Here is a 144,179-nt window from a genome sequence, read left to right on the forward strand (position 1 = left end):
GAGACACGCGGACAAAAGGCGTCTGGATCCTCCGTGTTTCTCTCCAGGAGATCTAGTCTGGCTTGCTTCCAAATATGTCCGTTTGAAGCTACCATCATACAAGCTGGGTCCTCGCTACATCGGGCCGTTTAAACTCATCGGCAAAATAAATGAGGTCTCCTACAAGCTGCAGCTCCCGGCCACGATGAGAATACCCAACTCCTTCCATGTCTCCCTGCTCAAGCCGGTTGTCCTTGGTCCCTTCTCCGCTGCTGCCAGCTCTGCTCCTACTCCTATTGCTGATGATGACATCTATGCGGTAAGGGATATCGTGGCCATAAAGACCGTACGGGGCCGACAGTTCTTCCTGGTGGACTGGGCTGGGTATGGTCCTGAGGATAGGTCCTGGGAACCCCGGGAGAATGTGGGTACTCCTCTGATACGTGCCTTCCTGTCCCGGTTGCGGGGAGGGGGGCGTGGGGGAGGGGGTACTGTCACGCTCCCCGGTGCCCGTGCCATGCTCCCCGGTGCCCATGCCACGCTCCCCGGCTCCTCTGCCACGCTCCCCCGCTCCCGGACCTCGCTTCCCCGCTCCCGTGCCACGCTCCCCGGTCCCCCGCTCCTCAGCCTCCATGCTCCCTCACCTGCGTCCTCCAGGCAACCCGGTCCCCGGTCCCGGCGCCCGTCTGCTGTCCTGAGCCGACCCGGCACTCCTGCTCTGGCTTCTGGCACCCGGGCCTCGCGCATGTGCATTAGGGCGCGCGGTCATTGACCTTTTCTTAAAGGGCCAGCGTCCTCCAACAGGATATTGAAGATGCAGGTACAGGGTATATAGGGGGTTCCTTTCCAAGTGGGCGGGGCCTGTTCTTCGTGTTTGCTAAGCTAGGAGTCAGGTCTCCCTGTGCCATTGTCTCGTACTCACCTATCTCTCTTGTAGAGCCGCTCCTGTCCCGCCAACCGTTCCTGACGATTCCAGAACCCCGAACGGTGACTGTCCGCCATCTCGTCAGTCCCTACCATCTCCGATCCCTGGATCCGTGTGGTGACCCACCACCTCGCTCCGTTGGTTCCGGATTCTGCCTGACATCATCTCGGCCTCCGAACCTGAGCTCCGTCACCCGGACTACCCTCAGAGACTCCGTGGTCCCAGGGACTTCTTCACTCCACTCCTCTGTATGGACTGTCCTGCTACTCATAGTGCTCCGGCTACCGGGCACCTTGCCCTCGGTGAGGTGTTCAGCCCAGTGGATCCACCTCCTGGGCCAACCCGTCCTCCTGGTCCTAACAGTGTGCAGAGCCATATGTGTGCGTGTGCGGTACAGAGCCATATGTGTGCGGTGCAGAGCCATATGTGTGTGTGTGCGGTGCAGAGCCATATGTGTGCGTGTGCGGTGCAGAGCCATATGTGTGCGTGTGCGGTGCAGAGCCATATGTGTGCGTGTGCAGAGCCATATGTGTGCGTGTGCGGTACAGAGCCATATGTGTGCGGTGCAGAGCCATATGTGTGCGTGTGCAGAGCCATATGTGTGCGTGTGCAGTGCAGAGCCATATGTGTGCGTGTGCGATGCAGAGCCATATGTGTGCGTGTGCGGTACAGAGCCATATGTGTGTGTGTGCGGTGCAGAGCCATATGTGTGCGTGTGCAGAGCCATATGTGTGCGTGTGCGGTGCAGAGCCATATGTGTGCGTGTACAGAGCCATATGTGTGCGTGTGCAGAGCCATATTTGTGCGTGTGAGGAGCCATATGTGTGCGTGTGCGGTGCAGAGCCATATGTGTGTGTGTGCAGAGCCATATGTGTGCGTGTGCGGTGCAGAGCCATATGTGTGTGTGTGCGGTACAGAGCCATATGTGTGCGTGTGCGGTGCAGAGCCATATGTGTGCGTGTGCAGAGCCATATGTGTGCGTGTGCGGTGCAGAGCCATATGTGTGCGTGTGCGGTACAGAGCCATATGTGTGCGGTGCAGAGCCATATGTGTGCGGTGCAGAGCCATATGTGTGCGTGTGCGGTGCAGAGCCATATGTGTGCGTGTGCGGTACAGAGCCATATGTGTGCGTGTGCGGTGCAGAGCCATATGTGTGCGTGTGCGGTGCAGAGCCATATGTGTGCGTGTGCGGTGCAGAGCCATATGTGTGTGTGTGCGGTACAGAGCCATATGTGTGCGTGTGCGGTGCAGAGCCATATGTGTGCGTGTGCAGAGCCATATGTGTGCGTGTGCGGTGCAGAGCCATATGTGTGCGTGTGCGGTACAGAGCCATATGTGTGCGGTGCAGAGCCATATGTGTGCGTGTGCAGAGCCATATGTGTGCGTGTGCGGTGCAGAGCCATATGTGTGCGTGTGCGGTACAGAGCCATATGTGTGCGTGTGCGGTGCAGAGCCATATGTGTGCGTGTGCGGTGCAGAGCCATATGTGTGCGTGTGCGGTGCAGAGCCATATGTGTGCGTGTGCAGAGCCATATGTGTGCGTGTGCGGTGCAGAGCCATATGTGTGCGTGTGCGGTACAGAGCCATATGTGTGCGGTGCAGAGCCATATGTGTGCGTGTGCAGAGCCATATGTGTGCGTGTGCGGTGCAGAGCCATATGTGTGCGTGTGCGGTACAGAGCCATATGTGTGCGTGTGCGGTGCAGAGCCATATGTGTGCGTGTGCGGTGCAGAGCCATATGTGTGCGTGTGCAGAGCCATATGTGTGCGTGTGCGGTACAGAGCCATATGTGTGCGGTACAGAGCCATATGTGTGCGGTGCAGAGCCATATGTGTGCGGTGCAGGGCATACATGTGCGGTGCAGAGCCATATGTGTGCGTGTGCGGTGCAGAGCCCGATGTGGGGCTATTATTTGCAATGCTGTAGTCATACCAGGTCAGGTGCTGGGGAAGAATACTGACAGGGAATGTGTGCAGGGGGCGGGCAGGGGGCGAGGCTGGACACTGGGGAGGGTGGTGACAGCACGGACTGAGGTTTTGCACAGGAAGTGGTCATGTTTGCTGGATCTGAATGTAAACAAGAGCTGCAGAGAATAAAGGGATAATTCAAGAGGAACAAAAGTTAGAAAACAAAAAATAACAATGTAGGTGTGATTTATATGACAATACAGCACAGATAAACTCAAAAAATTTTGTTAAGCTAATGTCGGACAACTCCTTTAAGTATGGAGATGATTATCGTACTTTATGTAGTTAGTTAATCTAGTGGTTATTAAGAAGCTCGTCCCATGAACACAGTTTGAGAGATTTATCAAGCTAAATGCACCAGAACTGTGGCACAGTTTGCTAAATAAAAAAACAACTTTCTGCACCTTGTAAGGCCAAGGGCTATGGCTTAGCAGAAAGGGAACCTAAGATGAGACGCCATGTGCCAAACATTGCACCAAAATTGCAGCACCCTTTTTTGTGCCAAGTAGACCAACTAATAGGGGCACTTACAGTGCAAAATGATCGTAAACGAGCATTCATAGTCTTACAGTGTAAACAGGCTGACGCTCACCCAATGAACTAAAAAAACACTTGTTCATTGGTTAAATGATCTTTTGGATCATTATTCTTGGCAACACCAAGGACTCGCACTGCGAAGAATAATGGCAGCCTAGGTGCACAGAGCAAATTATTTAGTGTGCATATTTAAAGGGAACCTGTCACATGGAAAAATGCTATTAACCTATTATCTACCAATGTCCTTTTTTTGGGATGCCTAATCTTTTGCTTCTAGCAACTAAGATTTTATAATTAGGTCCAATTTTTTGTGTTGTGTTTGTAAAATGAATGATTTCAAAACAGGAAATCATGTTATTGTCATTTTTAATTGAATATTCTTCCACCCAGAGAGCTTTCAAAACACCTATTTTTGAGTGTTTTTCAAAATTAGGATCATAAGCTGAAATTATTATTTAAAATCACAGTTCTGTGATCACAAAGTTATTAAAACTATTGTTTATACCAAGGCCAGGTTTATATTCAAGTGAAATTGCCGTCCCATTTTTGGGACATTGGCAGAATGCACTATCTATTTTCGACAGTGGACAGTGTCCTCTTATGCCAAGCAAGGAGATTGAAAAACAAAAGGAAAGAGGATTTTGTGATTACCGGTTTGATAAAGCAAATAACATTCTTTTGGTGAAATGGAAGGATAATAAGGTTGTCACATTTGGCACGAACTTCAGCACAATAGAGTCTTTGTCAACAGCTCGTAGGTACTCTCAAAAAGAGAAAAAACATGTCCAAATCTCAATGCCGCTGATGGTTCAGGAATATAATTCCCACATGGGGGGAGTTGATTTATTGGACAAACAAATCTCCCTGTACCGTGTCAGAATCCGTTCCAAAAAGTGGTGGTGGCCCCTTTTCACATTGACATTGCCATTGTCAACACCTGGAGGGCATATCAAAAGGCAAATCCAGAAGAAAGTGTGCCACTGCTAAGTGTAAGGAGGAGGATTGCATTGGCCTATCTAAGCAAAAGAACACAATCAACCCCAAAGCGATGTGGACCTCAACGGAGTAAACTATTAGGTGGCCGAGTTAGTGATGACGTCAGATTTGATCCTGGTAATCATTTGATAGAGCCAATTGCTACACAAAGAAGGTGTGCTTTATGTAAGAAAAAAACAACCAGAATTTGCAAACGGTGTGATGCTCCCCTTCATGCTGAGTGTTTTGCTGTATTGAGTTATTTAGAGAATTTTGTAATATAATATTTTGAAACAAAGTGCATAAACATATTGTTTGCATAATAGTTTGTAAGCAAAAAATGCAAAAAAATAAAGTTGAATAAGTTCTATCTTTTCTGAGTTTTTGCTATCACTTTCTGACAATGTCCCAAAATTGGGACGCCCTTTTCTGAAAAATCTGTACTTGTAAACATTTGGCAAATTATGTTTCTGATTCATTAGGACCCAAATCATTAAAAATTTGTCATTAAATAAAAAAAAAAGAAAATTGCTAATTTGGCAAGTAATGGGTTAACCTGCAGATATGGGGTTTATCTGCAGGTTAATAGCGTTCTGAATCTGTCCGGCACCTGCATATTAAACCCCCGCTGCTGCGAGGAAATACACTTTAATCCTCCAGGCAGCGTTCCAGTTTCAGTTACGGGATTGTAAATGTGTGGGTTCAGTTACGGCTTTGTGTATAGAGAGCAGTGGCTGTAACCATGCCTCCTGCACTGGCTGACAGCCGCTCAGCATAAGAACCCAGTCCAGGAGGTGCGGTTACAGCCGCCACTCCTTATGCACAGAGCTATGACTGAACCCGTGCCGATGCCGCACCATGACTGAAACCGAAACGTTGCCTGGAGGATTAAAGTTAATTTTCTCTAGGCAGTAGGGTTTAATGTGCAGATGTCGGGCAGGTTCAGAATGCTATTAACCTGCAGTTTAACATCATATCTGCAAGATAATAGCATTTTAACACGTGACAGGTTTCCTTTAAGTTTGGTGTGATGGTGGAATATGGGGGGTTGTGTATCATATTGTGTAGGTTTCTATTTTAGGTTTGGTTCTTTGCACATTATTTGTATTCCTTGTGTGTACATTGTATTATCTGTAGGTAAACACCCCCTGTAGTGTTTCTGTCCCTAGGTCTGGGGGAGGGGGGCCTGGTATCCACCTTAACTCTCTGCTTACCTGGGGGATTAGTCATTCTGGGTGAGACTTACAAGAGAGAAGAAGCAAGATTGACCCTCTGAGGGGGAAGTTAACACCCCAGAGAGACTGAAAGAAACCCCTAATTCCCTGAGGAAGGACTGCTGGAGGAGTGTGACTGATCCATTTATGCCATTGCTGGACTATTTTACCCTGTGGGATGGTGATGGTGGAATAAAGGACCATTGGATTGTTCACCCATCTCTCGCTCTGTTGATTGTGAGATATCGGAGAAGGACCTCTTCACAACTAGTGGCAGCGGTGGGATCAACAGAGCACAACCCAATGGAAATCCACTCACAGAGTGAGTACAGAAACTGGACCGTATCCAGTCTAAAGGAGAGAGCCAGAGATCTGGGCCTGAACCACCATGGACTGAGTAAAGAGGCCTTAACTGATCTACTGGTGGGTGTGAGCCAGTCCACCTTCTCCCAGATGTCTAGTGGTCAAACACTGGAGACTGGGGCCCTCACCCCAAAAAGCTAGTGGGTGGTGTGGCTCGAAGAAGAGATGGCAGCTCTGGACCCAGGTGTATCTTAGGAGTATAAGGAGGAGGCTGCTCGCCGAACACTACAGAGACAAGAAGCAATGGAGTCCGACAAAGGGAGTAATGAGTTGGAGTGTAAACCCAGTGATCCGGGAGCCTGTACAGATCACCCGGGTGGACTTCAAGCCATTTGATGAGGCTTCCGAAGATGTGGAAGGGTTCTTCAAGGACTTTGAGCAGCAGTGTGCCGTGATGGAGGTGCCCACTCTGGCAGGATTGCTTATCGCACCATTGACTCACAGCAGTACCGGGATTACAACATTATAAAGCAGACTATCCTGGATTACCATGCCATCACCCCAGACTTACATAGGGCACCACGGGGGGATCGTTTAGGATGTATGCCCATAAGATGTCTGGCATGTCGGAGATGGCTGGAAGCGTTAACGACTTCACTGTGGAAGATGTTATACAGGTATTTCTGATAGAACAATTTCTTTACAAGTGTCTCTCAGAAATACGAGAATGGGTCAGAGAGTGCACGCCGCACACCTTGGATAGAGCTGCAGCACTGGCTGATGAGGCCCTTACTATCCGACTGCAATGGAGGAGGCTCCTGCACAATAAGCCACAGCCTGCTCCTGCACCCCGGCCCTCTCCAGTTATACCTGCAGATGACAGGCAGGCAGATGACAACCACAGCTCACAATCCTGGGCCCCAACAGTTCCGACCAGGCCCTGGGGGAATCACAGACAGGAGATGTTATGCGTGCGGGCAACCTGGGCACCTGCAATCCAGTTGACCCGCAAGGACTCGGAGGGAGCCCCATGCACCTCCACCTCATCTGGTGCATTTTGTACACTCCATTCCGCCTGTGGAAGAGCTACCACCACCTCCATCGGAGTGTACCGCTTAACCCTGCACCATAGATGCCCCTGTTGGAGTGTATGGCCTCCGCGTCCTTTGTCCCCAGGTTCTCCCAATGCCTTTTACAGCATGCAAATGGAAAGGAGTACGATGCAAAAGAGATTATATGGGTGTGGGCAGCCTGGGCACCTGCAATCTAGTTGTCCCGCAAGGACTCAGAGGGAGCCCCATGCACCTTCACCTCATCCGGTGCATCTTGTGCACTCCATCCCACCTGAGGAGGAGCTACCACCACCTCCACTGGAATGTACCGCTGACCCCTGCACCATAGATGCCCCTTTTGGGAGTGTGCAGCCTCCGGTCTTTGACCCCAAACAACCCAGGGCAACCGCAACGCCACCTGCAGGATGTCTTAATCGATGGATATAAAGTGTCAGGATTTAGAGACACAGGGGCCTTCCTGACTATCGCTGACCCTCGTGTAGTTCGACCCGAGGCAATTCCCCTGGGCCCTGGAATCCCCACTGTCCTGGTGGGAGGGACTCGCAAATATATACCGTAAGCTTCTGTGCATTTGGATTATGGTTATGGGGAAAAACTGGGCTGGATTGGAGTTATGGGAGGACTGCCTGCCTCTGAGAAACCCTGATTTCACTGGAGAAGGACTGCTGGAGGAGTGTGACTGATCCCCGGGACATTTATGCCATTGCTGGACTATTTTACCCTGTGTGATGGTGGAATAATGGACCATTGGATTGTTCACCCATCTCTCACTCTGTTGATTTTGAGATATCGGAGAAGGACCCCGTCACAGTGGTCCACCTGTGTAAACAGTCTATTAACTGATCAATAAATAGGCTGTCATTGAACACTTAAAGAAAAATATAATTTTCAGCCTACCGTACTCCATATGCTTTCCACAATGTTGAAAAGGCAGAAGAATCCTTGTCAGATGCACGGAGAACATGCCGGCAAGTCCATCCAGCGTGTGGGCAGTCAAGAATTGAAGAGGAAAAGTTTTTCAACTCCAGCACCAACAGAATTTTTTTTTTTTTAAATAGATCCTTTCCTTTATTTTTCACATATTAAAATTGTTGCAAAAATCCAAACAATAAAAAAATCACATAAGTCCAATACAGGTAACCTTACGCGTTTCGGACGTATGATTTGTCCTTACTCATAGGTATAAGTAAGGACAAACCATACGTCCGAAACGCGTAAGGTTACCTGTATTGGACTTAAGTGATTTTTTATTGTTTGGATTTTTTCAACAATATTAATATGTGAGAAATAAAGGATCTACGGTATTTAAAAAAAAAAAAAAAATTAAAAAAAATTCTTGTTGGTGTTGGAGTTGATAAATCTTTCCTCTTCAATTTTTGGTCATTGAACACTGCAAAACTGGATAATGTAAATCCTAATTTAAAATGGACAGTCTAAAGATGAGCTCACTCTATCAAACAGCATGGAACACGATGATAAATTTGGTGCTTGTTAAGACTGTTTAGTTTAAATCTGCACTGCCAACAGCAAGATAATCGTGAGCGAGAATTTTTTAAGAACGCTCATTTCACAATAACCTTTCAGTGTAAACAGTCGGACAATCACCCGATGAACAAACAAACTGCTCGTTCATTGAGTGAAATGCAAAAAAAAAATCATCGCTCTGGGCGAGGCCTTGTCCGGTGTGTAGAGGACTTGCACTGCCGAGGAGAGTGGCAGCCTATGCGCACTGAACCATTTGTTGTAGGGCATCATTACCACGGTCTGCCGTGTAAGCAGGCCTGAACAGTATTAGAATTAGGGTACTTTCACATGCCGAGCGGAAGCAAGCAGCATGTAACGTTAATTGCTTGCGTCAAAATGACGCCGAGCAGCGGATTCCGTTGCTTCCGTTAACATTTATGATGGCTTCTTATGGTAGCGGATTCCGTTGCAAAGTGTTTTACAACGGAATCCGCTGCTGGATTCCGCTAATATCTACTGAGCATGCCCAGAATGAAAAAAAAAAACAAAAAAACCCAGAGCCGACGCATTCCGTTAGACGGACTCCTAACGGACGCCAAACGGTTGACATCCGTTGACACCACAAAAATAACGGATGCGTCAAAACGACGCAACGGACCCAGCGGATTTCGCCCAACGCAAGTGTGAAACTAGCCTTAGACAGTGTTTATAAATGTGCTGTGAGGAGAGATGATAAATGGGGTTGCACTCCCTACACATGCACACAACAGCACCATTCATACGAGGGACACTTGTTCTCTTGATTGGGTGGGATTCTGGCATTAAAGACCCCAATGATCATACATTTATCATCCACCCTGTTTAGAGGCGGTAAATGGTTTTTGGATAATTCCTTTAAATGGACCACCAGGGATTACAGGTGAACCCAAATGACATGTAAAGCATTGTATTTGACTTCCATTAGGCCTGAGTGGTGCATTGTGTCTGAGCACTGACTATTACAATCCAGACCCCGAAAATAAAAGCAGTAGGGGAAGCGATTTATGGAAACAGGTATAAGAATGCCATCCAGGAGCTGCCCCGTGGCATTCTTTGAGTTCTGCATGGTGGGGGCATTTATACAGCATGTGATATAATCATCTGAGGTTTGTAGTAGCCATTTGGTGCTATATTTGGCCTCTGTATGCCCATAGTATTTCTGAGCGCTGTGTGATGTTACTCTAGCACAGTATAGCAGTATTAATTAAACTCTGTGGTCCATATTTGAGATGTGTAAGATTTTCATATTTGGCTATATAGGGAAACACTGTGCAATCTCCAGAGCCACACATTGGTTCCTCAGACATTTTGTGGCAGTGATAGCTCTTATGTGTGGCTGCCCAGCAAGAGGCTGTTCCTTGGGTCTCATGGGTATAAGCACAGATGAAGCAGCTATTATGGGGCCCACTGGCTGTAGGACCTCTGCTCCTGGTAGTGACTATGCTCTCTGGCTCCACCGAATGGCTTCCTCTAGAGCACGGCCAGATAACCTTTGGGCTGGATGAGGGAGTTCTGCTGCTGTTTGCCTGACCTCCCCGCTGTGAATGAGGCGGTGGCCCACTCCAGACTGTGCTAGGGGCCCCACTAATCCCACAATGAGCCCTCACAGAATCCCTCACTAAAGCCCCTACAGCACCACCTTCTTGTGACAGCTCCCGCATCTCAACCCACCTTGAAACGAGCTGAGTTCCCGCCCCCATTCCTGATTGGACAAGCGCAGTTAAGCATTTTACTGCCATTGGGCGGATGCAGCGTCGCTCACTCGTGGAGGTTAGGTTGCACGCTGGTCACCCCAGGCTCTGCAGGGAGAAGTGCGGACGTAGGAGCCGGGGCCCCCGGGACCGGGAGCCAGAAGGGCCTGGGGGGCATGGAGTAGACGCCTCTCCTATGGCCTAGCCCGCAGGGTGCAGTGTGTGCAGCTCTGTGGAGCCTCTGTGTGATGTGTGGCTGCAGCGGAGCACATTGCACGTATCGGACGTGTGCTGGCAGCCGGGAGGCGCAGTGTGGGTCCGGCACATCAGTGTGTGGCTGAGCCGTGTTTGTCAGGTGAACTTGTGTGGCCATTCCTCCCCCAATGCTGGATGTGACCTTCTCCCCTTCCTTTGTTGTAATTCCACCTGTCCATTGCTGGCCTTCCTTCTTTCATGGTGCCCTGCTCCATTGCTGCCCCCACCTGCCCCTCCACCCTGTGCCCCTCCACCCTGTGCCCCTCTACCCTGTGCCCCTGTACCCTGCACCCCTCTGCCCTGCACCCTCTGTGGATACATGAAGCGCTGCCAGTCAGACGAGCTGCACCCTGAGGAGGTGGCTGCACAAGATGCTCTTTTGCCACCTACTGTCATGGAAGTGCGAGGCTCAGACAGCCCAGTACCTGGGGATTCGGGCTCTGCAGGAGCATCTGGCAGCCAGGCAGCCCCAGTCATCTCAAGAAATAAACCTCCAGACCTCAAGGTAATCTGTGGAGACTCTCACTGCATGGGGTCCAGTGTATCTGGGGGAGGCAGTACACTGTGTAGCATCTCTATGGCTGATAATGATGAGCACGCTGTACCATGCTGGGGTGCTCTGTACTCATAACCAGTCGGATGCTCGGACGGGCGCGACTTGGGTACCCAAGTATAATGGAAGTCAATGGGAAACTCTGGAGAAATGCTCGAGTCCCCCATTGCCATCCATTATACTTGGGTACTTGAGTTGCGCCCATCCGAGCGTCCGACTGTATAAGTACCGAGCATGGTAGTGCTCGCTCATCACTACTTATTATACATAAGATCACTGCCAAAGTCTCCAGAATATACTCTGTAAAGTCTTGGGAAATTTGCTTTATCTCAAAATGTACTACCATATGTAGTGAAGAATCCATGAGCCTGGACAGGGGGATAACACCACTCATCACCAGTGTATGGGCGTACGGAATGTATCAGTGTGATGCTATGAGTTACATACATCATATTGCACTAACAATTCCATACTAAGTGACTTTTATCATTCCACAGCCCAAATTCATGGTAAAATATGTATTTCTCCAAAACTAACGACATGGTCAGACAATTTTGTAGACCCTTCAACACGATTAAGCGCTCTCTCTGCATTAAATGTCAATCAATGTTTTGTATATCTATATATAATGACCGAAGACATACAGATTAACCAGAAGGAGAATTTCAGCCATATGGTAGACAGTTGTCAGTATGCATTCCTCTGCAGAGCATCGCAAGGTGGAGAGTGTTGAACTTATTTGGCTCCGTAGCTGTTTCCATAGAGACGCTGGAAAGAGAATAAAGTTTTGCTGGCTGTCTTTGGTGAGAGCTGTGGAGTGGGCTGTTAGCAAGATGCATGATATGGAAATCAAGTTAAGAAATATCATGCTTTTTTCTGCTATGTAAACAAGATATATTACCGAGATATCAAAGCGTCAAGATCTCTGATCATTGGGTTCGTCTGAGCTTTATTTGTGATGTGCTATTGCCACCAGAATCGATTGCGCCTCATCCATTCATTTTGGAAGAGAATTTCCATTTGCAGTTTTGATCACTTGTGGTTGATACATTGTCCACTTGCCCTGAGCATATCAATAGACTGAATCATTCTGCTGTTCTGGATTCTTGCTTGGGGCATTACAAGCTTTAAGGCCTATTCCCATGTCAGGTATTCACAAAGAAGTATAGTCCGTTTTTTTTCGCAGATAGCACTTGTACGTATAATAGTCTATAGAACTTTTCATATTTCAGATTTAATCCTTGGATTCCATGCAAAATCGCGAAGACATCTCCTATACTGATCCGAATCGGGATCAAAATCAGCAATGCAAGTCAATGGGTCTGAAAAAAATCTGTCAGCATTCAGGCATCCATGTGCTGCCATTTGTCACTGGCTGATAGATAGGAGAAGGTGGAGAAACTTTTTTTTTATCGTTAGTGCAAAATACTGATGAATGTTTGACCAAACTGCTTAAAGAGGCTGTCCTCTACTTTTACATTGATGGTCTATCCTTAGGAATGGTCATCAATGTCTGATCGGCTGGAGTCCTTCACCCCGCACCCCCGACGATCAGCTATTCTCAGTTCCGGCGGCGGTAGCAGGCTGCCGGAAATGCTCAGCTGTGGCACTGCTCCGTCTTCTGATGGTGGCCGCAGCCGGGTACTGAACATCCACCTCCTATTCAGATCAGTAGGAAGCAGATGTGCAGTACTCGGCCACTATCAGAAGACAGGACATCTCCTAAACTGAACATTTCAGTCTGCCTGCTGCCGCCGCCGGGACCCACAGCTGATCAGCGGGGGTGCGGGGTGTTGGACCACAACTGATCAGACATTGATGACTTACCCTAAGGATAGGCCATCAATGTAAAAGTAGCAGAGAACCCCTTTAAACCCAGTCTGTTTTTCCTATTATGTCAAAAAGCTTCTGTAAATAAGGCCTTAGAATAAAAATAAGCACACATTTATTTAGCCCTTATGCCAACCACCAGTCCATAATGACCGACACAACGTGTAATATGTAGACAGATATGAGAGTACAAGTCTGCAGTCAGTCTGTGTGACTGCAGACTTGTGAATCCTCACAGCACGCACACTGTACACTGTAAGGATTCTCTGGTACTGGGAGCGGTCAGTCATGTGACTGCAAATATACGGCCACATAGTGACTAGACATATACAGACTTTATCAATTCACATGCATGTCTAGTCGTGACCACATGTATGGAATGTGCCTACTCATGCACCAGCCTCTCTCACCTCTGGCACCAGAGAGTCCTCACATGTAAAAGCAAAATATTTGATTTTTAATCTTATTGCAAATGTACATTTCCAACAAGATTTAATAAACCTGGTTGAAGGTTCGCTGATACATAAGGAGCCGTATGCACTTACATGCAGATAAGGACTGTAGGAAGGAAGCTAACGAGCATGTATCTAACACATCTCTGCGTGAGAAAACGTGACGAGGAAATAACTGCCACAGGCTGCTAAGATGGATAACAATGGTGGAACACTAAATATAGTTAGCATTGCAAAATTGCACATCCAGAACTTGCATAAAGCGCAGGGTGACAGCAGGGGGATGGCAACCTTCCAGTCTGGGAAAATGGTGGAAATAGGCCGTGAAGTTTATTTTACATGAATTTACAGATTGCAGCAAATGCTGCTAATGGGTTAATATAAGTATTCTAGACCGTAAACATGTCACTTACAGTCTTCATCATTCATTGATTTAATATGTCCATACAAATATTGCCCATACTGCAAGTTTCAGACAGATTTGTACTGTACCTATAAATATTCCTGTAGTCATGTAGTTAATGGCCAGGGCGCCTAGCGATTTCCTGCAATTTGTCAGGGAGAAATATGTAACATTTCAGTCCTTGCTTAGCATCCATATTGTGGTCACACTTGACTAGAGAATGTCATTTATTGTAACGCTAGGACTAAGAAGCCAATGACCTGCAGTGAAATTGCCATTCTCACAAACAGCACATGGCCGCAATGCTATAAGCATTTCTAGCATTCACCACTTGGCACTACAAAATTATTCAGTATAGAACACTTAAAACACAAATTTGTCAACTATCCTTCTTTCCCATGTAACATGTTCACTGTAAAAAAAAATTGCACACAAAATAATCCCAAGCTACACTATGTGGTAAGAGTACAATTACAAACATTGGCTTAAAGGGAATCTGTCAGCAGTTTTTTGCTATGTAAGCTGAAGCCAGCATGCTGCAGGGGTTAACACAGAAAGTTCAAGCATGCCTGTTTTGTCACAGTCCAATCTATTTTTTTTTTTTTTATACAGGACCATTATCATTAGAGGAATAGAAACTCACAGTACAGAGATGTCCGGCATGCCCTCTGCTGTGATTGTACATTGACTGTGAGGTATCAATCTCTGTTGAGAGTCTGGTGTGGATGGGACAGCTCCCTAGGCTCAGCTACATGACTAAAGGGTGCTTTACATGTAACGATATCGCTAACGATATGTCGTCGGGGTCACGGAATTTGTGACGCACATCCGGTGCCGTTAGCGATGTTGTTGTGTGTAACAGCTACGAGCGAGTGTCAATAATCAAAAATACTCACCTAATCGTTGATCGTTGACACTTCGTTCATTTTCAAAAAATCGTTGCTCATTGTGGACGCTGGTTGTTTGTCGTTCCTGAGGCAGCACACATCACTACGTGTGACACCCCGGGAATGACGAACAACAGCTTACCTGCGTCCTCCGGCAATGAGGTGGGCGTGTCGTTAATGCGGCTGGTCTCCGCTCCTCCGCTTCTATTGGTTGGCCGCTGTGTGACGTTGCTGTGACGGCGCATGAACCTCCCCCTTAACAAAGAGGTTGTTCGGTGCCCACAGCGACGTCGCTAGGAAGGTAAGTATGTGTGATGGGTGTTAGCGATATTGTGCGCCACGGGCAGCGATTTGCCCATGACGTACAAACGACGGGGGCGGGTACGCTCTCTAGTGATATCGCTAGCGATATTGTAACGTGTAAACCAGCCTTAAAGCTAAAAAATCAGATTGTGTCTGCACCTAGTAATCTAAGTGATACACTTTTGTATTCAGAATCTCCTTGCCTACACCATGCTGCTTTCAGATGAGGTAGCAAAAACCTGCTGACAGATTCCCTTTAAAGGGTTATTACCATATTTTATAACTTGCTACGGCTGTCATTGAGTGTAGCGGAGGCCAGCATACACAGTCACTGCTACGTTCTACCAGGGTACTTCAAAGTTCCGGACTTGGGATCGGTGGGGATATCAGAGATTAAAACCCCAGAGATCAGCAAGTTGTCACCAATCCTGTGGAAACCTGATAACTTAACAAAATGGCAATGACCCTTTAAGAATAATGTTTGTTTTTCTTCAGGTTATATCCTGATCTGTATTTTTAGTTCATATTACCCACATAAAATGGGCATTGCCATATTAAAAACATTAAAGGGGTGGTTCACCCTTTTTCATTACTGGCCACATTGATATTATATTGATAAACAAGTTTCTTCTCAAATACCTTATGTTGCCAATAGTGCTGTGAGTGGCACTGTTGCGGTCCTCTCATGCCCATCACTAGAGTCCTGGGTTCCGTGACCTCTGATGTCCGGTGATGTCACGTCAACTGAGGCGGGCCGCAGTCTTCCTGAGTAACTGGGCTTTGGGTGGCGTTTCACCTCTCGTCACAGCCCAACAACTCCCTGCTCCCTCCTTCACTGCAGAGCGCTGCAAGCGATGAGTGGTGAAATGCTGCTCACAGCCCAGTCACTCAGTAAGACTGGGGCCCGGCCGTGGTGATATCAGGTCAACAGGAAATTGACGTGACATCACCGGATATCAGAGGTCACGGAGCCCGGTGGTCACGTGATAGGGGTAAGCGGACCGCAATATAGTGCCGCTCACAGGCGCTATTGGCAACACAAGGTATTTGAGAGAAACCTTGTTTCTCAACATATTGATGTGGCTAGTAATGAAAAGGAGTGAACCACCTCTTGAAAGGAGTTGTACCAAGTTTGGAAGTTTTCCGTGACCATAGGATGTAAATGGAGTGGTGCTGAATCAGCACACCTTCACACCTTTATGGGACCACTGGAGATGTCTAAGTGCATTGTTTGGCTGGTCTTCGGCACCCCTTGAAGAATGAATGGCATGGAGGTGTGCTGATTGACCACTGCACCATTCATACAGGGCTTTTAAGAACATCGGTTCTGGGATCACTTTCAAGAAGTTAGCTCCTATCCTTCGGATCGGGGATAATTTTTAAACTCAAGTGTCTTTTTTAATGCCTTGTGGGTGTTTTTAGGGGTGCAGTTGCAGACCCCTGAGGCACAAGATAATGTGAAAAAATACAAATCTTCATCTCCTGGTCCTCTTTATGCCTCCGGCACACTGCTTGATTACAGATGATGTGCATCTCCACAATACTGCACCCTCAGATTCCCATGGGCTTCCTTATTTATTCCAAGGCACAGAGAGGCTTTTTCTCACAAATTCCATATGACAGAAATTGTGGCATGTTCCAACTTGTTCCTTATTATTTGGGTTTTGTTTGCCCATACATGCAGCTTCGCCATCTCCACGTACTAGCAGGATAGCTGCTAATGCTACTCCCATTCTTTCCATAGATCACTGCTAGGATGAGACAGATACAAAGAGAAATGATTACATTAATGTATGCACATATATATATTTTATTATTGAATAAATTTGCACGGTGACCTTTAATGGCTGGGTGCTGGGGAGCAGGGATCCTATTGAACTGCTGTTTTCTTGACCAAGCCATCATGAAGTATTAATTATTCATGTGTGCTTGTCTGTGTTTTTTTTTTCTCGCTGTCACACAATCCAATGTTCTTTTGTCATACTCTTAATCTCTCGCTCACTATCACTTTCTCATCTTTTCTCGCACACTTCTTCACACTTACTTTCTCAGCCTCCAGTGCTATATCTTCATGTCTTTCTTCCTTATATTCAGCTTTTTCCACTGACGCTCTGTTTCGCAGACTGTTACGCCTTGCTTTACATCCCTTTGCTGTCCTCTCCTGTTGGCATCGCAGGTTAGCCCAGAGCGTAGACACCAGTCTGGGAACCTGATAGCTGACTGTAAATTTTTCATGGATGTAATGTGACATTCTCTTGCTGACTCCGTCCAGCTGTAAACTCTCAGACTGCGGGATTTCAGGTCTGACAAGCTTCAGTGCGTATGGAACTTAAATGGTTAGCACTCTGGTGGGGCACTATAGTGCAAATAGGCCTAGTATTGGGGGTAGGCTCTATACCAAAGCTTAGCCTAAACTGAAGAGCACAGTTTGTAGACCTGATGGCTTGTACACGGTGACTCGGCTTCATGGCTCGAACCAGTGTGCATGTATAAAGCTGTGCTTCTTTATGCCGGATGTAGCGGGCTTTTTTGTATAGATGGGACAGTGTTACTGCTTAAATAGTCTGTACTTATTCTTGTGTCATGCATGAAGCACATTAGCTTTGGTTAATTATCCTTATAATATATCATTGATAAAACCCTAACTAACATCCATATTTCCCTACAGAAAATCCAACAGCTTTCTGAAGGATCCATGTTTGGACACGGACTGAAGCACCTCTTCCATAGCCGTCGTCGTTCTAGAGAGCGTGACCACCAGGCAGCTTCAGAACCCACAGCCATTTGCTCAACTCCAGGACCCCAAACTCCCCAAGCATCCATAACTGCCCCCTTGTCTTCTTCAGACCACGACTCTGCAGATGAAAAAGAACGATCTCCAGAAATGCATCGAGTGTCTTATGCTGTCTCTTTGCATGATTTACCAGCACGTCCAACTGCCTTTAACCGTGTGCTACAACAAATCCGCTCCCGTCCTTCCGTCAAAAGAGGCTCTGGTCAGCATGGTGGGGGGCGTCGGAGCAAAAGTGGACCTGGGGACACAGCTCACCATCATCATCATCAGCAGTTGCGTGGCGGAAGCCCTCATCTTCCTCGACGTCCACCACCAATGGATGGTGGCTTAGCTGCGGTGTTACACCATCATCAAGGTCGACCTAGATCTTCTTCTACTACTGATGCCGCAATGATAGCGGGAGGCGATGCTGCCGGAGCTGGAGGATTTACATATGAAGATCAGGATAGAGCAGTAGAAAAGGTATGATGGTGTGCTTCTGTATGCAATTGTGTATGGTAGTGTTTACATCACGTTTTGTGAACATGTTCGACATGTGCAGCGGGAAAGCTCCAAGCTTATATGTCGATCATAGCTATTGACCCCATTCACCAGTTGTAGACCAAAAGACTGTGCTTTATTTTTGTTACATTGGACAATCGTAAAAAAAAATGGGTATGGCCGGTATCTTTTTTCACATTGTAACAGGGATTCATGCCCATGACATCCTATCACACTCTACTTTTATTTTTCCAGTGCACTTTAGACAAAACGGCAATATCTGTTTGGTTACTTTTTGATTACAGTGCCACTTTGACTAGACTCAAGCAGACACAAACTGAAGAGGGCCCCTGTGGAAGCACAACATATGAGCCTTTTTCAGTATAACTCATCATAATGCACAATTACACCTATTTTGGAGTGGGCTTCTTACCTTTTCGGCCCACGTGAGGCTGCCCAGGTTGCACTAATGGTATGTCCTGCCCTGCACTTTGTAACCAAAAAGTAAATGAAAAGCAATGAGAAATTGAAGAACATTTCATGGTTTTTACACATATACAGTGTGTCCACCCATATTCTGTCCACCGCCATTAACTTGAGAACGGCGGCAACTATAGGCATAGAAGTGGTGTCTAGGTATAGTAAAGTAGCCATGCAATACACAATGAAACCACCCATAGCGCCACCTGGTGGAAAACAACAGAGTTAGCATTTTTATCTCGAAAACGGAACGAGAGAGAGAAAAAAAGTGAATTAAAAAATTGTAGGGCATCATCAATTCAATACAAATCGACACCTCGCATACAGAAATGCTATGATATGAAACCCATGACCCCCCCCCCCCCCCCAAAACATTGAATGCTGGTCACGCATATGGCGCTCATTTAACTTTGATGCTCAAAGTGGCCACCGTTAGCTGCAATGCACATCTGGACTCTGGACAGCATACTTTATCTTGCTGTGCTGCACATTGTGCAAACGTGTCACCTACCATATTGCACAATCATCTGGGATACGTCGTCGTATGTCCTTCAATGTTGGTGGAGGGGTCGCATACACCTGCTGTTTGATGTGACCTCACAGAAAGAAGTCCAATGGGGTCAGGTTAGGTGAGCGTGGAGGCCACTCCACACAGCCACCATACCCAATGACTTGTAGGAAGGTATCCATGAGGTATCGTCCGCAGCCTTGTGAGTTTTACACGTTCTTATCATAGCATTTCTGTATGCAAGGTGTCGATTCGTATTGAATTGATGATGCCCTACAACTTTATAATTCACTTTTTTTTCTCTTTCTCGTTCCGTTTTCGAGATAAAAATGCTAACTCCATTGTTTTCCACTAGGTGGCGCTATAGGTGGTTTCATTGCGTAGCGCATGGCTACTTTACTATACCTAGACACCACTTCTATTCCTATAGCTGCTGCCGTTCTCAAGTTAATGGCGGTGGACAGGATATGGGTGGACACACTGTTTACAGTCATGGCAAAAAGTGTTGGCACCCTTGAAATTGTTTCAGAAAATTAAGTATTTCTCAAGGTTGATTTTTGTAATTACACATGTTTTGTCATACAAATGTTTGTTTCCTTTATGCGTACTGGAACACACAAAAATTGGACATACTGTCACACAAAACCTCAAAAATGGGCCGGACAACAATGTTGGCACCATCAACTTAATATTTCGTTGCATACCTTTTGGAATAAATAACTGCAATCATCTGCTTCCTTTAACCATCAACAAGCTTGCACCTCTCAACTGGAGTTTTGGACCACTCTTCTTTTGCAAACTGCTCCATGTCTCTCATATTTGAAGGCTCCTTCTCTCAACAACAATTTTAAGATCTCTCATAGGTGTTCAATAGGCTTTAGATCTGGACTCATTGCTGCCACTTCAGAATTTTTCAGCGCTTTGTTTCCATACATTTCTGGGGGGCTTCTGAAATATGTTTGGGTTCATTGTCTTAGGACACAAACCCACCTTCGTGACACTGGGCACAACATTGCGACCCAAAATCCTTTGGTAATCTGCCTTGCACACAGTCAAGACACCCAGTGGCAGAAGTAGCCAAACAACCTCCAAAGATGCTTCACCATATTTGACTGTAGGTACTGTGTGATTTTCTTTTTATTTCTCATTTCGTTCTCGATAAACAGTAGAATGATGTGCTTTACCAGAAAGCTCTATCTTGGTCTCATCTGTCCACAAGATGCTTTCCCAGAAAGATATTGGCTTACTTATGAACATTTTGGTAAGGCTGCTTTCACAATACGTCTTTTTAACATGCGTCCTGAACGGTTTTTTGCTGCAAAAGCGGATCCTGCTTTTACAGCAAAAAATGCATGCAAACGCATGTGTTACTTTGCAGGATCCTGTCACTGGATGTTTAGGGGCGGGCATTGGAATCATGTGATCGGGAGTGATGGGAACTAAACGTGCCAGACTGGGAGCCGGCATCTGACAGCTGCGAGGCTCGTAACCAAGGTAAACATCGGGTATACTTGCTTGGATACCCGATATTTACTTTGGTTACAAGCGTCTGCAGCTGCTAGGAGCCGGGCTCCCTGCACACGTTACCAACGTAAACATCGGGTAACTAAGATAAGTGGTTACCCGATATTTACCTTGGTTACGAGTGTCCGCAGCTCTCAGGTGGGGGAGAGGGAGGGTGAGAGACAGAGAGAGAGGGAGGAGAGAGACAGAGAGGTAGGAGAGAGAGACTGATCACACCAGGCTGGCTTCTGTGCATGCTCATTAGAGCAAGCAGGATCCTGCCTATCAGCACGCCAGCGTTCACCTGCGTTTGCGTGCTGTTTAGTCAGGATCCAGCAATTTGCAGAAGTTGGACGCAGCTCAAAAACGCTACAAGTAGCGTTTTTGAAAGATGTTAAAAAACTGCAAGTAGCTGGATCCTCACTATAACGCACGCAAACTCAGGTGAACGCATGTTAACGCGAGTCCATTGCAAATGCATTGAAATGAAAACGCATTTGCACTGGATCCGTTTCTGCGTTAAAAAAACGTTCAGGACGCATGTTAAAAAGACGTAGTGTGAAAGCAGCCTAAGCTGCAGTCTAGCTTTTTTATGTTTCTACCCTTTTGTGTGTATCTGTGTCAGCACTGAGATTCTTCTGGGTCTCTTGCCATTGCGTTTAATTTCATTCAAATGGTGACTGATAGTTCACACTGACCCTGATGCACCATGAGCCTGCAAGACAACTTTGATTTCTTTGGAACTTGATTGGGGCTGCTCATCCTGACTATCCTGTGTTGCAACCTTTCATCAATTTTTTTCTGCCATCCACATTACGGGAGATTAGCTACACTAGCATGAGTTGCCAAGTTCTTGATTATATTGCGCACCGTGGACAAAGGAACATCAAGCTCTCTTCACAGATAGCCTTGTAACCTTGAGATTGTTGATATTTTTCAAAATTTTGGTTCTCAAATCCTCATATATAGTTAGTGTCTCCTTTTTCTGTTCCCCATGCTTAGTGTGGCACACAAACACAAAACAGATTGAGTCAACTTCTCCCCTCTATCTGGTTTCATGTGTAATTTTCATATTGCCCACACCTATTACTTGCCACAGGTGAGTTTGAACGAGCAACACATGCTTGAAACAAAGTTGTTTACTCACAGTTTTGGCAAGGTGCCAACAATTTTATCCTGCTTTTTTTTGTCTAAAATAATGTCTAATTTGCCTATTTTTCTCAGGTTTTTTTTGTCTTGTTCCAACTCTCACAAAGGAAATATACATGTGTATAACAAAATGTGTAGTTGTAATATTTTTCTGGGAGAAATACTTCATTTTCTGGAACAATTTCAAGGATGCTCAGTCTTTTGGTCCATGACTATATATTCTTCTTTAAGTGTGTGCTGGAAGTTGCTCCAAATTAATTGAAAGGCCTCTTAAAGGGAATGTGTTGTAAAAAAATAAATATATGTTAACTTAAAAAAAATATATATTTCCTTTTTTTAATGGTATGAAATATGATAATTCTTTAAAAAGTTTGGAGATTATCAACTTTAAAACACGAGGGGGAGCAGCTGCTCACATGTGTCATGAATAGTGATGAGCGAGTATTTGCGAGTATATTCGTAATTGCTATACTCGTAACATGTACTTTGTAATACTCTCGTATTTGTTCCAAATAGCGAGTACAATGCAAGTCAATGGGAAATGCGAGTAATTTTCCTCTGGACCCAACAAAGAGGTCTGCGGGCCTGAGGAAAAAACTGAAATGGATGGAAAAGTGATGCAACTACCGTATTTTTCGGACTATAAGACGCACCGGACCATAAGATGCACCCTGATTTTAGAGGAGGAACATAGGAAAATAAAATTTTAAGCAAAAAATGTGGTCATGACACACTGTTATGGGGCGAGGATCTGCTGCTGACACTGTTATGGGGGGTAATGTCCCCAAATTCTCTACTAAGGTACCCCATCCTGGTAATGATCCTCCTGCATTGTATATGATCCCCATCTTTGTATATATGTTCCTCATCTTGGTATAGCCTCCATCCTGATAAATACCCCCATCCTGGTACAGCCCCCATCCTGCTATATACCCCCATTCTGCTCATAATATACCACCACCCTGGTATATACTCCCATCCTGCTATATACTCCCATCCTGCTATATACTCCCATCCTGCTATATGGCCTGTATCCTATGGGACAGAAAAAAATGAACGTTTATACTCACCTTTCCTTACTCCATGCAGCATCGATCATCTTCCTCTCTGTCAGCAGCAGCACCGCTGACCTGTGTGGAGCCACTCCCCTGCAGCATCGCGATGTCCTCCTGTCTGCCGGCTCGCTGATGTGTGTGGAGAGCGCGCACAGGGATGACGTCATTGCTGTGCTCACTGTTCTCTACACAGATTAGCTGGCCGACAGACAGGAGGACATTGCGATGCTTCAGGGGAATGGTGACTGGTGAGTATACCGTAGTTATTCACTGCCCCCCGTGCTGATGATGATGTGCGGGGGGCAGTGAATACAGCCGCACATGATCATGCCAGGGGTGATCACGCGGCCGGCTGTTTACTATGCGTGCACCCCCGACCATCATCCCGCCCACCTATCAGCTACAGCTTCAGCGCTAAGAGATGATGGGCGGGAGGATGGACGTGCATATGAAATGAGCGGGCCCACGACGTGGTCACGGCAGGCGCTGCTACAGCCTGCTTGTGCTGCCGATGACCCGCTTCACCGCAGCACCCTTATTCCCCGCAGCCATGCCCTACATTCAGACTATAAGACGCACACCCCACTTTCCCCCTATATTTTGGGGGGAAAAAGTGCGTCTTATAGTCCGAAAAATACGGTAAATGGGGAGATCCTGGAGAATATGCCTGCATGTCACAAAGAACTGCTGGCAGTGCCGATTCTGGTCCCTTCTTGCAGAACAATATAAAAATAAAATGAATAAATGCAATTCCTACATTCTTGTTTTTTTTTTTTTTTTTTTTTTATTTACGTGTTTTTTTATTAATGGTCTTCAATGTGATAAAAATGACCTTTCATCATAATTCCTTAGGTTAGTATGATTAAGGCATTACCAAACTTGCACTGGTTAAGTTTAATGTTGAGAAAAAGATGTTGCTTTTTCTCATTTGGATTGTAGCACCACTTTTTGAGACCCATAATGTTTTTATTTTTCCATTAATGGAAATATGTAGAATGTTGATCACTTCTTATTGCATTTTATTTAGGGAGGTGTGGTGAATGAATAAACAATTCAAGCTTTTTGGTTATTTTTCTGTTTATGGCATTTACTTTAAGGGTTAAGTAATTTTAAATTTTGATAGCTCAGACCGGCAATACAAACTATTTTTCATTTTGTAATTTATTTTTAAACAAGAACTTCTGATATTTTGTTATTTTTAAACCTGTGGAATATTGTATGCAGTGTAGTGTAAAGCCTACTTTACACCTTACAATTAAGCATACAATATTGTATGCGATCGTAACCGCCCCCATCGTATGTGCGGCACGTTCAATTTGTTGATTAATTGCCGTCACACGAACTTACCCTTCTATACGACCTCGATGTGGGCGGCGAACATCCACTTCCTGGAGTCGGAGGGACGTTCGGCGTCACAGCGACGTCACAATGCGGCCAGCCAATTGAAGCGGAGGGGCGGAGATGAGCGGAACGTAAACATCCCGCCCACCTCCTTCCTTTTGCATAGCCGGTGGGAGCCACGGGACGCAGGTAAGATCTGTTCATTGTTCCTGGGGTGTCACACACAACGATGTGTGCTGCCTCAGGAACATTGAACAACCCGAAGTTCAATTTTTAGCAAATGAACGACGTGTATGCGATGATGATGTGCGTCACTTACAACGTGACCCCGCCGACACATCGTTAGATATGTTGTAGCGTGTAAAGCCCGCTTTAGTGTATACTTATAAAAGGCTGGAAATGAAGGGGATAATTGTGCGCTTCCGTCGTGGAGAAATGAGGCTGATGATCTGATGAATAACGTGTAGTTTTATTGTCAACGCGTTTCAATGTAAATAAACTTCTTCAGGACAAACTATAGTATGTTCTGAAGAAGAAGTTTATTTACTTTGAAACACGTTGACAATAACACTACACATTGTTCATCGAATCATCAGCCTCATTTTCTACAACAGCAGCGCAGGATTAACCCCTTCATTTCCCGCCTTTTATGTTCGTTATTGTGGGTCTGCATCAGCCGTCTCATTGCTTTCTGTGGTTGTGGGTTCACAACGTCCACCAGGTGAGCAGTTGTCCACTACCTCCATCCATCTATAGTCAGATAAGACCCCATTGCGCTCTCTCATTCCAGATTACTTTTGGGTATTAATATACTCACTAATTACCATCTTCACCCGCCTCCCAGCACCGCTCTGGTTCTGGTCATGTGACAGCGAACCTTACCAGCCATATCACACTATTTGTGACCTGCAAGTCGCACTCACAATCTAAGCCTATGGGGTGTCGGCTTCCGGCTCACACATAGTTACATTGTGATTGAAATAGAAGTCACATGACTGAGAAGACATGACTGAGAAAAGGACTGGGTGCAGATGGCTATTGGTGAGTACATCAATCCCTTTATACTACAGTACATACAATTTTACACATATTAAGGGAATAAACAAACTATCATGAGTGCTTCTTTAATGGAGGAGAAGGGGTGAGTTGAATTTTATTTATTTACTATCTGTAGTACCCAGCGTTGTCCGGGATAGTAACTAAGTCACCCACTCTGCCACCCTCACCATCGAAATCATATTAACTAACACAAAAGCTTCTTATATTAAGAATGTCCTTTGTTGCCTATAGCAACCAATCAGAGCTGCTATTAATGACCTGTAGCAAAATAGAAGCAGAGCTGTGATTGGTTGCTATAGGCCACCTGATAAATATCCAGGCTAACTGTCAAAACAGCCAATATATTGCCTCATGAAACCCCACACAATTAGTATACAGGTAAGGCCATGTGACTTACATCCGCCTCTACAACAGCGTTGGCTGAGCGTCACCATCGAAATCATATTAACTCACACATACGCTGTCCTATAATGTTTTTCGTTGCCTATAGCAACCAATCAGCGCTCCTTGACCTCTAACAAAATAGAAGCTGAGCTGTGATTGGTTGCTATAGGCCACCTGATAAATATCCAGGGTAACTGTCGAAACAGCCAATATATTACCTCACACATACAGTTTGTGTGAATGTGTGTCTCTTTCTGTGTGTGTCTCTTTCTGTGTGTCTCTTTTTGTGTGTGTCTCTTTTTGTGTGCGTCTCTTTTTGTGTGCGTCTCTTCTGTGAATGCGTATTTCTCTTTGTCTTTCTGTGTGTCTTTCTGTGTCTCTCTCTTTTTGTGTGTCTGTGTCTTTTTGTGTGTCTGTGTCTGTGTGTCTTTGTGTGTGTGTCTGTGTGTCTCTTTGTGTGTGTGTCTGTGTGTCTTTGTGTGTGTGTCTCTTTGTGTGTGTGTCTGTGTCTTTCTGTGTCTCTCTCTCTTTTTGTGTGTGTGTCTGTGTCTCTTTGTGTGTCTGTGTCTCTTTGTGTGTCTGTGTGTCTTTGTGTGTGTGTGTCTTTGTGTGTGTGTCTCTTTGTGTCTGTGTGTCTCTTTGTGTGTGTCTGTGTGTCTCTTTGTGTGTGTCTGTGTGTCTCTTCGTGTGTCGCTTTCTGTGTGTGTGTCTCTTTATGTGTGTGTCTTTCTCTCTATGATATGAGTCTATTATAACAGATGTTCCCAGTTCCTTTGACTTTAATGTAAGCAGGTTTTTTGGCGAATAACTAAAGCACGGGTTAAATTTTCCCCTCAAAACATAGTCTATGACGTTCCCTGAGTCAAATGAGGTGTCCGTGCAAAATTTTGTGATTGTAAATGCAATGGTGCTGCTTCCTTTAGTGGACACACACACACACACACACACACACACACACACACACACACAAAAAGAGACACACACACACACCTTGAATTAGATGATTTTTATAGAACAATTTTTAACCTTTTATATGCAAAAAAGACCATGTAAGGCTTCTTTTGCATGTCTGTGAAAAACTCACGGACGTGTTGAAGGTGTGTATGGCCCTCCGTGTGCTGTGATTTTGCCACACGTGTGTTCTCCATGTGCTATCTGTGATAACACACGGAGATCAGGAACGTTTTGCTCCATACAGACACATGATCCTTGTGAAAACACTGATGTATGCGCAGACCCATTGATTTTAATTCCGATACTTATGAAAATGGCGTCATACGTATCGGAATCACTGACATGTGAATGGGGCCTTAAACAACACAAAAACAACTGTAAGATGCAGGAATATAAGAAATTTGGCACACACTCCAGATAACATCGCACATTAGGGCTCAGTTCCACTTGCATATAGCTTCTGATACGAGAGCATCAGAAGCGATATGCTAATGACCCTCTGCTGCGTGGATCAGCCGAGCGTCATGTGACTATGATCTGATCTTGGAATCGTATCACAGCTGTGGAGAAGAGGGAGGGATTAATTTCCCCCCCATCTCCTCCCCGGCATGTCTATGCGTACATCACCCTGCACTTAGATAACATGCGAGAGCGGTGCGATGTTTCACATGCACCCATAGACTTGAAGAGTCCGATGTTTATCGGATTGCACTCGTCCGTGTAAAATGCAAGTGGAACCGTACCCTTATATGTATGAACGGAAGAGAAAAGGAACAATAGTATTTCACAGCAATGATATTAACACAATATTCACAGACATGAATGGAGGCAAATAAGTATGACTAAACCCTACACAACAATCGTCTTTGGAATCAATCACCAGAAGAAAGGGTTGCTAAGTCAGGCCCAGTCTGAGTCTACCAAGCTCTCTGGACGCCAGCCCTGAATGATCTGTTCAATATGCCCATATCTTATCAAATTTACTGATACAATTTCTTTTAACATAAATTTGTTTTTCCATATTGATTACCCAATTTATCTTGTCTACCTATTCCAACATCCCGAGGGGATGCTCGGATATCATGTGCTGCGCCAGTAATTTTCTGACCGTGTACAACATCCGTGCGACAGCAGTCTTGCCGTATTTATCAATGAGCAAATCCTCGACATGGCCCGGAACACATACCAATGGAGTCATCTCCATCTCAACCGAGTATACCTTACTAATACTTTCTAATAATACTCATAACAGCCTTCCAGAATAGTTTCAAGTTTGGGCAGGACCACAACATGTATAATAGGTTTGCGACATTGATTTTACATCTATTGCACAGAGCAGTACATCGTAATCCTATTTCGAACAAGAATTGAGGGGTACGATATATATGATGGAGCAAGAGTTGCAAGAGTCTATGTAGCTCACTCAGGGACAGATCAGGCACCCTTTCCAGAATTTCAGCCCGCTAATTATCCTCAATAGGAACCACTTCCCTTTCCCATTTTGTCTTGGAATTAACCGTCCTGCACACTAGTACAAGATGCAGAACCTCAATGTACAAAGTAGAGAATCATCCTCTCGAACCACTGGTTTGCACTATCCTGCAAATAATAAGATTTTGGGGAACACCATCATCAAGGGAAAGCCGTTCAGCTTGAAATGCATGTCAAATTCTATCTGCAATGGAGAAAATTCTTTTACCTGACTACTTACCAGAATATGAGAGAACCTGTCTATCCCTTTCTGTTTCCAAGCATGGAAGCCCAACAGACAGGCCATACAGGTGAGGAAGCCACAAAGTCTCCCACAACAAAGTATATTGTGACACCCCATAAATTCCCTGCAAAACTCTCACTTTCCACCGTACTTTATTTATCAGGACTACTGTAGAAAGGTTATCAGGCAAAGACAAGGTCCTGTGTTCCTCGAATGCCGCTTATAAGTCCAGGACTCAAAAGTATTGTTGAAGCAGCAAACACTGGATACCACCCCCCCGGATCACAACATCCATGAATATGCTGAAGCCGGCCTACTACAAAGTATGCCCAAGGGTTTGGAACAGTCAACCCCCCCCCCTCCGACCTCTTGCCCTCTGCAGCGTTGTCAGCCGAATTGTAGGCGCCTTTTCTTCGTCGCTCTATTGGGAGACCCAGACGATTGGGGTGTATAGCACTGCCTCCGGAGGCCACACAAAGCAATTACACTAAAAAGTGTAAGGCCCCTCCCCTTCTGGCTATACACCCCCAGTGGGATCACTGGCTCACCAGTTTTCTGCTTTGTGCGAAGGAGGTCAGACATCCACGCATAGCTCCACTGTTTGTAGTCAGCAGTAGCTGCTGGCTATATCGGATGGAAGAAAAGAGGGCCCATGTGGGGCCCCCAGCATGCTCCCTTCTCACCCGCGGTTGGTGCTTGTAAGGTTGAGGTACCTATTGCTGGTACAGAGGCTGGAGCCCACATGCTGTTTTCCTTCCACATCCCCTGGAGGGCTCTGTGGAAGTGGGATCTTGCCGGCCCCCAAGCCCTGGGGCCGGGCTCCATCCACAGACCCATAGAACCTGCTGGATTTGGAGCGGGAGTGCCGTTCAGGGACAAGGCCCTGCAACTTTCAGGTACTCTGTGTCCCCGGCAGGCACGGACACTCTCAGGCTTGCTGAGCGTTATAGTGCGCCGGGGACAGTAGCGCTGTGCGCTGGGGTTAGGTCACTGCAGCTTTGCTGAGTGACGTTTCATGTTGGGAACTACTGCGCCGACCGCTCCTGGAGCGGCGACGCAGCTGCGACTTGTAGTGCGCCGGGGACTTGGCGCCGACCGCGCTTTTACGGCGGCGGCGCTTCTAACTTTAGCCCCCGGCTTCTGCGGCCTAGTGCCGCTTCGTTCCCGCCCCCACCCTGTCAATCAGGGTAGGGGAGAGACGCTGCTCAATTAACAGCGCCGAGGGCTGGAGCTTTATTTACATGCTCCAGCCCTCTCACTAGGCACAGGGGGAAGCAGACTTCCCGCTCTTCGTCGGTGTACGCCCAGGGCCCGCCCCCCCTCTCCACAAGGACGCCGGCAGCCATTACACATGCGGCTGGCTGGGGAAAGGCAGCAGGCTCTGGGAGACCCAGACTAGAGGGATTTCTGGCGTCCACACACCGCTCCTAAGCGGGTGGTAAGCAGCACAGTAGTGCTGGCCCCTCTAGTGCCTCAGTGTTATATTAGTGTACTTTTTTCTTGGTACCATATATATATATATATATTTATATAGTGCACTGTAAGGTCGCTTCTTGGCTGAACACCCTGTACTGCTCTGAGGAGGCAGCAACATGTCATCCGCAAAACGCAAGGGTGCCAAGGCACAGGCTGTGTACACTGTTTGTACAGCATGTGGGGCTGATCTACCGGCAGGCTCCAAAGACTCACATTGTATGCAATGTTCAGTCCCAGTGGCACTCCGTCAGCCAGAGCCTAATGTGGTGGTAGCCCAGGCAGAGACGCCTGTGAACCCTGCCCCGGTGACGGGGACAGACTTTGCAGTTTTTGCTGACAAAATGTCTGTGACTATGTTAAAAATACTGGAGACCTTGCAGTCCAGGCCAGTTACTCAGACCATGGACACTGCTGTGTCTATGCTCGCCGGTCCCCCTCAGTTGGAACTAATCCGTACTTCAAGGGGATCTCAAGCATCACAGGCTGAAGTCTCTGACTCAGATGACAGTCCCAGGCAGCCTAAGCGAGCTCGCTGGGAAAGACCCTCCACGTCTTCACACTGTTCAGGGTCTCAGCGACAAGAGTCTCTCTGTGATGAGACTGAGGACGGTGACCAGGATTCTAATCCTGAGGCCCCTCTCAATCTGGATGCCCCTGATGGTGACGCCATGGTTAATGACCTTATATCGGCAATTAATAGGCTGTTGGATATTTCTCCCCCAGCCCCTTCTGCAGAGGAGGCAGCTGCACAGCAGGAGAAGTTCCATTTCCTATATCCCAAGCGTAAATTAAGTGCTTTTTTGGACCACTCTGACTTCAGAGAATCGATCCAGAAACACGACGCTCATCCAGACAAGCGTTTCTCTGAACGTTCTAAGGATACCCGTTATCCTTTTCCCTCTGAGGTGGCCAAACGCTGGACCCAGTGTCCAAAGGTGGATCCCCCAATTTCCAAGCTTGCGGCTAGATCCATAGTCGCAGTAGAGGATGGCGCTTCACTTAAAGATGCCAACGACAGACAGATGGACCTTTGGTTGAAATCTGTCTATGAATCTATCGGCGCGTCGTTTGCTCCAGCATTCGCGGCCGTGTGGGCACTCCAAGCTATTTCAGCTGGTTTAGCACAGGTGGACGCTTTCATACATCCAGCAGTGCCGCAAGTGGCGTCCCTAACTTCGCAAATGTCTGCGTTTGCGACCTATGCTATCAATGCTGTCCTAGAATCTACGAGCCGTACCGCTATGGCGTCCGCCAATTCTGTGGTTTTGCGCAGAGCCTTGTGGTTAAAGGACTGGAAAGCAGATGCTGGTTCCAAAAAATGCTTAACCAGCTTGCCATTATCTAGAGACAGACTGTTTGGTGAGCCATTGGCTGAAATCATAAAACAGTCCAAGGGTAAGGACTCTTCCTTACCACAGCCCAGAGCAAGTAAACCTCAACAGAAAAAGTGGCAGTCGAGGTTTCGGTCCTTTCGAGGCTCGGGCAAGGCCCAATTCTCCTCGTCCAAAAGGACTCAGAAAGAACAAGGGAGCTCAGATTCCTGGCGGGCTCACTCACGCCCCAGGAAAGCAAATGGAGGAACCGCTTCCAAAGCGGCTACCTCATGACTTTCGGCCTCCTCCCTCCGCATCCTCAGTCGGTGGCAGGCTCTCCCGCTTTTGCGACATTTGGCTGTCACAGGTCAAAGACCGGTGGGTAACAGACATTCTGTCTCGCGGGTACAGAATCGAGTTCAGTTCTCGGCCTCCACTTCGGTTCTTCAGAACCTCCCCACACCCCAACCGAGCAGATGCCCTGCTGCAGGCGGTGGACTCTCTAAGAGAAGAAGGAGTCGTGATCCCTGTCCCCCCTCACGAACGGGGGCGAGGATTTTACTCCAATCTCTTTATGGTTCCAAAAAAGGACGGCTCCTTCCGTCCTGTTCTGGACCTAAAACTGCTCAACAAGCATGTGAACGCCAGGCGGTTCCGGATGGAATCCCTCCGCTCAGTCATTGCCTCAATGTCTCAAGGAGATTTCCTAGCATCAATAGACATCAAAGATGCTTATCTCCACGTGCCGATTGCTACAGAGCACCAATGCTTTCTACGCTTCGTGATAGGAGACGACCATCTTCAGTTCGTAGCTCTGCCATTTGGTCTGGCGACAGCCCCTCGGGTGTTCACCAAGATCATGGCGGCAGTGGTAGCAGTCTTGCACTCTCAGGGACACTCTGTGATCCCTTACTTGGACGATCTACTGGTCAAGGCACCCTCTCAAGAGGCATGCCAACTCAGCCTGAATGTTGCACTGGAGACTCTCCAGGCGTTCGGGTGGATCATCAACTTCCCAAAGTCAAATCTGTCACCGACCCAATCACTAACGTATCTTGGCATGGAGTTTCATACTCTATCAGCGATAGTGAAGCTTCCGCTGGACAAGCAGCGGTCTCTACAGACTGGGGTGCAGGCTCTCCTTCAAAGTCAGCCGCACTCCTTAAGACGCCTCATGCACTTCCTCGGGAAGATGGTGGCGGCAATAGAGGCGGTTCCGTTTGCGCAGTTTCATCTGCGTCCACTTCAATGGGACATTCTCCGCCAATGGGACGGGAAGTCAACATCCCTGGACAGGAAAGTCTCCCTTTCCCAGACGGCCAAAGACTCTCTGCAGTGGTGGCTTCTTCCCACCTCATTATCACAGGGAAGATCCTTCCTACCACCGTCTTGGGCGGTGGTCACGACAGATGCGAGTCTCTCAGGGTGGGGAGCAGTCTTTCTCCACCACAGGGCTCAGGGTACGTGGTCTCAGCAGGAGTCCACCCTTCAGATCAATGTTCTGGAAATCAGAGCAGTGTATCTTGCCCTACTAGCCTTCCAGCAGTGGCTGGAAGGAAGGCAGATCCGAATTCAGTCGGACAACTCCACAGCGGTGGCATACATCAACCACCAAGGGGGGACACGCAGTCGGCAAGCCTTCCAGGAAGTCCGGCGGATTCTGATGTGGGTGGAAGCCACAGTCTCCACCATATCCGCGGTTCACATCCCCGGCGTAGAAAACTGGGAAGCAGACTTCCTCAGTCGCCAGGGCATGGACGCAGGGGAATGGTCCCTTCACCCAGACGTGTTTCAGGAAATCTGTCGCCGCTGGGGGGTGCCGGACGTCGACCTAATGGCGTCACGGCACAACAACAAGGTCCCAACCTTCATGGCACGGTCTCGCGATCAAAGAGCGCTGGCGGCAGACGCCCTAGTGCAAGATTGGTCGCAGTTCCGGCTCCCTTATGTGTTTCCACCTCTGGCACTCTTGCCCAGAGTGCTACGCAAGATCAGATCCGATTGCAGCCGCGTCATACTTGTCGCCCCAGACTGGCCGAGGAGGGCGTGGTATCCGGATCTGTGGCAGCTCACGGTCGGCCAACCGTGGGCACTCCCACACCGACCAGACTTACTGTCCCAAGGGCCGTTTTTCCATCGGAATTCTGCGGCCCTGAACCTGACTGTGTGGCCATTGAGTCCTGGATCCTAACGTCTTCAGGATTGTCCCAAGGTGTCGTTGCCACCATGAGACAGGCTAGGAAGCCCACGTCCGCTAAGATCTACCACAGAACGTGGAGGATATTTTTATCCTGGTGCTCTGCTCAGGGAGTGTCTCCCTGGCCATTTGCATTGCCTACCTTTCTTTCTTTCCTGCAATCTGGGTTAGAAAAAGGTTTGTCGCTCGGCTCCCTTAAAGGTCAGGTCTCGGCGCTATCCGTCTTTTTTCAGAGGCGTTTGGCACGCCTTCCTAAGGTGCGCACGTTCCTACAGGGGGTTTGCCATATCGTACCCCCGTACAAGCGGCCGTTAGATCCATGGGATCTGAACAGGGTACTAGTTGCCCTCCAGAAGCCGCCCTTCGAGCCTCTGAAGGAGGTTTCACTTTCTAGACTATCACAGAAAGTGGCTTTTCTGGTAGCGATCACATCTCTTCGGAGAGTGTCTGAGCTGGCAGCACTATCATCCAAGGCTCCCTTCCTGGTCTTCCACCAGGACAAGGTTGTGCTGCGTCCTATTCAGGAGTTTCTCCCGAAGGTGGTATCCTCTTTTCATCTTAATCAGGATATCTCTTTGCCTTCGTTTTGTCCTCATGCAGTTCATCGGTATGAGAAGGATTTACATTTGTTAGATCTGGTGAGAGCACTCAGAATCTACATTTCCCGCACGGCGCCCTTGCGCCGTTCGGATGCACTCTTTGTCCTTGTCGCTGGTAAGCGCAAAGGGTCGCAGGCTTCTAAAGCCACCCTGGCTCGATGGATCAAAGAACCAATTCTTGAAGCCTACCGTTCTGCTGGGCTTCCGGTTCCATCAGGGCTGAAGGCCCATTCTACCAGAGCCGTGGGTGCATCCTGGGCATTACGACACCAGGCTACGGCTCAACAGGTGTGCCAGGCAGCTACCTGGTCGAGTCTGCACACTTTCACCAAACATTATCAGGTGCATACCTATGCTTCGGCGGACGCCAGCCTAGGTAGAAGAGTCCTGCAGGCGGCAGTTGCCTCCCCGTAGGGGAGGGCTGTCTTGCAGCTCTAACATGAGGTATTTCTTTACCCACCCAGGGACAGCTTTTGGACGTCCCAATCGTCTGGGTCTCCCAATAGAGCGACGAAGAAGAAGGGAATTTTGTTACTTACCGTAAATTCCTTTTCTTCTAGCTCTTATTGGGAGACCCAGCACCCGCCCTGTTGTCCTTCGGGATTGTTGGTTTGTTTGCGGGTACACATGTTGTTCATGTTGAACGGTTTGCAGTTCTCCGATGTTACTCGGAGAGAATTTGTTTAAACCAGTTATTGGCTTTCCTCCTTCTTGCTTTTGCACTAAAACTGGTGAGCCAGTGATCCCACTGGGGGTGTATAGCCAGAAGGGGAGGGGCCTTACACTTTTTAGTGTAATTGCTTTGTGTGGCCTCCGGAGGCAGTGCTATACACCCCAATCGTCTGGGTCTCCCAATAAGAGCTAGAAGAAAAGGAATTTACGGTAAGTAACAAAATTCCCTTCTTTACCCCATATTAACTCTCTAAAAAGGCTGTCTATTTTGTAAAAATATCTTTTCGGTATCCAAACCGGGGCATTATGCAAGACATATAGCAGCTGTGGCATTCGGCTCATTTTTATGAGATTGGCATGACCCACTACCGATAATGGCAATTTAACCCATGCATTCAGCTTGTCCAGAAATTTTTTAAGTATCGGTACAAGGTTCAGGTTTTCATATTCCGTTATTTTCGTTGTAATGTTGACACCCAGGTATTATCTTGCAATACCACTTCCAGGCCCACACTCGCATAGGTTGAAAGGTTTATTATTAGTTATCTATCGGGAGCAGGGTCAACGTTTGCCAGTTAATAACTAAGCCAGAATATGTCCCAAACATTCCAATAACATCCATCACTACCTTTAGACTTGATGAGGCATCCGCCAGGGATAGAAGTGTATCATTAGGATAGAAGGCCACCTTCTCCTCCCCTTTGGAAGCCCGTTATGCCAGGGTGTTTCCTGATGATTGCAGCGAAGGGTTCAATTGCTAAATTGCACAAAGAGTAGGGGTGATAGGGGGCAGCCCTGCCTTGAGCCCCTTTTTAAGTCAAGGCCCGGAGAGAGTCCCACATTCATTATCCTAACCGAAGGACTAACATATAGTAAATAGTAATTTGACCCAAGAAATAAAAGTGGACTCTAGACCCGCTCTTTCCAATACTGCCCATAATTATTCCCATTCAACTGTCAAAGGCAAAAGGCTAAAAGTCAAAGGCCTTAGATCAGGGGTGGGCAATTCATTTTCCCATGGGGCCGCATGAGAAATTGGGATTGGTTTAGAGGGCCGGACTAAAATAATTAACTCAGTTCTACCCAATATACTACATCACTACAGCCCCTCCATATATTACACCTGTAATAAACTACACCACTACACCCCCATATTCACCTGTATTATACTTCACCCCTATATACTACACCACTATATACTACACCACTATATACTACACCTGTAATATACTACATCATTACACCCCATATACACCTGTAATATACTACACCTGTAATAAACTACACCACTACAACCCCATATACACCTGTATTATACTACACCACTATATACTACACCTGTAATATACTACATCATTACACCCCATATACACCTGTAATATACTACATCACTACACCCCCATATACTACATCACTACACCCCCATATACTACACCTGTAATATACTACATCACTACACTCCCATATACTACACCTGTAATATACTACACCACTACACCCCTATATACACCTGTAATATACTACATCACTACACCCCCATATACTACACCTGTAATATACTACACCACTACACCCCCATATACTACACCTGTAATATACTACACCACTACACCCCTATATACACCTGTAATATACTACATCACTACACCCCCATATACTACACCTGTAATATACTACACCACTACACCCCTATATACACCTGTAATATACTACATCACTACACCCCCATATACTACACCTGTAATATACTACACCACTACACCCCTATATACACCTGTAATATACTACATCACTACACCCCCATATACTACACCTGTAATATACTACACCACTACACCCCTATATACACCTGTAATATACTACATCACTACACCCCCATATACTACACCTGTAATATACTACACCACTACACCCCTATATACACCTGTAATATACTACATCACTACACCCCCATATACTACACCTGTAATATACTACATCACTACACCCCCATATACTACACCTGTAATATACTACATCACTACACCACTATATGCATCTGTATTATACTACACCCCCATATAATACACCTGTAATATACTACACCCCCATATAATACACCTGTAATATACTACACCCCCATATAATACACCTGTAATATACTACACCCCATATAATACACCTGTAATATACTACACCCCTCATATAGTACACCTGTAATATACTACATCACCAGTGGCGTAACTAGAGTATGATGGGGCCTGGTGCAAAATTTGGACCGGGGCCCCCCTCCACGTACACCGACACTTAGGGTACGGGATAATGACACTGACACTCGGGGTACAGGATAATGATGCTGACACTTGGCTTTTACCCTCCGCACCCAGGTTTCCCATGATATGAAATCCCTCTATCAGCACCCTGCTTTCCCATGTTCTGATATCCATCTTGTCCTCGGCACCCAGCTTTCCCATGCTCTGCTATACATCTTTCCCTCAGCACCCAGCTTTCCCATATAAAAGCATTGGAAAGCTGGGTGCTGAGAGATGTACAGCAGAGCATGGGAAAGCTGGGTGCTGAGAGATGTACAGCAGAGCATGGGAAAGTTGGGTGCTGAGAGATGTACAATAGAGCATGGGAAAGCTGGGTGCTGAGGGAAAGAGCCTTTTTCCCTCAGCACAAAACATTCCCATCCCCTGATTGTATCTTTGTCCCCCCTTGTATATAGATCTCCAAATACTATAATGGCCCCCACAAAGCCTTCCGTATAATATAAAGCGTCCCACATTACCCGTCATATATTATAATGCACCCCCATAGTTCTCCATGTATTACAATGCATTTCCCCAAAGTTCTCCATGTATTATAATTCACCCCATAGTTCTCCATATATTATACTGCACCACATAGTCCTCCATGTTTTATAATGCACCCCCATAGTCCATGTATAAACTATCCTCCATAGTCCTCCATATATTATAATGTAGCCCCCATTGTCCTATATGTATTATAATGCAGCCCCATAAACCTTCACATTGTATTATGCAGCCCCATACTCCTCCATGTATAATGCACCCCTATATTCCATGTATAAGGTGTCCTTCATTTTGTATTATGCAGCCCCATACTCCTCCATGTATAATGCACCCCTAGTCCATGTATAAGGTGTCCTTCATGTTTATTATGCAGTCCCATAGACCTCCATGTATCATGGAGTCAGCACCCCCAGGCCTCCTTGTGTCATGCAGCCAGCAAAATAAAAAAACAAGTACCTCTCTTCTCCTTCCGACCCCTGCGACCGCGGTAGGTACATCCCTGCCCCCATATGTCACACACCCTGCTCCCCATACAGCCTGCACCCCCATATCATACACACTACACCCCCACATCTCATACACCCTGCTCCCCATACACCCTGCATCCCCCAGATCACACACACTACACCCCCATATGTCACACACCCTGCTCCCCATACAACCTGCACCCCCATATAACACACACTACACCCCCATATGTCACACACCCTGCTCCCCATACACCCTGCATCCCCCAGATCACACACACTACACCCCCATATGTCACACACCCTGATCCCCATACAACCTGCACCCCCATATCTCACAGACCCTGCTCCCCATACAGCCTGCACCCCCCAGATCACAGACACTACACCCCCATATGTCACACTCCCTGCTCCCCATACAACCTGCACCCCCCAGATCACACACACTACACCTCCATATGTCACACACCCTGCTCCCCATACAGCCTGCACCCCCCAGATCACACACACTACACCCCCATATGTCACACACCCTGCTCCCCATACAACCTGCACCCCCATATCTCACACACCCTGCTTCCCATACAGCCTGCACCCCCCCAGATCACACACAGTACACCCCCATATTTCACACACCCTGCCCACATATCTCACCCTGCCTGTACCCCATCTTATCCCTCTCAAACACTCTGCACCCCTTCACATGCTTCTGTCACAGTCCGCAGCCCCCCTCCCCCTCATGTCCCCTCTTTTCTTATTACCAGTCATCATGTGTCCAAATCTCCTTCAGGATTCAGTATCTCTTGCTTTCTGCCGGCATCCTGTGTCTCCTCCCACACAGTCACATGGGCGTGACATCATCGCAGGTCCTGCAGGATGGATTATTCCGTCTGCTGTGCAGGTCAGGAGCACTCCTGCTCTGCTGCAGCTTAGAAACGGCTGGTGGCCTCTCCAGGTCAGGGGCCCCTCTCCTGACACTGGGCTCCCTTGACTCAAAGGCCGGATCCCTGACGGTCACATTGTCGGCCACTACACAGCGGCACTACACATAGGGGCCTGGCAGCCGGCTCTGCAGATTGGCTGCCGGGCCCCTATAACCCTGCGACCGCGGTCGTTACGCCTCTGTACATCAGTATACCCCCATATACTACACCACTATATACAACACCCCTATATACTACACCCCTATATATTACACCTATAATGAAACTACATTACTACACCACTATATACACAGCACCATATACTACACCTGTAAAACTACACCACTACACCCCCAGTATTAGTCACCAGTCCCCCCTCCCCCATTGTCCCCTCCTCAGCTTATTAGTCACTACTTACCTCTCCCTTGTTATCGTCCCCGTCCTCAGGCACCTCCGTACAGGCCCCCCGCTGAGCTGCTCCTTCTCTTCTACGGGCCCTGGCTGTGCCGATGCTCTTCTCCGAGGGGCCCCCGCCGCTGCTTCTCTTCAGGCCCCCGCTGTGCCGCTTCTTCTCCTGCCCGGCGGGAACTTTTGAAATGACACACGCAGCGCAGTACTGACAACATCAGAGCGCGCGCGTGTGTCACAGAGGAAGTGCCGGCAGGGAACAGAGGAGAGACTCCTGAGTTCCACTGACTGTGCGGAGCTGCAGGATCTCTCCCTGCCCGGCACGCTGCAGCCCGGCTCCACTGCACCGGCTGAAGATGGGTGGGCCGGTCACAGAGAGTAGGCGGGCCGGATGTGGCCCGCGGGCCGCCCCTTGCCCAGGTCTGCCTTAGATGCATCAAGCGAGCATATCACTCTGTCCTCGGCATTATCTACTGGCAATTGGAGATTAAGAAATAGCCTTCAGATATTTACCGTCGTGGATCTAGCAGGCATGAATTCCGATTGATCTTCATGTATAATATTTGTTATTACGTTACTCACTCTTGTAGCAAGAACCCTGGCCAAAATCTTGATGTCAGTAGAAAGCAAAGAGATTGGCCTATATGAGTCAGGGAGAAGAGGGTCCTTATCTGGTTTGAGTATTACTGCCTCCTACATAGACTGGGGCAAAGATCCCTCCTCCCCCGCTTTTTGAAATGTAGTCAATAACTGTGACAGCCGCACATCCCCAAACTTTTTATAGATTTCCGTCGACAAACTGTCTCTAACCCTGGTGGCTTATTATTAGCCATATATTCTACCGCAAGTTCTGTCTCCTCTAATTGTATCGCCTTATTAAGGTAGTCACAATCTGCCTCTGATATTTTGGTGAGGGACTTGAATTTTATTTTTACTGTATTTTTGAGTCCCTTTGACACCTTGATTTCAACATTGACCAAGTTCTGCTATATCAGTGTAAAGCCTCATTAAGATGTCTGTGTTGCAGGATATCTGAATGAGGCTTTAGGCTGTGTGCACATGTTGCGTTTTTTACCGCGGAAACGCTGCGTTTAGAACCGCAGCGTTTCAGTGGCAAATTGCATGCGTTCAGCTTTCCCAGCAAAGTGTATGAGAAAGCCGAAAAATCAGTGCACACGCTGCATTTCTAAACGCAGCGTTTTGGATGCCAAAAATCGGTGCGGAAAGAAAAGCAGCATGTCACTTCTTTTGTGCGGTGTGGCTGCGTTCTCTCCCCCATTGAATCAATGATGTGGGTCAGAACGCAGCTACACCGCAGTGAGCTGCTTTTTTGTTGCGGTCCGCGGGCTTTGTCGGCATGCCAGAACGCAGGCATTTACCTGGAAGTGAGGTCAAGAGGTTTCCTGTTGACCTCACTTCCTGGCAAAGTCCAGGAAAGCCCCCTGTGTCGCCAAAGTGCCCGCCCCGACCCCCCTCCCGAAAATCCAACATGGCCGCGCGCACAGTAGCGCACCGGCCGCCCTGCTCCTATGATTTCTGTCGCATGTGCCTTGAGACATGCGACAGAAAAATGCCCCCCAGGCCCTGCCCGGTCACCCCCTATTCCCCCCGGTATTCCCCCTTACCTGTCCGGTCGCAGCGCTGATCTCCCGCGGCCCCCTCCTCCTTCACAGTGCACGCTGGCCGGTCACATGTGCCGAGCAGCTGACAGCCAGCACTGTGTTCAGAGAGCTGTGCTGGCTGCTCGCACTCTGCAGCTGTGACCCGGGGAGAGTGGGTGCAGATTCTTTGCACCCACTCTCCTCAAATGGAGGGTCTGCCCTCCTAGAAAATGGGGGATACGTTCCCTGAACGTGCCCCCATATTCTAGAAGGTCCAGAGGCGACGTGGGACGTCCAAATGGATTTCTGCGGACCCATTTTTTTTCAAATTTTTTGATTAAATTGGAGAACAAGGGAATGATTTGCGGAGTGTTTTTTCTAATAAAAAATTTTTTGTCATTTTTTTTTGCTTTTGTTTACTGTCAATTAGTTATGTCGGGTGTCTGATAGACGCCGTGACATCACTAATTGCTGGGCTTGATGCCAGGTGACATTACACATCTGGTATCAACCCCATTTATTACCCCGTTTGCCAACGCACCAGGGCGCGGGATGAGTTGGGGCGAAGCGCCAGGATTGGCGCATCTAATGGATGCGCCACTTCTGGGGCGGCTGCGGCCTGCTATTTTTAGGCTGGGAAGAGTCCAATAACCATGGCTCTTCCCACCCTGAGAATACCAGACCCCAGCTGTCAGCTTCACCTTGGCTGGTGATCTAATTTGGGGGGACCCCACGTTATTTTTTTTTAAATTCTTTATTTATAAATAAAAAAAAAAAAGCCTGGGGAGCCCTCCAAATTGATCACCAGCCAAGATGAAGCTGCCAGCTGTGGTTTGCAGGCTACAGCTGTCTGCTTTACCCTGACTGGCTATCAAAAATAGGGGGGACCCCATGCCATTTTTTCATTTTTTTTTTTTTGATAAATACTAAGCTAGGCACCCTTTAGTGCCACATGAAAGGTACTAAAGGTGCCAGCTTAGAATATGCAGGCGGGGGTGGGACGTTATATATATTTGACATCCATTCATCCATTGACGCTTTTTAGGCTGTGTGTCCACAATCAGGGTTTGCAGCGTTATGGGCGCTGAGTGTTTTCCCTGCGTCCATAACGCTGCGTTGTGCAGTAGAAGCACAGTGGAAGGATTTTTGGAGATCCCGTGCCCACTGTGCTTCTTTTCTCCGCAGCATAAACTGACCGGTGGCGTGGCTTCCCGAGCCTCAGCATGTCAATTTATGCTGCGGAGACGAGAGTGTTCTCTGCAGGTAGCATAGAGCTCCACAGCAGCCTGAACCCAAATCGTGGGCATGGGCAGCTGCAGGAAGGCTGACACTGTGTACTAGACGCCGTGTCGCTGGATCATGGCCACATAGCCTTAGGCCTCTTTCACACGTCAGTGATTCTGGTACGTTTGTGCTTTTTGTTAAACGTACCAGAATCACTGAGATACGCAGACCCATTATAATCAATGGGTCTGCTCACACATCAGTGATTTTTCACTGCACGTGTCTCCGTGCGGCGTACCCGTGTGTCCGTGATTGCCGCACGGAGACATGTCCATTTTTTTCTGGCATCACTGATGTTCCACGGACCACGCAGTGGTGTGGTCCGTGAAACACGTGCCAGAAAAAAACGTGCTTTTAAAATAAAAATCATTTTTACTCACCCGGCTTCAGCGAAGCTCTCTGCAGCCCGTGCAGCTTGCTGCTTCTGAGCCGGCTCATTATTGTCGCGCATATTCATGATGCGCGACACAGCCGACCCGGAAGCAGCTGCTGCGGGGGTCAGCACCAGCTGGATGCTGCACCGCGGGAGCGATCAGCACCATGGAGAGCGGGAGCGGGTGAGATGATTACTGAGTGCAATCACGGGCCACGGAGAACGGAGCCCGGATTGCACTTAGACAACCCACGTGTGCCGTGATTCACGGCACACGGAGGGACATGTGCATGTTTTACACGCCAGTGAAAAACGTCAGTGTTTTTCACTGACGTGTGAAACGGGCCTAAAAGTGAGAATATTGTTGCTACAGCAACATTTTGGGGGAAGTAACTGTGGATTCAAAATGCTTAATATACTCCTGAATAAAATCCTTGAGGGGTGCAGATTCCAAAATGGGGTCACTTGTGGGGGTTTTCTGACGTATAGGTACCCAAGGGGCCCTGCTAATGTGACATGGTGCGCGAAGTTTATTTCAAGTTTTCCAAAATTCAAATGGTGCTCCTTCCATTCCAAGCCCTCCCATTTATCCAAACAGAATGTGGAGAAGGAAATGACATCACAGGTTTTTTTTTCCAAAGGTCTGTGTTCAACCAATTTTATTAACACTGACAAGTCTTAAAAAACGCACCTAAAAAAACGCATGAAAAACGCATGTGTTTTCGATGCGTTTTTCTCAAAAAGCATTGTTTACAATTCTCCTCTCTGCCAGAGGGTGCGTTTTTTTCCGCGCTGAAAAAAAAGCAACGTGTGCACATAGCCTAAGGCTATGTGCGCACGTTGCGTACAGTTCACTGCAGAAATTTCTGCAGCGATCTGAAGAGCACATGTGCGCTTTAAATCGCTGCAGAAATGTCCGTAGTGAAAGCCGATTCCATGCGCTCTGCCTGCAGCTCCTGCCATAGACAGAGCAGGAGCTGCCAGCAAAGCGCACGGAAGAAGTGACATGTCACTTCTTTTTACGCAGCGCTTCGGCAGTAGCCGAAGCGCTGCGCTCTAAAACGCCACGTGCGCACGTCCCCTGCACAATCTCCATAGACTGTGCAGGGGACGCAGGACGCATGCAGTTACGCTGCGCTACAAAGCGCAGCGTAACTGCATGTATATACGCAACGTGCGCACATAGCCTATGACTTTAAACTGATATAGTACAGCTGAGCTCAGTCAGTGACCAGAGTACAGCATTGTGACGACTACATTACTAGTCTCTGAACACTACAGCGGTGTCAACGATGGTGAGCACCTTATCATTGTACTACTAGTGAAAGGCAACCTCCGCAGCCCTGCTCTGTGCAGTGACAGCAAGGCTGTGGCAGTGACTTCTTTTAGTAGTCAGAACAGTTCAGTAGCCTGGCATTAGTAGTACAGTGTCAGGCTGGCCAACATATGCTCACCGCTGCTGCATGGACCTCTTGTCGCCGCTCACCGCTGATCACTCCAAGTATCGGTGAGTAGTGACAAGGGAAAATAGTAGCTCCCCCCACAGCCCTCAGGGGACGTGCACAGTTCACAGCTGATAAGGCCACCAACCACAGTCTCCTGTGGCCTCGTGCTGGCATATTTGCATTGTGTTGTACACACACTAGCAAATACAAATGGCAGCCCTTAGTAACTGAATAAAGAAATACCAGCCCAACTGTCTGCTTTACCTTGGATGGTTATAAAAAAATATGGGGGCTCCCATGCTCTTGGTTAATATTATTTAAATAAGTATTTTTTCTTGTTAACCAGCCAAGGTAAAGCAGACAGCTGCAGGCTGCAGCTGTCTGTGTGCTGGTTATCAAAAATAAGGGTGACCCCCCAAGTCATTTTCATATGGGTTTCGGAATTCGGGTCAAGTCTGGGTCCTGCACCCAACTTTTAACGAACGTCTAGCCCAATCCAGCAAACCTGAACATCCATGGGTCCAATCATCCCTAGCCACAACTCAATGCAAATCTATTAGAGCCTTGTTCTAGCCTAGTTCTGGCTCTCATAGACTTGTATTGAGAGCCTTTGCTATAACTTCTGGACATTCAGAAGTTACTGTCACAAGATGGTGACGCCGGACCGAAGCGACGCTGAAAAAATGTGATAACATGTGAGTATAAAGCCTGCTTTACACCATACGATCCAGCATACGATATCGTATGCGATCGTACCCGTCCCCATCGTATGTGCGGCACGTTCAATTTGTTGAAGGTGTCGCACACACGAGTAACCCCTGTCACACGTACTTACCCGTCCATACGACCTCGTTGTGGGCGGCAAATGTCCACTTCCTGGAGTGGGAGAGACGTTCGGCGTCACATCGACGTCACGCGGCAGCCTGCCAATAGAAGCGGAGGGGCGGAGATGAGTGGGACGTAAACATCCCGCCCACCTCCTTCCTTCCGCATTGCCGGCGGGAGCCGCAGGACGTAGGTAAGATCTGTTCATCGTTCCCAGGGTGTCACACACTGCGATGTGTGCTACTCCGGGTACGATGAACAACCTGACGTTCAATTTTTAGGAAATGAACGACGTGAATGCGATGAATGTTTTACCGTTCAATCGCAATCGCATGTAGCTGTTACATGCTACAATGTAACTTACGATGCCGGATGTGCGTCACTTACGATGTGACCCCGCCGACACATCGTAAGATATATTGTAGAGTGTAAAGCGCCCTTAAGACTGAGGGCAGGGGACTTATGCTTAAAGCACCACTTCAGCGTGAAAAAATGCTGGTGTAGTGCTTCAACCTGAAAGTCTACACTTCAGTTTCATCTCAATTGTTTCATTTTAAAGCACCACTCCAGAGTATTGTTTTTTTTTTTTGTTTTTTTTTAAGTGCACTGCTGAATGGTGTTTTAAAAGGAATCTGTCAGCAGGTTTTTGCTACCTCATCTCAGAGCTGCATGATGTAGGTAAAGAAATCCTGAATATAACGATGTATCACTTAGATTACTGAGTGCAGCCGTTCTGACACAATTGTAAAAATATATCCCCACTTTTTGAGGCTTCTGCCATTGACTTAAATAAAAAACTGTATAGTTTCATGGTTACATGTTTTTGTGTTTCAGGTAATATAGCCTATACTTTCTAGGTTGTAAAAATGAAAGATATTAAAAGTAAACCTGTCACACTTTTTGGCATATGACTGCACCGTATACATTTGTGTATATGTGATTGCTGTATACACGAATATGTGTTACATACGCTAAACATGTGAATTGAATGTCTGAAAGACAAACGTTAGCAATGTAATTAACTGCATAGTTCTAGTGTCAACCTTGTGATTAGGGGGGAGGCTGTTGGCTTGTTTATGTATGGCGTCTGCCTGTGTTCTTCACGTCTGTATGTAATCTCATATCCTATGTAGAAGTGTATTTTTTTACTGCTACCAGACTAATTAATGATGAATAATTCAGTTGTGTATGCTTGTCAAGTTGCTGCTGAAGCATTACATGTCTACAAGAATGGTGGTGTTTCACCTTTTCCCACGTAGACATGTTGAGTATGGTGTCAGCGATGGTATCAAAGCAACTCATGCAGTCCTTGCCGAAAGTGTTGCCACTCTTGAAATAGTTCCAGAAAATGAAGTTATTTCCCAGGAAATTATTGCAATTACACATATTTTGTTATACACATGTTTATTTCCTTTTTGTGTATTGGAACACAAAAAATGCAGAAATAAGGCGAAGTGGACATAATTTAACACAAAGCCCCAAAAAAGGGCCTAACAAAATTGTTGGTACCTTTCCGAAATTATGGGTAAACAATTTTGTTTCAAGCATGTGATACTCGTTCAAACTCACATGTGGCAAGTAATAGGTTTGGGCAATATGAAAATTACACCTCAAACTAGGTAAAAAAGGAGAGAAGTTGACTCAATCTTTGCATTGTGTGTCTTTGTGTGCCACACTAAGCATGGTGAACAGCAATAAAAGAGAACTACTTGAGGACTTGAGAACAAAAATTGTTGAAAAATATCAACAATCTCAAGATTACAAGTCCATCTCTGAGATCTTCATGTTCCTATGTCCAAATTGAGCAACATAATCAAGAAGTTTACAATCCATGGCACTGTAGCTAATCTCCCTAGACGTGGACGGCTGAGAAAAATCTATGAACGGTTGCAACGTAGGATAGTTCGAATGGTGGATAATGAGCCCTATTCAAGTTCCAAAGGAAGTCAAGCTGTCCTGCAGGCTTAGGGTGCATCCGTGTCAGTTGAAACTATCCGTCGACATTTGAATGAAATGAAACGCTATGGCAGGGGACAAAGGAGGACACTGTTGACACAGAACCATAAAAAAGCTTGCAAAAATGTATGAGTAAGGCAAAATTCTTCTAGGAGAGCCTCTTGTGGACAGATGAGACCAAGATAGAACATTTTGATAAAGCACATCATTATACTGCTTGCTGAAAACAGAATGAGGCCTACAGAGAAAAGAACACAATACCTACAGTCAAATATGTTGAAGGTTCAAAAATGTCATGTGGTTGTTTTGCTACCTCTGTTACTCAGTGCATTGACTGTGTGCGAGGCATCATGAAATCTGAAGATTACCAAAGGATTTTGGGTTGCAATGTAGTGCCCAGTGTCAGACAGTTGGGTTTGCCTCCTAGGTCACGGGTCTTCCAACAGGATAATGACCCCAAACATACTTTAGGAAGCCCCCAGAAATGGATGGAAACAAAGTGCTGGAGAGTTCTGAAGTGGCAGCAATGAGTCCAGATCTAAATCTCATTGAAAACCAGTGGAGAGATCTTAAAATTACTGTTGAAGGCACCTTTCAAATATGAGAAACCTGGAGCATTGTGAATTACTTCATTTATCTTTTTCCAGACCAAAAATCCTTTAATTTAATGCATAGACGATCGGCACACCACTTTTTTTTCTGCATCACCAACTTATTCAGCATTTGTTATAATCATACAGTATCCATAGACCAAAAAAATATATCTAATGTGATGGTTTGCCGATTATATGAAGATCTTAGCACTTACAGAGATCAAATTCTGATTTAGGGATCCTTATACCAGTGTACTCCATGATAATGATGTGTGCCTTGGAGGCATCATATGACATCGGCCACTGCAACGCCATCATTTAGATTCTGTTTCGGTGATCATGCAGTGCCTTTGGGCGAATCATACACTATTAGCATCCTGCACCTGCTGTACCCTACAAATGCAATAGTAGCGACTAATATATTTGTATTAGACCATCTTTCAAATGTCCATCATCAGGCCTGGATTGACAATCTGCCTCACTGGGCAGATTCTTGGTGGGACGATCCAGGTTGGGCCACTCTTCATGCCACAGTTAAATTGTATATATACGGAGCTAAACATTAGCCCTAATATTCTTTCCTACCTTTGTTGGCATTAGAAGGTCATGTGTGAAATGTCCCAAAGGAAAAGTCACTTCTGTGGTGAGCACTTGGGGGAGTTGGTGAGCAGAAAGGACCATTCCCGCTGGTCCCACCACTTACCCCTGTTTAAGTCTGGAGTTTGCCTGCAGTGTAAGCAGCTGAATAAATTGTATACTTGGCCTTGAAAGACCAAGAAGAAGAAGAAAGAGGAGATCTAAAGAAAGGAACAGCTTAAGAGGGAAGCACCATATGGAAGCAAAAAATGGAATAGAAAGGAGACACTTATAGATGCAGAGGAGAGGTGAATAATAGTGGGTCCCATCTCAGCCAGGGAGCAGTTACTGCTCACATGTAACTAGAAACCCATGGGTAAAAATTGTATTATGGCTTTACCTATTGTGATAAATTGAGAAGGCTTAGTATGATATATGGTCTGAGCCTAGCTGATTAATGGGCTCATAGTTACCACATTGGAGTTGCTGGTGTGTTAGGGACTGTCCACGTTGTCTTCAGCTTTTATGTGACTGAGTCTGTCAGGGAAGTCTGTCAGGGGGTTTTGTACTATGCTCTTGTGTCCATCTGAGAATACCGACACCCTTAAGGTCCAGTTACACTAAGCAACTTACCAGCGATCCCAACAACGATAGGGATCGCTGGTAAGTTGCTAGGAGGTTGCTGGTGAGATGTCACACTGCGACGCTCCAGCGATCCCACCAGCAACCTGACCTGGCAGGGATCGCTGGAGCGTCGCTACACGAGTTGCTGGTGAGCTCACCAGCAACCAGTGACCAGCCCCCAGCCAGCAGCGCCGCGTGGAAGATGCTGCGCTTGGTAACTAAGGTAAATATCGGGTAACCAACCCGATATTTACCTTGGTTACCAGCGCACGGAGCTACACGTGCAGAGAACAGGGAGCAGCGCACACTGAGCGCTGGCTCCCTGCTCTCCTAGTTACAGCACACATCGGGTTAATTACCCGATGTGTACTGCAGCTAAATGTGCAGAGAGCAGGGAGCAGCGCACACTGCTTAGCGCTGGATCCCTGCTCTCCTAGCTACAGCACACATCGGGTTAATTACCCGATGTGTACTGCAGCTAAATGTGCACAGAGCAGGGAGCAGCGCACACTGCTTAGCGCTGGCTCCCTGCTCTCCTAGCTACAGCACACATCGGGTTAATTACCCGATGTGTACTGCAGCTAAATGTGCACAGAGCAGGGAGCAGCGCACACTGCTTAGCGCTGGCTCCCTGCTCTCCTAGCTACAGCACACATCGGGTTAATTAACCCAATGTGTCCTGCAGCTACATGTGCACAGAGCAGGAGCCGGCACTGACAGTGAGAGCGGCGGAGGCTGGTAACGAAGGTAAATATCGGGTAACCAAGGACAGGGCTTCTTGGTTACCCGATGTTTACTGTGGTTACCAGCCTCCGCAGAAGCCGGCTCCTGCTGCCTGCACATTTAGTTGCTGTCTCGCTGTCACACACAGCGATCTGTGCTTCACAGCAGGAGAGCAACAACTAAAAAATGGCCCAGGACATTCAGCAACAACCAACGACCTCACAGCAGGGGCCAGGTTGTTGCTGGATGTCACACACAGCAACATCACTAGCAACATCGCTGCTACGTCACAAAAGTTGTTCGTTAGCAGCGATGTTGCTAGCGATGTTGCTTAGTGTGACGGGGCCACACGGGGATCTACTGTGATCCTCGAATGACCCTTGGCTCACGCTGGCAGCACAGCAGGAGCCGAGTCTCACTGTGACTGAGGTTTGATCATGCGATTGGACCTCAGCTGCGGGGGGTGAGCCGGCTCTCAGGAGGTGCGGGCCGGCTCTGAGGAGGGGAGGGACGGCACTGCGGAGGGGAGGGAGGGATTTATCTCCCTCTTTCCTCTGTTGCCGGCTATTGCCATTCTTGTCCTGCACTCGCGGTACACCAGTGTACTGCGAGTGGAGAGTGATTTTTCTCTCGCCCCATAGACTTGAATGGGTGCGAGAGAAAGTCTCTCATTACAGTTGCAGCATGTTGCGATTGTTTTCTCGGTCCGATTAGGGCTGAGAAAATAATCGCTCATGTGCACTGACACATAGGCTAATATTGGTCTGAGTGGAATGCGATAAAACTTTGCATTCCACTCGCTCCAATTTTCATGCCGTGTGTCTTAAGCCTTAGGCTAAGTTCACATTTCCGTTTTGCATCAGTCACATGCGTCGCTTGACGCATGTGACTGATGCGCTGTACAACGGATGACAAAGAACAGAAATCTTTGTCGGACTCCGTTGTGTGCGGGGGGCGGGAGCGCGAGGAGGCGGAGTTCGGGGTGGGTGGAGCCGAGCAGGGCCGTGGCACTGAGGACAGTGCCGTGGGGACTGCAGGGCTTGGGACAGGTGAGTGTGTGTACATGCTGAGTGCGGGAGGGGGCGGAGCCGAGCGGGGAAGTGTCGGGCTCCCTGCACAGCCAGGGTAAATATCGGGTATAAGCAAAGCACTTTTTGCTTGGTTACCCGATATTTATCTTGGATACCAGCAGACACCGCTTAGCGCTGGCTCCCTGCACACGTAACCACTGTAAATATCGGGTAACTAACCAAAGCGCATTGCTTGGTTACCCGATGTGTATCCTGGTTACGGGTGCAGGGAGCCAGAGAGAGCATGCGCAGCAAAATCCTACGGATTGCGCTGCTCAAAAAACGTTTCAGGCTGCATTGCTCCCGCCCGGCGGTCAGTTAAAAAACGACTGACCGCGACGCAGCAGATGCAACGCAGGGTCATTAGTCGCAATCCGTCACTAATAGAAGTCTATGGGGAAAAACTGGATTCCTGCAAATTATTTTGCAGGATACCGTAGTTCCTCAAGGCGACGGATTGTGACTGATGCAAAACAATGGAAGTGTGAACCTAGCCTTAGAGAGGAGCACAGAGTCCAGAGGTGCATATTTCTGTATCATTATACTCAATTGCTCTGTTGGGGATTCTGCCTGAATACTGTTTTTTTAACCCCTTCACCCCCGGCCACTAAAACACCCTAATGACCGGGCCATTTTTTGCAATTCTGACCAGTGTCACTTTGACAGGTTATAACTCTGGGACGCTTCAACGGATCCTGGCGATTCTGAGATTGTTTTTTCGTGACATATTGTACTTCATGTCAGTGGTAAATTTAGGCCGATATTTTTTGCGTTTATTTGTGAAAATTTAGGAAATTTGGCGAAAATTTTGAAAATTTCGCAATTTTCAAACTTTGAAAATTTATGCCCATAAATCTGAGAAATATGTCACACAAAATAGTTACTAAATAACATTTCCCACTTGTCTACTTTACATCAGCGCAATTTTCGAAACAAATTTTTTTTTCGTTAGGAAGTTAGAAGGGGTCAAAGTTCATCAGCAATTTCTCATTTTTCCAACAAAATTTAGAAAATAATTTTTTTTAGGGACCACATCACATTTGAGGTGACTTTGAGAGACCGAGGTGACAGAAAATACCCAAAAGTGACCCCATTCTAAAAACTGCACCCCTCACTCTGCTCAAAACCACATCCAAAAAGTTTATTAACCCTTTAGGTGCTTCACAGGAACCAAAGCAATGTGGAAGGAAAAAATGAAAATTTTACTTTTTAACACAAAAATGTTACTTTAGCCATAAAATTTTCATTTTCACAAGGGAGAAAAGAGAAAGTGCACCCTACAATTTATTGTGCATTTTCTCCTGAGTACGCCGATACCCCATATGTGGTAAAAATCAATTGTTTGGGTGCACAGCGGAGCTCGGAAGGGAAGGAGCGCCATTTGAATTTTTGAACGCAAAATTAGCTGCACTCATTAGCGGACGCCATGTCGGGTTTGAAGACCCCCTGAGGTGCCTAAACAATGGAGCTCCCCCACAAGTGACCCCATTTTGGAAACTAGAGCCCACAAATATTTTTTCTAGATGTTTGATGAGCACTTTGAACACCTGGGGGCTTCACAGAAGTTTATAACGTTGAGCCGTGAAAAGAAAAAAATTTTTTTTTACCACAAAACTGTTGCTTCAACTAGGTAGCTTTTTTTTTCACAAGGGTATTGGGAAAAAATGCAACATAAAATATATTGTCCATTTTCTCCTGAGTACGCAGATACCTCATATGTGGTGGAAATCAAATGTTTGGACACACGGCAGTGCTCGGAATGCAAGGAGCGCCATTTGAATTTTTGAACGCAAAATTAGCTGCACTAATTAGCGGACGCCATGTCGGGTTTGAAGACCCCCTGAGGTGCCTAAACAATGGAGCTCCCCCACAAGTGACCCCATTTTGGAAACTAGAGCCCTCAAATATTTTTTCTAGATGTTTGATGAGCACTTTGAACACCTGGGGGCTTCACAGAAGTTTATAACGTTGAGCCGTGAAAAGAAAAATTTTTTTTTTTACCACAAAACTGTTGCTTCAACTAGGTAGCTTTTTTTTTCACAAGGGTATCGGGAAAAAATGCAACATAAAATGTATTGTCCATTTTCTCCTGAGTACGCAGATACCTCATATGTGGTGGAAATCAAATGTTTGGACACACGGCAGTGCTCGGAAGGCAAGGAGCGCCATTTAAATGCAAAATTAGCTGCACTCATTAGCGGACGCCATGTCAGGTTTGAAGACCCCCTGAGGTGCCTAAACAATGGAGCTCCCCCACAAGTGACCCCATTTTGGAAACTAGAGCCCTCAAATAATTTTTCTAGATGTTTGGTGAGCACTTTGAACACCTGGGGGCTTCACAGAAGTTTATAGCGTTGAGCCGTGAAAAGAAAAAAATTTTTTTTTACCACAAAACGGTTGCTTCAATTAGGTAGCTTTTTTTTTCACAAGGGTAACAGGAAAAAATGCACCATAAAATGTATTGTGCATTTTCTCCTGAGTACGCAGATACATCATATGTGGTGGAAAGTAATTGTTTGGGCGCATGGCGGGGCTCAGAAGAGAAGGAGCGCCATTTGACAGCAAAATTGGTTGGAATCATTAGCGGACGCCATGTCACGTTTGGAGACCCCCTATGGTGCCTAAACAGTGGAGCTCCCCCACAAGTGACACCATTTTGGAAACTAGAGCCCTCAAATAATTTTTCTAGATGTTTGGTGAGCACTTGGAACACCTGGGGGCTTCACAGAAGTTTATAGCGTTGAGCCGTGAAAAGAAAAATTTTTTTTTTACCACAAAACGGTTGCTTCAACTAGGTAGCTTTTTTTTTCACAAAGGTAACAGGAAAAAATGCACCATAAAATGTATTGTGCATTTTCTCCTGAGTACGCAGATACCTCATATGTGGTGGAAAGTAATTGTTTGGGCGCATGGCGGGGCTCAGAAGAGAAGGAGCGCCATTTGACTTTTCAAACGCACAGACGCAGTGCACTGATCGGCCGCTGCAGGACGCACGGTCGGATGCGATAAAAAAAGCGTCGGGGATACGTAAAAAAAAAAGTCACGCCAAAAATTGACCATGGATGCAGATATGTTATGTGCATCCCTGATCAGCGCTCGGCGGGACGCACAGACGGATGCCATACAAAAATTGTCGCGAATACGGAAAAAAGTCACGCCAAAAATTGAGCAGGGATGCCGATCCGTTATCTGCATCCCTGATCAGCGCTCGGCGGGACGCACGGACGGATGCGATACAAAAAGCGTCGCGAATACGGAAAAAAGTCACGCCAAAAATTGAGCAGGGATGCCGATCCGTTATCTGCATCCCTGATCAGCGCTCGGCGGGACGCACGGTCGGACGCGATACAAAAAGCGTCGCGAATACGGAAAAAAGTCACGCCAAAAATTGAGCAGGGATGCCGATCCGTTATCTGCATCCCTGATCAGCGCTCGGCGGGACGCACGGACGGACGCGATACAAAAAGCGTCGCGAATACGGAAAAAAGTCATGCCAAAAACTGACCACGGATGCAGATCCGTTATCTGCATCCCTGATCAGCGCTTGGCGGGACGCACGGACAGATGAAGTGTAAAAATGGACAGGATACAAGAAAAAAAAAAAAAAAAAAAGTTATACTCACAGTACCAAGAGGATCACTGACCAGAAGAGTTGCAGAGGAACAAGAAGGCAGTGAGATAGACAGCTTTACACCAGCAGCAGGCAGGACGTTGGACAGATCAGCAGAAGGACCCAGCGATGGAGGCAGATGTGATCGGGCCAGTGAAGACCTCGGACGACCCGTGAAGGCAGGTAAGAGGACGTCGGGGGGGGGGCAGGGGAGAGGGGGGGGCAGAGGGGGGGCAGATGGGGGGGGTTAGAGGGAGAGCAGAGGGGGCGGAGAAGCAAAGGCAGAAGGAAGGAACCTTGGAAGCAGAATAGAGATGACAGAGGAGGCAGGCAGATCGCGTGGGGAGCAGATCGGGATGCCGGGGGGCAGATCGGGGCGTAGGGGGGCAGATCGGGGCGTAGGGGGGCAGATCTGGGGGGGCACGGGCAGGGGCCTTCACGGGAGCGCGCAGGGGCCTTCACGGGAGCGCGCAGGGGCCATCGCCGGAGCGCAATACTTACCTTTGGAGCTGGCGCGGTGACAGCAGAGGCGGCGTCTGCGGCGGCAGCAGCGGTGGCGTGGTACCAAAAGTACCAGCCACTCCACGCTGCAGCCATGTTGGGGGAGGGTCCCCAGAGCAGTACAGGCCTGGGGAGGGCGGCCACCGGCAGATCAGACCGCCCCACTGCACACTGATTGGAGCGATTGCGCGTCATAGCACGATCGCTCCAATCAGTGCTGCAGGGGCTGGGGGCGGCATGTTTGAGGTCCACCTATGATATGCTGCAGCAGCTGCGGCATCTCATAGCTGGATCTCACAGGATCGCACTAATTCGGGCATTATTTTTGCCGAAATTAGTGCGATCGATGTGGTTGGCGGTTCAGATTTGAACAGCCAATCACATCGATCGTCGATAGGGGGTGGCGATGCCACCCCCCCTGGGGTCAAGCAAAGGTCCCCTGCTGTAAGAAACAGCAGGGGACATCATTTGAAAGCCGTTGCTATGGCCACGGCAATCAAATGAAGTTTAGGCAGTAAAATTACGTCCTTGGTCGTTAAGTCACGTTAAAATAGGACGTAATTTTACTGCCCGCGGTCGTGAAGGGGTTAAATAACCTAGGGGCTGAATGAAATGTGCACCGTCCCTTGGCTTCAAAAATGATCCATAGGTATTATTAGAATATGAGTGAGATGTGTATGGTTTGTGTGCAGAATGTATGACATGTCAGTATACTAAATCTGCGCAGCGTGTACAGTATATCACAAAAGTGAGTACATCCCTCACATTTTTCTAATTTTTTTTATTCTATCTTTTTATGGGATGATACTGAAGATATGACACTGATACAATGTAGTCAGTTACAGCTTATATGAGAGTTTAATTTGGTGTGCCTGCTACATAACTCAGCACAAAGCAATTAATATCTAAACCACTGGCAATAGAAGTTAGTACACCTTTAAGTGGAAATGGTCAAATTGTACCCAAAGTGTCAATATTTTATGTGGCCACCATTATTTTCAAGCATTGTTTTAACTCTCTTGGACATGGAGTTCACTAGATCTTTACAGGAGCCCCTGGAGTCCTCTTCCATCCTCCATGACAACATCTTGGAGCTGGTGGATGTTAGAGACCTTGTTTTTCTTCACCTTCTGTTTGAGGCGGCCCCACAGTTGCTCATTAGGGTTTACGTCTAGAAACATGCTTGTCCAGTCCAGCACCTTTATCCTCGGTTTCTTTAGTAAGGCAGTGGTCATCTTGGAGGTGTTTGAGGTTGTTATCATGTTGGAATACTGCCATGTGGCCCAGTTTCCTAAGGGAGGGGATAATGCTCTGCCTCTGTATGTCACAGTACATGTTGGTATTCATGTTGGTTTTGTAAGCTTTCTTGTGCATCATCTTTAGAACAGACTTCCTTCTGGGAGGACAACCATGCAGACCAGTTTGATTCAGTGTGCGGCATATGGTCTGAGCACTGACAGGCAGACCCCCCACCCCCAGACCTTTTATCCTCTGCAGTATTGCAGTGGCAGCACTCATAGGTCTATTTGGATATTACGCTGAGCATGTGCTCTCAACTTCTTTGGTCCACCATTGCGAGGCCTGTACTGAATGGAATCTGTCTTATTAAACTGCTGTATGGTCATGGCCTCTGTGCTGCAGCTCAGTCTCAGGGTGTTGGCAATCCTATAGCCTAGGTCATCTTTATGTAGAGCAACAATTCTTTTTTTCACATACTCAGAGAATTCTTTACCATGAGGTGCCATATTGCACTTCCAGTGACCAGTATGAGAGAAGTGTGAGCGATAACGCCAAATTTACCACATCTACTCCATATTCACACTTGAGAGCTTGTAACACTGAGTCACATGACACCGGGGAGGGAAAATGTCTGCGTGGGCACAGTTTGTCCAGTTTCACTTTGGGGTGTACTCACTTTTTGTTGCCAGCGGTTTAGACATTAATGGCTGTGTGTTGAGTTATTTAGAGGACACCAAATTTACAGTTATACAAGATGAACACTGACACTGTACATTGTATCAAAGTGTCACATCTGCAGTGTTGTCCCATGAAAAGATATGATAAAAATTTACAAAAATGTGAGGGGTGCCCTCACTTTGGAGATATACTGTATATAATTATTCTGTGACGCAAGTGCTACCTCTATCTGCCACTTCTTTGTGTAAATTTGTTCAACATGTGGCTAAAGGGTGAGTGACGTGTTTAACACGTATCTAATGTGTGAGTGACATGTGTCTAATGTGTATACAGATGGGTGAGGGGTAAGGCAGGTAAAGAAATCCTTTGGGTATAGTCATTTTAGTGACCGAAATGAAAAGTGAAAGTTTTGATCTGTTACATGCTGCAGTGGGAAATGTCAGGGAGTGTTCCTTCCATGTGAAGGGTCCTGGGCTCTTTACACTGGATCCTCCCCTTCCCTCTGTTCCTGAGTGACGGCTCTAGCTGTTGTCTGAACTGACATTACAGCCATCATACAGAGGGAATGCTAAAGATTTCTAAATGGGAATCTGAGGACAGACCCAACTAATTTAAGTGATCAATCCATTGGCATCCGATTACTTGGATCTCCCTGATTACTACAATTGATAGGCATGTGGATGCTGGACATATCCTTGTAACAGTATTTGTTTTTAAACTATAAGAATTTGTTCCATCAGTCTTGACATTTATTTTACATCTCTTTAATCATTCATTTTATTTAAAGGGTTTTTCCACAGCTACATATTTTACTGATGGATCAATGGTGGTCCTAAAATAGAAGAAAAAACACTCACCAACTAGATGACTGCTTCTCTTTCCTTTCACGGTTTGTGTTCAAACCTTATAGTCTCCTTGCTTACTCTTCCAGTTGGGGATGTCACATCTGAGCCAGAAGATCTCATTTTCAGCTTATTTTGAACATCACTGCTGCAGCCAATCAGTTTCTATTGATTGGCTGCAGTATTCAAGAGGCATCCCTTGCCTTAAGAGGGATGTCATGTGATTGCTTAGTCTAGTGTTTAGTGGTCACATGCCTTCTGCCAACTGAAAGAGGAAGCAAAGTAAGAAAAAATGTCCACAAGGATGGACAACTTAAATGAGTCCTTTAATTGTTAAAAAACAGTATTTAATTTGGAGAATGAGCACCGGTCCTTGAGTTTTTTTTGTATGAGAAATATGGAGTACAGCATTCTCTGGGCACTGCTGCTTTTTTATTCATTCCATAGACAATATCTCCACCTGGTGGTTAAAAGTAGATACTACATTTATAATGTTACATACTTCAGCAGAGAGGATACTGTTGTCTCTGTGCTAATCCAGCGTTGGTGACCTGCCAGTCAATTCCCATGAGCCTACAGTGGGGATTAAAGGTTCCCGAGCTGGGTGACTATCTACGAGGAGGAGACAGAATTGTTGTGTGACTCTATATAGGAAGGTGACGGAGACAGAGCACAGTCCCCTCATTGTGGAGAAGCAGAGGCTGTCACTAATGATTACTTGTGGACCCAGCATTGGTTCAGGAGCTACCTAAGCATGGTGCACATACTGGTACGTTTTACCATTATAACTGCAGCCTAACTATGGAGATAAGCAATGCTTTTAGTCTCCTGTAGTAGAGATGTGGCATGGATCTTGTCTGAGATGTCATAGATTGCTGTTGTGTGCCTGAGACAACCTGAGTGAGGTCAGTGGCAGCTCTGCACCGTTGTTACATGGTGGTTGTTGACATTCAGTCCTGTGGGCCACAAGAGTACGATGTTATAGCTGCATATCAAAATGTGTGACGTTCTGTGTCATCACCCCATGCTGTCCTCTGTTATTGGTCATATACAAAGATATTCCCCTAATACAGAGGAGTAGGAAACAGTCATACTAGTTGTGGGTGCATGTATTTAAAAATTATCATTTTATTTATCCACATAAAGATTAAAGGAAGCCCGTCGCATTATACTTGCAGTCCGAGCTGTGTCAGCATGGTATAGAGAAGGAGAAGCTGAGCAGAATAGGTTTGCTGGAAAAGATTCAGTAGAACTTGTTTGTAGGCATATGACTCAAGTGAGCTGTCTTACTAGTGATTGACATACATCTATGCATGCATAGTAATACAGGGAAGACTATCGATCACTGAATAAGACCTCCCACTGGAGTCATATACAAAAAGCCAGGTATTTCCCTCAAAGATGTATCCTGTTCAAAATCTGATCATCTGCTCCTGTTCTATAATATCCTTCCTGCAGATGAGTAACATTTTCAACAAGACAGGTTCATTTTAACTGTCATTAAAGAACTTTCCCACTAACTTAAATGTGTGTGTGTGTGTGTGTGTGTATACAGTGTATATATAATATATATAATATATATATAAACTGTGTATATATAATAATATATATATATATTATGTATATATATTATATATATATATATATATATTATATATACTGTATACACATACATATACACATATATATTATATGGTGGTGGAGTGTTTTAGAATACTCACCTACTGCTGGTCTCTCCAGTGTGCAGCGCCGTTCTTTTGTGCTTTTTTGAGATGTCTCCTCCATTCCAACTAACCGGATCACGATGCGTGAGCCCGGAAGTCTTTTTTACAATAAAAACCCTATGGTGCCTTGTTCTAACGATCCATAGGCTTACATTGTAAAAGCCACTTCGGGTCACGGAGAGTGCAGCGTGACATGGACAGTCTGCAGAGGTGTGATGTCACAGAGAACCAGAGAGAGCAGCGGTAGGTGAGTATATTAGTGACTAAAAAACTTAGTGGAAATAGTTCTTTAAGTACCTTAGGTGACGCCTGGATTGCATGCTCATGTGTTACCATAGAGCATCACAACATATCTATGATTGCCAGTAGAAACATTTTAGACATTGAGATGTGGGACTAAAAATAAAACTGCATTTAAACATATTGGATTTATGACCATGCCACTGAAGAAATACAAATAATGGCATTTGTGACTTTATGATTCAAATAAATCTTTCATAATTTAAAAGTTATTTAAAGATTAGTAATAATATTTGTCTACTTGTACAGTCAAGGCCAAAAGTTTTGAGACTGGCTCAAGGTTTAGTTTTCACAGAGTTTGCTGCTTCAGTTTTTAGAGTGGCAATTTACAATAACTGTAGATTGTTATAAAAAATGATTAGATGCATTGCAAAAAAGTACAAAGTCACTGCTTCTCATGAAAATTAACTTAATCACAAAACCCCAGATTTCTATTAATTTTCAGTCCACAAAATGAACTAATTACATCATGACTGTGATTTCATTAGCTCAGGAGAAAGTGTTAAACAGGACAAGGCAACTGATATCCTTTTGTCATGCTGGTGAGTTAGAAAAAACAGAATAGTTGTTTTAAAACCATGTTACCTCCATGGAAACATGCATTAAGAGTTTTACAGGCAAGGATATGGCTTCTTGTGAGATTGCCCCTAATTCATTCTTTAAGGCTGCTTTACACGCAAATCGCTGCCCGTGGTGTACAAAATCGCTAGTACCCATCACACATACTTACCTTTCTAGCGATGTCGCTGTGGCCGGCAAACAGCCTCTTTTCTAAGGGGGGCGGTTCGTGCGGCGTCACAGCGACGTCACACGGCAGGTGTCCAATAGAAGCGGAGGGGCGAAGAGCAGCCGCATGAAAGTCACGCCCAGCTCGTTGCCGGAGGACGCAGGTGCGGTGTTGTTCGTCGTTCTTGGGGTGTCACACGTAGCGATGTGTGCTGCCTCAGGAACGACGAACAACCTGCATCCAAAATCAGCAACGACATTTGGGAAATAGAAAACGTGTCAACAATCAACGATTTGATGAGTATTTTGCATCGTTAGCGGTCGCTCGTACGTGTCACACGCAACGACATCGCTAACGAGCCCGGGCGTGCGTCACGAATTCCATGACCCCAACGACATCTCGTTAGCGATGTCTTTGCGTGTAAAGCCCCCTTTAAAGGGAACCTGTCACCAGATTTTTCCCTATTAAACTAAAAGAATCACCTTCTGCAGCCCCTGGGCTGCATTCTATGAAGGTGCACCTTGGCGCTGACTCCCCTTCCAGACCCCAAAAATAACTTTATAAAAGCTCCCCGTTAGGTATGTTAATTACCTGTGTTGGCCAGATAGGCGGGCTCATTTTCTGCTCCTGTCCCCCCTCCTGCCGCTGATCGCCATCCTCCTTTCTTGATTTACGTGATGACGCCCTCCATCATCATCCTCGTTGCATTTTCAAATCTCGCGCCTGTGCAGACGCAGTTCGCTCTGCCTGCATATCGCGGGCAGAGCAGAAAACATAGCTGCCCTCACTGGCGCCGGTGAGCTAAATGCGCGGGCGCGAGATTATGGTCGGCGCTGTGCATGACCTCACCAGCGTCATCCTCGTACCCGATCATAATCTCACGCCTGCGCATTAAGCTCACCGACGCGAGGGCAGCTATGTTTTCTGCTCTGCCCGTGATACGCAGGCAGAGCGAACTGCGTCTGCGTAAGCCGACAGAACTGCACAGGCGCGAGATTTGAAAATGCAACGAGGATGATGACGGCAGCGTCATCATGTCAATCAAGAAAGGAGTACGGCGATCAGCGGCAGGAGGGGGGACAGGAGCAGAAAATGAGCCCGCCCATCTGGCCAACACAGGTAATTAGCATACCTAACGGCCAGGTTTTATAAAGTTATTTTTGGGGTCTGGAAGGGGGAGTCAGGGCCAAGGTGCACCTTCATAGAATGCAGCCCAGGAGCTGCGGAAGTTGTTTTAGTTTAATAGGGAAAATCTGGTGAGAGGTTCCCTTTTAAGAACATTAAAATAAAGAGAGACATTCACTTGCTATGAAGAAGACATTGGGGCACCCAAGAAAGACTTGCAAGTGCCATGATAGTCTCCTAAAGAGGGTTCATCTACGGGATCTGTTTAACACCAGTGCAGAGCTTGCTCAGTAATGGCAGCAGACTGGATTCTGCACACAGGGAGCCAGCAAACTTTTGAAGGCTTCCCTGGTGTCCAGAAGGGCTGCAAAGAAGCCATTTCTCTCCAAATAAACCATGAAGGACATACTACCATTCTGCAGGAAATGCAAGGTTTGGACTTCAGAGGATTGGGGTAAAAGTTATTTTTTTTTCTGATGAAGCACCCTTCAGACTGTGAGACATCTGGAAGATTGATTGTTCAGAGTAGTAAAAGTGAGCACCATCATGAGTCATGTGTCATGCCAACAATGAAGCATTCGGGATGCTTTAGGGTTGGCATGGCACATGACTCATAATAGCATCCAGAAACCATTCATGTTTGGGTTGCTTTTCATTCAAGGAGGTGGGCTTACTCACAATTTTACCTAAGAACAATGCTGATGAGCAAAACATTGACATTTTAAGACCAAAGCCAGGAAACTCCCCAGATGCCAATACCCTTCTGAACCTGTGGTCAATCCTCTAAAAGCGGGTGAAGCTGTTTTTTTTTTTGTGTAAATTCTTTGTTCAGTACAAACACCGAACACAGGACCTCGGGTTCGCTGATCTCTACTTATGAAATGCTTATAATTGGATTTCAGTAACCATAGAAACATCAGACTAAAAGATCTAAAAACACTGAAGCAGAAACCTTTATGAAAACCAAAATTTGAGTCCGTCTCAAAGCTTTTGGCCATGACTGTACTTTTCTTAACTTTTTCCAATTTTGCCTTTGTTTAGTTAGGCTTTTGATTAAGAGAAAATATATCGTGTATTGTAGAGCAATGCTACAATTTGGCATCTGCTCCCAAGAGGCATGTGCCTCATCCTTGTTATAAGAATTGTATTTTCCATATTCCTAATACAATATTGTCACCCCGAAATATTAAACTTCAACTAAACACACACAAATATTTTAATTTAATATACTTAAAGAGGATCTGTTATTTGCTCCAAAAAATTGAGCTATACTCATATACCTTGTAAAAATCCCTAATCTCTTGGATTCTGCTTCTTATTTCCATTTTGCATTGTGTCACTCTATTGCAGAGATATTTACATTTATGTTTTCTGCAACGCAGTATGTGAAATCTCTGCTTGCAGGCAGCTGGATGTTTCTTCAGTCGTTTTTGAGGAGTGCGCTTCCTGCCCTCCCTTTCAGATGCTGCCAATCACAGCTCAGCAGTGTCTGAGTCTGAAAAACTGTTAGATTATGACCTCTTGCCCATACCATCCAGTGTTCCTTCTGAATCACCGAAAAACTGTCACGATGTGACATAGGAAAGCGAGGGACAGGGGCTCCTATGCTATCCCTCATGCTAGGGGTCCCTAGTCTCTTCCTAACCTCAGGGTTACCTCTAATAGTAGAGATTCCCGAGTCCCATGCCTGGCTAAGCTCCTGACCAGAACTGATCTGATTCCCCCCTGCCACCAGGGAAGGCAGGAGAGATGGAAACACAGATTAGGACAGACAGGAGAAAACCAAAACTCTGTCACAGTGCAAACACACAGGAACTAACAATGACAAAATCAGGAGAAAAGCAAGAGCAGGAAGATAGTGGCAAAAAGACAACAATGGTGAACTCCACAACCACACACATCAACAAGTACTACAACCAACAGTAAAGCCTAGGTCACACGTAGCGACGCAGCAGCGATCATGACGTCGATCTGACCTTATCAAGATCGCTGCTGCGTCGTTACATGGTCGCTGGTGAGCTGTCAAACAGGCAGATCTCACCAGCAACCAGTGACCAGCCCCCAGCCAGCAGCGACGCATGGAAGCGATGTTGCGCTTGGTAACTAAGGTAAATATCGGGTAACCAAGCAAAGTGCTTCGCCTGGTTACCCGATATTTACCTTGGTTATCAGCGCACACCGCTTAGCGCTGGCTCCCTGCACTCATAGCCAGAGTACACATCGGGTTAATAAGCAAACCGCTTTGCTTATAGTTACCCGATGTGTACCTTGTCTACGTGTGCAGGCAGCAGGCTTCAAGAAGCTGCGGACGCTGGTAACGAAGGTAAATATCGGGTAACCAAGCCTTTGCTTGGTTACCCGATATTTACCTTGGTTACCAGCGTCCGCAGAAGCCGGCTCCCTGCACATTTGGTTGTTGCTCTGTCACTGTCACACACAGCGATGTGCGCTTCACAGCGGGAGAGCAACGACCAAAAAATGGTCCAGGACATTCAGCAACAACCGGCGACCTCACAGCAGGGGCCAGGTCGTTGCTGGATGTCACACACAGCGACATCGCTAGCAAGGTCGCTGCTACGTAACAGAAAATGGTGACCTAGCAGCGTCGTCGTCGTCGCTGTCGTTGTGTGTGACATGACCATTAGTCTGGATCCCAACACTTAAACAAACCAGCTAAGATAAACTATAGCTGGCAGTAATGGAAGTGTGCAGCCAGCAGATATAGATGGGGAGCAGATGTGATTGGCTCTCCCACAACATGTGATGAAAGATAACTCCCAAGCAGACCAGCAGAGATTAACTCTTTCTGGCATGCCTATGAACTACTAATCTGTTGGCAATGCCCAAGTCTGCCTGTGCTGATTACAGACCTCACAGAAGTTATCAGGTAGAGTGTCAGAATCAGTAGTCTGAACAGAACTCAACTACGCCATGACATCTACACTGAGAGAAATGAAGTTCAAATGGACTCGGCACATTTTTCCACACAGTCTACTATATACTTGTGTCTTTCTGTAAAGTCAGACACTCTTGGGAAAAAAGCACAAATGGCTACTGATGCAGGGGTGTTCTGGAGTCAGATGCTCCTGATTTATGAAGAGGCATATGCTTCTTCATGAATCAGTAGGGCCGGACAAATGGTGTGCACCTCTGTGTGTGTCTCGTCACTAATCCTACTCTAGCCTCTGATGTAGTAAGAGTTCTGGCTTGGTGAACGCTGCCCCTCGTCATGCATTTGACGGAGGGCGGATGTCACAAGCCTGTCCCGTCCCAGCTCTGCCCATTTCGTCAGTGTTGGGCGATAATGGTGTGAGAACTCCATAAATCGCATCATTTGAGTGCAGCCGTGAGTTGTACCGAATTTCTGTAACTTGTCAATGCTTTTACACCAGAATACTAGTGTAAAAGCTTTGATGAATCGGGCCCAGAGTTTATATGAAATTAATTTATGTAATTGTACTTTATCGCTCCATTGGGGGTTCTCTCTGAATTCCGTTTTTTGTGATTTCCTGCACTATGTATTATCTCTGGCATAGCCGTCAGCTGAGCTAAATTCACTCTTTATGCCAGGAATTTTATTCACTTTCACTTTTACTAAATCCAGAAAACAGTTGTTCCTTTTATTTACATCCCTCTTACCAATATTCACATGACAAGTAGATGCAGATAAATGATAACTGTGGGTGATTACAGGGTCCGCATGGAGTGATGGCATCTTTTACCGAGAACAAATAATTTACGTTATCTCATTGTGTTCCTAACTTTTCTTTGATTATGCTGAATTATTCTTCCATTGAATATTGGCTATAACCCACCCCATTTGGTAATGTGTGTGTGATGGGTCTGATAGGATCTATTAGGTGAATGGAGCACATGTTTTGAAGCTGGCCTGACATATTAGATCAACTGACTAATGAGGATGAGGTCTCAAAACTGTTCCTCAAATATACTGTACATGTGTTATGTTGGGTATGTTGGATTTACGTAAGCTCATTCCTTTAGTCCCATGGGAGAAAATCCTCTGTCAGAGATGTCTAACAAAAGATTCCTACCCCCTTACACAATGCTAGACATCAACACTCAACAACTAAGTGAAAAGCTCTTATTGATGCTAGGTACCGTATTTTTCGGACTATAAGACGCACCGGACCATAAAACGCACCCTTGTTTTACAGGAGGAAAATAGGAAAATAAAATTTTAAGCAAAAAATGTGGTCATGACACACTGTTATGTGGCGAGGATCTGCTGCTGACACTGTTATGGGGGTAATGTCCCCAAATTCTCTACTAAGGTACCCCAGCCTGGTAATAATCATCCTGCCTTTGTCAGGGCCGGGCGGTCGGGCAGACCCAGGAGGTGGATCCACTGGGCCGAACTCTAAGATGGTGGTAGGGAGTCCGGTAGCTGAAGCACTGATGGGCAGCAGAACAGTCCGTGCAAGTGAAGGTAGCGGAGGAGTCCCTGGGACCACGGAGTCACAGATGGCAGTCCGGGTGACGTAGCTCAGGTTCGGAAGCCAAGATGATGTCAGGCGGGGTCCGGAACCTTTGGAGCAAGATGACGGGTCACCGCAGGGATCCGAGATGGTACGGACTGTCAGATGGCAGACGGACAGCGTGCGGGGCTCGGGATTCAGCAGGACTGGATGGCGAGGCGGGATCAGCTCTAGAAGATAGATACGTAAGTATGGCAGGAAAACACAAGGAGACCTGACTCCTAGCTCAGAAAACACGAAGATCAGGCCCCGCCCCCTTGGACAAGAACCCCCTTTATACCCCGTACCTGTCTAACCTCATTTCCTGTTAATGGGCGCTGGCCCTTTAAGAAAGGGTCAGTGACCGCGCGCGCGCCCTAATGCGCATGCGCGCGGCCCGGGTGCCAGAAGCCAGGGAAGGAGGCTGAGAGGAGGACGCAGGGGAGCCGGCCAGGGCCTGGGAGGCCGTCGGGCGCCGGGATCGGCGGCCAGGGAGCCTAGGAAGGACGGGCACAAGAGACTGGGACGCGGGGAGCGTGGCAGGTGAGCCGGGGAGCGGGACAGGAGACCCGGGAAGGGGAGCCGAGGACCCGGGGAGCGTGACAGTACCCCCCTCCCCACGCCCCCCTCCCCGCAACCGGGACATGAAGGCACGGATCAGAGGAGAGCCCACGTTCTCCCTGGGTTCCCAGGATCTATCCTCAGGACCATACCCCTCCCAGTCCACCAGGAAGAACTGCCGGCCACGAACAGTCTTCATGGCCACGATATCCCTTACCGCATAGATGTCGTCCTCAGCAATAGGAGGAGGAGCCGGACTGGCAGCAGCGGAGAAGGGACCAAGGAACACCGGCTTGAGTAGAGAGACGTGGAAGGAGTTGGGTATTTTCATCGTGGTCGGAAGCCTCAGTTTGTAGGAGACCTCATTGATCTTGCTGAGGACCTTAAACGGCCCGATGTAGCGAGGACCCAGCTTGTAGGAAGGTATCTTCAGTCGGATGTACTGGGAAGCAAGCCAGACCAGGTCACCAGGAGAGAAACACGGAGGGTCTAGACGCCTTTTGTCAGCGTGTTTCTTCATCCGCTGGGAAGCGCGCCCAAGGGACGCCTTGACAGAGTCCCAAATGGTAGCGAAGTCACGGGCTACAGTATCAGCAGCAGGGACATCCGAAGAAGGGGATATAGGCAACGGGACGGAAGGCTGCAGTCCGTAAACGACATGGAAGGGAGATTTGGAGGACGACTCACTGACGTGGTGGTTATGGGAGAATTCAGCCCAAGGCAGAAGCGTGGACCAGTCGTCGTGATGGGCGTTGACATAGTGACGTAAGAAGGAGGTCAAGATTTGATTGACCCTTTCCACTTGGCCATTAGACTGAGGATGGTAAGCGGAAGAAAAGTCCAGAGTCACTCCCAGATGTTTGCAGAGAGCCCTCCAGAAGCGGGAGGTGAACTGAGTTCCTCTGTCGGACACGATGTGGGAAGGAAAGCCATGCAAGCGGAAGATATGTTGTATATAGGCTTCCGCAAGTTCCTGAGCAGAGGGCAGTCCGGGCATAGGGACGAAGTGAGCCATTTTGGAGAACCGATCCACCACGACCCATATGACTGTGTGTCCGGATGATACTGGCAAGTCCGTAATAAAGTCCATCGCTATGTGTTGCCATGGAACTGAGGGTATCGGCAGAGGCAGAAGACGGCCATAGGGCAGGTGTTTGGGCGTCTTGTTCCTGGCACAAGAGGGGCAGGCAGAGACAAAGGCGGCAACGTCCGTGCGAAGGGATGGCCACCAGTAATGGCGTACAATCGCACCCCATGTTCTCTTCTGGCCTGCATGGCCGGCTGTTTTCGAGGCATGACCCCAGTGTAACACTTTTTGCCTGTCGGTCTCAGAGACATAGGTCTTCCCGGGTGGTATCTGGGCCAGAGTGACAGGAGCCACCGGAACAATCTTGCTAGGAGAGATGATAGGTTGGGTAGTCTCTTCCTCCTGCTCCAGAGGCATGAGAGACCTAGACAAGGCATCAGCGCGTATATTCTTGTCTGCGGGTCGGAAGTGAAGCTGGAAGTCAAACCTGGCAAAGAATAAGGACCACCTGGCTTGTCGTGGGTTCAGTCGCTGAGCGGACCGCAGGTATTCCAGGTTCTTGTGGTCCGTGTAGATAATCACAGGGTACACTGCTCCTTCCAGGAGGTAGCGCCACTCCTCCAGAGCCAGTTTGACCGCCAATAGTTCTCGGTCACCGATGGTGTAATTACGTTCAGGTGCTGAGAAGCTTTTAGAGAAGAAACCGCAAGTCACCATCTTCCCGGAGGAGGATTTTTGCATGAGCACTGCTCCGGCTCCTGAGGAGGAGGCATCTACCTCTAAGGTGAACTGGCGGTTTAACTCCGGTCGGTGGAGTACAGGAGAGGAGGCGAATGCTCGCTTCAGGGAGCAAAACGCGGCGTCGGCCGCAGGTGACCAGTCCTTTGGATTAGCCTCCTTTTTGGTCAGAGCGGAGAGAGGAGCAGTCAGGGCGGAGAAGTGAGGGATAAACTGGCGGTAGTAGTTGGCAAATCCCAGGAACCGTTGGATTGCCTTCAGTCCAGACGGGGGAGGCCAGTGGAGGATGGAGGAGACCTTCTTTGGATCCATCTGCAGCCCAGTACCCGAGATGATGTATCCCAGGAAAGGAAGAGAAGACTGCTCAAAGACGCACTTTTCATATTTGGCATAGAGACGATTCTCTCTCAGTCTTTGTAGAACCAGCTTTACGTTCTCTCTGTGGGTCTGGAGGTCCGGAGAGAAGACAAGGATGTCATCCAGATACACTACTACACATACGTAGAGGAGGTCCCGGAAAATGTCGTTCACCAGTTCTTGGAATACGGCAGGAGCGTTACACAGACCGAAGGGCATCACGCAGTATTCATAGTGCCCATCGCGAGTATTAAACGCGGTCTTCCATTCGTCTCCAGAGCGGATACGAACTAGGTTGTAGGCACCCCGAAGATCCAGTTTGGTGAACACACGGGCTCCTCTGAGCCGATCGAATAATTCGGGGATGAGCGGTAGGGGGTACTTGTTTTTTATGGTAATCTGATTCAAGCCCCGGTAGTCAATGCATGGGCGTAGGTCACCCTCTTTCTTCTTAACGAAGAAGAAGCCTGCTCCCGCAGGAGAGGAGGATCTCCGGATGAATCCCTTTGCCAGGCTTTCCGTGATGTAGGTGGACATGGCCCTGGTTTCGGCTGGAGACAACGGATATATCCGTCCTCGAGGTGGTGTTGTTCCTGGGAGCAGGTCGATGGCGCAATCGTAGGGACGGTGTGGCGGAAGTACCTCGGACTCCTTCTTGTCAAAAACGTCCGCGAAGGACCAATAGGCCGAGGGCAGACCCGGTAGGTACTCAGGAACCGGAGGTCGTCGGACTGGTTGTATAGACTTTATACATCTTTCATGACAGGCAGAGCCCCAACGGGTGATTTCGCCAGTACCCCAGCTGACTGATGGTTCGTGTGTTCGCAACCAAGGAAGTCCCAGCAGGATTTGATGGGACATGTGTGGAAGGACGTAGAGAGAGATGTTCTCGGTGTGCAGAGCACCGATACGCAGTTCCACCGGCTTGGTGATCCAGGAGATGGTATCAGAGAGGGGTCTCCCATCCACCGAGGCAATCAGTAGGGGCTTCTCGAGTAGAGTAACAGGCAGCTGGTATTTGTCCACCGTGGCCTGCTGGATAAAATTGCCTGCTGCTCCGGAGTCGAGGTATGCCTCAGCCGTGAAGCGCGTCTCTCCTGTTGATACTTGTACCGTCCACATAACTGGGTCTGAGAGAGTCCCAGCACCTAGGGTGGCCTCTCCTACCAACCCTAGGCTTTGGAGTTTCCCGGCCTTTCCGGACAGGAGCGTAGGAGATGTGTGCCCTCTCCGCAGTAAAAGCAGAGGCCCTTGGCGAGCCGCTCTGCTCGACGTTGGTCAGACTGTCGTACTCGGTCAACCTGCATGGGTTCGTGGACAGGAATCCCAGCTGTTGATGACTGTGGCACAGAGGATTTCTGTGGCGGGGAGGAGTGCCGTACCGCACGTCGCTCACGAACCAGCTCTTTGGAGCGCTCCTGAAAACGAATGTCCACTCGAGTGGCTAGGGCAATCAGGGCATCTAGGGTGGAGGGCACGTCACGACCCGCTAACTCATCTTTGATGCGACTCGAAAGTCCTTCCCAGAAGGCGGCTGTCAGGGCCTCATTATTCCACCCGAGTTCAGAAGCCAAAGTGCGGAAACGGATGGCGTATTGGCCCACCGTCAGTGTTCCTTGACGTAGGCGGAGAAGTGATGAAGCAGACGCAGAGGCGCGTCCCGGCTCGTCAAAGGTACTGCGAAAGGCCTGCAGGAACTCTTGAAGATCCTTGGTCATGGGGTCCTCCTTCTCCCACAAGGGGTTCATCCACGCCAGTGCCTCGCCCTCCAGGTGAGACATGATGAAGGCGACCTTGGCTTGGTCGGAGGCAAACAGATGTGGCAGCTGCGTGAAATGAAGGGAACATTGGTTTATGAAGCCCCTGCAGGTCTTGGGATCTCCAGCATAACGAGGTGGTGACGCCAAACGGAGTCGGGAGGCATCCGACGCGGCTGCCACTGGTGCGGGAGCCGTGGATTGCCTAGTGGGGGACCTGGTTGCCGCAGGCGTCATTGATGCTTGTAACGTGTACAGGCGGGTGTCCACGGAGGTCATAAATTGCAGCATGCGGGTCTGGACTTCACGCTGGCGTTGGAGTTCCTCTTGCAGGGCCAATAGTGCTGCAGCGGGATCCATGGCCTGATCTTACTGTCAGGGCCGGGCGGTCGGGCAGACCCAGGAGGTGGATCCACTGGGCCGAACTCTAAGATGGTGGTAGGGAGTCCGGTAGCTGAAGCACTGATGGGCAGCAGAACAGTCCGTGCAAGTGAAGGTAGCGGAGGAGTCCCTGGGACCACGGAGTCACAGATGGCAGTCCGGGTGACGTAGCTCAGGTTCGGAAGCCAAGATGATGTCAGGCGGGGTCCGGAACCTTTGGAGCAAGATGACGGGTCACCGCAGGGATCCGAGATGGTACGGACTGTCAGATGGCAGACGGACAGCGTGCGGGGCTCGGGATTCAGCAGGACTGGATGGCGAGGCGGGATCAGCTCTAGAAGAGAGATACGTAAGTATGGCAGGAAAACACAAGGAGACCTGACTCCTAGCTCAGAAAACACGAAGATCAGGCCCCGCCCCCTTGGACAAGAACCCCCTTTATACCCCGTACCTGTCTAACCTCATTTCCTGTTAATGGGCGCTGGCCCTTTAAGAAAGGGTCAGTGACCGCGCGCGCGCCCTAATGCGCATGCGCGCGGCCCGGGTGCCAGAAGCCAGGGAAGGAGGCTGAGAGGAGGACGCAGGGGAGCCGGCCAGGGCCTGGGAGGCCGTCGGGCGCCGGGATCGGCGGCCAGGGAGCCTAGGAAGGACGGGCACAAGAGACTGGGACGCGGGGAGCGTGGCAGGTGAGCCGGGGAGCGGGACAGGAGACCCGGGAAGGGGAGCCGAGGACCCGGGGAGCGTGACAGCCTTGTATATACAGTCTCTCATCCTGGTATCGCCCCCATCCTGCTATTTACCGTCATCCTGGCATATGGCCGCATCCTGCTATATACCCCATCCTGGCATATGGCCCCATCCTGCTATATACCCCATCTTGGCATATGGCCGCATCCTGCTATATACCCCATCCTAACAAATAAGGAATAACGTTTGGAACACCATTCTAAGTCTGAACTGGGTGCAAAAACCTAAAAAAACATCACTATGGGGAGATAAGGTATGCACACCAGTGACTATGTAAGGGGAATACATGAAATAGCAGAAACTGCTGTGTGAATACTGACTTGAAAAATCCAATAGCTATATGTAAGAGTGAAAAATGGAATCTGCATTACTGCCATGAACATATGAATCAAGAGAAATTTAGCTACTGAATTGATCAATGCAATAGAGCCCCAACACTACGCCAAAGTATTTCTCTACGTTGGGGTCCCTAGCTTGTGTGTGTCCTCTCATGCAGTTAAAAAACTTACCGTGTATGGGAAGCTGAGACCCAGGCTATTTATGCGTATGATATGGATTGGCAATAGGTGTGGTTGGGGAGGGTTCACAAACGAAAAACTACTAACAAATAAGGAATAACGTTTGGAACACCATCCTGGCATATGGCCCCATCCTGCTATATACCCCATCCTGGCATATGGCCCCATCCTGGCATATAACCCATCCTGGCATATGGCCCCATCCTGCTATATACCCCCATCTTGCTGATATACCCCCATCCTGCTGATATACCCCCATCCTGCTGATATACCCCCATCTTGCTGATATACCCCCATCCTGCTGATATACCCCCATCCTGCTGATATACCCCCATCCTGCTGATATACCCCCATCTTGCTCATATATCCCCATCTTGCTCATATACCCCATCTTGCTCATATACCCCATCTTGCTCATATACCCCCATCCTGCTGTATACCCCCATCCTGCTCATACACCCCCATCCTGGTATATGGCTCGCATCCTGTGGCACATAAAAAAAAATAAACGTTCATACTCACCTTACCTCACTCCCTGCAGCATCGTTCCTCCTCCTGTCTGTGCTAGCAGCAGCGCTGGAGTGTGGAGCCGGCCATGATCTCTGCAGCACCGAGATATCCTCCTGTCTGCTGGCGGCGGCTGCCTGTGGACACGTGCGCACAGCGATGACGTCATCGCTGTGAACACCGCTAGTCTTCACACAGCCGCCGCCGGCAGACAGATGGACATCGCGGTGCTACAGGGATCGTGGCCGGTGAGTTATACTGATTCACTGCACTCCGCGCTGATGATGATACGTGGGGGGGAGTGAATACAGCCGCACATGATCACTCCAGGCTGTAGTTGCCAGGGGTGATCATGCGGGCAGGCTGTTTAATATGCGCTAACCTCCCGCCCACATGTCAGCGTGCATATTAAATGAAGCGGGTCCACGGGGTCACGGCAGGCTGCTACAGCCTGCTTGTGCCGATGACCCGCACCACCACAGCACCCTCATTCCCGCTGCCCTATATTCAGACTATAAGACACCCCCCCCACTTTCCCCCAACATTTGGGGGGGGGGGGGAAAGTGCGTCTTATAGTCCGAAAAATACGGTATATTGCAAATAGCACATGACGTTGGCATAGTGGAGTCCTGGTGACCCCTTATACTGCTACCATACCCCCACCCCCAAAAGCTTAACCCCTTATTGAAATGACCACAGACACATAGTTGGATGAAATGGCCACAGCAGCCTTTTATTTAAACATAACTTATAATAACATTTATAAAACAAGGGGTTGTGGTCCTCGAAGCTCAAACAATCTGGTGATCACCCAATACTCCGATCCTACCTTCCCCCTCAACCCCATTACTCCCAGCCGCAACCACAAACTCGGGAGCACCAAACAAATATGAGGGAGAAGGGTTAAACCACCAAGCACGGGAACCGACCCCACCAAGCCGATGTTCCCCCATGATCACCAGACCACTCCCCAAGCCAGTAATTAACGGGGGGAATTCCACCTCCATTGGGACCCCCCAATCCAATTTTCTCCAACTTCGAGGACCCCACCCCCACCACCATAACGAGAGCGCTTTGACCCCCTCAAACGCTCGAGACCCCCCCTCTACCGGACAATGCCATGGCCCGCTCAATACCCTCCTGGATCCCCAACGACCACAAATCTGTTCCCACTGCATTCAGGTAAACCCCATCTGCCAACCAGTAATCCTGATCCACCGCCTCCAGGTCAAAATGACGGACCGCCACCCCCCCATTCCTCACTACAAAACCCGAAATGGCCCGATTTATTTTTATACGGGTCTTATTCAGCCTTTCAACTGACCGAGCCCTACGCCATGTCCGTCTCGGGACAATCTCTGACCAGACCGTCCAAAGTCCTGGTACAGCCACCCACAGCCGAAGTAAATCATGTTTGATATCTCTGATCAACTCCCGGCCCGCCACCATTCCCACATCATTTCCCCCAACGTGCAAGACCAGAATATCCGGCGCCCGGTCCAAACGCATTGCCCTGTGCACCTCGGGCAACACCCGCATCCACCGCATGCCCCGGATACCCAACCACCGGATTACCGCCACACTTCATGCAAAGCCCAGCTGACGACCCTCCGATCGAATGTCTGCCCGGATCGTGAGTGGCCCAATATCCAGACCAAACGGGAAAAATCCCCTGTAAAGGAAGACAACAAAAATACATTACAGTACCATACCATAACCCAACAAATCCAAAACTCCCCACCTCACAAGCCAAGCTAAGGGCGCACATAACTCAAATATCTCCTGGATTCCCACCGACCTATCCTCCGTACTACCTCCGGACTCAACCCGCACACCGCCGCCTCAGTCGCCGCTCCAATCCTAAAAGAATGAGGCGCATAACAACTAGGATCCAGGCCAAGACCTTCCACACACCTCCGGAAAATTGCCCGAAACTGATAATTCGACAAGAACGAACCATCCTCATGACAAAGCAACGGCCCATCTACCCGCGGTCCCAACCCCTTAAACTCCCGTAAACACCGCACCGGACACATTGCCGATTCCGCCACCATCCCCAGTACCACCCGCCGTCCTCTGCCGGATTGATCCGTCTTGGACCTCCGGAGCCAAAATTCCACGCTGGTGTCAAATAAAAGAACATCTCGCGCCTGAATCCCCCCGAAACCTTGCCGACTAACCGCCACCAGTTCCCCAATCCGGAGCGCTCCGAAAAACGCAAACGAAAACGCCAGACGAAACAAAATAACCTCAAAAACAGACGAACACACCACACTCAGGTGGGCCCCCATTCGCTCCAATAGAGCAAAAGACACTGGCCTCCTTCCATCCACACAACTCTGCCCCCGCCGAAACCCCCTCAACGCCTGCCGCACCAAAAAGCTCTTCGTCAAATCCGGCCTATTCCGCAACTTAAAACCAAAAGCCAGGCCCGCCACCACCTGACCCACCTTCGCCTGGGACCAACCCCATACCGACCACCGCCCGATCCACAAGAGTAACACGCCTACCTGATCCTCCACCGACCGAATCAAACCAAAAGACTGCACCCAATCCTCCCATTGATGCCATGCCTGCTGATAAGCTGTCCAAGTCGCCTCTGCCAACGATCCTTTGATCAAATGTCCAACTGCCCTCATACCACACTCCATAGTTCGGGAGGGCACTGCAATCCCACGGCCATCGCCCCCGGCGCCAATTCCCTGAAGCAATCCCACTGGAAACGAGAGAGAGCATCAGCAATAGAATGCAACACCCCCGGCACATGCGACGCAGACACACAAGCATTGATGGACAAACAGGCCAGCACTAATCTCCGCAAAACTTTAATCACCGGAGGGGAATTAGCCGAGATATTGTTAATCGCTAACACTACCCCCATGTTATCACAGTAAAACCGCACCCGCCTGTTCCGAAAATGCTCCCACCACAGAGTCACTGCCACTAAAATCGGAAAAATTTCCAACAGCACCAAATTCTTCACCAGCCCCGCCGACCGCCAAACCTCCGGCCATCGCTCTGCACACCACTCTCCTCCAAAATAAGCCCCAAAACCCTGCCCCCCAGATGCATCGGTAAATAAGTCCAACTCCGAATTACCCACCAGAGGCTCCATAAAGAGGGACCGCCCGTTATAATCCGCCAAAAATTGTCCCCACACCTCCAAATCCGCCTTGACGTCGGCTGGCAGACGCACAAAATGGTGAGGCGCTAGCACCCCCGCAGTGGCCATCGCAAGCCACCGTGAAAAAATCCGCCCCATCGGCATCACTCGACACGCAAAATTGAGTCTGCCCAGCAACGATTGCACCTCCCTCAGGGAAAGCTTTTTGACCCTCAGCGCCCTCGCCACCTGCTCCCTGAGAGCGACCACCTTATCCGCTGGTAACCGAAACTCCCACTTGTCCGAGTCAATAACAATCCCAAGAAAAGAAATGCATGTCCCCGGACCCTCTGTCTTCCCCGGCGCCAACGGGACACCAAAACGCTGAGCTACCCACTCGATCGTTGCAAGCAAACTCTGACAAACAACCGCATTCCCTGGACCAACACAGAAAAAATCGTCTAAATAGTGAATAACAGACTGCAAACCCGAAACATCCCTAACCACCCACTCCAAAAAGGAACTAAATGCCTCAAACAATGAACAAGACAACGAGCATCCCATGGGCAGGCATCTGTCAACAAAATAATTCCCTTCCCAAAAACAGCCGAGCAAGCGTACACTGTCCGGATGAACCGGCAACAACCGAAATGCGGATTCAATATCCGTCTTAGCCATCAGAGCCCCCCGTCCACACCGCCGCACCCAGGCCGCCGCTTCGTCAAACGACGTATACACCACCGAGCATAGCTCAGGATCTATACCATCATTCACCGATCCCCCCGCGGGTAAGATAACTGGTGAATCAGCCGAAACTTATTCGCCTCCTTCTTCGGCACCACCCCCAACGGTGAAACCACCAGATCCGGAAAAGGCGGGGACCGAAACGGCCCCACCATACGCCCCAAAGACACCTCCTTTTCCAACTTCTCCCGAACCACCTCCGGATGCTGGCTTGCCGACTGTAAATTCTTAAAATGCCCCTGCCCCGGACCTGCTCCTGAAGGAATGCAAAAACCAAATTGAAAACCCCTCACTAGCAACTCTGCCTCCTCCCTCCTAGGAAACCTATTTAGGTAAGGGAGCATCTCTGGCAGCTTCACTGGAGTCTCCCCCTTTTGAATTACCAGGCCCCCCTCTGACCTTGCTACGTCGGAAACATCTCGACGCCCCGTGATTGGTGCCGCTACAGTGTGAGCAGTGGTGTTTAAACTTACACTGCTCCCCAAACTTGCACTGGCCCTCATTGAAGAGCCAGCAAAGCCCTGATTTCTGCGATCCCGGCTGCCCTCCAGCTCCCCCGCCGGCCTGCTGGCCGTACCGCCCCCCAGCCTGGCCGGAAACCCCGGCCGCCCCTGGAAAGGATTGCCCATACCGAGTCGGTGCCATGACCCGCAACCAGAGCCCAATATCCTTCTGGTCCCATCTTATGGATGGCCGAATGGCTTTCCGCTGACGAAACTGTTCGTCATACCGCAACCAGGCCTGCCCCCCATACACCCTATAAGCTTCCCCTATAGAATCCAAATAGCAGAAAAGGTGCGAACAGTTGTCCGGCGCCTTTTCCCCTATTACACTGGCTAAAATTGCAAACGCTTGCAGCCAGTTTGTAAATGTCTGAGGGATCAACCACCACCGCCGCTTCTCATCATCCTCTTTTTTGTTGTCATCTTTCTTGGGCTTGTCCAAATTAAATTTCTCTAAGGGCAACAAAGAGAAGATCTCAACATAATCATCCCTCCAAATTTTTTCCCTAACTTCCTTCTTCAAATGCGAGCCCAGCGGCCCCTCAAAACACACGTAAACCTCCCCCCTCGCCGTATCATCCAAATGAATCCGATCCTTGTCCTTTTCCGTCTGCACAGAAACCGACACTGGCTCGGACCCCCGCCGTACCTCCGCCGCACTCGCCGCCGCCGCCGCCACCCCCACGCTTGGGACTGCCGATCCCACCCACGCCGAAGCACAACTTCCGACACTCCCCTCCAGCCGCGCCAGCCACTGCCTGACTTCCGACAAAACCTCCCCAACCCCTAGTGACCCCGGCGGAGCCGCCTGCCCCTGAGACATCCCAGCCCCAGCCGGACCCACTGCGCTACTTGACACAACATTAGCCAAAGGAGACAAACAAGACACAGAGCTGTACTCACCAAGCTGCGCAGGAGCTGTGATCCCGCCAGCCGTCAATCCCGAATCCTGCCGTCCAGCCGTCCCTGGCGCCGCGTCCCTCTCCTGTCTGAAGTCCTCCACTGGTCCGATCGGCGAAGGTAACCTCGGATCGGTCGGTCCCGAGCCCAATCCAGGTGGTCCACGCACCGCCGCTCCTGGATCCCGACCACCAGGCTGCTGCTGAGACCCAGAGCAGTCCTGCCCTGGCCCGCCGACCTCCTGCCAGGGATCCCGCCGTCCGTCCTGCGTGTCCCGTGCTGTCCAGCCAGGCCGCCCGACCGGAACATCGCCAGTGCGGCCCGCCGCAGCCTCCAGCTCCATTTGACGCCAGGTAGCAGCAGGCCCCTCCCCCCTATCGGGCCGAGGCCTGCTAACCACCGCTGACCTCAGCCGCGGACGTGAATTCCTCCCGGCCCGGAGGGGGCTCCCAAGGCTGAACACCCCCCCCACCGCCGGAGGGTCCCTAATGGGGCTTCCCCGCTGCCGCTGAGGCCCCGCAGGCGCTGCACTGGACCGCCCCGGCTCTAACCGCGGCCTGCGAGCAGGCCGCGCCTGCCCTGTGGCCCGCCCGGAACCGCCGGGAGAGAGACGCTCCGGAGGCCTGGACCTGCGGCATGGCCGTTCCCTAATTACCGGAGAGACCTCCGCGGCCGGCCCCGGAGCCCCCCCCGACCGCCGACCACAACGAGCGGGCCGCGCCTGCGGCCTAGCCGGGGCAGACGCACCCGGCACCACGCCACCAGCCAGCACTGCCCGCAGCTGCTCCTCCAGCCAGCCGGATGGATGGCTCCGGGCCGCCCCCCGCAGCTCCTCCAACAGACCGTCCATAGCAGGTGGGATAACGGTCTCTTTTCTTTTTTTTTTTTTTTTTTCACTCGGCAGCAGTGTCTGTGAGTGGCAGACAACTACTTCAGCTGCAGCCGCAGCAATGCCACTTTTTCCCCGCTCCCAGCCTAACTGTCCCTAAACCCCCACCCCTCTCCCTCTTCACCCTATCCCCCCTAGCCACGTCATGCCGGCCTCCACCTACCCCCTGGGGAGGGGGTGGAGGTTCCAGCCGGGCACTGGACTGTGTCTGAGTTTGTGAACCATCTTCGAAGTTGGTCACCACCAAGATAGACCTCGTTAAGCTTCATCTTCAGATGTTTTATAGAAAATATATCACTGGCTAATATTGCTCTTGCTGAATGTCACCAGGTATCCCAGTTTGTAGCTGTTAATATGTTTTGATTGCTTTCATTCCTGGTGTATTTTCTTCTACTATCTTAACCTTTTCCGGCAAAGTCCTCCGGTCTTCTAAAGGTTACATAGATACATATTTGTTGGTATGCGCTGCAGTTTGTGGAGGGAGGGGAAGCAATATGATGCCACTCTGTGCCACTGAATCAGCAATGCCACATCACTCGGGGCATCAGCTGCCAAGATTGAAGTAAGCTTCATCTATTTAGGGGATTTATCATCATGTAGGCATGATAGGAGTTCCGTTAGTTTCTGTTAAAATAATATCCCCAAAACTAATGCAGTCATCTCTCATTTTCCAATATTTGGCTTGATGTTTTATTAGAAATCAACAATAGGACAATCTTTTTAAATAAATGATATTAAAGGAGAGCTGACTGTAAAATAGGCTGAAAACTTGTAGAAAAGTTTGGTGCAGATGTGGCAGTAGAGCCTTAAAATGTTTGTTTTTTTCTTAAATGCATGAATTGGGACTACAAATCATTTTTACCATTGAGTCTCATTATAAAAATGGCAGCATTTGTCTTTTACAGGTTCGTTATTTCTCTGCATGTTCAAGTTTGATCTGGTTTGTGGTCATAAATCAGCTGAGAGGAGCTCAGGAGAAGACAGATAAGAGTTACAAACTCTCCCATTAGGCCTGTTTCACACGTCAGTGATTCTGGTACGTTTGTGCTTTTTTTTCTACGTACCAGAATCACTGACATACGCAGACCCATTATAATGAATGGGTCTGCTCACACATCAGTGATTTTTCACTGCACGTGTCTCCGTGCGGCGTACCCGTGTGTCCGTGATTGCCGCACGGAGACATGTCCATTTTTTTTTTTCTGGCATCACTGATGTCCCACGAACCACGCAGTGGTGTGATCCATGAAACACGTGCCAGAAAAAAACGTGTATATAAAATAAAAATCATTTTTACTCACCCGGGTTCAGCGGCGCTCTGTGATGCCTGTGCTGTCTGCTGCTTCTGAGCCGGCTCATTACTGTCGTGCATATTCATGAATGTACGACACAGCCGACCAGGAAGCAGCTGCTGTGGGGGTCAGCACTGGCCGGTTGCTGCACCGCGGGAGCGTTCAGCACCATGGAGAGCGGGAGCGCGCACAGGTGAGTTAATCTCTATGTGCAATCACGAACCACGGAGAACGGAGCCCGGATTGCACTTAGACAACCCATGTGTGCCGTGAATCACGGCACACGGAGGGACATGTGCGTGTTTTACACGTCAGTGAAGAACGTCTGTGTTTTTCACTGACATGTGAAACGGGCCTTAGGCTACTTTCACACATCCGGTTTTTGCTCTGCGGCACAATACGGCGCTCTGCAGAAAAAACGCAACCGTTTTTTTTGCCGCCGGTTGCGTTTTTTTTTGCATAGACTTACATTAGTGCCGTATTGTGCCGCATGGGCTTGCGTTCGGTCCGGTTTTTGCCGCATGCGGCAGATTTAGCCGATGCCGCGGCCGGATGGAACGTTGCCTGGAACGTTTTTTGCATCGGCAAAAAAACCGCATCGCGCCGCATCCGACCGCTGCGGCGCATTTCTCAATGCATGCCTATGGACGCCGGATGCGGCGCGATGCGGAAAAAACGCATCCGGACGCCGCATGCGGTTTCTTCCACTGCGCATGCTCAGTAGCATGCCGCAACCGGAAAAAAATGGACGGGCCGCATGTAAAAACGTATGCAAAGGATGCGGTGTTTTCGGCGCATGCGTTGCATAGGGTTCACAGCCGGATTGAGCCGCACGGCTCAAAACGGATGTGTGAAAGCAGCCTTAGGCCCCTTTCACATGTCAGTGATTCTGGGACGTTTGTGCTTTTTTTAAAACGTACCAGAATCACTGACATACGCAGACCCATTATAATGAATGGGTCTGCTCACACGTCAGTGATTTTTCACTGCGCGTGTCTCCGTGCAGCGTACCCGCGTGTGCGTGATTGCCTCATGGAGACATGTCCATTTTTTTCTGGCATCACTGATGTTCCACGGACCACGCAGTGGTGTGGTCCATGAAACACGTGCCAGAAAAAAAGTGCATTTAAAATAATAAACATTTTAACTCACCCGGCTTCAGCCGCGCTCTCTGCAGCCCGTCCTGCCTGCTGCTTCTAAGCCGGCTGATTACTGTTGCGCATCTTAATGATGCACGACACAACCGACCCGGAAGCAGCTGCTGCGGGGGTCAACGCCGGCCGGATGCTGCACCGCGGGAGGATTCAGCACCACGGAGAGCGGGAGCGGGCACAGGTGAGTTGATTTCTAAGTGCAATCACGGGCCACGGAGAACGGAGCCAGGATTGCACTTAGACAACCCACGTGTGCCGTGATTCACGGCACACGCAGGGACATGTGCGTGTTTTACACATCAGTGAAGAACGTCTGTGTTTTTCACTGACGTGTGAAACGGGCCTTAGACGAACAAATTCACTGACCAAACCTTTTTGTTCAGTGCTGCTTCTTATGTGCTTCACCAAGGAGGGCGTCACTCATATGATTCTTTAGGGGCGTGCCTATAGTCTGCGGTGTTATTATTCCATCTGCAGCCTTTAGTAAAATTGATAAATATTACTATTAAATATAAATCCCCATATCTCTAGAATCGTGTAGCAAATTAAAAAAACCTTACAAAACAAAATAAAACAACAACACAGGGGGAATAAAATAAGAGCAAAAAACTGGGTACTTTTGACCTGGTGATAGATTCTATTTAAAGTGATTGGCCATTAACATTGATGGCCTATCCTTAGAATAGGTCATTAACGTCTAAGGCTATGTGTCCACGGGAGAAAGTACCTGCGGATTTTTCTGCATCAAAATCCGCAGCTTTCCCCCGGAATCCGCACCTTAGCATAGGTGCGGATTTAACGCGGATTTTGATGCGGATTTTGATGCGGATTTTGATGCGGATTTTGTCCATTGTACTCTATTGTGTTTCTGAGAATAAAGCTTAGTCTGTTTTGAAGGAAAAAAAAGGCTCTTTTTTATGTCATTTCCTGTCCCAACCCTCCTTTCTTCTCCCATTTTGTAATAAAGGGGCAGAAATGTTTAAAGGGAACCTGTCGCCACTTTTTTTGTAAAAAGCTGCGGCCAGCACCACTGTGCTCTTATATACAGCATTTTAACAGGCTGTATATAATAACCCAGTGGTGGTGGCCGCAGCTTACAGCCAAAAAATGTGGTGCCATGTTCCCTTTCACTGTTATTTTTAAAAAAAAAAAAAAAAAATGTGCTCCGCTGTATTTTCACTGTCCAGCCCGATGCAAGCAAGCAACTGAGGGCTGTGCTTCTCAGCGGGATAAGGCTGAAGCATTCTCTGCCCCTCCCGCTGAGAAAAACAGTCCTCAGCTGTCCCTGAAAATGGCGGCTCAGTTGTGAAGCGCCATTCACAGGTGCTGTACCGAGGCTCATGCAGCTGCCCTGATGCATTGGCTGGCTGGGTAATATAACGGAGTTAATGCCAGTTTTCTGCAAACTGGTATGAAGCCCGAGGTTCATAATGTCATGCCTGTGTAGACACGGCCATTATGAACCTCCGTTTGGTACTAAATAAAAGAAAACACTTTTTGAAAAATTTTATTTGAAAGAAAAACACACACACACATCCCTGATTGCCATCTTTATTACTCCCAAGCCTCAGAGGTTAATCCAGGACAATTGTAATCACTGGTTTGCTCTCTGCCGGCTGCTGTGAGCGGCAGAACTCACTGGCCGGGTCAGCTCAGTTCACAGCTGAGCCCGGGTCACAGCGTCAGCCGGTCACAGCAGCCGTCAGTGTATTAAATGCTGCACAGCTCTCTTCCGGCAGCTGGGAACGTCTGACGTCAGAGCCCTGGTCAGCTGACTTAATTCGCGAGCGCGGGCGGGTCAGCTGACTGCACACTGATCAGCTGATGTGCCGGCTCCGATGTGCACTCATGTGACCCGGGCACGGACGTCAGCCGGTACCAGCAGCCGGAAGAGAGCTTTGCAGCATCTCGAACACTGACGGCTGCTGGGACCGGCTTACGTCCGTGCCCGGGTCACATGAGTGCACATCGTCAGCTGACCCGCCTGCGCTCGCGAATTAAGTCAGCTGACCAGGGCTCTGATATCAGACGTTCCCAGCTGCCGGAAAAGAGCTGTGAAGCATTTAATAATACACTGACGGCTGCTGTCACCGGCTGACGTCAGTGCCCGGGTCAGCCGGGTGCACATCAGAGCCCGGCTCGGAGTTGTCATGGATTATCGTCGGGGATTCAGGGAGTAATAAAGATGGCAATCAGGGATGTGTGTGTGTTTTTCTTTCAAATAAAATTTTTCAAAAAGTGTTTTCTTTTATTTAGTACCAAACGGAGGTTCATAATGGCCGTGTCTACACAGGCATGACATTATGAACCTCGGGCTTAGTGCCAGTTTGCCGAAAACTGACATTAACTCCGTTATATTACCCAGCCAGCCAATGCATCAGGGCAGCTGGATGAGCCTCGGTACAGCACCTGTGAATGCTTCACAACGGAGCCGCCATTTTCAGGGGCAGCTGAGGACTGTTTTTCTCAGCGGGAGGGGCAGAGAATGCTTCAGCCTTATCCCGCTGAGAAGCACAGCCCTCAGTTGCTTGCTTGCATCGGGCTGGACAGTGAAAATACAGCGGAGCACATTTTTTTTTTTTAAAAAGAATTGTGAAAAAAGACCTGGGATCCTGTTTTGCCAGCTAAAAGCAAGCAGCCTGTAACTAGCTGCTTTTAGCTAGCAATCCAGAGTCCGGACACAACACGACTACACTGCCACTACTCTACACTACAAAATGGTGAAACTTCCTCTTCCTGAACTATCCTACATCACTTCCTGCGGATTTGTTTGCGAAATCCGCACCAAATCCGCAGGAAAAAGAGCCTGTGGGAACAGACCTGCGGATTTCTTGCGGATTTTACACCTTGCATTGACTTGCATGGGAGAAATCCGCAACAATAATTGACATGCTGCAGATTTTTCCGGATCAAAATCCGCGGCAAATCCGCCGCGGAAAAATCCGCAGCATGGGCACAGCATTTCCAAAATGCCATTGAAATGGCTTGGAAGTGCCGCTGCTGCAGATTTTCTGCAAATCCGCGGCAAATCCGCGGCAAAATCCACGGTAAATCCGCAGCGTGGGCACATAGCCTAATAAGTCAGGGTACAACACCCAGTATCCCTGTCGGTCAGCTTTTTTGGTTCCAGTGGCGGAAGCATTCGGCCGGAAATGCTCAGATCTGGAGCTGCTGTGTCAACTGATAGAGGCCACGGTCAGGTACTGCACATCTGCCTTCCATTCAAATCCATAGGAGGCGGATGTGCAGTGCCTGACCGCGGCCACTCTCAGAAGACAGGGCAGCTCTGAAACTGAGCATTAACAGCTGCCTGCAGCCGCCTCCGGTACCGAGAGCAGCTGATCGGTGGGGTGTCGGACCCTGGCCTATCAGACATTAATGACCTATCCTAACTATAGGCCATCAATGTTAAAGTAGCAGCCAACCTATTAAGTTAATTGATTCATACAGAATATATATTGCAAGTTTTGGGAAAATGCCTTCTATTTTCTTCTTTCCCCCTTTGTTTTCTTTTATTTTATTTGAGGATGCAGTGTTGGTTATCATTGGTTACAGATAAGGTGATGTGCACAGTGTAATAATGAAATAGCATATTTACTTGTTTGTTAAAATAAATCACTAATTAACAAGATAATTGTCTTTAGACCATTAGGCCAAACAGATACAGTTTTAATAAAAAAATAAATGAGTCCTACAAATCATAAGAAGAATCTGAAGTATTGAGGTGACAGGTGGCTTGTAACCTGTGGCCTGGATTCTGCCTTTTCATGGGAGACGGGTGTTGAATGGGTTATATGAGGCTTTCAGTCATTGGCATGTGAGACATGGGATTGTGTTACCAGCACTTGTCACCCTTCCACCAGCTGTTGCCCTCCCTCCTCTGGGCGAGGCTGAATGTAAGAGGACCTCTGATATTTTCATGACTGATCTGAAAGCCCCTAGCAGCCAGCGCTACCTGTGGATGATATGAGCAGTGATATTCTTCCAGTATCCTTCCATTCTTAGAATATTTGGCGCATGTGTGTTTATGGACGTTGTCATTGTCCACATTTATTCTTCTATGTGATCCTTTTAATGTGGAGTGGAAGCTGTGTAGATCCTTTGGGGTAACTCACTAAGTTATTGGACTGATCAGACTGATAGTGCCGTTTTCTTTCACTTCTTCGATCCACATTTATTAATGCTGTAGAAGAGCACAGGATATTCTGGATTTGTGGGCTGACGTGGGTTCATGTCATGGTGCTAGCTGCTGTTCATATTGCCACATGCTGAGTGAAATGTAATATCCTGTTTTGTTTTTTTGTTTTCATTACTCTGCAAAATTCTTTCTGTATATTACCTCTGGAGTAGCCTTTACATATTGTTTATATGTCTTTTCTTTTATTAAACAATATCATAGAGTTAATAGTTCAGATAAGTATAATTATTCACTCTTTAGGTGAAATCTGAAAAGTAAAAATAGCCTTTCGGTTTATAGTAGATGCAAAACCTGCAGAGTTTTTAAAAAAAAATCTTGTGCTTTCCTCACCCTCCCCTATTCCAGCACCGAGACTCCACCATTGCTACCAGTGTCTGTTATTGACTGCAACCCTAATGTCACATTGACAGCGCTGCTGCCAGTCAGTGAGCTCAGCGGCCCAGCCTTGTAACAGCAGTTTGTCGAAATTAGAAAATTCATTTTAAAGGGAATCCGTCAGCAGGTTTGTGCTACCTCATCTTACAGCAACCTAATGTAGGCAAGGAGATTCTGAATCCAACAGTGTATCACATAGATTACTGGGTGCAGCCGTTCTGAAATAATCAAAGAATTTAGATGCAGGAACGCAGCAGAGCTGAGAGACCTGTCCCGCCCACACTGCATTGACAGTGAGTTATCAATCACAGCAGGGGTCGTCAGACTGCTGTGCACCTGAATTTCTAGTCCTGTAATGGTAATCACAGGGTAATAAACCCTTTTTAGTTTATGCAAACAATTGCACACACACCGATGAGAGAAGCACAGTTGCTTTTTGTGGTAACTCTTAGGGGTACTTTGCACGCTACGACATTGCTACTGCGATGTCGTCGAGGTCAAATCGAAAGTGACGAACATCCGGCGCCGGTAACGACATTGCAACGTGTAAAGCCTAGATGCACCGATAAACGATCGCAAAAGCGTCGTAAATCGGTGATCTGTGTAGTGTCGGTCATTCTCATAATTTCGCTGCAGCGACAGGTACGATGTTGTTCCTCGTTCCTGCGGCAGCACACAACGCTGTGTATGAAGCCGCAGGAGCGAAGAACATCTCCTTACCTGCGTCCCGCCTGCAGTGAGGAGGGAAGGAGGTGGGCGGGATGTTTACATCCCGCCCATCTCCGCCCCTCTGCTTCTATTGGCCGCCTGTGTGACGTCGCTGTGACGCCGCACGACCCTCCCCCTTAGGAAGGAGGCGGGTTGCCAGCCAGAGCGACGTCGCAGGGCAGGTAAGTGCGTATGAAGCTGCCGTAGCGATAATGTTCACTACAGCAGCTATCACAAGATATCGCATCTGCGACGGGGGCGGGTACTATCGCGCTCGGCATCGCTACAATCGGCTAGCGATGTTGCAGCGTGCAAAGTACCTTTTACAGAATGCTGTCCTCAGCTTACATAGCAAAAACCTGCTGACAGATTCCCTTTTAATGGGCAATCCACTACAGAGTCACTTTTTTGTTACAAAGGTGCCACAATGATAATTGAAGCAAATGCTGTCTCACGTCTGAGATCCCCGGGATCAACTGTAATCTATGGGGAATCCAGCAGCAAATATTTAGTTCTCTTGCACATTTGCATTACACAGTTGTATTAATATTAAAGGACAAACTAATAATGTATAGTCAGGGTTTTTTTTTTTTTCTGATTTAGCTAAGAAATTTAGATCAGGGACAGGGAACACTCCTGTTAGCCCAGAAGTTCCTAATAGGTTATTTTAACAGGGATTTTATGACCACACAAATTCATCCCGAAAAATTGTCCATTTCAGAAAAACATTCTGTTTTCAGAAAACCCATGTAACCAGAATTTATTTTTTTTTTTTTTAAAGAAAACAAACTTCTTTACTCACCTTTCCCAGTCCAGCGCTTTGTCTCCACCGCTGCCCCATGTGATGTCCATCGACAGCACTGCAGCCAGTGAGATGAAGCTTGCTGATTGGCTGTTGCTATGTTGATGCTGCAGGCAGTAACCAAGATTGGGTGCAACACTTGGGGATGGATTTTGTAAATCTGGAAACCCCTTTTAAAACTCCTATTAAACAGTTTTTTAAGTTTCTATTTGCATGTTCACTTAAGTTGTGCTTCGTTTACCCATTAGTTTGCTTGAAAATATTGTAAGACTATTGTGTCTCGACTGCAGTGATCCATTTCCAAAGCCTAAGAAAAGTCAAGGAGATCTTGCGACGTCTTCAGTTTGTGCACATGATCACGTGTCACGGTGGATTGTAATCTTACAATGTATATACTTCAAAGAAATCTTTACAGTAACCTCTTCTTCTATTCTGTTTCCAGACAGCAGTAATTTGCTCTTATCTGTAAAACCAAGATGTGGATTTTCTTTGTCATGGTATTCTTTTTGATTCCTAACAATGAATCAATTTAAAAGAATATATATCTGAGAACTGCACAAAGAACAACCTCCGGGGCTGCCGGGAATGCAATAGTTCTCCAAGCCGGGCTGCGTTACCCTACACACAGCATTCATAAATGTAGTTTCCCAGCAGCTATATGGCCGCTCATTGTACGGATCATGTTTAAGTGCTGGCACCACTTGGGTTTTGCCCTGATCATTCTGGCAGCTGATGTCCTTATTCAGATCAATATAGGGGACGGCTGTGTCAGCGTGTCCCCGGAAGGCTGACAATTCACTCATGCGATGACCATTGATTGCCCGTGACTGTTGGGAAACAGCCATTCTGTGTTTACCGAGCTATCATGTCAGAGCTGCGGACACAATGCTCCAGCGTTGACCCACTATGCTTCCACTTTTGCTTCCTTTTATCGTTTTCTACCTGATTGATATCTAATATTTTATTTTAAGTTTATCCTTCCAATAAGGCCTTTTTATTTATTTGTTTTTTTTCATCCATTTTTTACTTTTGATTGTTCCTTAACTTGGGGTTCATTATGAGGGAGGGAGAAGAAGAATTGCCATTTGTGGGAGCACTTGGACAGACTCTGTACACAAATCCTTTGGGTCTTGTATTGCCTGAAGTATTGCCAGCTGAGCCTGGACCCATGAAGATGCAGCTTGTAAATCCACCCATTGCAGCTGGTGTAAGTACAGTCGTATGGTGGCGCATACAGGTTACCAGATATGTAAAGAAGGGTACTGCTACCTGTGACTGAAGTTTAATAACTATAACATGTAGGGGTCAGTGAACCAAATGTTCTGGAGGATCTTCTAGGTAGACCATTGCTTGTTGACCCAGGGATGCAGACTGATGAGCATGGTGGGATCTGGCAGGTCAGCACTGTAGTTCTCTTCTGTATAGTGTAAAGCAGTAAAGATGTGTGACCTGATTACTAGAGTAGGCGCTAGTGACAATTGCTGCTTGTAAATGACCCTGAGAGATTCTATAATTGCTACTGTCATAATTGAAGTTATTGTAAATGTCTAAAATTGCTAATGGAAGTGCTTTGTTAACTCTGCTTACATCTGCCCTGTGATGGGATACTCACTCTGCTTGCTTTTGCTTTTTGAGGTAGCACACAGGAACGCTTTCCCTTTGAAAGTCCAGTTGGTTTAATATATGTCGCATAAACTGCACTCCTGGTAACCTATCCCTCTTTCAGATTAAGGCTACATTCACGTGACCGTTCCGTTTTTGCGGTCCGCAAAAAATGGTCCATTTTTTTTCACGGCTGCATCCGTGTGACATCCATTCCGTTCCGTTTACAGTCCGTGTGTCATCTGTGTGTCATCTGTGTGCCTTCCGTTTTTTTTTTTTGCAGACCGCAAAAAACGGAAGCAGCAAGAAAGATAAATAGATGAGTAGATATAGAGATGGATAGATAGATATAGAGACAGAGATAGAGGGATGAATGAATGAATGAACAGAGGGATAGATAGATAGATGAGAAAGACATATATAATGTCCCACCCCCCCTGCATATTCTAAGCTGGCACCCTTTAGTGACTTTCATGTGGCACTAAAGGGTGTTTAGCCTTGTATTTAGCCAAAAAATAATAAATAATTAAAAAAAACACCACGTAGAGTCCCCATATCTTGTGTAGCGAGTTAGGGTAAAGCAGACGGCTGCAGCCTGTAGACCACAGCTGGCAGCTTCACCTTGGCTGGTAATCCATAACAGAGGGCACCCCACGCTGTTATTTTAAATTAAATAAATAATTTAAAACAAAAAACACGGGGCCCCCCCCCCCAAATTGGATCACCAGCTAAGGTAAAGCGGACAGGTGTGGTCTTGTATTCTCAGACTGAGGAGGTCCCCTGTTATTGGACACTTACCAGCCTAAAAATAGCAGGCCGCAGCCGCCCCAGAAGTGGCGCATCCATTTAGATGTGCCAATCCTGGAGCTTTCCCCCAACTCATCCCGTTGCCCTGGAGCGGTGGCAAACGGGGTAATATATGGGGTTGATGCCAGATGTGTAATGTCACCTGGCGTTAAGCCCTGGGGTTTGTGATGTCACGCGTCTATCAGATACCTGACATCAGAAACCCAGTCAGTAATAAAAAAAAATAGACGACAAACACATTTTTATTTGAAAAAACACTGCCCAAAACATTCCCTCTTTCACCAATTTATTAGAAAGAAAAACAAATCCAGTCTGGTGTAATCCAAGGGGGTCCCACGACGATCCATACCATAGTCACTGTCCCAGTCACTGAAGAACAGAATGTTCCACCCATTGGCTGGGAGAGTAGTGCAGTAACCTGAGCGAACATCAATAGGTCAGCCCAGGTCACGACGAGTGCTGCTGTCAGGAGGTTAGCGAGGTACATTACCTGCGGTGATTGCTGCACTCCTGACAGCAGCGCTGTCACTGAGTTCAATGACCGCCGCCTGCACAAACCAAGTATCGCGAGCGGCCTGTGAAGTCACCGCTAGTGACAGGCTTTGGTCCGCAGCGAGAGGAGATGTGACAAGCGGCAGGCATGGAAGACAGTGACAGCGCTGACGTCAGGAGAGCAGGACTTCATCACCGCAGGTAAGGAACTTTACTAATCTCCTGACGGCAGCGCTCATTATCCCCGCGGCTGCTGACACTGCTGTGCGGGCAGCTGCGGACACACTACAGTGCGGGCAGCTGCTGACACTGCTGTGCGGGCAGCCACGGGGCTGGAGCGGGACACAGACTGCACGGCACCCGACGGAAGTCACACGGAACTGCTTCAGTGAGGCTTCCGGGGATTTTGCGGGCCCATTGACTTGTATTGAGTCACAGTCTGTTATTACGGAACAGAATAGGACATGTTCCATAATAACGGAATGGACATACGGCATCCAATGTGTTTTTTTTTGTAGGATCGGATGCACACGGAAGTGCTACCGTGTACCATCCGATCCTACACAAAAGACATTGAAAAGATGGTCCTGTCCGTGGGTCAGCAAAAAAACAGGAACTGACCAGGACAAACGGAACGGCCGTTTGAATGAGCCCTTAAGCAATTTAACACAGTTTTCAAGTCCGTTTCACCTGTGATACGCCCACACAGGTTCAGATATACAACTTCTCCTTATAAGTATTCCAGTGGCGCTATCTCAGCCTCTAATCACTGACCTAGTCAGTATACAGACCTCTTTACAGAGGTACCTTGCGGAGGTATCACAAACCTCCCTACACGGTATCGGTCAGGACAAGTTAGGCTTCCTGGAGACAACACAGTCTTCTCTCACTGACCATGTGGAAAACATTCAGTCTCCATGTTGACACATGAGATACACCCATGGGCGAAGGTAGGTGGATAACTAGACCCGCTCCAGCTATACGTAAAACCGCTGGAATCGCCTAGTGAGCCTGTGCCAGATCCGACATCCAGAATTACACCACTTCCTTGACACATACCCACATGTTGCAGCTTTTACGCCTAAAATTAACACTAGTACTGGATCCCTCACATGATGGATATGGCTAGAGTACCCCATTAACTGTAATAGGATTCTTTAGGGTACTGTTATGGTGTGCTGCATTCTAGAAAAGTAAATGCTGTAATATTTTGGCCAGATCTATATAGATGATGATGACGGACGGCAGTTATCTCCCTGTTTCTACATACTGATATGAACATGCTTGCTCTGCTGGGTTTGCAGGTTTGTAGGTGAGTCTGGGAAGATCACAACCACCTGTAGCTTATGTCGTACCGGATAAAGTAAAGATGTTGACAGACTTTAAGATAATTCAACCGAAAAATGTGCTGTAAAGGGCAGTAATCTCTGCTCTTATTGTAACATTTTCTTAGGCATGCTGTTTTATTAGATACAGCGCTAGTGTTAAAGGACCATCTGTCACTGGCAAATGACAGGCCAGTCTGCTGTCAGCATGTAGAGCAAGCTGCTACATTATGTGGGCTGGAGAGGCAGAGCCTCTAATGAATATTAATGAGAAAACAGCGCAGAATATATCCTTTTTTTTTTTTTTTTTTTTTGAGTATTTCACAATTTTACAAAAACAACATTTTCGAGAAATCGATCAAAAATTTTCCTGTCGAGTTTCAATAAAAGAATCATCAGTTTGGGAGCCAGGAGCTGATTGATCCACGCTGCTACGGTACTAACTATAAAATGGGTTGTGTCTGATGCCACTTTTGGATGCTGTACCATATAGCATATTGCCTGTAGGCAGTCATGCCCCTTCCTCTGCTTTATTTCTTATTCTAAAATAAAAAAGGAGAAGTATGCAGCTACGGTATGTACCGTTCATTTCCTGCAATCCAGATTAGTGCAATAGTTCCCCTCTCAGCTGAGCCTCTCGGCAGTTTTACTTTACATCCTCTGACACCATCACAGCTTCACTCTTTGCTATACTGATTCCTTATAATCTTGGACGTGGATAGGACATGGGAAAGAAGCTCGGCCAGGTACCATGGTTGTCATGTATACTTATTGATAAGAATATGAAATGTCATTGGATGTTTACCTTTTGAGATGCATTTTTTTTTTAAAATTATCATTATTATGACTACTATAACCTCCACATTCATTGTTCCCATTCACTAGAACCGCAGCCAGAGATGGAGACACAGACTTACAATCCTCTGAATGAAATGATTATATGCTCATTTCTGACTTTATTGTAGTGTTACTGTCAAGTTTGGTTTGTGCTCATTCCATTCACATTATGATTTCTGTCTTCTTGTGAATCTTCAGCAGCCAGATAAGGGGGATTTGAGCAGCCTGAGTCTCCCCCCAAGTGCACTTCATGGAGGTTCAGAAGGAAACATCAGCCTGGAAGTCCCTGAAGGGGCTCCAGATCCACAGCGCACCAAAGCCGCAATGGACCATTTACATCAAAAGATCCTCAAGATAACCGAACAGATTAAGATCGAGCAGGAGGCACGAGATGACAACGTTGCTGAGTATCTAAAGTTGGCTAATAACGCAGACCGACAACAAGCTGCCCGCATCAAACAGGTATGCCTTCTTCAAAATTATTTGTCTGAGGCTGCGGTCACACGATTATATAAAATGGATGAGTGGTATGCGGTGGTTTAGCGGGCAGTGACGATTAGCATTTCCTTTTCTCATGCGGATTCGGCAAGAGAAACAAAATTGCAGCATGCTGCGCATGGCAGCTCAACTCGGGCTGAACTCTGATGACAGCCATGGATTTCCGCAGACTCATAGAATGGAGAGATTTTGGTCTCCATCATCTCCTCACCTGTGATACAATTCTGTCCTCAGAGAGAATCAAATCACATGAGGCTGACACACGAATCAAACTGATTAACAAAGCCGATCCGATTCTCTCGCATGAGAGAACATACACGTGTGGGAGCACAGCCTAAACTAGATATACTAAGAGAATTGCTTTGGTTATTCTTACAAAAATATACTTGGTGTGGCAATAGGAGATAAATATAGACGTGAGAAAACCTACTGTACACCCTCTGTGAATTGTGTGGGTTTATATATTAGTATGTAATAAAAATATCTGGTCCTTATATCGTATTAAAGTCAGTAAATACATCCTCAGGTGAACAACAACACATGTCAAATTACATTGTGTCTTTATGAACAAAAAATAGTCCAAAATGCTGAAGTAATCATTTTCGATTACTTTATCAGCCTATTACATCATTCTGGAAGAGTTTTTTTTCCGCTCTTCTTTATAACTTTGCTTAAAGGGAAGCTATCACCAGGTTTTTGCTATTTAAGCATCATGATGTGGAGGCAGAGACCCTGATTCTAATGATGTGTCACCTCTAGACAATCTTGTGCTAATTAAACTGATTGTATTAAATTTGCAGCAAGTATCATATCACTGGAATCAGGGTCTCGGTCTTTACATGATGCTGCTCACAGATTAAATAGCAAAAACCTGCTGACTGATTCCCTTTAATTAATTGAAATGGGTGGCCATTTGTTTATGCATAGGTCTCTTAAAGGGGTCATCTGGTTCAATTTTATGTTTTAATTATGGGCTTAAGAACTAACAGACAGCGAGTTACTAACCACCTCCCTGTTCTACCTGTCGCCAGCTCACAGCAGTCACCTGCCGGCGATTCTGCTGCTTCATGTCAACTGTGCAGCTCTTGCTTTTCTCAGCTCCTATTTTGACAAATGGAACTGCCGACGTTATGCTGCATCCGTCTATCTAGAGGTGTCGGCAATATCGCCCCATCAACAGCAGAGTGAAAGAGAAGCTGCTGCTCTGTCAACGTGACGTCAAGACAAGCCACAGGATCGCCAGCAGGAGCAGTTTGTGATCGCTCTGTGCTGGAAGAAATGTCATAGTTAGCAACTACCTGACTATTAGTTCTTAGGGCCAAAGTAAAAAACTGAAATAGTCTCTGACAAACCCTTTAAGATCCCACCACAGAATTTCATTTGGGTTGACTTGTGGACTTTGACTGGGCCATTAAAGCATCTTGATTACTTTTTTTCAGTTGTTCCTATGTAGCTTTGCTGGTGTGGGACCTTTGTCTTGTTACATGACCTAGTTGTGGCCAAACTTAGATTTTGGATAGAAGGTCACATATTTAACTCTAGAATACGTTAGTGTACAGAGGCATTAATGGATTAATGGTCGACTCAATATCTTCAGTGTGTCCTGGTCCAGTAGGAGTGAAGTGACTGGTTTCCCCACAGCATGTGATCAAAGGAGATTAACAAGCAGCTCAGCAAAGATTAACTCTTGCTAGCCTGGCTATGAACTACAAGTCTGTGGGTTGACGCCCGATTCAGCCTGTGTTGATCTCAGACATCACAGAAGTTAGCAGGCAGAGTTTCAGAATCTATAGTCTCCACAGATTCTGATGCCGCCATGACTGCGATATTTGTAAAAACGTCCTTGTGACAGGAGAGATCTTAAAATTGCTGTTGGAAGAAGGCACCCTTAAAATATGAGAGACCTGGAGCAGTTTACAAATAAAGAGTGGTCCAAAATTATAGCAAGCACTTGATTGTAGTTATTTATTCCAAAGGGTGTGCAACCAAATATTAAGTTGAGGGTGCCAACAGTTTTGTCCTGCTCATTTTTGGAGTTTTATGTGAAATTATGGCCAATTTGCCTTTTTTCTCTTTTTTTTTATTTTGTGTTGCTCCAAGACACACAAAGGAAATAAACGTGTGTATAACAAAATGAGTAATTTTAACAATTTTCTGGGAGAAATATTTCACTTTCTAGAACAATATCAAGGGTGCCAACATATTTCAGCCATGACTGTAAGCTCAATTATTCCGATGTGGTCTATGGTCATTAATCAGCACAGAGGAGTTTAGAAAAACACTGATAAAACCGTTACAATCTCCCTTTCAGATCAAGGTCATTGTCAGTTAAATGGTCAGTGTTCTTTCACAAACAAATGAACATAAGAAACTTTGTAATTTATCTTATTAGAGAAATCTGTATCTTTATCCGCTTTAAGCCATAAGGCCTAAAGCTGGGTTCACACTAAGCGACAGCGACAACGACGTCGCTGTTACGTCACCATTTTCGGTGACGTAACAGCGACCTTGTAAGTCGCTGTTATGATCGCTGCTTAGCTGTCAAACACAGCAGAAGCAGCGATCATAACGTCGCTGTGCTACATGTGCAGAGAGCAGGGAGCCGCGCTTAGCGCTGGCTCCTTGCTCTCCTAGGTACAGTACACATCGGGTTAATTAACCCGATGTGTGCTGCAGCTACATGTCACAGTGCAGAGAGCAGGGAGCCGCGCACACTGCTTAGCGCTGGCTCCTTGCTCTCCTTGCTACAGTATACATCGGGTTAATTACCCGATGCGTACTGCAGCCACATGTGCCCAGAGCAGGAGCCGGCGCTGGCAGCAAGAGCGGAGGCTGGTAATGAAGGTAAATATCGGGTAACCAGGGAAAGGTCTTCCCTTGGTTACCCGATGTTTACGCTGGTTACAGCTTACCGCAGCTGCCAGTGCCGGCTCCTGCTCGCTTCATTTCGTCGCTCTCTCGCTGTCACACACAGCGATTTGTGTGTCACAGCGGGAGAGTGACGACCAAAAAATGAAGCTGGACATTCAGCAACGACCGGCGACCTCACAGCAGGGGCCTGGTCGTTGCTGGATGTCACACACAGCGACAGCGACGGGACGTCGCTGCAACGTCACAGAAAATGGTGACGTAGCAGCGACGTCCTTGTCGCTGTGTGTGACACCAGCTTAAGCCACACGGCGAGAAAATCTGTGCGAGTGGAGTGTGATAAAACATCTCATTCCACTCGGACCAATTCTAGCCTGTGTGTCAACTCATATGAGCGATTATTTTCTCAGCCCTTATCGGACCGAGAAAACAATCGCAGCATGCTGCAACTGTAATGCGAGACTCTTGTCTCTCGCACCCATTCAAGTGAATGGGGCGAGAGAAAAATCGCACTGCACTTGTGGTACACCGGTGTACCGCGCGTGCAGAGCGAGAATGGCAATAGCCGGCTACGGAGGAGAGAGGGAGATAAATCCCTCCCTCCCCTAATCCGTGTCGGCCCGCCCCTCCGCAGTGCCGGGCCGCCCCCCGCAGCTTAGGTGCGATCGCACAGTCGGACTGCAGACACAGGGATACTAGCATCACACTCAACTCCTGCTGTGCTGCCAGCACGAGTCGAGTGTCATGCGAGCTTCGCAGTAGTGCCCCGTGTGGCCCAGAACTTACTGCTTTCCCCGTGCCACCCGAACTCACAATCCACTCTGAAAAACAGCTAAAATTTGTTTTGGTCAAAATTTGATGGCTTGGCAATACAGTGAGGTGTCAGGTTACAGCTGCTATTATACCCTGTGGAGTGGTGAGAAGTGGTGTGATACACAGGCAGGGAGGTATGATCACAGATTGAGCAGCAGCTTTTTAGCTAAAGATTTACCGTATATTTTCCCAGAACCTTTTTCCCAGGTACACTGCCTAGCCTTGTTGTATAATTATTTTCCATTCTGCTAGTGCTTTTGTCTGTCTGCTACATAGGGAAATTAGAACAGGAGTCCTTCTCTGTGTGCTGTACTGCGTGTAGGAGATTTCATAGCAGCTAGCCTCCACTCACCAGCACAGAGTCGATTGAAAGTTAGAGAGAGAGCCTGCAAATGGGAAGGTTGGTGAAAATTGGAGGCTGTAAGTCATATAACGCCCAGAAATAGTGTTATTCAGAAAAGGTATCTGAAATGACAAATTCATTTTAAAGGGAACCTGTCACCAGTTTTTGGGCCTATTAGCTGCGGCCACAACCACTGGACCTACGTCATACACACGCACCGGCATTGAGATCCTGCACAGGCGCACTTTGATCTACTCTCAGCAGGGCAGATCAAAGTATTGTAGTGCGCCTGCGCAGAGCATTGTCGGCGTGTGTGTATGACGTAGACCGCGGCTTCAAAATAAGGAAGACCAAGACGGCCGAAGGGGAGGCGCTGAGTCCCGGAGAAGGGTGCCACCCATCCGACTGTTGTGGACTGTAGCAACCTTCCAGGTGAGTATTATATAGTGATTTTTACGTTCTACACAGTTGCCTGGGCTCTTATATACAGCATGTTAGAATGCGTTATATAAGAGCCCACTTGTGGTGGCCGCAGCTTATAGTCCCAAAAACTGGTGACAGGTTCCTTTTAATCCATTCTGCAGCCAGCAATTTGAGGGTCAACCAAGCGACTATAAAAGCCAAATGGTGGAAATTTCTTTTTAGCCCAAAATGCATGCATTTCTGACGAAAGTATTGTGGATACCTTTGGGGACACTTTATAAAGGGAACTTGTCAGGCGATTTATGCTGCCTAAATACTTTGAAGAGCCAGCTGTGGTTCCTAGATGGAGACAAGACTAGTCCAGCCTTGCCCACAGCCGGCTCTGTCCAGAGCTATTGCAGTTGATCGGAAGGTCTCTCCATACATACACGATATTTTATTAACAATATATTAAGTAATTGGACAATTTGATGTGCAAAGTTAGACCTGCCTTTTGTGGCATGTTCATTGAACTCCATTGGATCATTGATATATCCCATAAACTTGATTCACTTCAGAGTTGTCCTAGATTTGAAAATGATGGCGACTATCTTCTAGAAATAGTGCCAGATCTGTTCCCTGTATGCGAGTGATACTGCAGTGCAGTTCCATACACTTTACCGGAGCTGAGCGACAATACCATTCACAACCAGTATGTAACTGTGACACTGATGATGGAAGAATGTAAAGTTTGGGGTTTTTTGAACAGTTCAACCACTTTGTAAACTCTGGTGTTTATTGTGTTAATAAGGGTTCACATTTTCTTTACTTTGTCTTATTTCACCTTAGGTTTTTGAGAAGAAGAATCAGAAATCTGCACAGACGATTGCTCAGTTGCACAAGAAGTTAGAACATTATCACAAGAAACTGAAGGAGATTGAACAAAATGGCATATCACGACAGCCAAAAGATGTCTTGAGGGACATGCAGCAAGGGCTAAAAGATGTGGGTGCAAATGTGCGAGCGGGCATCAGCGGCTTCGGTGGAGGTGTAGTGGAAGGCGTCAAGGGAGGCCTTTCTGGACTATCTCAGGCCACCCATACTGCTGTAGTGTCAAAACCTAGAGAGTTTGCAAGTCTTATACGAAATAAATTTGGTAGTGCTGACAATATCTCACATTTAAAAGATGGTATGGAAGAAGAGGGGGAGGGACAGGGGGGCTCAAGGGCACTAAGTGGCAGTGCAACCTTGGCACCAAGCCCCAAATATGGGAGTGATGATGAATGCTCTAGTGCTACTTCTGGGTCAGCTGGTGCAGGAAGTAACTCTGGGGCTGGACCTGCAGGACCCGGTAGCCCAAGGTCTAACACTCTGGATGGTCATCATCACAGTCACCATGGAGGTTTTGATGCTATTCTCGAGGAATTATGTGAAATCAAGGAAGGACAGAGCCACCTTGAAGATTCAATGGAAGACTTGAAATCACAGCTACAGAGAGATTACAGCTACATGACGCAATGTCTTCAAGAAGAACGCTACAGGTTAGTGCTACCTTGGATGAAGGCACAAAATGATGTCATTGCTATTATTGATAAGAAAAGTTCATATTATCTAGAAAACAATGTTTTAGAATATTCTATAATTAATGTACAGAAATGAGCATATACTAATGTATCTGTCACGTTATAAACATCTTCAGTTCTTAGTTTTTAATCCTCAAGCAGATCTTTTTCTAAGCCTAGTGTCTATAATCTCTGATTAGTTCTCCATCTCTAATAGTTGGAAAGGGTTGCTTCTCTCTCCCCGTGTTCATTTTCAAGACCACAATCTTTGCACTAGTGTATACATTGAAACTGCGCTGGAGAGAGAAATTTGAGCTTAGATTGCTTTACATAGTTATAAGGAAAGTTGATTTTTCCATTGTAAACAGGTTAAAGGGATTCAACACTATTGCACAACTTGTCATTTTTTGATCCTTTTACCACTGCTGATTTCTTAAAATATCTTAAAGGTTGGATCTCTCTGTATCTGATTCTAAGCTCTTGATCCCCTGCATGCACATACAGTGAAATGATAGAATTCAGCACTAAAGCCTGCTTTACATGTTGCAATTTTGCATACAATATCGTATGCGATTTGCAACGCCCCCAACGTATGTGTGGCACGTTCAATTTTGTTGAACGTGCCGCACAAACGATTAACCCCCGTCACACATACTTACCTTCCATATGACCTCGATGTGGGCTGCGAACGTCCACTTCCTGGAGTGGGAGGGACGTTCGGTGTCACATCGATGTCACGCGGCAGCGGCCAATAGAAGCGGAGGGGCGGAGCTGTGCGGGACGTAAACATCCCGCCCACCTCCTTCCTTCTGCATTGGGGGCCAGAAGCCGCAGGACGCAGGTAAGATCTGTTCATCGTTCCCGGGGTGTCACACACTGCGATGTGCGCTACTCGGGTACGATGAACAATCTGACGTGCAATTCTAGAGACAGGTACGATGTGTATGCGATGAACGTTCAATCGCAATCGCACGTACCTGTCACACACTGCAATGTAACTTACAATGCCGGATGTGCGTCACTTACGACATGACCCTGCCGACACATTGTAAGATACATTGCAGCGTGTAAAGCAGGCTTTAGTTCTTTGTCTATGCAAGAGATATGGGGCTCTAACAGGTATAAGATGCTGTATATGAAAGGCAACCTGTCATGTTGAAAATGGTACATGATCAGCAGGCAGGATGTTATAGCGCTGGTAAGACTTTGTGGGAAACTTTTCAGTAGAATATGCATAACTTGTTCATTAAAATCCTTGTATTTGTATGGATATTAGTCCAGAGGGTGGTCTTATTCAGTAATTGACTTTCCTGTATGAGTGTGCATGTAGAGAGTTGTCAATCACTGAGTAGAACTACCCACTGAAGTCATATGCAGTATTCATACCTCCATGAACTTATTGTCACGTGAGTGACTGGGGAAAATAGCTCACAATGCAATACATGACATAACAAAGTGTACACTTTAACAATGGGGGACCCTAGCGCTAGTGAGGGTAAAGTTGGGACACCTCCTTCACTCACCTGCAGCTGTTCCCTACACTCCTAGCCACTCCCTATACAGGTTCTGCACCTGTCACTGAACAGAATACCTGAGACCCTGAAAGACCCTGTAATAGCCCCGGCTAGTGAGCGGGCAGAGAGGGACGCTAGCCCCACCGCTGCACTAATTAAACACCAAGGGAAGGAAGGAGAGGCAGGGGAAAAACAGACAGCTGCAGCCAGCAACAGGACTGCAGCCTACCCAGCAACTTGCAGAGTGGGCTCCACCAGCTCCTTCCACCTCCTGGCCAAGTATCCAAATGAGTAAGAATAACTGGCACCCTCTACTGGGAGCAAAAGGTATATATAGGGACTGGGAGTGGTCCAAACGGGAAAAAACTTGGGAAGGTAATGAGAGTGCTTGCTGGCAAGGAATACTGACATTAACCCTCTTGTACCCAAAAGAAAGAATACATTTAATGTGCAGAGTCTCAAGGCAAAGAGACTCTGACCCCGAACCTCTCATTAGTGTCTACAACAGAGAGACGACTATGACACTTTTCCACGTTTTTTCACGTGACACCCACAAACTTAAATGTATTTTATTGGGATTTTATGTAATATACTAACACAAAGTAGCAAGTATGTAGGCAGTGTAAAGGAAATTATACATAATTTTTCTAAATGTTTTAAAAAATATAAATCTGAAAATTATGACATGCATTTATATTCAGCCCCCTGAATCAATACTTTTTAGGATCACCATTCGCTGCAATTACTGCTGTAAGTCTTTTGGTGTATGGCTCTACCAGCTTTGCATACCTAGAGGCTGACATTTTTGACAATTGTTCTTTGCACAATAGCTTAGTGAGAGTGGATGGAGCGTCTGGGAACAATAATTTTCAAATCTTGCCACAGATTAAATCTGGCCTGTGACTGGGCTATTCAAACACATGAATATGCTTGAACTAAACCATCCATTGTAGTTCTGGCAGTATGTTTAGGGTTGTTATCCTGCTGGAAGCTTAACATACGCCACAGTCTCAAGAACTTTGCAGCCTCTAACAGATTTTCTCGCAGGATTTTTATGTATTTAGCGCCATCCATCTTCCCATCAACTCTGACCAGCTTCCCTGTCCCTGCTGAAGAAAAGCCTCTCCACAGCATGATACTGTCACCACTCTCTTTGACAGTGGTGATGGTGTTTTCAGGGTATGTGCAGTGTTAGATTAGCATTTTGCATTTAGTCCAAAAAATCCTTCTCATCTGACTAGAGCACCGTCTTCAACATGCCATGTAGGGGACACAGCTAGCATGTGGAAGAAGGATGTGTAGTCCATGTCTTATTTTCTAGTTATTGTATAATTAATAGTACCAGTCATACTTTTGGACATACCAGAGCAGCTTTATCCACATGCTAGCTGTATCCCCTACATGCATGTGGAAGAAGGTGCTCTGCTCAGATGAGACCAAAGTATAACTTTTTGGGTTAATGCAAAACATGTGTAGTGGAAAACTAACATTGCACATCACCCTGAAAACCTCATCCCTACCGTCAAGTATAGTGGTGGCAGCAACAAGTTATTGGATGCTTTTTTTCTGCAGGAACAGGGAAGCTAGTCGGAGCTGAAGGGAACATAGATGGAGCTAAATACAGGACAATCGAGGAGGTGTAGGTTCACTTTCCAGCAGAACAATCACCTTAAACATTCTACCAGAGCTACAATGGATATTTTAGATCAAAGCTTATTCATGTGTTTGTTTGACCCAGTCAAAGTAAAGATCTAATTCCCATTGAGAATCTGTGCAAGACTTGAAAATTGCTGTTCCCAGATGTTCTCTGTCCAATCTAACTGAGTTAGTGCTATTTTTCAGAGAAGAATGGACAAAAATTTCAGCCCCTAGATGTGCAAAGCTGGTAGAGACATACCCCAAAAGACATGCAGCAGTAATACCGTAGCAGCAAAAGGTGGACCTATAAAGTATTGAATCAGGAAGGCTGAGAACAAATAGAATTTCTCTTTATATATATATATATATAGTCGTGGAACGACTGACCGCCGGGCGGGGGGAACGCAGCATGTAACGTTTTTTGAGCAGCGAGATCCGTCGGATTTCGCTGCGCATGCTCTCTGGCTCCCTGCACACGTCACCAGCTTTGATTGGTTACCCGATATTTACCCTGGTTACGGTGCAAGGAGCCAGCGCTAAGCGGTGTAGGCCCGTAACCAAGGTAAATATCGGGTAACCAAGGTAAACATCGGGTGCTTTGCTGTTACCCAATATTTAGGCTGGTTACGTGTGCAGGGAGGCCGACACTTCCCCGCTCGGCCCCGCCCCCTCCCGCACTCCGCACATGTATGTACACACACACACACACACACCTGTCCCCAGCCATGCAGATAAGCACTGCCACTGATACCCTCGTCTGGCCCCGCCCCCCGCTCGGCTCCGCTCCCTCCCGCACTTTGCATGTGCACACACACACATACATACATACATACATGCACATACACACACTCACTCACACATACACTCACCTGTCCCCAGCCATGTAGACCGCAGCACTTCTACTGACATCCTCAGCGCCTGGCCCCGCCCCCCGCTCGGCTCCGCCCCCTCCCGCACTTTGCATGTGCACACACATACATACATACATACATACATACATGCACATACACACACTCACTCACTCACACATACACTCACCTGTCCCCAGCCATGCAGACCGCAGCACTTTCACTGACAAACTCAGCGCCTGGCCCCGCCCCCCGCTCGGCTCCGCCCCCTCCCGCATTCAGCATGTGTGTATACACACACACACACACACACACACACACACACTCACCTGTCCTGCAGTCCCTGCGGCACTGACGTCCTCAGTGCCACGGCCCCGCTCGGCTCCCCTCCCCCCCGAACTCCGCCCCCCGCACACAACGGAATCCGACAAAGAATTCTGTTCTTTGTCATCCGTTGTACAGCGTTGAACAGCGCATCAGTCACATGCGTCAAGCGACGCATGTGACTAATACAAAACAACGGAAATGTGAACTTAGCCTTAGATTACAGCTCCTGCATTACAAACATTTATATTTTACTCTTAAATACTACACTGTTTTAAGGAAAAACTTATTTGAAAGTGCAGCCACACAGGGGGTGACTAGTCCAGGAGGCAGGTTCCCACTGGCTTCTTTCAGTCAGCTAAACTATGACAGATCTTTTCGTGTGTGTGTGTGTGTGTGTGTGTGGAGAGCAATGTAAACCTGGCTGAACAGATAGCATGGGCATACAGTATTGTAGATTTGAAAAACAATCATTAAATTAAACAAACAGCTTTGTTGGAGGCATAAAACTGTGCGAGGAACAGCCAAACTCATTTACAAAGGTGAGGTTGTGAAGCATGGCAAGACTGAGCTCAGCAACAGGACACAGTTTAGTTATACTGCATCAGTAAGGGCGGCGTTACACGCACCGATTTATCGTGCGATCGCACCCGCTCCCGTCGTTTGTGCGTCACAGGCAATTTGTTGCCCTTAGCGCACAAAGTCGTTTACCCCCGTCACACGGACTTACCTCCCAAACGACCCGCTGTGGGCGGCGAACATCCTCTTCCTGAAGGGGGAGGGACGTTCGGCGTCACAGCGACGTCACACAGCGGCCGCCCAATAGAAGCGGAGGGGCGGGGATGAGCGGGAAGTAACATCCTGCCCACCTCCCACCTCCCTCCTTCCTCATTGCCGGCGGAACGCAGGTAAGCTGTGTTCGTTGTTCCCGGGGTGTCACACGGAGCGATGTGTGCTGCCTCGGGAATGACGAACAACCGTCGCGCAGGAGGTATGACTTTATGAAAATGAACGACGTGTCAACGAGCAACGATAAGGTGAGTATTTTTGCCCGTTCACAGTCGTTCGTAGCTGTCACACGCTACGATATCTCTAATGATGCCGGATGTGCGTCACGGAATCCGTGACCCTGACGACATATCGCCCGATTATATCGTAGCGTGTGACGCCGCCCTTAGGCGTCTCCCAGAGAGAGATTTTAACTCAAAATGTGCTGTCTAAATACTCAGCTACACCCATCTACTATTTGGGAAGGTCTTGCCAGAAGTGGTCTTCCCAGAAGAATTCTTGGAAACAAGACTAAATGAGTAGACTGTGCTTAAAAACATAAAAAAACTTTGGGAAGAAAAATCACAGCAGGTGCTCTGGACTGATAAGTCAAAATTTGACATATTTGGTTGTAGCAGAAGCCATTTTGTTCACCAAAAGGCTGGAGAGCGGTAATGTCTGCAGACAGCAGTAACGCATGGTGGAGGTTTGCAAGTTTGAGGCTGCTTTTGAACAAATGAGGTTGTGGATTTGGTCAGGATTAATGGTCTCCTCAGTGCTTAGAAGAGCAGTCTGGTATTTTTCTATCATGCAATATCATCAGGGGCATGTATCATTGGCTCAAAATGTATTCTAGGGCAATGACCCCAAATAGAGTCAATGTCATTAAGAACGATTTTCAGTGTAAAGAAGAACAAGGAGTCCTGGAAGTAATAACATGACCACCACAGAGCCCTGATCTAATGATGATGGAGCCTGCCTGGGATTACATGAAGAGACGGGTGAAAAGGTTCACCAAAAATGGGAATACATCACCATATTTTACTATAACCTTAATTTCCGTTTTTAAGACGTCTCCTATTTGCATATCTATTGTGAAAGGGGAGGCTGTAAATGGTACCATGAAATGATCCTTTTTCATCAGCAGTTTTTCATTCCATATAGGTATGAACGTTTGGAAGAGCAGCTGAATGACCTGACAGAGCTTCATCAAAATGAAATGACATTGCTTAAGCAGGAGCTGGCCAGCATGGAGGAGAAAGTTGCCTATCAGTCATATGAACGGGCCAGGGACATTCAGGTACAGACATGGGACCCTGTGTTACTAAAGGAAAAATTACCTGCTTGGGAAACATTTCCAAACGATCCCCCCATATTTAGACCAGATTGTCTCTGAGATTTTTACTTCTTGTATATAATGTGCTTACTGGCAATCTAGACAACCAACTGGGTAGCCCATGTTATATGTTCAGCAGAATCTATACAATACTGCTCATATATGCTGCCTGGCACATGGCTATGGAATATGCTAGCGCTATATGCGAAAGTAAAAAAATAAGACCATAAAAATTTTTGCCAGGCATATACAGTTATACCATTAGGGCTGGTTTCCGTGTATCAGGCCACTAAGGCTGCTTTCACATATCCGGCTGTAGCAGTGCGGCACAATCCGGTGCTCTGCTGAAAAAACAAAACCGTTTTTTTTTGCCGCCGGTTTTGTTTTTTCCAGCATTGACTTGCATTGGCGCTGCATTGTGCCGCATGGGCTTGCGATCTGTCCGGTTTTTGCCGCATGCGGCAGATTTAGCCGATGCGGCGGTCGGATGGAACGTTCCCTGGAACGTTTTTTGCTCCGGCAAAATAAACCGCATCGCGCCGCATCCATTCGATGCGGCGCATTTTTCAATGCATCCCTATGGACGCCGGATGAGGCGCGATGCGGCAAAAACCGCATCCGGCCGCCGCATGTGGTTTTGTCCACTGCGCATGCTCAGTAGCATGCCGCAAGCGGCAAAAACCGGACGGGCCGCATGTAAAAAACGTATGCAAAGGATGCGGTGTTTTCACCGCATCCGTTGCATAGGTTTCACAGCCAGATTGAGCCGCACGGCTCAAACCGGATGTGTGAAAGCAGCCTTAGTTTGTTACATCCAGTGTGGTTCAGTAGTAAACTGATCCTGGAACCGATCTCATAGATTTCTATGGCATCATTCACATGCATCTGGTACATCAGTTTTTCAATCCACAATAATCATGGATCTACATCAAAAGACACTGTAGTGCATAAATTTGGCATCATTATGTCTGGTTTAGGCATAAAAAAATGATTGGACATATATGATGTACGGAAACCAAGCCGTGCATATTTCTGGGGCATAAGTTCACAGTAGCTATAGAGCAGCATACTACCCCAATTCCAAGAGAGAACAATAAATCACAATTGAAAAATATATAAAATTAAGAAGATGGAATCTTGATTGCTGAGATCCCCTTTGGTTAGAGGCCCCTCATGTGCAAGCTCAGATAAGCCTCAATCAGCAGTGTGACCATAACCGTATAAGGAACCTGCCACCGGCTAGTCCTGCAGATACTTTAGCAATATCATGTGATGACAGAAAATGTTTTCAGGTTTGGTTATGCAATATGTTCTCCAGAAGTCTATGTAAGACATTTGAAGGGGAACAATCAGGGCTGTCATATCACAGACTGTATGTGGTTAGTGTAAGAGCTATCTTAGGAAATTTCTACCTTGGTGGAAATAATGATTTATTTATTACTTGTAAATTCTTAAAAACATAAAGGGCGAGGTATTAGGAAATGTTTCTATAAAGTGGATCTGTCAGCCGTTTCCCAATACAAACAGCACATACAAGTACATCTCAATAAATTAGAATATCCTCAAAAAATTAATTTCAGTTATTCAATACAAAAAGGGAAACGCATATATTATATAGAGTCATTACACACAGTGATCTATTTCAAGTGTTTATTTCAGTTAATGTTGATGATTATGGCTTACAGCCAATGAAAACCCAAAAGTCATTATCTCACAAAATTAGAATATAAGATCAACTGAAAAAATGATTTTAAACTCAGAAATGTTGGCGCCTACTGAAAAGTCTGTACAGTAAATGCCTCAATACTTAGTTGGGGCTCTTTTTGCAGGAATTACTGCATCAATGCGGCGTGGCATGGAGACGATCAGCCTGTTGCACTGATAAGGTGTCCTGATAGAAGCCCAGGTTGCTTTGACAACAGCCTTCAGCTTGTCTGCATTGCTGGGTCTGGTGTCTCTCATCTTTCTCCTGGCAATACCCCATAGATTCTCTAAGGGGTTTAGGTCAGGCGAGTTGCTGGCCAATCAAGCATAGTAATACTGTAGTTATTAAACCAGGTATTGGTACATTTGGCAATGTGACAGGTGCCAAGTCCTGCTAGAAAGTGAAATTTCCATCTCCAAAAAGCTTGTTGGCATAGGAAAGCATGAAGTGCTCTAAAACGTCCTGGTAGACGGCTGCGCTGACTTTGGTCTTCATAAAACACAGTGGACCTACACCAGCAGATGACATGACTCTCCAAACCATCACCGATTGTGGAGACGTCACACTAGACCGCAAGCAGCTTGGATTGTGGCCACTCCATTCTTCCTCCAGACTCTGAGACCTAGATTTCCAAATGAAATGCGAAATTTACTTTCAGCTGAAAACAACACCTTGGACCACTGAGCAACAGTCCAGTTCTTTTTCTCCTTGGCCCAGGTAAGATGCTTCTGGCGTTGTCTATTGGTCATGAGTGGCTTGACACTCATATCCTGGATACATCTGTGTGTGGTGGCTCTGAAGCACTGACTCCAGCAGCAGTCCACTCCTTATGAATCTACCCCAAATTTTTGAATGGCCTTTTCTTAACAATCCTATTAAGGCTGCAGTTATCCCAGTTGCTTGTGCACTTTTTTCTACCACACTTTCTCCTTCCACTCCACTTTCCATTAATATGCTTGGATACAGCACTCTGTGAACAGCCAGCTTCTTTAGAAATTTTCTTTTGTGGCTAATCATCAACATTAACAGAAATAAACACTTGAAATAGATCACTCTGTGTGTAATGACTCCATATAATATATACATTTCCCTTTTTGTATTGAATTACTGAAATAAATTAACTTTTTGATGATCTAATTTATTGACATTTCACCTGTATTTTATATAGGTCTCTTAAACCTAGTGAGGCTGTTGTTGCATTGATAATCCATGTCAGAATGGTTGATTGTGTTTAGAATTTAAAAAAAAGATCAGTCTTCACTTACTGAGCCTGATTGACAGGTCCTCAGTATCTCTCCTCTCTGCTGCTACTTAGATTTCACACTGCTCAGTACAAGCTGCAGCTGTCAGTCAAGCTGGGGTGATGGGCAGAGATTGGTTACACTTTTTGGGTAGGTTCACAGCTTGTGAAAAAAATCACAGCATGTACTAGTTTCTTCCTTATGTTGGGCCAGATTCACCCATTCAATTCTATGGGGCGGCTGGAGGAATAGATCCCATACAGAAAATCTGTATAGCACTGCTTTTTTTATGGATACATTGCAATTCTTTAACATAGAAAACTGTAATCTTGTAAATTGTAGCTGCTGAGTTAAAGACCCATAAGGATTGCATAGGGATGACAAGTGAGAGAAAGATCGTACCAAGTATTCTGGATGAAAGTGACGACTTGTTATATGGTTGAGTGAATTCGGCCTTTAGGCGGACTATAAACTGCTGAATTTAATCATCAGGAATATAGAGCCATTGTGATATCGATTCTCCAAGCAGCTGCAACCAAATTCTAATAATGTTTGCTGTTTGTGTTATGAAATCTGGTGACTAATCGATCCGGAGGTGTGGTGACTTCTGATCATGCACACTGACCTTAATCCTGGTGTTCTTAGATGGTGTAACGGACACAGGTACGTGCGTCACTGCTGATGGTGATGCTGGGCAGTGGGCATTGAATAGCATGTTAGAATGCCTCTGTGGATGCTCATTAGCATATCATAAAGGATCTTTAGAAATACTTTTTCTAAAGATCTCTTTATGTGTGCTACTAGGTACAGGGGTGGTAAGGCAGGGATTAGCAATATACACCCAGAACTGCTCATGGTTCTGTGTGCATATTACACCTGACAGGTTCCCTTCAACAAGAACAGATGAGTGTGAAGGCTTAGATGGGAGAGTTTAACGTCTGAGCTATTGAATTCATGTCTCCCTGTATTCAGTCAGTAATTCAGTATATGTGAATTGTAGGAGACCTCTTTAAAATAGGTTTTGGAATAGTTAAGGGTCTGTTTTGTCTTTTTTTGATCTCTTCCCTTAAATTGCCTTTTCTTTTTGTAATTTCAGGAAGCCGTGGAGTCTTGTCTCACCCGCATCACTAAACTGGAGCTACAGCAACAGCAGCAACAGGTTGTCCAGCTGGAGGGTGTGGAAAATGCCAATGCTCGGGCTTTGCTAGGAAAATTCATCAACGTTCTGCTAGCTCTCATGGCCGTTCTCTTAGTCTTTGTTTCTACAGCTGCCAGTTTTATAACTCCACTGGTTAAAACCCGTGTTCGCCTTTTGTCATCCCTCCTCTTCGTACTCTCCCTGTTCACGTTGTGGAGACACTGGGACTGTGTTACTTACTGTCTGGAACATGTTCTCCTGCCCAGTTGATTCCTCACCCTTTATACCTATTAATCCTGCATCAATGTCTCCTCTCTATACATCTGAGATGTAGACTGACCTTGGCAGAAGATGATGCCCAGCTCCTTCTATACACATATTTATCCGGATGGATCTGTTTATGCATATAGTGATATACCTATATAGAGCTTTTTTATTATTTTTTTTTACATTGGGCAGATATGCGCCACTTACACCTCCCAACATGAAAATGGAAGGGTCACTGGAAAAAGAGCTTAGGTATATGATGTAGCTCGGGAGAACATGGAATAACAGTTGCAAAAATATGCCACGGCATGGACACGGCGTACTAGTGGTGAATGTACGCGACAAGACATGCATCTGTACAAGATGTGAAGAACAAGTGTGGCATTACTACGACGTAGAAGATGTGATGGCTAATGAATTAGCACAAACGGTGCAAGGCTCTATTATTTTACATAAAAATCTATGGAGCTTGAGACAACGCAATGGATGGCGACACAAGTTAGGACAATTGTGTCATGGGAAGGCAAGGATGGATATGCTTGGTAGGAAAGCCATGTGTTGTAAGCTTTCCTTAGCTTGGACACAGAAGGTTTATATAGGTTTATTGGTGTAACTATATACCATAACCAATACTGGATGTAGACTTTAGGTAGTGCGAGGAAGGGTGGTGATGGTTACCCATCCTTTCTTTTTTGTCCCCTCTATGGTTCCCTCATTTTAAAGGAACCGTCATGAGGGTGGGTGCTGTATAACCAGCATTACAAACATCATCAGTAAACTGTTTACATATAGACAGGAAGGAGGAGACTTATTTCATTTCCAGATGTATTCTAACTGTAAGGCAATAACTAGGGTAGTGTTATTCTGCATCCTTCTCGGCCTCCCTGCAAACACAAAGCAGCTGACCTAGCCGGTTATGTCCTCTTAATGATTTAGTAGCCTGGCTATAACTCTTAGAATACAGTATTTATGGGGAGGCCCATAGATTAAATTGCATTTCATGTATTTATTTATCCCTGAGTCAAAGAATATTGTATATTTATTTATTTATTGCAGGTCAAAGTGTACTTACATCCTATACACAGTGGAAAGGGTCAAGTTATAGACTGCGTTGCTATACGTTTTCTGGGACTCTACAGGGAGAACATCGGCTCAGCATACAGCGGCTGATTCCACTGTGACTAGATACGTGGTCATTTTTGAGCAGCCTTTTTTGACTATATTAGAGATTTATTTTGTGAAGTTTTGTTGTTTATTGATTTTTTTTTTTTTCTAGCGGTTGCTGTAATGCATTAACAAATGCACAAATGGAAAAGGGAGTAAAACTTTGAGATAGCCAAATAATTGCAAAACAACATAGACACTCCACATCAAATGTATAAAATTGTTTTATTTCACGTGTTCTAGATTCTATTTTTTACCAAAAGTATTACATGTACATATTTAGAGGTCTTCCCCTTTAAGTTATGTGTACATATCATGAATTTCACTGTCTCTAGCAAGATGGAGACATTTTATTTGTGCATTTTGGTAACATTTGGGACAAAAAAAATGTTCATCTTTTCCTTGTCCCTTCTACTGATTCATGTAACAGTGCTATCACAAGGCAAGGTTTGTGTTACATTCTCTTGCTTCTGTGTGAAATAAAATTTACACATTTAAAAATGGTGTCTGAGTTTTAATCAAACATGTGCCAATGAGTTATTCTATGGTAAGTTTGCAGAAATGTCAAATAACGAGACAATGGGATTTATGCATCTGTCCCACATTGTGAAATCATGACCTACTGTATCAGTCACAGAGGTTATATAAGATATTCTTGATTTAAAATGATGTACTATGGATAAATCCATAGTATCTGAAGATATTACTACATGTTCAGACAATTACAGTGATTATCTTTTGCTATTTATATGCATGTATGTGCAGCAAATCCAACCTCTCTCGATCTGTGTCACACTAGGTATCGGGAAATACTGAGCAAAGGGCAAAAAAAGAGGGAAGTAAAACAGGAAATCCTGTCTCTTGGGAAGGGAAACGTGGTGATCCCTGATAAAACCTTCCTCTGGCTCCTCAGACATCCCTAGATAGGTTCCGCATCTATGCGCCAAGCAAGACACCTAGGCCCTGGCTGACTATGAAATGGGCCCTAGGAAGTGACCAGACAGGATGAGCACTAGTCAACCCCACGAAGTCCTAAAGAACAAACAGGGGAATGCAAAAGGAAAACTTATCTCCAGGATGACTTTGGGAGAAGGACAGCAACATATAGTAACATGTCTCCATAGGTGACTCCAAGACGACTGGTTGAAATCTGTATAGTATAGGAGTAGAATTCCATCACCAGCAACAAACCAAGGGGAAATGCAGGTATATATGGACACAGGGAGTGGCGATGAGGATTTGCGGCTGAACAGCCAAGATATCCACAGGGTCCTAAAAGGAAAAGAGTTAACCTTAAATATACATGGAACTCAATATAGACCAGAGAATAAAGAATGAAATATCAAGGAGCAATTTGTATAGCCAAACGCAGGGACTTTCTGCAGCCAGACACCACAGGGTTATCTCTCAACTGTGACACACCTGTGACAATCTACCTTTCCCTTAAAGAGAATCTGTCATGTCCCAAAACACTATTAAGGTGGCTTTACACACTGCAACATCGCAAACGACATCGCTGTAACGTCACCGGTTTTGTGACGCAATAGCGACCTCCCCAGCGACATTGCAGTGTGTGAAACACATCAGCGACCTGGCCCCTGCTGTGAAGTTGCTGATCGCTACAAATCGTTCAGGACCATTCTTTGGTCCTTTGTTTCCCGCTGTGCAGCATGATCACTAGAAAGTCTCAGTGTGTAAAGGGGACTTTACAGCGACTTCCCTTTCAAAAAGCTGCTTTACAACGTCCCCAATGACTAGCTAGGTCGTTCTGCACGTCCGGATCGCTGTTCCGTCGTTGGCCAGGTCTGCCTGTTTGACAGCTCACCAGAGACTTTGTAACGATCCCGGCCAGGTTGGGATCGCTGGTGGGATCGCTAGAAAGTCTCAGTGTGTAAAGGGGCCTTTAGCCTGCAAATATAGGGCTAATCTGCAGATTATTAGTGTTCCAATCATGTCTAGCCACTTTATATTATGACCAACAACTGAAAAGGAACTTTATTCTTCCAGGAAGCCGCCAGCCTTCAGTCATAAATAGAGGGAGCCTGTCACCACATCTCGTGTATAGCATTCTAGAATACATAGGAAGAAAGCAAAAAAACAGCTCACCCACTTGGAGAACCACAACGTCCAGGAAGGTGCAAGGATCCAAGGAAGCCAGACCCAGCTGCAGATAACAACGTAGCAGAAGAAGAAAAAAATCCACATTCAGTTCCAGACTATATTAAAATGCATCTTCTTTATTTTATCAAAAGGATAAAAACATCTTACAAAGGTTCCTCCATATTCATAAAAACCTTAACATGGCAGAGTGAACAAGGAACGCGGTTCGGATTAAAAACTCCTTACTCTGAACAAACCCATATAGATTGGAATGCCATTAACACTAGAAATCACAGAAATTTCGAGCTCCCCCTGAAGTCCCGAAAGAGGGTCAAATTACCCTTACTCCAAATTGTAATTAAGGCCATTACTATCGCACCACAGGAGGTTGGAAAACAACAACCTCCTGTGGTGCGACAGCAATGGCCTTAATTACAGAACAAAAGACGGTGATTATAGGATGTTAGCTAAAATCCTTCAGGTCATTCGACCAGACTCTGGGTTCCAAAGGTAGAAAATTTAAATGACCCCTCTCTGGGACTTCTAGTGTTAAATAGAAGAAAATGTAGAGGGGAGGAGTATAGAAACAAATTAACAACATTTGTGACAAACCCTGACCACATGTTAAAGTGCAATCACATTTACTAAACCACATTTCGTAAAGCAGTTACAATATATTTCTTTATATCACATTTCTGAAAAACAGATCAAATAATTACAGTCTTAAGCTATGTGCGCACTGGAAAATGGAATTTTCTCAAGAAAATTCCGCAGGTATTCAAAGATTACTGCACCCGCGATAAAAAAACGCGGCAAACCACACCCGAAAACCGCATGCGGTTTGCTGCGGTTTTACCGCGGTATTGTTCGCGGTATTGCCGCGTGTGGGTTGGGATGTGCTTTATTGCATTCAATGCAATAAAGCACATTGAAAAAAAAAAAGGAAAAAAAAAAGTCATTTCATTCTGAGATAGTAGATAGATAAAGAGACAGAAGAATAGATAGATGGATAGATAGACAGAGAGATAGAGGACAGATCGCTGCATGTCCCACGGTCGGCAGTGAGTTCACATTACCGGCTGTGGGAAATGACCGGTAATTACCTCTGCTGTCTCTCTGTGAGACAGCAGAGGTAATTCAGCGCTGTGTGTCAGTCGCGGCTGGATGTAAGCAGCGCAGGACGCCGGAGCTGTGGATTACGCCGGAGCTTTGTTTCGGGAGGGGTTAATAAAATGGTGAACGAGGCTTGTTTGTTTTATTTAAAATAAAGGATTTTTCGGTGTGTGTTTTCACTTTACTTACGGGTTGATCATGTCAGCTGTCTCAGACGCTGCCATGATCAAGCCTGGAGTTAATGGCGGCGATCCGCCACCATTAACTCCTTGTATTACCCTGACTGCCACTGCTACACGGCGGCAGGAAGAGCCGGGGACACGCCGGTACTGCCGCATAATGCATGCGACAGTCCCGGGGCAGCTGCGGCTGATATTCTCGGCTGCGGGAGGTGGGAGTGAGGCGGGGGACATTAACCCTGCCCCTCTCCCTCCCCAGCCTGAGAATACCGGGCCGCCGCTGTGTGCTTACCTCGGCTGGACGGTAAATATGCAGCGGAGCCCACGTGCTTTGTTTTCTATATGTCCGTTTGCTTTCTATGTGTGTTCTATGTGTCTGTGTCTGTGTTCTATGTCTGTGATATCTGTGTGTGAGTGTGATCTGTGTGTTTGTTTACTCTCTGCTCCGCTTCCTCTTCCTGTAATGACATCACTTCCCTGCAAAACCGCAGGCAAGCGATGTACATTACTGGAGGTAAACCGCGAAATACCGCAGGGAATAACGCAGGAAAACGCAGTGAACCGCACAGAATTTGCTGCCTGCGTTATTCCCTGCGGGATTTCACGATTAACATTGGAGTCAATGGAGTGAAATCCCGCAGCGACGTGCGGAAAAGAATTGACATGCAATTGTTTTTGCTGCGGGAATCCCGCAGCAAAACATGCAGCTGTCAAATTCCGCCTAGTGCGCACAGGATTTTTTTTGCCCATAGGTTTTGCTGGTGATTCACTGCAGAGATGTTATGAACATTTTCTGCAGCGAAACATGCAGCAAAACCGCAAAAACTCCGCGGCAAAATCCGGTAAGTGCGCACATAGCCTTAATAAATTCATCCACTTAATTTATCTGCACAAAAAAAGTATTTTGCAAAAACAACAAAAAAATAATTTTTTTGTTAAATAAAAAACCTGCGTTTAATTCCAATCATATCATTTTACAGAATACTGCATAATCGCAAACAGTATATCACATGTTGTAAACCAAGTCGCATATACGTTAAAAATGCGACGCTACAGATGGCGAAAAAACTATTCGCAAAAATGAAACAACGCACTATGCACTAGTTCCCTAATGCAGCTAATTAGCTAATCATAAGATTTTTAGACTTCTTGGTGGCATTGCGGGATGAAAATAACAGGGTGTAACTACAAATAGACTTCTACATCCAATATACTTATTTGGATCACAAGTATTTTTAGGGACCCTAATAAGACCCTGTAAAAAAAACCCCCAAAAAAACGCCATTTAACCAAGACTATAATATGAATCGCAAGTTTTTTACAAACACATGTTAAACCCATTCAAAGACCAACTATGTAAAGCATTATTGGTGTACTTGTGCTTATTTTTATTTTTTATTTTCTATCCAAAAAAAACCCCAAAACACCAATATAATCGCAAATTCAACCACAAATGTTTTAGCCACGGTATGTACCGCAAATTTAACCGCAAGATTCAAAGCACAAAATTTTTAGACCATAGTATAACCGCAAATTTATAAACACACATATAGAGACCCCATTGTGAGAACTCAAATATGTAAGATGTTATTGATGTGTTTATATTTTTATTGTTAGACCGCTCAGTAAATTCATTTACAGAAGCTATATCAGCCAGAATGAAATTTATCCATTAGACAAACTTAGAAAAATCACCCAATAAAAAACAAAAGGTAGCACATTTTTAAATGGGCAATTACAATACATTCGATATTTCATTTCTAACATTAAGACCATTGGGGACCCTACTATTTAACAATATCATCCACTTGGCTTCTCTGCGCAATAAGATTTTATTTAAATCTCATCCCCGTTTAGGTACTATTATTTTCTCAGCCGCAGTTACGCTCAATGTAGTCAAATTCCCAGCATGTTCATTCAAAAAGTGCTTTGAAACCGCTGATAATGCACGGGTTGTAGTGTGATTCACGTCGTATATATGTTCCGATATGCGACATCGCAAAGGGCGAGAAGTATTACCCCCCTTCTGTAAACTGCATGCCTCGCAAGTAATGACATATACTAATTCATTAGTGCCACAATTCATAAAAGAGTTTAATTTAATTTCTTGACCTGAACTGCATGATTTAACTGTAGTTATATTCTTCATATACTTGCATAAACCGCAATTTTTTTGGGAACACGTATAGTATCCTATTGTGGGAAGCCAATTATATAAGATGTGATTGGTATATTTACTCTTAAAACGCACAGTCTGATCGCTTGGGGAAAGAGTATTAGCCAAAGTAACATTTCTCGTAGAGACAAATCTGTGATACCTTTGTTCAAGATTTTTATCAAAGTATCATCCACCTCTAGTATGGGTAGATATCTTTTAATTATTTTCACTACATGACGTATAAAGGCTTTGTATATCACATGTAAGCCAACAAAAACAAACATGACAAGTCATTTTAGCAAAAACATTAATGGCATGTTTAGAATCATGCAAGTAACTGGGAGTCAATTTTGCCATTGGATTCAACTTAGTATCAAGACATTCAGAAATATTCTCAACCAAAGATCCCACACCTAAAATGATTGGCCTGAAGGTGGGGGGAAAACATGCTTGTGGACCTTAGGTAGTGCATGCAGCAGGGGAATGTTAGGATAAGGGGGATTAAAATGATCGCATTGTTTCTCACTAATAACCCCTAAATCCCGACCCTATTTAATAGATCTTCCAAACCTGATTTGATATATTGCATAGGATTTTTATCAATTTTTTGTATACACAGAACTGTCATCCAACATGTTTTTCACCTCTCGTTCATATAATCCCACATCCAACACAGTAACTGATCCCCCCCCTTATCTGAATTTTTAATGATAATATGCTGGTTTTCAGCCAAAGTTTTTAAAGCAATACGTTCTGAGGGGGAAAGGTTACTGCACAGATTTTTTTGACTTAAGCGGGCTTTACACGCTACGATTTCGCTACAGCGTTCTCGTTAGGGTCACGGATTTTGTGACGCACATCCGGCCGCTGTAGCGATGTCGTAGCGTGTGACTCCTAGGAGCGATTTTGGATCGTTGCAAAAACGTCCAAAATCACTCCTCGTTGACATGGGGGTCCGCTGCCAGTTATCGCTGCTGTCGCTGGGGCGAAGTTGATCCTCGTCCCTGCGGCAGCACACATCGCTACGTGTGACGCCGCAGGAACGAGGATCATCTCCTTACCTGCCTCCGGCCACAATGCGGAAGGAAGGAGATGGGCGGGATGTTACGTCCCGCTCATCTCCGACCCTCCGCTTACATTGGGCGGCCGCTTAGTGACGTCACTGTGACGCTGAACGGACCGCCCCCTTAGAAAGGAGGTGGTTCGCCGGTCACAGCGACATCGAAGGACAGGTAAATATGTGTGCCGGGGGTGCGCGATTTTGTGCGCGACAGGCAGCGATATGCCTGTCATGCACAAACGATGGGGGCGGGTGTCATGCTAGCGATATCGGCCGGATATCGCAGCATGTAAAGCCACCCTTAGTCCAGATATTTTTCGGAGGTCCTCTTCCACTAAATACTGAAAATCATCCATAGCTGATATTTTTGCGTGTTCTGGATAATAATCCGGATTTGGAACTCCAGTTGAAAAATTATTATCAGTCAGGAAGGGGACCCTCGAACCATCCTCTGAGAGATCTCTCAAAATTTTTAATGAATGTTGTTCTGCAAAAGTAGTAGGTACAAATTCCTGAGCTACGCTATCAGGAGAGCTGGAATCCTCCCTATAAGGCTGGACTCACACGAGCGTATGGCATCCGATGCGAGAGCATCGGATGCGATATGCCAATGTCCCCCGGCTCAGGCTCTGCTGCGAGCGTGAGCCGGGTGTCATGCGACTGTAACCCGATCTTGCGATCGGGTCACAGCTGTGAAGCTGAGTGCAGGCGCTGCGGAGGAGAGGGAGGGGTTAATCCTCCCATCTCCTCCACTGTCAGCCTGTGCGTAGATCGCACTGCACTGGGATAACATCCGAGTGCAGTCCGATGTATCTCTCGCATCCATTCACTTGAATGGGTGCGAGAGATACGGCGGTAGCAGCAAAACGCAGCATGCTGCCGCTTTTCTCGCATCCAGAATCTGGATGCGAGAAAAGCTGACCAACAGCTCAACCTCATTGCCTAACATTGGTCAGAGTGCAATGCGAGAATTTCTCGCATTGCACTCGTCCGATTTTCACGCTCGTGTGAGCGTACCCTTAGCATTGTTCTCAGGATCTTCCTGAAAAAAATGCCTTTTTAAAGTCAACCAAAATTTTGTGCTTTGAATCTTGCGGTAAATTTGCGGTACATACCGTGCCTGAAAAATTTGTGGTTTAATTTGCGATTATATTGGTTTTTCTGTTTTTTTTTTGGGGATAGAAAATAAAAAATAAAATTAAAAATAAGCACAAGTACACCAATAATGCCTTAGATAGTTGGTCTTTGAATAGGCTTAATATGTGTTTGTAAAAAAACTTGCGATTCATATTATAGTCTTGGTTAAATGGTGTTTGGGTTTTTTTTTTTTTTTGCAGGGTCTTATTAGGGTCCCTAAAAAGACTTGTGAGACAAATAGGTATATGGGATGTAGGAGTCTATTTGCAGTTACACCCTGTTATTTTCATCCCGCAATGCCACCAAGAAGTCTAAAAATCTTATGATTAGCTAATTAGCTGCATTAGGGAACTGGTGCATAGTGCATGGTTTAATTTTTGCTAATAGTTTTTTTGCCATCTGTAGCGTCGCATTTTTAACGTATAAGCGACTTGGTTTACAACATGTGATATACTGTTTGCAATTTTGCTGTATTCTTTCGAATGATATGATTGGAATTAAACGCAGGTTTTTTATTTAACAAAAAAGTTGTTTGCTGGTTTTTTTTGGGTTTTTTTGCACTAGACTTTTTTTGTGCAGATAAATTAAGTGGATGAATTTATTAAGATTGCAATTATTTGATCTGTTTGTCAGAAATGTGATATAAAAAAATATATTGTAACTGCTTTACAAAATGTGGTTTAGTAAATGTGATTGCACTTTAACATGTGGTCAGGGTTTGATTGTCACAAATGTTGTTAATTTGTTTGTATACTCCTCCCCTCTACCTTTTCTTCTATATAATGGCATTGCAATCTATATGGATTTGTTCAGAGTAAGGAGTTTTTACTCCGAAACGCGTTCCTTGTTCACTCTGCCATGTTAAGGTTTTTATGAATATGGAGGAACCTTTGTAAGATGTTTTTATCCTTTTGCTAAAATATAGAAAATCCATTTTAATATAGTCTGGAACTGGATGCTGGATTTTTCTTCTGCTACATTCTAGAATCTATATATATAATTGCCTTATTCTGTCTGTCTGTCTGTCTGTCTGTCATGCTTCAAAATTGTGTCCTTCCGGTGACATTGTGTCCTTACAGTGACACAAAGCTGATTGGCCGCTGGGCTCGCCATGGCCCCGCCCCCCCACACGGATTGGCCGCTCGCCCAGGCTGCGCCCCCACACGGATTGGCCAGCCGCTCGCCCAGGCTCCGCCCCCCAACAGATTGGCCTCTCGCCCCGGCACCCTGCAGGCATTGGCAACTCGGCCACGCCACGCCCCGCCCCCCTCATGCAATGGACACTAGCTCTGCCCCCCTCCCCCCTCCCGCGCATTCCCCGAACTGACACGGTCACGGCTCCCAGGTGAGTACTGTACAACCCCCCCCCCCAACGGGAGCCCACATCAGCGTACGCCGCCAACCCAGCCGACACTTACCCTCGCATTGCTGGCCTTGCCGCCGTATGCTGGTGTGGGCTCCCGTGCAAGTGGGGGACGTGATGCGCTGGTAACCATGCTAGCATAGTTACCAGCACATCAAGGTCCTGCAGCGGCGGAAGATCCACACGCACACACATAACAGCACACACACACACACACACACATACACACACATCAGATCACACTCTCACACACACCTCACACACACATCGCATCCACACACTCACAGCATCCGGCGATATCGCTTGCTTCTCGGCCTCGATACTGTGCTGCTGTGACCTTCCAGGACCTGACGGAGGATCACATGGCCAGAAGCATGTGGTATCTCCGGATGTTGTGAGTATCAGCGCGTATGTGCGATTTCGTCAGTGTCTGTGTGAGTGTATGCGATCGGGTGTGTGTGAGTGTATGCGATCGGGTGTGTGTGAGTGTATGCGATCGGGTGTGTGTGGGTGGGTGTGGGTGAGTGTATGCGATCGGTTGTGTGTGTGAGTGTATGCGATCGGGTGTGTGTGAGTGTCGGCAGAGGAGCACGGCGTGCTGGAGGAGGCTGGGAGCAGAGAGGCTGATCTTGGGGAAGGCTGGGAGGGGGAGGCTGATGCTGGGGGAGACTGGGAGGGGAAGGCTGATGCTGAAGGAGGCTGGGAAGAGAGAGGCTGATCCTGGGGAAGGCTGGGAAGGGGAGGCTGATGCTGAGGGAGGCTGGAAGGAGAGAGGCTGATGCTGGGGGAGGCTGGAAGGAGAGAGGCTGAGGCTGGGAGCAGAGAGGCTGATCCTGGGGAAGGCTGGGAGAGGGAGGCTGATGCTGGGGGAGGCTGGAAGGAGAGAGGGTGATGCTGGGGGAGGCTGGAAGGAGAGAGGCTGGTGCTGGGGAAGGCTGATGCTGGGGGAGGCTGGGAGGGCGGAGGCTGGGAGGAGAGAGGCTGATCCTGGGGAAGGCTGGGAGAGGGAGGCTGATGCTGGGGGAGGCTGGAAGGAGAGAGGCTAATGCTGGGGGAGGCTGATGCTGGGGGAGGCTGGGAAGAGAGAGAGGCTGGGAGGAGAGAGGCTGATGCTGGGAGGAGAGAGGCTGATGCTGGGATGAGAGAGGCTGATGCTGGGGGAGGCTGGAAGGAGAGAGGCTGATGCTGAGGGAGGCTGAGGCTGGGGTAGGCTGGGAGGAGAGAGGATGATGCTAGGGAAAGAAAAGGCTGATGCTGGGAGGAGAGAGGCTGATGCTGGGAGGAGAGAGGCTGATGCTGTGTGCAGAGAGGCTGATGCTGTGTGCAGAGAGGCGGATGCTGCGGGCAGAGAGGCTGATGCTGCGGGCAGAGAGGCTGATGCTGGTGCAGCATGGGGGATGGAGCACGATGAGGGGTGCACAGCATGGGGGATGGAGCACGATGGGGAGTGCGCAGCATGGGGGATGGAGCACGATGGGGAGTGCGCAGCATGGGGGATGGACCACGTTTGGGAGTGCGCAGCATGGCGGATGGACCACGTTTGGGAGTGCGCAGCATGGAGGATGGAGCACGTTTGGGAGTGCGCAGCATGGCGGATGGACCACGTTTGGGAGTGCGCAGCATGGCGGATGGAGCACGTTTGGGAGTGCGCAGCATGGCGGATGGAGCACGTTTGGGAGTGAGCAGCATGGCGGATGGAGCACGTTTGGGAGTGCGCAGCATGGCGGATGGAGCACGTTTGGGAGTGCGCAGCATGGCGGATGGAGCACGTTTGGGAGTGCGCAGCATGACGGATGGAGCACGTTTGGGAGTGCGCAGCATGACGGATGGAGCACGTTTGGGAGTGCGCAGCATGGCGGATGGAGCACATTTGGGAGTGCGCAGCATGCCGGATGGTGCACGATGGGGAGTGCGCAGCATGGCGGATGGAGCACGTTTGGGAGTGCGCAGCATGGCGGATGGAGCACGTTGGGGAGTGCGCAGCATGGCGGATGGAGCACGTTTGGGAGTGCGCAGCATGGCGGATGGACCACGTTTGGGAGTGCGCAGCATGGCGGATGGAGCACGTTTGGGAGTGCGCAGCATGGCGGATGGAGCACGTTTGGGAGTGCGCAGCATGCCGGGTGGAGCACGTTTGGGAGTGCGCAGCATGGCGGATGGAGCATGATGGGGGGTGCGCAGCATGGCGGATGGAGCACGTTTGGGAGTGCGCAGCATAGCGGATGGAGCACGTTTGGGAGTGTGCAGCATGGCGGATAGAGCACGATGGGGAGTGCGCAGCATGGCGGATGGAGCACGTTTGGGAGTGCGCAGCATGGGGGATGCAGCACGATGGGGAGTGCGCAGTATGGCGGATGGAGCACGTTTGGGAGTGCGCAGCATGGCGGATGGAGCACGTTTGGGAATGCGCAGCATGGGGGATGCAGCACGATGGGGAGTGCGCTGCATGGGGGATGGAGCACGATGGGGGGGTGCGCAGCATGGGGGATGGAGCACGTTTGGGAGTGCGCAGCATGGCGGATAGAGCACGATGGGGAGTGCACAGCATGGCGGATGGAGCACGTTTGGGAGTGCGCAGCATGGGGGATGCAGCACGATGGGGAGTGCGCAGTATGGCGGATGGAGCACGTTTGGGAGTGCGCAGCATGGCGGATGGACCACATTTGGGAGTGCGCAGCATGGTGGATGGAGCACGTTTGGGAGTGCGCAGCATGGCGGATGGACCACGTTTGGGAGTGCGCAGCATGGCGGATGGAGCACGTTTGGGAGTGCGCAGCATGACGGATGGAGCACGTTTGGGAGTGCGCAGCATGACGGATGGAGCACGTTTGGGAGTGCGCAGCATGGCGGATGGAGCACGTTTGGGAGTGCGCAGCATGCCGGATGGTGCACGATGGGGAGTGCGCAGCATGGCGGATGGAGCACGTTTGGGAGTGCGCAGTATGGCGGATGGAGCACGTTGGGGAGTGCGCAGCATGGCGGATGGAGCACGTTTGGGAGTGCGCAGCATGGCGGATGGACCACGTTTGGGAGTGCGCAGCATGGCGGATGGAGCACGTTTGGGAGTGCGCAGCATGGCGGATGGAGCACGTTTGGGAGTGCGCAGCATGGCGGATGGAGCACGTTTGGGAGTGCGCAGCATGGCGGATGGAGCATGATGGGGGGTGCGCAGCATGGCGGATGGAGCACGTTTGGGAGTGCGCAGCATGGCGGATGGAGCACGTTTGGGAGTGTGCAGCATGGCGGATAGAGCACGATGGGGAGTGCGCAGCATGGCGGATGGAGCACGTTTGGGAGTGCGCAGCATGGGGGATGCAGCACGATGGGGAGTGCGCAGTATGGCGGATGGAGCACGTTTGGGGGTGCGCAGCATGGCGGATGGACCACGTTTGGGAGTGCGCAGCATGGCGGATGGAGCACGTTTGGGAATGCGCAGCATGGGGGATGCAGCACGATGGGGAGTGCGCTGCATGGGGGATGGAGCACGATGGGGGGGTGCGCAGCATGGGGGATGGAGCACGTTTGGGAGTGCGCAGCATGGCGGATAGAGCACGTTTGGGAGTGCACAGCATGGGGGATGCAGCACGATGGGGAGTGCGCAGTATGGCGGATGGAGCACGTTTGGGAGTGCGCAGCATGGCGGATGGACCACGTTTGGGAGTGCGCAGCATGGCGCATGGAGCACGTTTGGGAGTGCGCAGCATGGGGGATGCAGCACGATGGGGAGTGCGCTGCATGGGGGATGGAGCACGATGGGGGGTGCGCAGCATGGGGGATGGAGCACGATGGGAGGTGCACACCTCCCCCCAACACACACACACACGCGCACTGCACAACACACACACACTGGGAACTACAAAAAACACCCTACACAGACACCCACACACACAGACAACGCTGCACACACACAACACCCAACACACAAACACCGCAGCACACACAAATATACGCACATACCGCACAACACACACATTGCTCAAAACATACCTCCCCCCAAAACACACCACACACACACAAACCGCACAACACACACACAACGCTACAGACACACAGCGCTCCACAAACAACGCAACACACGCAACACACATACAACACCGCTCTCACCCCCCGCCACACCCAGAACATGTTCAGCGCCCTACACAAACACTTGGTAACTACACACAACAACATCTATATATATATATATATATATATAAAACAAAAATCATACATGAACTACACAATACGTAAATTCTAGAATACCCGATGCGTAGAATCGGGCCACCTTCTAGTACAGTATATAAGAGCCCAGGCCGCTCTGTATAATGTAAAAATTACCTTTATTATACCCACCTTGGGGGAGGTCTGATCCGATAAGTGTCACTGCTCGTGGATCTGGCGCCTCCTCTCTTCTTGCAATCGCTGGCCTCCTGCTCAGCCCCGTGTGGATGACGCGTGGTCCATTATGGGCGCACTTTGATCTGCTCTGTGGGGGGACAGATCAAAGTATTGAAGTGTGCATGCGGTCTTTAATCTTTCCTCGCACCTGTACGTTACAGTACAGTACCCGTGAGCAGTGATGCTCATCGGACTGGACCAGCCCCTTGGTGAGTATTATAAAAGTATTTTTTATGTTACGTTATATAGAGTGGCCTGGGCTCTTATATACAGAATTCTAGAATACTGTATATAAGAGCTTACTGGTGGTGGCACTAGGTTATAAGGAACAAATATGATGCCAGGTTCCCTGTAATCCCAGCTTATCACTTAAAAAAAGAGGACCATTTCATCTAATTTTTCATGATTGGACAGCATCAAACAAGGGGAGGCAGTACACACCCACAGTGAAAACTATCTTATAACACACACTTGGACTATAAAAAAGCTAACTTATTAGATGCCAAATAAGCAGCTTAGGGACCGTGTGGCCTTTAAAGGTGGCCTAGACAAGCGGTGGACTGCCTTGCTACCCCTCCTGCCCAGGGCCCTCCAACTGCTGCCCCTGTTACCGGTGCTTCCCTGTCGGACTCTGTGGTAGCTGTTGAATTGGGACCGCCTGTGTCCCTGCCGACCCAGGAGAGGAGGAAGAGGAGGTTGCGTGATATTTATTCGCCGTCGGTGTCCCAGGTCGGAAGGAGAGAGGCTGTAAGAAGAAGGAGCACCCAGCAGCAGCCGACAGCCCAGGCCATTTACACAGCACTGCGACATCGCAAGAAGTCCACCCCTGCTATCGTGGGGACACGACCAAGATCTCGGACGTCGTCAAAGGGCCAGTCGGGCCTGTAGACTTGTCACGGGTCCCGCTGCCGAAATGTGCGGGGCGGACAGGGATACGTCAGCAGGCCCTCCCAGTGGTGCTGCACAGTCGGCGAGACCTGCACAGCCAGGAATGCGGGTGCGGGGAACACACCACTCCGGAATCGGCACACAGCTGCAGACCCCTCGCTTTGGTCCCTCGGTGGCATAGGCCTGGCAGTCACCAGAGGTCACGACTATGGAGGTGGGAACAGCACGACAGCAAAGAGATATGGATGACCAATGGTCCACAGATGGGTGCCAACCCCAGGGACAACAGGACATGGGACATGATGAGATCCATCATATGGTAATTAGGGATCTAATCATTGATTCAGAGAGCTGTTCAGGCAGCCCTGGGTGGCAAGCAGTTAGATAGTGGGTTGAATAGCCTTGTGGGGGGTCCCATAGGCCCCCTAATATTGCTACTTCTCTATTAAAAGAGGCTATGATGTGCCACTTCTCCCCCCTCAGTTTTCATTTAGCTGAGGGGATGAAGGAGAGGATTTGGCGTCAGGAATATGTGGAGATCTTCTCTCTTCTACCCACATCTAAAGCTCCAAACACTGCTTTATCTGAGAAGAAAAAAACATATGAAAATAATATGAACATATACCCTGGTGTAACTAAAATAAAGGCATAGAAAAATGCTTTTATTTTAGATACAGCAGGGTATAGCAGGGAATATGTTCATATTATTTTCATCTTTGTTTTTGTTCTTTTGTTTCGTTTCTTTTGGGTTTTTTTGCTTTTTTTTAAACCAGTTTTTATTAATTTTCTGATATCCATTGTAAAGGGATACAGATTGAGGAAAAAGGAAGGAGACAACAACATTCAATATCCAGTAACTTCCCTTTCACATGAAAAACTAAATAGTTGGCTCTCCTAATCGGTTAAATCATGATTCCCCTTTAATTAAATAGACCATTCAATTGTTCTATCTTGGCCACACTTCTACTACCCTCCCTCTAAGTTTAAATAAACTTCTCCTAACGCTGCCCCCCTCCCTTCCTCCCTACATGCGACACGACCTAAAACCCTTCTCATTATATTTTCAACCTGCCAAGGGACACTTCTATATCTTCCTCTAGATACCATTCAGTAGACCTAAAAATGGTCATTATTTGTGTGATTTCCTCCTTTGAGCACATCATACTTATAAATTTTCTCCATTTGCCAAAGTAAAATTGCTGTCATGCTTTCTTTGCTCCTCTCCACCACCATTTTTTCCAACAATAGCGATTCTTTAAAACGTTTAATCATCTCATTTGAAGGTGCTTCCTTTTGTAACCATTTTTGGAGGATTACTTTTTGGCTAATCATTGCTATCTCATGGAAAAGAGATGGTAGTTTGCCCTTCTCTCCTCCCTCTTCACTCTGTTGCATACAAGGAAACATCCATAACATCGGATCCAACTCTATATTCCTACTCCATATTTTCCTCACCACCTCCAGTATTTGCTGCCAGAACTCTATGATCTTCTCACACTCCCAAATTCCATGGTATAAATCCAACTTTTCTGTGTCACATTTTGGGTAGCTCATTAACTTTTCCGGATGTCTTGCATTTACAAAGTTAAAACCATAGATCGCCCTATGCATAAGTCTGAATTGTGTGTCTCTCAAATTCTCATTCACCACCTTCTTTCTCATCACCATCCAACCTTTCAAGATCTCATCCTCCCCCTTCTGATCCCCCAACTGCTTTGCCCACCCTTCCAAGATTTTTCCTGGTATAATCGGTACTAAAACCTCTCTCAAGTTCCCATACAAATTTGAGACACTTATGTCATTAATATCCCTCAGTATGATCGCGTCCATCTGATTTCTCTCATACTCTTTCCTTACGTTCAGCAGCTTTCTCATTATTACTTGTTTCATCTGCTCGTACTCTAAGGTCTGAAAAGGGCACAGACAATACCTTTCTCTCAGTTCTTCACATCTCATCCATCTCTGTTCGGTATTATGCATCATGTTTTTTATGGTCCAAATCCCCCTCTCCCTCCATTCTTTAAATAATTAATTTTTCCTCCCCTGTGGAAAGTCTGGGAAGGCCCAAACATCTAGATACTTCGAGATATTCCAAGCCAGTCCAAATTTTTCCTCACCGCTTTCTACGCCATCACTGTATCTTTACAACTCAGTGACTGCCTGATAAGGCGGTAAATTTGGTATGGAAGTGTGTAAAATTGAGCTCAAAGCCCATGCCTTGCAAAATTCAGCCTCTAAGGTCCAATTAGAATATCTACCAGATCTTTTAATCCAGTCGATCACATGCCTCATGAGACATGCCAAGTTATATCCTATGTTTAGAAGTCTTATCCCCCCGCTCCACCGTCAGCATTAATTTTTTAGCACTAATCCTTGGTCTATTTCCTCTCCACAAAAATTTAGAAAATGCCTTAGTCAATCTATTCACGTCTATATGTTTGAGGAGTAGTGGGATTGTCTGCATAGTGTAGAGGAGTTTGGAGAAGCTCATCATTTTTATTAGATGATTTCTTCCCAGAAGATTTAGCGGTAGGCCAGCCCAGCCCTTCAGTTCTCGTTCAATTCTCTCAATCAGAGGAGAGTAGTTCAGCAAATACACCGACTTTGGATCTCTCCCCACCTGTACTCCCAAGTATCTTATCGTATGTTTAGCTATAGGAATATCACATAAAACTCTATTTTCTTCTACCTCCCTTTTTCCCTCCAAGAAGAGAATCACACACTTGTTCTTATTAAGTCTAAACCCTGCCAGTCTTCCAAACCGCTCAGTTTGTTGCAAAACTTCACTCAATTGTATTTTAGGTTTGCTCATAAACAAAATTATGTTGTCGACAAGTAAAGCTGAGTATACCGATTTCCCTGCTATTTTAATCCCATCAAACCACTTTCCTTCATTCAAACGTCTGTCTAGCCAGTGGTTTAATTGCTATGTTAAATAATAGAGGTGACAACGTGCACCCTTGTCTGGTTCCCTTCATCAATGAAAATGTCTTTGAAAGAAATCCAGGGGTATTTACTCTTGCCTTGGGGTTCTTGTAAATGACCTGTACGAAGTTCCTAAAAGCCCCTTGCAGTCCCATTTGATCTAGTACCAATTCCAGCCATGACCACCTCACATTGTCAAAAGCTTTCTCTGCATCTAAGGTGATCAAGGCTGGAGTCTCCCCCTTCCTCGTCTCCTTTCTTTGCTTTATAACATCAATTGCTAACATTACTTTTCTAATGTTTGTCACCGCCGAGCGTCCCTTAACAAAGCCTGCTTGGGGAGAATCTACAATTTCCAGGAACACCATTGCTAGTCTATTCGCCATTAATTTAGCCAGAATTTTTAAATCTTGATTTATTAGTGAAATGGGCCTATAACTAAATGGATCCTCTACATTTTTATCTTCTTTTGGGATCAGGTTAATGTAAGCTGTATTTAAAGTATCTGAAATTCGTTCTTCTCCCAGAATTCTGTTAAATACCTCGGTTAATATAGGTGAAATTTGTTCTTTCATAATTTTATAAAAACTCCCAGTGTAACCGTTTGGGCCTGGAGCTTTTGTCGTTTGTAACTCTCCTATGACTGCTGATACTTCTTCCTCCATCACTTCCCTGTTCAGGGCTTGTAAAGTCTCCTCTGTAAGCTTGGGCATTGTAGTTCCCTCTAGCCATTCTCTCCCTTCGGTCCTATCATTTGTACCTTCTTCTGTATATAACCCTTCGTAGAAATCTCCCAAAATATAATTTATTTCATTGGGGTTTGTCGTTACCTTCCCCACCGTATTCTTTAGTGCCATGATATGTGCCCTCTGTTGTCGTCCCCTTGCCAAATTTGCCAGTAACTTCCCTGCCTTGTTCCCACACCAATTGAGTCCTGCTTCTTGTTGGGTCCTATACATAATCTCCTTCTTTTCTACCCAGTTCTCAAAATTCCTCTTCACCTCCACCCACTTTATCTTTGCACCCTTTGATGGCTTCTCCAGAAAATCTGTGTATGCATCTTTAACCATCTGATTAGCTTCCTGGAATTTTATATGTGCCCGTTTCTTAGCTTTAGCTGTGTATCCTATTATTTTCCCTCTCAAAATTGTTTTTGCTGATTCCCAATACAACATCGTCGCTTTTTCGTGTTCCTTGTTTGTCATAGTGTATTCCACCCACCATTCTTGCAAGACTTTGTTGAAATTTTCATCTGAAGCTAAAAATGTGTGAAAATGCCATATAAAATCTTATCCTCTCAGGACTTTATCCGCTATGGTGACCACCACCGGACTATGGTCCGAGATAACCATGTTTTCTATATCTACCTCTACCACCCTTCGCATCAAGTTCTCGCTTGTTAACAGAAGGTCAATCCGTGACCACGAATCGTGCAGATGAGAATAATGGTAAACTCTCTTTCTGTGGATAATGGACCATCCAACAGTCGTGCAAGATGGTTGTGTGTAGCATTTTGCTAAGTGTCCCCTCCCCTCCCTTGTTGTCCTTTACTCCTTCTGTGTTCTGCCTGAGACACCACTGCGTTAAAATCTCCTCCCACTATTTTATTGTGCTCCCCAGCCACCAAAATCTTATTGGTAATATATTCAAAGAAAGGTCCTTGGTCCGTGTTCAGTGCGTATATATTATAAATACTAAAGGTGCCCTGGGTGCCCACAATCTTGATGTGCATATACCTTCCTTCTTCATCCGATTCTTGTGACTATCTCATGTGCTAGGTTTTCGTATATCAATATTAGAACCCCCGCTTTCCTACCTTGAGATGCAGACCCGACTACCTTTCCAACCCACATTTTGTTCATGCGGAAGAACTCTTCTTTTTGCAAGTCTCCTGTAATAGAGCAATATCAACCTTGAGTTTCTTAAGATGACGTAATATCATGTTTCTGTTATGCGGTGATCTGAGTCCCTTGACATTCCACGTGACAAACTTAAACATAGTCCCCCAACTTTACGAACTTTAAGTCATGCCGTTTCGCAAGTTGATTAGAACTCTTCTTCCAACTTTCCCCCTCTCCTCTCGCCCCCCAACTGTGAGCCCTATTTTTCAACCTTAACTTTACATAAACAATTTTCAACTTCCATTTTTTATGTGATGCTGTCAGCCTCCCATCTACCACTGCATAAGAGTAGCTTTCATTTAGAGCCACCGTTTCGAACTACCTCTCCCTCCCTTCCGTAAATTTTATCCTCTCTCCGACTCTCCCCCTCTCTATTATCTTAGGTTTTTATGTCTTATGGCCAGTGTGAACATGAGCTTACAAGCTGCATGTACACCATCTCATAATCCGGCTCACTTTTTTTTTTTTTTTTGCAGTCTCTTGTACTCAGTACAAATATGGTGTGGCCCCCTTTTTAATGAGCTGGTCATTTCATCTAGTGCTTCCCAAGGCTGTGTGTCCAGTTGGGAGCCAGCCACTCTCTGCCCTAAAGGCCGCTTTACACGCTGCGATCTCACTAGCGAGATCGCTAGCGTGCGTACCCGCCCCCATCGTTTGTGCGTCACGGGCAAATCGCTGCCCGTGGTGCACAAAATTGCTTGGACCCGTCACACTACTTACCTGCCTAGAAATGTCGCTGTGACCGGCGAACCGCCTCCTTCCTAAAGGGGTTGTTCGTTCAGTGTCACAGCGATGTCACTAAGCAGCCACCCAATCGAAGCGGAGGGGTGGAGATGAGCGGGATGAACATCCCGCCCACCTCCTTCCTTCCTCATTTCCGGCGGCCGCAGGTAAGGTGAGGTTTCTCGTTCCTGCGTGCGGTGTCACACATAGCGATGTGTGCTGCCGCAGTAACGACGAACAACATCGTACCTGCAGCAGCAACGTTTTTTGGGAATTAGGGAGCATGTCAACGATTAACGATTTTGCACAATTTTGCGACCATTTTCGATCGCACGTAGGTGTCTCATGCAACGACATCGCTAGCGGCCGGATGTGTGTCACGAACATCACAACATCGTTTTAGCGATGTCACTGCGTGTAAAGCGGCCTTTAGTCACATTGATGTCTTTTGAGGTTTTAATATTAGAGAGTGTAGGTACTGTACCAATTGGGAACCGAACAAGAGGTCATAAAATTCAATTTTTTCTTGGTATCTATTAAAATATTAAACAGTGCATATATGTTTCCAAAAAACACACCATAACTGAAACTTTTTTCAGTTATGGTGTGTTTTTTGAAAATATATATGCAATGTTTAATATTTTAATAGATACCAATAAAAAATTTAATTTTATGGCCTCTTGTTCGGTTCCTCTTGTTTTGGTGATTTATATTGAATCCGAATGGTCCTATTGGTCCAATATACCCTCACCTGCATTATAATTTTATGATCTTTATACAAGACTATTGATAACATGAATTATTCCTTGATGTGACATGGGTATTATTGTCTAACTGTTGGTTTTTATTACTGTACCAATTGGGTACACCTTGTCACAGTGGGATGGCTTTACGCTTTTTTGATCAAAAACAGTGTTTACTAAGTACCCTATGTTTATTTATATTCATTATGCTTTTATTTTAGTTACAGCAGGGTATATGTTCATATTATTTTCAGCTTTGATTTTTTATGTCTTATGGCCAGTGTGAACATGAGCTTACAAGCTGCATGTGCACCAGCTCATACTCCACCTCACTTTTTTGTATTTTTTTTTATCTGAGAAGAAGGATGATAAAGCAGAGTTGGGTACGGATAAATGCCATAATCCTAGGTCATGTCTGTCATGCTTACAAGTGTTTTCTATCTATTCAGCGGTTCTTGGTGAGAAGGAACCAGGTCTGTGTACAAGCATGTTCTCGCATGTAGACATAATCCTAGAGGCTTATCTTGGTGGCTCCGCTTGACTAACTTATGACGTGTGCATGAAGTTGGCTGTACACCACAATGTAGTTTGGGGAGTCAAGGATGTGGGCATCTGGATTAGTCTCATGATCCCTCAGCGTTAGCCCTTTCAGAGGTCGAACAACATGAAGCTTGAGAGAAAAGGAGTATGTTTCTTCTTTAATGATGCAGGCTGCAAATGGCCGAACACATGTCACTTCAGACGTGAGTGTTCTTTTTGCGGGGGCTTCCATTATGCTTCTAAGTTCTTCAAGAAATTGGGTATTAGCCAGCAATCCGGGTTGCTCAGGGATACTAACAGCAAAGGGTCAGACTCCGGTGAATCTAAAGCGGGCTTTACACGCTACTATATATCTAACGAGATGTCGGCGGGGTCACGTCGTAAGTGACGCCCATCCAGCATCGTTGTTGATATCGTAGCGTGTGACAGCTATGAACAAGCAGAAATACTCACCTTCTCGTTCATCGCTGACACGTCGCTCATTTTCTAAAAATCGAACGTCCTGTTGTTCATCGTACCCGGGGCAGCACACATCGCTCCGTGTGACACCCCGGGAACGATGAACTGCAGCTTACCTGCGTCCCGCTGGCAATGCTGAAGGAAGGAGGTGGGCGGGATGTTTACGTCCCGCTCATCTCAGCCCCTCCGCTTCTATTGGCCGGCTGCTGTGTGACGTCGCTGTGACGCTGAACGTCCCTCCCCCTTCAGGAAGTGGATGTTCGCCGCCCACAGCGAGGTCGTTTGGAAGGTAAGTACGTGTGACGGGGGGTTACAGCATTTTGCGACACGGGCAAGAAATTGCCCGTGCCACACAAACGATGGGGGCGGGTGCAATCGCAAATGCGATTGCACGATACATTGTAACGTGTAAAGCGGCCTTAACCGCAGTGCGACCATTGCTAGACATATTTCCAGACTAGATGAAGGCTCGGTTTATAATTGAGGGATTTTCAACCGTTTTTTTCATTCTGAAGTTTTTAGGTAATGGTCTCCATTTCAGAATTTCAGGGTATCCATGCTTGGGGTGGTGCTCAAGAAGCACCCTGGAGCATTTTGGGTGATATATCACCCATCGTATCCTCCGGGCGGCGCCTTGAACAACAAGGTCGCGGATTTTCCAGTAATAGTGACTTATACTTCTTTTGATGCTGCCGTTTCCCTTCTCCAGAGGTTCGGAGTTGGTTGTCTGTTGGCTAAGGCAGATATCAATCTGCATTTCGGCTTTTGCCTGTTTTCCCTAATGCCTTCAACTCATTGGGTTTTTGTTTTCGTGACGAGTTCTTCTTCGATAGATGCCTGTATGCTTGTCATACTTCTATTTCGAGTCGTTTTCTTCCTTTTTACAATGGGTGACGGAACATACCGCGAAGGCGGGGGGTCTTATCCATTACTTTGATGATTTCTTGTTTTTAGGCCCCCTGAACTAGAGCTACTGCGATACTTTATTGGGTGTTTTTTGTCAGCTGATGTCTTCTTTTGTTGTTCCGCTGGCAGAAGACAAAACGGTAGCGCCGGTGGAATGTTGGAGGTTCTCTGGAAGGAGAACATTATGCTGAAACAGCTGCAATCCTTTTTGGGGAACTTGCACTGAAGATCATGCCCATGGCAAGACCATTTTGTTGTCAATTGCACAATTGTACTAAAAATTGTCTTCACCCTTTGCGCATATTCAGGTGTTGAATGCAATTTGATCCGATCTAGAAGTATGTTTGCAATTTTTGGAGTCTTTTAATGGACGGTGTTACGTTCAGACGCCGTTTATTGAAGCGCCAGCTTTGGGTTTATCTACTAACTCGGTTTCGGATTCGGGTTTCGTGGTTTCCTGGAGCCGCCAATGGGTTCGAGAACGGTGGCCGTCGGGCATTTCTTTTGTGTGGAACTGGCCGTTTTTGAACATTTTTGCCATTTTGGTGGCAGCTTTTGTGTGGGGTCCGCAGTTATCGAATTGGCAGATTCGGCTTCATTCTCAGTGCAGAGGCGTTGTGCTGCTCATCAATACGCTGGCCTCGCCTTGTGCTCGTGTTTTTAGACTTCTTAGAAAATTGATTTTGGTTTGTTTGCAATGGAATTTGTGGTTGAAAGCTAGTTGGGTGGATACTATGGGCAATGGAGTAGATGGATACCTGTTTGTTCAAAATTGGTCATCACTTTTATGGGATCGGCCAGACATCGATCGGGAATGGCTTCCATGTCCGCAGGAAATGTTGGAGCTACTGCGGACGTGATATTGGATTATATTATAGAGAACCTTTTTTTAGACCCTGATAGTTAGGATATGGTGGTTCGGGGAGCGGGGAATGCGCTGGGAATCACTATGTTTTACAATTTTTCACCTGCTTTCCGTTTTCCCCCCTCCTGATTTGCTCATGTTTCATTTGGCCGGCAACGACCTCAGAAGAATCCATTCAGTGGATCTTATTTGGCAAATGAAACATGATCTTAATGTGATATTGAGGGGGGCCTTTCTAGAGAGAGCCCATTTGGGATAAATTAACCCATGTTTTGGGGTGTTTTTTGTAAGCATTTTGTTTAGTCAAGTCTTCGACTAAACTGATTGAGTTGTCTAAGGTGTTTAATTTAATAAATAGTATTTTAATGATATATAGATGACCCTCAATAAAGCCTTATGGCCATCTCATGCCAAAGTATTGTCTGTAGTCTTTATTATACGCATCCCATAGAAGATCCCTGGAGGGGATAACGGAAGGGGCCATATGGGATTGGGGCACCTAAATGAGTATGAGTTTTATGGATTAGGATCCCTAGTTACTAAATTAATAATTGTCATAGTTTTCTATCCCATTAGGTGTAATGTTTGTGAGGTAATTCTGCTGGTCACTCATGGGAGCACGGCCCTCACTTTAGTAACAGTGGCTCGTGATCCTTGATTGGCTGAGTCATCTGACTGGACCTTGGTGGTGTTTGCATGCTATTCTGGCAGCAAAGTGGACTATTTATACCCCCTCGAGGGTTTGGATCACCTCAGCAGCTGTTTAGCATCTGGAAGAGACACACCCACCCGTCCATGCCTCTGTGTATTTTCAGTTCATCTTTTCATTTCGTCTGGTTTTATTGAAGGGATAAATGAACCCATGTTTTTGGGTGTTTTTTTGTAAATATTTTGTTTAGTCAAGTCTTCGGCTAAACTGATTGAGTTGTCTAAGGTGTTTAATTTAATAAAGAGTATGTTAATGATATATATGTAACCCTCAATAAAGCCTTACGGCTATCTCATGCCAAAGCATTATCTGTAGTCTTTATTACGGCTGTTTAGAGTTAAGTTCTAAAATGGGGTCTACAATCCCATTTCTCTGCGGTCACTTCTCAGCAGCATCTATCATTCCCCATGAAATGGAACATCATCGGCAGGTGGCACTGCAGTCACTTACCACAGCTTTAGTCACTGCCGTTCCCTGATGACATCCTGGTTCAAGGGGTGATGGAGATGTGACCTCAACATCTGTGGCTGCTGCCACAATTCATCTGTGCTCGCATCTTCAGTGACCTCAGTCCTTGCTTCAATCACTGCCCATTTTTTTTCCTGAAAAGAGATGTCATCAGAGAGCAGTGATAGAAGAATGGTGAGTGACAGCAGTGCCACCTCACAGCTTCTGTCACTACCCTCAAAGAAATAATCAAAGAGCTGTGATAGAAGCAGGGTGAGTGACACTAGCACTGCCCCTTCATCACAGCCAGGGCTTAAAAATAAATACCGGTATGTACAAAGGGCATTGTAGGTATTGGACAACCTCATTAAGCTCTTTGAATACCAAAGGGAGTTGCTGATGTACCTGATCACTGTACTCTAATATGCTTCAAGCTAAATTACATAAAATCAATGCTAACAAGGCCCCCGACCCAAATGGCTTGCATCCAAGGGTTCTCAAGGAATTGAACTCAGTTATTAATGTGATCCTGTACATAAATTTTAGAGTCTCTAGTGAATGATAAATTGCCAAGTGATTGTGGTAAAGCTAATCTGGTGCCTAAAGCGGGCTTTACACACTGCGATATCGGTCCCGATATCGCTAGTGTGGGTACCCGCCCCCATCTGTTGCGCGACACGGGCAAATCGCTGCCCATGCCGCACAACATCGCCCAGACCCGTCACACATACTTACCTGCCCGGCGACGTCGCTGTGACCGGCGAACCGCCTCCTTTCTAAGGGGGGCGGTCTGTGCGGCGTCACAGCGACGTCACTAAGCGGCCGCCCAATAGCAGCGGAGGGGCGGAGCTGAGCGGGACGTAACATCCCGCCCACCTCCTTAATTCCGCATAGCGGCCGGGAGGCAGGTAAGGAGAGGTTCCTCGTTCCTGCGGTGTCACACGGAGCGATGTGTGCTGCCGCAGGAACGAGGAACAACCTCGTTACTGCTGCAGTAACGATTTTTGAGAATGGACCCCAATGTCACCGATGAGCGATTTTGCAAGTTTTTGCAACGATGCAAAATCGCTCATCGGTGTCAAACGCAACGGCATCACTAATGCGGCCGGATGTGCGTCACCAAATCCGTGACCCCAACGAGTTCGCATTAGCGAAGTCGTAGCGTGTAAAGCCCCCTTAATTTAAAAAAGGCTGTAGGTCTTTCCTAGGTAGTTATTGACCACGAAGCTTAACATCTATTGTGGGAGGAAGAAAAATTGAATATTCTACATACTAGATTAGCAGAAATTTTTTATGAGTGATAGCCAGCATGGTTTTACCGGGGAAAGAAGCGACCAAACTGAAACTGAACAGATTTGAAATTGGGTTGAATACCACAACCAGAACACTGTGAACAATGCAATTGTGTGTTTTTTTTAAATGACTGCAACTCTGAATGGTGCTTGGTTATAAATGGCTTACCCAATGTTCACTACTGGGTCCACCATTATTCTGCTTGTTTATTAATGTTTAGTCACCACTGCTTGATACTCGATTGAGCATCGGAGTATGTCCCACATGTTTCGTTGCTGTTAAACAGGCAATAAACATGCAGGAATTGCCTGCTGTACACAGTAATACTGTAGCCATATTGGATACTGACATTACAGTGATTGGCCAGCCATATTGTGTCATTGGGTCTTTTATGAGACCCAGGGGCACGATGCTCAGCACATTCTCCTCTGGAAGCAGATCGGTGAGAAGTGATCTAGGTGGAGAGCTTAGATATGAGCAGACATATAGGCAGTATTTAATTACTATTGCAGTACATTGTATATTGTACACTAGAAACCCTTTAGTGCCTTTTAATATGGCACTAAAGGTTATTTTTAGAATTATTTTTTTTTGAACGCTTTGGAGTCCCCCCATTTTTGATAACCAGCAAAGGTACAGGAGATAGCTTTGGACTGATATTATCAGATTACAAGGGGCCATGGTCATTTAGCCCTTCACAGCCCAAAAATAGACCGCAGTCCACCAGAAACGGAGCACCAAATTAGATTTGCCAATTCTGGTATTTTGCCCAACTGTTCAAGATGGTGCAGTGGCAATCGGTTAAAATTTTTTGGGGTTGCTTTCAGCTGTGTAATGTCAGCTGCAATCATGCCCTGGTGTTAATAATGGAGAGGTGTCTATCATACACCCCCCCATTTCCAACCCAGAAAATGGAAAAAACATACAAACACACACAGGAAAAAATGTATCTGAATAAATACTCCCTCACACTATCCCTCATTCACCAATTTATTATCAAAATGTTTCCACCAAGTTCCGTTGTAGTCCATGTTCCCTGAATTCAGCTCTGGTGACTGTGAATAGCAGTAAAGTACAGCTATTCACAGGCCCTGGGTAGTGATGACAACGCTCATCAGAGCCGCCGGTTCAACACTGCACTCAGCGAGACCCGGCAACGCTGATGAGAGTTGTCATCACCTCCTTTTGACTGTGAATAGCTGTATATCTAATATGATGCGCCAATTCTGGGGCAGCTGAGGACAGGTATTTTTAGGCTGGTAAGTACCCAATAACCATGGATCTTCCCAACCTTAGGATTAACTGTTTGTCTGATGTAAGCATAACAAACTTTTCTCTGCTATACTGGTGCTGCTCACATCACAATGCTGCTGCAACAGTGTCTTATGTCGGCGTCACATGATATGATCTATCGTGCGATCGCACGAGCGATTGTACCCGCCCCCGTCGTTTGTGTGTCACGGGCAATTAGTTGCCCGTGGCGCACAAAGTCGTTAAACCCCGTCACACGTACTTACCTGCTGAGTGACGTCACTGTGGGTGGCGAACATCCAGTTCCTGAAGGGGGAGGAACGTTCGGCGTCACAGCGACGCCACACAACGGCCGGCCAATAGAAGCGTAGGGGCGGAGATGAGCGGGACGTAAACATCCCACCCACCTCCTTCCTTCAGCATTGCCGGCGGGTAAGCTGTATTCATCGTTCCCGGGGTGTCACACGGAGCGACGTGTGCTGCCCCGGGAACGATGAACAACAGGACGTGCGATTTTTAGAAAATGAATGACGTGTCAATGATGAACAAGAAGGTGAGTATTTCTGCTCGTTCATAGCTGTTACACGCTACGATATATCAAGCGATGCCGGATGTGCGTCACTTACGACGTGACCCCGCCGACATATCGCACGATATATCGTCTCGTGTGACGCCCGCATTACATTAATCTTTTTTGCAAGCATGAATCAAGTTTGCCTGTCCATCACTCCTGTCTCCAGTTAAAGATCTGTTTGTTGATTCACTATGTCTCTGCTATTGACTATGGCGGGCTTTGCACACTACGACATCGCAGCCCGATGCTGCGATGCCGAGTGCGATAGTGCCCGCCCCCGTCGCAGCAGCGATATGTGGTGATAGCTGGCGTAGCGAAAGTTATCGCTACGCCAGCTTCACACACACACTCACCTGCCGTGCGACGTCCCTGTGGCCGGCGACCCGCCTCCTTGTTAAGGGGGCGGGTCGTGCGGCGTCACTGCGACGTCACACGGCAGGCAGCCAATCAGAGCGGAGGGGCGGAGATGAGCAGGATGTAAACATCCTGCCCACCTCCTTCCTTCCGCATATCCTACGGAAGCCGCAGTGAGGCCGGTAGGAGACGTTCCTCGCTCCTGCGACTTCACACACAGCGATGTGTGATGCCGCAGGAGCGAGGAACAACATCGGACCGTCGCGTCAGCGTAATCATGGATTACACCGACGCTGCACCGATGATACGATTACGACGCTTTTGCGCTCGTTAATCGTATCATCCAGCCTTTACACACTGCGATGTCGCATGCGATGCCGGAAGTGCGTCATTTTCAATTTGACCCCACCGACATCGCACCTGCGATGTCGCAGTGTGCAAAGTGCCCCTATGTGTTTGCTGATAGCATACAACTCTGCCATTAACCAATCGGTTGCTGCAAATGTAATAACTATAGATCTACTTTTCAGTGTATATGGATTAGAGAATCCACAGGTAGCCCATAATAACAAGAAAATTCTGCATACAGAAAACAAGAGACAATAGAAGTATTCTATAAAATTTGAAATAATCCTCCCAACATGTACAATAATATACTATCGGATTACATGTGGTAAATCAAAGGAGCCAAGTCTCCTGGAATGTTCAAAAGACATCTGAACAAAGGGAGCTACAGCCACATATCTTCTGATTTCTCTATTCCTTCTCTTATTGTTCGCTAACAGGCTTCATTGCGTGGGCTGGATTAAAGGTACAGGATCTGAAAGAATTGAGTATCTAAACATCTGGTCTGGTCTGAGAACTGTATTGAGTAGCTTGACTTCTCTTTATACAGACCTCTGACCAGATCTCTAGTTTGGAGCCAGTAAACCGGGTATCTATAGTCTGAGGTCAATACAGGGGTATAATATTGTTTGCAGGGGTTGCAGTTGAACCCCCAGCTTTCAAACCTTAGGGAGAGGGATTCAAAAGGTCCCAGTGGCCTTTATAAGAATACCACTGCCATTACAAACAAGTGATAGATATGTGCAGCCCCCGTGCCAGCAGCCTGCCGCTGCTCGGATCCGGACCTTCCGGTGGGTGGCTCGAGGGTCTCCGGACCCGGGGGATCCCGCGGACACTCCGAATGAAAAGGGTCGGGGGGTGGTGGACATATATGTACGGGCTGGGCCGTACTAGGTTCGTGACGCCACCCATGGTATGTGGTGATATTGGACACCAATGCTGCAGTTACAGGGCACCCGGGGGAGATGTTGTGCACCAAGTTGTTAACCCCTCCGTGGGCAGGGATGGTGGCCCAGGGAGCCATTGGGGTTGGTGGTGCAGGTAGATGGGTGACCGCACGGTACTGGTGTACTCACTATTAAGAAAACACATGAGTCTCTGGTAAACCAAGATGATGGTGGTCGGTGCCCGCAGCCGCCTGCGTTCTGGTTCCCCCACCCGGCTGATGGTCTCTGTCTTTCTACTGCACCTTTTTTAGAGCGGTGGACTGCCTGTGCTTGCAACTTCAGGAGTCCGCTCCCAGCTGGATGTGACCTAAGGAGCCCTTGCCTGCAGACGCTGGCCCGTGGGATCTCTGAGCCCTGGTGGTGGCCTGTTATCCCCCTCGGTGGGCTGTTGCCTTCAATCGGGACTTTGGGTGGGACAGGACCTCTAGTTCTGTCCGCAATCAGTTAATTAACCAGTTCCAGTCGCTTCTGGACCTAGCTTCAGGGTCTGAGTACCCCCCTGTGTGCTCTGGTTTCCGAGTCGGTTCCCCGGGTCGGTACCGGCGGGCTACAACCCTGTCCCGGTCCACCTCGGTTCCACTGAGCCATCTTCCCGACTCCTGCAGATGAAGACCGGCGTCTGCCTCCTAACCAAAAGCACCAGGGCTCCTACCCTGGTACCTGTCAGTTTTCCTTCAGGCCTCAGACACAGAACTGACCTCCACTCTCCTTGAACTCTACAACTCATCTGACTTTTCCCCGCCCTGGGCTGTCTAAAACTCCTAGGTGGGCGTCTTCCAACCGCCTGGTTCCGCCCCCTGGTGTGTCTATCAAGCCTTAAGGGGGTGACTAGGGTTTTAAGGTTGGATGATGTCACCTGTGAGGGACGGGTGTTGTGTGGGGCCCTATTTGTGGCTAGCTGGCCTGTGAAATTTTGAGCTGGTTCCCACAAGCTTCAAGTAACAATACAGCATCTAATTTTTCTCTAAGGGGTCTAATCTTTCCTTTGAATGTGTTTAGGGAACCTGGGATGTGCTCTGCTTTTATTTTGGAGTGTCCTTGGGATGTGTCCTATACTAAATGGGTGGCACATAAAGCACAAAAATATTCCCAAATTTTATGTTTACAGCTTGATTATGCTTTCAAGTAAATATTCAGAATAAAGTGTCCAGTTTTTATACCTGAGGAATAACACAATTTCTAGCCATTATGGGAGTTAAATAATGCATTCTTATCAGTTTCCAATCTTCATTTTCTTTCTGTAATTTGCAATCCACTGTTTGCTGAAGGAGGAGAGGAGCTGCAGTGATTTCTCTTAGGCCCCTTTCACACGTCAGTGATTCTGGGATGTTTGTGCTTTTTTTTAAACGTACCAGAATCACTGACATACACAGACCCATTATAATGAATGGGTCTGCTCACACATCAGTGATTTTTCACTGCACGTGTCTCCGTGTGGCGTACCCGCGTGTGCGTGATTGCTGCACGGAAACATATCCATTTTTTTCTGGCATCACTGATGTCCCACGGACCACGCAGTGGTGTGGTCCGTGAAACACGTGCCAGAAAAAAATGTACTTTTAAAATAAAAAACATTTTAACTCACCCGGCGTCCAGCGATGTCCTCTGCAGCCCGTTCTCCCTGCTCCTTCTGTGCCGGCTGATTACTGTCGCGCATATTCATTATGCGCGACACAGCCGACCCGGAAGCAGCTCCTGCAGGGGTCACCGCCGGCCGGATGCTGCGTCGCGGGAGGATTCAGCACCATGGAGAGAGCGGGAGCGGGCGCAGGTGAGTGAATCTCTAAGTGCAATCACGGGCCACGGAGAACGGAGCCCGGATTGCACTTAGACAACCCACGTGTGCCGTGATTTTCGGCACACGCAGGGACATGTGCGTGTTTTACACGCCAGTGAAAAACGTCACTGTTTTTCACTGACGTGTGAAACGGGCCTTATTCACAGCAGAACGAGGGAATGCTTACTCTTAATTCACCTTTTAGCTCATAGAGACAAGCTACAGCCACATGGAGGATGTTATACAGCAGAACTGAGCTGTCTTGATCTGAATCAACCTCTAGTATGAGGTAAAACTCTTTATACAAAGCTCTGCAAGATGGTTTCCTGTCTGCTCTGCCTTTGTCTAGTCACTTCCCTGCTACTCACTCCTCCTCTCCCTTGTGATGGACATGGTTATGGACTGTTATGAGTATTAAGAATTATATGAAGATATCCAAAAACAGGACTTAAAATGGCGTTTGAGCTGTACTCAGAAGTGGGACTTCCTGGTAATAAGTGATTCATATTGACTTAGCTTAATAAAGAATAATGAAACATAAACATATATATCTCAGAATAAGCTCTTTTTGCCATTTACCCAATATGAGAAGTGTTATGTATTCTTGGCTATTAGCCAACTGATTTCTTTAAATGTATGTGAACTTCCGTAATTAGCCGCGGCTCTCCTGACAGGAGCAGGCCAGCATCATAGAAATACATACAGCGAAGCCGCTCCTGGCAGAAGAGAAGCCAGCCGGTCCATGCAGTGCGATCCGATTCTCGCATGAGTCACACGCAAGTGTGACCCCAGCCTAAGAACGTGCCTTAGGAGCTTTGTGTAGGCTTTGTTTTATTCAAGTGAACCCCATTGATGGCGAAGTTTTGTATCCCAGGAATCTTAAGTACAATAAATATAAACCAAGCTTGACCAGGAATGGTTATAGTAAATTGAAATAGATATTTTATACTAATAAAGCCCAATCTATTTGGATAAAACATCCTTTCCTTGTTCAGAGTTCTTTTTTTTCCATGTAGGTTAGATATTGGGTAAGAAGTTACAAATTTACATGACTTCTGTGGATAACTGCTGGAATTTTTATTTCTTTTTTTTTTTTAACTAAGTTCCACGTTGTGCAGTTTATATTTTCATTTTGTAGTGTCTTTCTTTCTCCACTAGATGGAGACACAACAAAAGGCAAAAGTTACTTTAGGTTTCTACCACTTCATACCTAACTTCAGATGTCAAATATATCCAGACCCCAAATATACTGTTACTGTATGTAATATACTGCAATGTGATTCAAGCAAATTTAGGAAAAACTATAGTTAACCAAGTAGAGGAGTGCAACAGACACCAGACATTAAAGTGATCCAATTGTCAATAAAATGTCAAAAGAGTACAGTGTCTGAATCCTACTCTTTTATGTAAATGCCACGTGGTAGTGAGGGGCCCTGATGTGGATTATGTTCCATGTCCATGCTATGTCCTGCCATCTTTGTTTGAATGACCAGTAATCCTTGCATCTTAGGCATCTTCCCCACAGCCCATCTTGAAGGGTTGTGCCGGGACTGACCCTGCTCGCAGCGCCACTTTTGGAGGATGGTAGAGACGCCGGCCGTGGGCCTCAGCATTCCTTCGCCAGAGACATTGTTGATGTCTTTCTCTGATGCCCTGATGACTAGGATCCCTGAAACGCGTTGACCTGACCTGTGCATAAAATAAACAGAATATTTAATCACCATCGTCTTCCTGGTGACAGCGCGGCAAAAAAGCAAACCCTGATTATTCTTGCTTTAAGTCTTTATTGCTTAGGCAGAGGCAGATCTAGGTTTTTGCCGGCACCTGGGCCAAGAATTCAGTTTGGTGCTCAAGTACTCAAGTGTTTGGAGTAGTTGTCATGTGATCGCTCATATGCGACTTGCTTAATTACAGTCACATGCCGAAGGGCTGATATTCATAGTTCTCTCAATATTGTGTGAAAAATATGCATCATTGAGAGAAGAAATGAGAAAAACTAGTTGTCACATGACCTGAAGTATGTAAATTGCATATGAGTGGTCATGTGATGACTGCTGGAACCACGCTGTTATTATTGAGCATGCTACAGTACTTAATTGTATAATTAAAGGGGTTGTACAGGTTTGGGATGAAAGTCTGCATTCACTGTAGGTGGGTGGATGAGAGAGTTAAAAGTTTTGAATATCAGTTTGGGGTTGTGGGATAAAGAAGATATGAGGGTTTTGACGTATTCCTGTTTAGCAGAGGTGAAGGCTGATTGAATGTGAAAGTTTCTAGTTTGAATATGGTAAAGTCTTCCTGCCAGCGCGTTTTCTTCCAGCGTCACTCAGCAGCCCTGGGCACTTGATGAAGCTTTTTAGTGAGGCTGGTGTGCCAGGGTTATTTATTGATTTGTCGCACTCTGCCATGCACGAAAGGGACGACAAAGTCAATAGCTTTTACAACTGGGGTGTTGTACAAAATAGATGGCACTAATTAATACATGCAACTGACTACGGATTAGTGATGGGCGGACCCACAGATACCCGGGATCAGCGGGCCCGGAATCCTGGAATCCATCCTGGATCAATCCTGGATAGGGGCCAGACGCTGATCCCCATACATGGGGACCTACACCTGGGGGGACCCTATGCTAATTTTTAAATTTATTTATTTTCACACAAATATAGACACGCACACAGCAACTGTGATTGCAAGCAGTCAGTCAAGCTGTCACACAGGGTGGGGACGCGGTCTGACTGCAACCAATCACAGACACCGAGACTGCCAGTGGGCAGGGGAAGCAGAGCATATGTATGACGGATAATGAGCAGCCTCGGAAATAGTATGAGCGGCGCTGGAAGCTGCACGGGAGACTGGTAAGTATGATGCACTTGCTTT

The 144,179-nt window shown here is 47.0% G+C and overlaps 1 protein-coding gene across 2 annotated transcripts; it reads left to right on the plus strand.

The window, feature by feature from the left end:
* The first annotated feature begins 10,374 nt into the window (after positions 1–10,374).
* On the plus strand, positions 10,375–110,666 carry TMCC2 (transmembrane and coiled-coil domain family 2). 2 transcript variants are annotated; one of them, XM_075335685.1, is made up of 6 exons: positions 10,375–10,927; positions 17,519–18,106; positions 91,935–92,198; positions 97,510–98,201; positions 104,479–104,614; positions 108,693–110,666. In XM_075335685.1, exons 1-6 carry the CDS (start codon positions 10,742–10,744, stop codon positions 109,002–109,004), a joined length of 2,178 nt encoding a protein of 725 aa, XP_075191800.1. In that variant the 5' UTR covers positions 10,375–10,741; the 3' UTR covers positions 109,005–110,666. The 2 variants fall into 2 exon arrangements, with proteins under 2 accessions (XP_075191800.1, XP_075191801.1); XM_075335686.1 differs by lacking the exons at positions 10,375–10,927; positions 17,519–18,106 and adding an exon at positions 57,683–57,830.
* The last annotated feature ends 33,513 nt before the right edge of the window (positions 110,667–144,179 follow it).

This window comes from Anomaloglossus baeobatrachus, chromosome 2 (assembly GCF_048569485.1).
Source record: "Anomaloglossus baeobatrachus isolate aAnoBae1 chromosome 2, aAnoBae1.hap1, whole genome shotgun sequence".
NCBI classification, from domain to species: domain Eukaryota; kingdom Metazoa; phylum Chordata; class Amphibia; order Anura; family Aromobatidae; genus Anomaloglossus; species Anomaloglossus baeobatrachus.

What these genes read in the sequence shown, in the direction of transcription:
- TMCC2 (XM_075335685.1), top strand. Translation starts at nt 10,742, where the DNA reads ATGAAGCGCTGCCAGTCAGACGAGCTGCACCCTGAGGAGGTGGCTGCA. An exon ending in AGGATAGAGCAGTAGAAAAG is followed by an intron (nt 18,107 to 91,934) that starts GTATGATGGTGT and finishes GTGAATCTTCAG; the next exon opens with CAGCCAGATAAGGGGGATTT. An exon ending in AAGCTGCCCGCATCAAACAG is followed by an intron (nt 92,199 to 97,509) that starts GTATGCCTTCTT and finishes ATTTCACCTTAG; the next exon opens with GTTTTTGAGAAGAAGAATCA.